At 36.9% G+C, this 144,179-nt stretch overlaps 1 protein-coding gene and 1 non-coding gene across 2 annotated transcripts; both read right to left on the bottom strand.

Annotated features, from left to right (window-relative positions):
- Positions 1–51,111: 51,111 nt before the first annotated feature.
- Positions 51,112–126,200, bottom strand: SLC27A6 (solute carrier family 27 member 6). Its single transcript, XM_055232824.2, has 10 exons — positions 125,066–126,200; positions 106,404–106,607; positions 103,002–103,160; positions 101,293–101,417; positions 69,003–69,197; positions 61,258–61,348; positions 57,403–57,601; positions 56,293–56,390; positions 55,033–55,163; positions 51,112–51,624 (listed from the first exon to the last, which is right to left on the bottom strand). The coding sequence occupies exons 1-10, from the start codon at positions 125,544–125,546 to the stop codon at positions 51,448–51,450; spliced, it is 1,860 nt and encodes a 619-aa protein (XP_055088799.1). The 5' UTR covers positions 125,547–126,200; the 3' UTR covers positions 51,112–51,447.
- A 13,045-nt stretch (positions 126,201–139,245) lies between these two features.
- On the bottom strand, positions 139,246–139,352 carry LOC129457979 (U6 spliceosomal RNA). The gene has a single exon (XR_008649494.1). It is a non-coding gene; the product is annotated as a U6 spliceosomal RNA (small nuclear RNA).
- Positions 139,353–144,179: the final 4,827 nt, after the last annotated feature.

Raw genomic sequence — 144,179 nt, 5'->3', positions numbered from 1 at the left:
CTACCTACCTGTAAGAGAAACTGGGAATGTAGTCTAGGTATACGTCCTAAAACAAGAGAAACTGAGCTTTTGCTGATTAACTAACAACCTCTCCCATGTAGAAACTTCAAAAGAAATATGCCTGAATATTATACCACAAACATGGTAGAGAGATAATGTAGATCCAGCACTGAGACCACACAAGCTTCAGGGACACACAGGTAGACTCAGATTTGAATGCTGTCTCTGGCCCTTACAAACTGAGGCTCCTAGCCAAGTTACAAATTGTCTCTTCTTACAGTTCAGATAATTAACTCTCAAGGGCACTTGGTGAAGATTAAATAAAATGGTGTGTTTAAAGTACTTATTGAAGTACTCATTCGCAGTAATCATTTAATAAATAATTACTATTATTATTACTATTTTAAAGTTTTATATACAACTATATCTATTACAGTTCTTCCTGTTGAACCAGAGTAACCTAAATATATGAGTAAGTTAATCATGTTATATGCATTCAGTAGAATAGACTACAGGCATTTAAAAGTTATTATTGCAAAGGCTACATAATACTACTGAAAAATGTTTATAAAATGTTTTAAATTTTAAAAGTAGAAGACATTTGGAAAAATGATACATTTAACTAGGTTAAAAAAATTTTAGTCACTATAATGTATGATTTTTTTACTTTTGACTTTTTTATATTTTTGAGTTTTTAGTGACTATTTTACTGTTGGGCTTTTTTGTTCTTTTACCTAAAACTTTAATAAAATATTACAGATATTGTTGAAATTCCTTTTACAGTCCTAAATGATACTACTCATTAATTTCAGATAAAACTATTTCTTGAGTTTGCATATATCTTTCCTGACTAGGTATTTTAATGTTTATGCAAATATGTTTACATAAAATATAATATGTTTACATAAAATATAATATTTAGGCCGGGCGCGGTGGCTCACGCTTGTAATCCCAGCACTTTGGGAGGCCGAGGCGGGCGGATCACGAGGTCAGGAGATCGAGACCACAGTGAAACCCCGTCTCTACTAAAAATACAAAAAATTAGCCGGGCGTGGTGGCGGGCGCCTGTAGTCCCAGCTACTCGGAGAGGCTGAGGCAGGAGAATGGCGTGAACCCGGGAGGCGGAGCTTGCAGTGAGCCGAGATCGCGCCACTGCACTCCAGCCTGGGTGACAGAGCGAGACTCCGTCTCAAAAAAAAAAAAAAAAAAAAAAAAAAAAAAAATATATATATATATATATATATATATATAATATTTAGATTTTTTTAAATACATGAATGTATCCACTCTTGATTTGTTTTGTCCATGAAATATTATGTGTCTAATATATATCTGCATTGATTCTCTAAATCTAGCTTCTTTATTTTAACAGTTCTGTAGTAATTCGTTGAATGAATATAATACAGCCCATTCATTCATCACCATAGCTGGATGTTAAGAGGTTTCAAAGTTTTTGCTATCCCAAAGAAACATTGCAAGTAACATTCTTTAAAATATCTTCTTATGAACGTATGTGATAGATTCCCTAGCATATATTATCAGAAGCAAAATTTCTAGGTCATAGGACATGGTAATACTGAGGTTTATTAAATATAGGCAAATCACTCCCTTACTGAATTTATATTCCTCTAGGAATATATAACGTCCAATTTTCCATATCTTTTTGCCAGTTCTTATAAGTGCCTCCCACCTTTTCCTTCTGCAATCCTATGTTTAATGATCTCTTTCTATGGTTTTAATTGTCCTTTCACTGATAAATTATGAGGTTAAACATTTTTCATATGTTTATTGGACGCTTAGATTTCATATTCTCTTAACTGTTTAATTCTTTCTTATTTGTATTTAACTTTTACTCTGATTTGCAGGGTTCTGTGTGTTCTCAAAACTAAACTCATTTTCAGATATAAGTATCTCAAATGTCATTGTCTATATTGTGGCCTTCATAAATTGTTTAACAAATAAAGTTAAAAATTAAACCAATATTTGTTTACCCTGGTGGGAAATTACAATTATTTCCAAGCTGTTTTTATTGTGATTAATACATGTGGCTCACTAAAGGCATTGCTGAGGGAAAATGTATATTCCACGCGAATCAAAGAAAGACAAGCGACAGAACCGCTTGCAGTTCACTTTTCTTGCAGCTAAAGACAACAGACTCTAAACATGCTGCCAACTGTCGAGGATTTCCATGCTGCTCATCCAGGCTTAAATATCTGCTAATTTAGATGATGGCTGCAGTCCATCAGTTAATAGTATTTACAACAAAAACATATGTCCAGGACTTGGAAGGACAGTCGTTAGCTAATGTGAGTCATTTCCAGATGACATAGAGATAATTCATATTGTCAGTATGAATTTGTATTGAGTAATATGACATCTACCAGGGTTGACCTTAAGAATAGACATTGATGGCTATTTATGTATTGACTATTAAGGTGCTCTTCAAAAGTCAACTCACCCATCACCTAGTTATGAGGTACAGACTGAAACAAACACTACAGCTTGAAGGAAATAGTAGAGACATGAGAAAAAGAAGATGGAAAGAGTCAGAAAGGACTAGGAGCACAGAGACTGGGCAAATTAAAGTCTAGAGGTACTAGGTCATATTGCAGTAACGAATAATCCTTAATAATAATGGCTTAACCCAACAAAAATGTTTTGTTGCTTATGTCATATGGTCTCTGCCCAATGTAGTTACTCAGGAGCTAGACAATACATGAATACCAGAACTTCCTCCTCAAATTGATATACAGTTGACTCTTGAACAATATAGTGGTTAGGAGCACCAACTCTTATGCAGTCAAAAAATTCAAGTATAACTTTTGACTCTCCCAAAAGTAAACTAATAGCCTACTGTTGACCAGAATCCTTACTATAATATAGTCAATTAATGCATATTTTGTATGCTACATAAGTACGATCTACTATATTCTTACAATCAAGCCAGACAAAAGAAAATATTAAGAAAATCACAGAAGAGAAAATATATTTACTATTCATTAAGCAGAAGTGGATTATTATAAAACTCTTCCTCCTCGATGTCTTCACATTGACTAGGCTGTGGAGGAAGAGAGAGGGTTGATCTTGCTGTCTCATGGGTGTTAGAAGTCAAAGAAAATACATGTATAAATTGACTGGCACAGTTCAAATTTATGTTGTTCAGGGTCAACTGTATATCATTTCTGATCACATTTGGTTGTCTAAGGCAAATCTCATGGCCACCAGAAACTTCAGGGAGAACTGATGTGCCTTCCATGATATTTCTGGAAAGAGGTAAACAGGAAATATTTGATAAACAGCATAGGGACTACCAGCGGCCACTATTCTGATTACCAGATATTGATTCAATTGGTTCACAGTCTGTTCCATACACAGAATATATCTATTCCCACCCCAAGAAAGACAACCCCAAAATCACACTCAGTCATAGCTCAGTATTGTGGACCACTGTGTTCAATTCATCAGTCTCTGCCTCAAGTTTGGATGTGGCTACTTTTGATATGCAGACTTATCAACAACAAAAAAAAGACAAATTAACTTCCAATACAAACACACACACACACACACACACACACACACACGTTAGTATAGCGGAAACAGACAACCACGATAAGGTGGGAAGCAGCAGGGGACCAGTTCCGGAAGTTAAAAACTGCTTCACACTGCCAATTCAGAGTTTTTTCTGTGAGCCTTCCCAATGAGCAGGATCAGGAGGCTACCTGGTACTTCATTCATCCTAAACTAGGCATAGGATGATACCTGGAAAAGACAGACACAAGGAGCTCCCCCATTCAGTACTTTGTCAAATCAACGCAACAAATCAAAAATCCTATGTAGCATGAAAAGGCAGATAGGCCCTAGAGTACGACACAATTTACTTTTTAGCCTAGATTTGTCTTTCAGTTTCTCGATCTGCAAATTAAATTCCCTTGTGGGCTGACTAATTTATACTCCAAGACTCCTTTAGCAAATGTAGTTCCCATCTATTTTCTCCTCATTTTCTTCCTGCCTGTGCAATTTGCAGCCCCTGAGCTCATTTGGACTGAAGTCTGATATCTGTGCTTCTGGCATCTAGTTTGTTTTGTGCCAACAGAGCCTTCCCTTTACAGAAAATAGATCTATAAAAACAAAGCGACATTTTTTTTTAAGATGGAAAATTTTGGTTAAAGAAAAATACCTAATATCACAACTGTTTTCAATAACTGTGACACAACAGCTGAAAAATAAATTCTAAATGAGAGAGCACGGGGTAAATGAGAGAGCACGGGGTATCTTTCAATATGTAGCTTATACTGTTCTTCAACAGGAACAACATCAAGAAATGATGGGGCCATCTAAAGAGAAATACGGAATGCCAAACACCAAAGGGAGTAGCCCTTGTAAAGAAAAGCGTGGGGAACTTTTAAATTGAACCAAGTAAAGGAAGCTCCCCCTTGCTATCAAAGTGTAGTCTGGGCACCAGGAGTGTGGGTGTCATCTGAGGGTTTGGGAGAAAGCTGACTTTTGGGTCCTGAAACTTACAGAACCAGAGTCTGTGTGTTAACAATATCATCTGCTGATTTGTCTGTGTTAATGTTTGTATTTCTCTAAATTGCAAGTATTGAAAGTTAAAAAATAGAAAAATATAATTTGTTCAGATATTCTTGCACTCTGAAAGCATCACAGTCCTGACAAGTAATTAGTTTCAGTAACTAGTAATTATTAAGATCAAATAGCCGCTTTTGTACTGAAAATAATGTGGAATATTATTGCCAAGAAAAAGTTTATGTGAATGGCAAAGCATTTAATATAAAATTTGAAAAAACTAATTTAGCCAGAAAAATGCCTTATCATTTATATTTACGTATATCTGTACATGTACACAGATATAGAAAATGCAATATAAATAAAACTTCTGACCTTTGTCATATAAGCATCTTTATACAATAAAGGATATTTAGACACAGAGACACAGAGAAGTTATCCAAGGTTACAAAATTTGTTAAGTGTCAGAATATAGAATTGAATTTAGTTCCCCCAGCCATAATCTTACATTATATTTGAGACAAATATTTTTATTAAGATTGATTCCAACATATTCCATGATGAATTTTAAATAAGAATTGTGTTACAGCTTGAATGGTATGAGTTTTATTCTTATGTTCTACAATTTTAAAATTAATAACAAATTTTCATCTTGCAATTAAATATTTTTCATAATTTATAATAATATATTCTAAATATTTTATGTTGTTTTATCATTATGGACTTACTCTTCCACTTTCCAAACAAAATAGGAGCGTAATTAATTTAAATATTAAGGCTTTAACTCAGAAAAATTTTTATTCCACTGAAAGTTGTCACAAAGTTTAAAATGTGAAAACTTTTCTCATATTTGATTGGTTTTAATCTATTCAGTTTTTATAACGGAAACCATAAAACATATAAAGTGTTTAAAACTATTTTATTAAATAAATATTTCTCGTGTGTCATTCACTTGTCCCATACTTTTTTGTATTCATAAATGTGAAGCTATCTTTAGATATCATTTTTTCTTTTTCTTTAAAAGATTAATATATATTGGCTTAATCTATTTCTATAGGTAAATAATATCTAATTGTTTAGATCTATGAAGACATTAAAAATAGAGAAAGTAGGAAACAAAAATATATCTGTTAAAAAATTCAAAATTACATGAATGATTATAATATTAAAACATTCATGCACAAAGGGCAAAATGCAATAAAAAGGCTATTTTACTAATATAAGGTTATAACTTTTTGTCATTCTAGATATTCACTTAGGATTATATATGTTTTTCAATAACAAGTGAGCTCTCTGTCTCTTTTTAAACATACAATTATATGTATATATTTATACACACAGGACAAGTGCTTCCTAATAACATTCTGTGGCATGAATTTTCATCTTAATGATAACTTTAAAGAAATATAAGATCTTAATTTTAACTGAATTAGAGATATTAATCTTTTCCTTCATATTAATAGCCAGTGTTTTGTTTCTGTTTAAAATTTTTCATATCCTTAGTTCATAAAGATATTATATCATTTAAGAACCTTATTGACCTTTACATTTAGATTTGCAATCGATTTGTAACTAACTTTTGCTAATGGCTTATGGTATTAAAACATGTTTTTATTATTTTTCCATATGAATATTCAATTTTCCCAGCATAACATTTTGCAATCAATATCTTTTCCTCACCATTCTTCAGTGCTTCTTTTTTCACAAATCAAATATCCATATGTGCCCAGGTATATTTCTGCATTTCCAACCCTCATCATTGTTCTATTTTGCTCTCTTTACATCACTATGACAATATCCTAATCATTTTAGCTGTATATTGTCTTTAATTATAGATTGAATTTACTCAATAGAAGAATATTTATGTTTACAATTTCTTTTTGTATCCATTTATGTAAGATGTATTTTTCTAGAAATTCTAACATACATTTAACTGAAGTCCCAGAAGGAAAAAAAGAAAATGAGACAGAAAAATATTTGAAAAGATAACAGCAAAAACTTTACCGAAACTAATGAAAGACTTCTTCATTCAGTCCATAGATTTAAGCAACTGAAGCTTATTTCAAGGTAAAATTCATGTTAGAGGAAGATAAATGGGTAGAAGGTAAAAGAAGTCACAAAATTAAGAAAAAGAACAACAAAGAGGCAGGATATATAGAAAGCGAATACCAAGATTACAGGCTTTAACACAAACACTACTGATTAGTTATAAACTCAAATACTAGTTACATTAAATGTAAGTGTACTAAGTGCTAGAACTGGGATTCCTTTTAGAAGTTCTTCAGCTGACTTAAAGTTATTCTATAGTCTCTGCAAGAGCTGATTCATTTCCAGTTTACCCTTCTTCCTAGAATGTAATCTTTTGAGCCCTAATCTAAAGCATTGTGGATTTATAAGGGTCGCCACCATTGATGGGCTGTGGAGTCCAACTTTTGTCTCATACGTCAAAAATTCTTTCAACAGTGCTGCTGAGCTTTGCTGGCACCGCTTCTGGGGTGATCAAAGGGGCCTTGACCAAAGCAGCCCCAGATGTCATTCCTGAATCTCTGCTTTCTTGTTCAGTAATTCGTTACTACCTTGTTAAAATGCTGATCATGTCGAGTAAATTTTTAAAGCATTTTATGCAGGTTTTCTAGGTTTTCTTTCAGTGGGAAGATTGTCCTAATTATCTAGTTTGCTGCTATCAGTTAAGGGAATTCCTCTCTCTCTCTCCCTTTTTAACCTGGCATAAAGGCTATCATTTTACCTCTTTCAAACCAAATTAAAATGGTTTCTCGAATTCTTAAACTTCTTAAAAATAATAGTGTAAAAATCTCATTAAAGTCAGAGAATCTCTGAATTCAATCATTAGTATTATATTTAATATTTGCAGACTTTGACATTATTGAGCACTTATTTTATTGATATATTTTGAGCACTGATTTTTAATATTTACAAGTCAAGAGTTTAGTGGATTTATTCTGTACATTCCCCAGGACCCAATTTCATCAATATTAAAATGGGCACATGTCTTATACAAGGATGTTTAATATCAGCTTCTTTTAACTTAGCTAACCTAAGCAAAAATATAATAATAATAGATAAAATATTAGCAATTTGCAGCAAGTGGACTCAAACTACTCATAAACTGAAAGGAGCACCAAGAAGCTGAAAGGAAGTGCGGAAGTGAAGGTGAATATGTACAGAAGATAAATTCCACTTTTTTCCAGTTTTCCTAAGATCTATTGTTGCTCTTTGGATCTGTTCTCAAATAGCTGGCAGTTTAGCTAGTATGCAAATAATGTTGAATTGTAGGCTCATTTGACTATTCCTCCCCATCTCAGTTTCATAAGTTGTTATGCTTGGTTATTCTTGATAATGAAAACAGAGCCAGATGGTAACAGGCTCTGTGAGACATATACCAGAACTTAAATGTTCTTAAGGGAGTTAGTTTTACATAATTCAAAGGATTTTGGTTGCTTCTCTTAGTGTGAATAAAAGATGTGCAGTCACAGATGAGAGGGACTCACTTACTGTAATACCACAAGCTTTGCTTAATGTAGTTCTCTTTGGAAACTACAGAGTAGGAAAGATTTTCGGGCAAAAATCAAAGTCCCTGATGACTATTGAATAATGATTGTGAATTAGCAAGGTAGTGAATGATGTTGAGAAACAATAATCAATGAAGGAAGATAATTAAGAGATATATTTTAAGGACTTATGTGAAAAGCAAAGGAACAGTTTCTGACTTGAATGATTAGGTGGATGGATAATGATGCCATTTGCTATTATCAGAAATACAGTAGGCTGAAATCCTGAGATCTTTCAATCTTTAAAAAATGAATTTAAAAAGAGGGGTAAAGGCCTTTGAGATAAAACAGAGGAGAATTGGAAGAAAGTTATTGTCGAGAAGTCAAGACATTAGAGTTTCAAGAAAAATAAGTGCTCAAAATATCAAATAAAGCCTGCAAATCTAAACAGAAAATACTGAAAAGCCATTGGATTTAACAATGTGTTTATCATTAAGAACTTCGAGAGAGTAATTTTAACATCACTATGGCTCAAAATATAAGATTTCAGTGAGTTAAGATGCAAAGGAAGTAAGGAAATGGAAGTAACAAGGGCATAGAAGACTTTGGTAGCTATAAAAGGATGCAAAGTCAAGGGAGGGCAATTTTTTTTCCCCAGAAGGAGCTAAATTTGGAGATGAAGGTAGACCTAGGGGACTGGTAGGATAAACATAATGGAAAAAGTTTATAATTGATAGAAAAAATACCAAGTGAGAAAGAGGATTCCTGATAGAAAGCAATGAGAAGTGGTTGGCCATAAAAGTGTAGGACATTTTAACAACAGAAGGTAGGCAAAAGTTGTTTAATGCAGGTACACATAAATATGTACAAAAGGTTAGCTGTGTACATGAGGCACTATCACACCCTAAACTATGCAAGATACATTGATTAAGCTACACTTAGAAATACCAGTTGAGGGTGATTTTTAATATAAATGTTATAAGAGAAACAAAATAATTTTAATAGTTACCCACATAATGAATACTCAAGATAAATTAATTTGTGAACAAATTCAACAAGATTTTAAGGAAAAAATCTATGCATGATTGAGCTTGAATTATGTTATGGGAAGAAAGGCAGTTGCTGAAGTTCCAGAAAGGCTATATTCTCATGAGTAAGACTGCCCTTAGACTTCAAGGACATCCAGTCTATCAACCAAAGCAAATGTTAGTGGTAATTATAGGGTGAATATGTGAGATGGCAGAAGTAAAAAAGGAGGGCATTCCCAAAGTGTTATACAAAATAACAGCTGAGAAAAGGGGTTTTGAGGTATTAACTACAATTCATTGCATCAAGTAATCTCTAGTATTTACACTGGTCTTTGGAATTTAGATTAAAATCACACATCATTGTTTGCTTGGTTTACACATTATCACAGCATCCTGTCCCATTTAGCACTTGTCATATGGGGATCCTAGATTTTGGCATACCTGTATGAACCTTAAAACTAAGAAAGACAGTGCTAGAGTTGAATAAATATGTAGAGTTAGAATAGCTAAGAAATTTTTGAATTAAAGTAACTATGTCCTTTGGTGTTTCATTTAAATCACTCCCAGCCGGTGCATTTTGCCTTAATCTAATTTGACTTTGATGAACACACTTGGTATTATAAACTTAGCTGTTCAGACTATAGTAAATTAGCTAAGGCTGAACTATTGACCCATGATGAAAATGTAATCACAGGGAAGAGGCTTAGGAGGCTCATAAACCCCTAGAAGCTTTCTCACAGCCTCCTGATACTCTCTAGGTTAGAAGACTATGCGTTAGAAATAAATACAATTTTTTCAGCCACAAATGATCAGGAAAGGATTATAGTTATAGTTTTTAAAGGAGAAAAAAAAAGAAAAAGAAAAATCAAGTTAATTTCTCCTTTTTCTGTTAACTTGCTTTACCTTCGTTCTTTCCCCTTTCCATCTCCCTCCCACTTTGGGAAAATTAACCACTAATTTAACTATCGTTTTCTGAACATAGAAATCAATGCAATATGCTCTATTGGCAGATAGAGAGGTCACTGGTCCTCAAACTTTGGAATTAGAAACACCAGAAGGGCTTGTTAAAACACAGATTACTGAGCCCTGTCCCCAGATTTCTAGTTCCATAGGTAGGTCTGGAGTGGAGCCTGCGAACTGCATTTTTAACAAGTTCCCAGGGGATGCTGATGCTGCTGGTGCAGAATCCCACCTGAGAAGTGCTTCCTAGCTCTAGGGAGCTGCTCAAAATACTCTTTCCCTTGCATGGTACTTAAGAAACTGATTCCTTCTCCCCACCACCTCACTGCTTCCTAGATTCAGTGAAAATTCAGGCCTGAATTAAGTGCCTCAGGAAATTCTCTGACCTTCAGGGAATCTTGTGGAAATTAAATAAGAACCTGATAAGTTAAATGGCTACCAAGGTGCCTCACTGCAAATCCAGAAGTCCACAGGTTACTAACACAGTGCCAATAGGAGTCAGACAAATAGTCTAAACAAGAGCATCTCCCATTGCTATGGGAGTTAAGTGTGTATCACTTAGACGCCTGAGCAAGCCCGAAAAATCCTCATCTGTAGTCTGGAATTTGAAGGCCTTCAGTTTTTTACCTCTGGATGTGTTATCTCCCCTCTATTTACTTATATTTGTCATTGAAATATCATTTCCTCATATGGTTGCAATTTTCCTGATAATCTGCAATTTTACAGATTACTTATATTTACATTATTTATTTTGTTGTTGAAATATTTCCTCCTATTATGGCAATTTTAATGATAAACTCCAATTTTACAAATTACTTAATAAAATTAAATAAATCTGAATCAGAAATTAAATAAATCAGAATTAGAATCCTTGTTATAATTGTGCAGTTCTTAACGGTTTTTTAAGCCCTGTACTTATTTTGGGAAATTGTAGGAAGCTACAGATACTTTCCCCAGGTAAATGCATACAATTTGTTGCGGAAGCAGAGATCTCCTGAAGGATCTATTTTCCAAATTAAGAACCTCATGCTGCAGGTTCTTCATATTGCTCGCTTCCTAATGAGTGAGCCGTCTCACAATCCTATGATATGAAGCGCCACTTCCAAGAGGATTTAAGAAACATGGGGTAGGCCCCTACTAATCTGTCATAGAACTTAGCATTTATATTAGTTTTAACTGTTGTGGTGAATTCCCACAAAATAAGTGGCTTAAAAGCAGCACAAACTTATTATCTTAGAGCTCTGAATGTCAGAAGTCCTAAGACCAGGGTGTCTGCAGAACTGCATTCCTTCTGCAGGCTCTAGCGGGAGAAGCTGTTCCTTGCCTTTTCCAGCTTCTAAGGGCCACTTGCATTGTTTGACACAAGGCACCTGCCTCTATCTTCGTGGCCAACAGCCTAGCATCTTCTAATCTCTCTGCTTTTATCTTGATATCTCAAACCACCTGCCTCCTTCTTTCCCTTACTAGATCCCCGATGATTACACTGGGCCCACTTGCATAATCCAGGCTAATCTTCCCATCTCAATATCTTTAATTTAATCATACATGCAAAATTCCTTTTGCATTTAAGGTAACATATTCACAAGTTCTGGGAATTAAGACGTAGACATCTTTTGGATGCTGGGGACACGTTATTCTATCTACCACAGTATCCATATTATAATCTCTCTAACACATACTGGTTTTTGGTTAATTATCAATACTTTCTACTTAAGTCAAATAAAATTAATAGTAACTGTAAATGTCAGTTAAGCATGTTTAACTTACCTCTAATGCTTGGTAGGACATAGTGGTTTGAATAGCCACTCCATGGACTATGGAAAACTTTTTAAATTAGATACTTATACCCATAAGATATTGATGATCTTTATTGTCTCTTTTAATCCTCTAATGTAAAATCTGTACACTATGACAAACTGATCAAATTAACCTATATTTTGAGACTAACTGACAAAAGATCAAAAAAAAGAAGAAGAAAAATTAGCAGGCATCTTGATTTAAAAGTACATGTAGCCAGGCATGATGATGCTACCTGTAGTCCCATCTAGTTGGGAGGCTGAGGCTAGAGGATCACGTGAGCACAGGTACTTGAGTCCAGCCTGGGCAACAAAGGGAGCCTCTTTCACCTAAAAAAAAAAAAAAAAAAAAAGAAGAAGAAAAAAAAGAAGAAAAATGCACAACATGATATAATTAATCAAAAGTTTTTGTACTTAAGTGTAAAAAAATTATGAAAATGCAATGAGAAAAACATGATTTCACAGAAATACTGTCAAAAATAAAGTGTTGTGGGTTTTTTTACCTGATTCTCCCTATGAGTTTTTAAGATAATGCAATTTTAAATTGCATTAACATTAGTAACATAATATTTAGAAAAGGAAATAACATTGATTATTTCAAAAACCATTATTTTTAAAATATCTATGTGCCAGGCACTATTCTAGACAATAGAAATACACTCCATTTTGTACTGTTGCTATGTCATTTTAAAAAGAATTTTAGGTTTATATAACCTGAGGGATTAATCACATTACAATGATAAGAAAAGAACTAACTTTTAAAGTCAACAAAATTAGTGTACAATAATTTCTCTGAATTATTATACCTGCTTATACAAATGCATTAGCAAAAAATACAGTAGTTTGTTTATTATCATCTAGGTCATGCATATTAAGGCTATGACCCAACTGCTTTTCAAATATTCAAACATCACCATCTGCACATTTGAAAATAGTTTATTTTTTCTTTCAATTTTCTTATGTTCTTTCCAAACATCTCTCACTCTGAACTATAATCACTTACAGAATTTATACCCAAAGGACTATAAATCATGCTGCTATAAAGACACATGCATACATATGTTTATTGCGGCACTATTCACAATGGCAAAGACTTGGAACCAACCCAAATGTCCAACAACAATAGACTGGATTAAGAAAATGTGGCACATATACGCCATGGAATACTATGCAGCCATAAAAAATGATGAGTTCATGTCCTTTGTAGGGACATGGATGAAACTGGAAAACATCATTCTCAGTAAACTATCGCAAGGCCAAATAACTAAACACCGCATGTTCTCACTCATAGGTGGGAATCGAACAATGAGAACTCATGGACACAGGAAGGGGGACATCACACTCCAGGGACTGTTGTGGGGTGGAGGGAGGGGGAGGGACAGCATTAGGGGATATACCTAATGCTAAATGAGGAGTTAATGGGTGCAGCAGACCAATATGGCACATGGATACATATGTAACAAACCTGCACATTGTGCACATGTACCCTAAAACCTAAAGTATAATAATAAAATAAAATAAAATAAAAACAAAAAAGAATTTATATTCTGTTATTTTTAAACAAACTTTTAGTATACTGCAATTTTAAACTGTAATAAGAGGGTTGTATTATTTAGTAAGCGAGGTGTTTTAAAAATTAATTTTTAAACCAATCCATATGCACATGATACTCCAAATTGACTCAATCTTTCCCACAAATCAGGTTCAAATCCCCTTTTCATTATTATATTTCAGATATACACATATTCTTAAAATTCTGAATTGATAAGTAGGCAGACACTATTTGAGTTAAAAGTTTTATAAGAAAGAAGTAATTAGTTCCTATCCTGCAGCAAAGTAAACATGGGAGAAAATGAGAAAACCTAAGTAGTCACTAGTGAGTGTATCAGGTCACAAAGGTGCATAGGAGATGAAATCAGTCCTTGTTTACTATGATCACTTCATGCTGGCATCTGCTGAAATATACATCATCATATTATCCCATATCATTAGCAGATATTAGCCTACATCACTTGCAGCTGAGTCTTTCTCCTCTCCAACCTTAAAGCTTTTTGTTCCAATTGTCTCATTACTGCAATGCCTCTCTAGAGAGCTTGGAAAAATACTCCAAGGCTGTACTCCCAAGCCATACTGGCACAAAAATAATTCTCCCAGGCTTTCTCAGACGCTTTTTGCTCAGACATGCCACAGGCACCTCCTGCCCACACCGTATATACCATGTTGGATGCAGGGGCCCTTGGGATCTTGCTATTGCCCAAGAATTTATTTGAACTTCTGTTCAAAACCTCCGTCCTCTAATTAGGGTTTCTATTCTTCTTTTCAGAAAGATTTGGCCTGAGATTTCAGCCAGGGCACAGAACCCTCTCTCTGGGAATCACGCCAACATCTAACCCTATTGTATCCACCCCCATACAGTCTGGCAAACTTGAATATTATCTGCTGAGACAGAAAACATTGGCTCTGACTGACTTTGCGGCTTAAGCTCCTGAAGCTCATAAACTAAGTACTAACTTTTTTCTGTGTTCTGCCATAATTAATAAGCCTCCCTGGAAGAAATGGATACTTCTTGCTCTAGCTGGTTAAGGGGTGGTGAGGAGGGAAGGGAAGGGGGTCTTTCCTGGGATAACTGGGAGAGAAATACAAGCGTGAAATCTTATTCTCAAATTCATATAGACAAAGAAAGGGCAAGTATAAGAGTGAATATATGTAGGGGAAACTCTTTAAATGATGTAGAATTCTTGACATTAGGTGAATTGTGAAGCGAAAATATCTCTACTTAAGAAAGAAATGAAATAAACAATTCACAAGTTTTAATTTGTGAGTGATTCTAAGTAGCATGATGAAATCTCATGCTGTCCCGCTCTGTCCTGCTCTGGAAGTGAATCCTCCCTTTGTTCAGCATCTCTATGCTGTTGAAACCACCCACCTGTTAGTCACTTAGTAGCCCTGTGGGTTATCAGATCAACTGTGGTGGTATCTCAGTGGTTGGCTTCAGGTATTAGAGAGCAAAAACATTCAGGTTAGAATAAAAACTTATCTGCACAGGTGAGAGACAGATATGTGAAAATTAACCAGTTATTTTATGTGTAATTTTATTGAATTTTTTTCTTGATGTAAGTTAAATTTTAGATTTTTAAAATATTATGAGGAATGAAATGTGCTGAGGCAGAAAATAATTCACACCTTTGCAGCTTGCTCTTTTCTAGTCACAGTGGTTGAAAGTTTATACCTCAGAAAAAAATGCACAAAAATAATTAAAAATGGATAACTCATCCTCATCAGCCTCTCCTTATTGAAGGCCTTCAATCCTAAACCTCAGATGTTGCCAGATATTATGAGTGGAACTTCTCATTCTCTCTTTCATTAAATTTATATTTTTGAATTGTTGTTGAAGTAATAACAATGTTTTTGCTAGACAACTGTATTTTTCAAAGCACAATGTAAATATTATTCTATACGGTAATAGGAAAAGAATTCAGGCACCTGCCCATGAAGGTGTTGTATTCTCCTGGTATAAGTAATTAATACTGTGGAGAATTAAACTCTATGAGGGGAGCTGTGTATTAACAAGGCAGGAGGCATACAGTAGTCCCCTTTAGCCCCAGTTTTGCTTTCTGAGATTTCAGTAACCTGCGGTCAACCGTAGTCTGAATATCTTAAATGAAAAATTCCAGAAACAAGAAATTCACAAGTTTTAACTTGTGCATGATTCTAAGTAGCATGATGAAATCTCATGCCATCCCACTCTGTCCTGCTCTGGATGTGAATCCCCCCTCTGTTCAGCATCTCCACGCTGTCGAAACCACCCACCTGTTAGTCACTTAGCAGTCCTGTGGGTTACCAGATCAATTGTGGTGGTAGCTCAGTGGTTGGCTTCAGGTGATCCTTAATTTACTTAAAAAGGCTCAAAGCCCAAGAGTAGTGACACTGGCAATTCAGATATGTCAAAGAGAAGTAATAAAATATCTTTCAAAAGATGAAAATTCTCAACTTAATAAGGAAAGAAAAATATCATATGCTGAGGTTGCTAAAATCTATGGTAAGAGGGAGTCTTTCATTCATAACATTGCAAAGAAAGGGAGAAAAATCATGCTAGTTTTGCTGTCGCACCTCAAGCTCCAAATGTTATGGCCACAGTGCATGATAAGTGTTTAAGATGAAAAAGGCATTAAATTTGTAGGTAGAAGACATGAACAGAACATGATGTTTGACTACATGTGTTGCACTAGGAAGCACTGAGCCTATAAGACTTAAGCAACGGATTCCCTTGAAATTAGTGAAGCAAGGCATTTACTGCAAGCAAAGGATACTTGAACTTAGGAATAGGTTTGGACTGAAAAATATAAAATTTACTGGAAAGGTGACATCTGCCAATGAAGAAACTGGTACTACATTTCCCGCAGAGTTGAAGAAACTGTGTAAGGGGAAAGGAAGGCATCCAAAGCAAGTTTCCAACTGCAGTGAAACCACACTCTTCGGGAAGAAGATGCCCAATAGAACCTAAATTCATAAAAGTGCAAAGGAGGCACCAGAGGATCATATGAAAGGACAGATCAACTCTGATACTATGTGGAAACACTGTAGGACATATGATAAAATCACGCACAGTGTAGAAAGTGTTCTCAAAAACAAAATTTAATGGCCCCTGTTATGGCTAAATAATAAGAAAACGTGGGTGACAGCCATCTAGTTTATGAGATGGTTCTACCTCAGCTTCATCCCAGGAGTGAACAAATACTTGGAAGAGGAAAGGTTGACATTTAAAATCTTATTAGTAATAGACAATTCGCCTGGTCATCCTGAATCTCTTTGCCTTGAAAATGAAAATGTTGAGATTGCCTTTATACCTCTAAATACAACCTAATTGCTTCAGCCCCTTAACCAAGGCATCATTTGGTTTGTCAAGGTCATATTCACCCACCGGTATTTGTTCTTAATAGATCAGCAATTGATGCAGACCATAATCTGGACATAATTTAAGGCTGGATATCATTCACTATTTCTGATGAAAAAACATTCATCAAAGTTACAATGGATGAATTAAAACCAGAAGCTGTAAATGCCTGCTGGAATGTTATGGAATATTATAGAGTAACATCATAGTCATGAATGATTTCAAAGGTTTTCTGGGAATTTATGGAGAAATTAAGAAAATCATTCATGCAGCAGTTGTTTGAGCTTCATGTATATTCTGATTATTAATCCCTTGTCAGATGGATAGTTTTGAAATATTTTATCCCATTCTGTGGGTTGTCTATTCACTTTGTTGTTCCCTTTGCTGTTCAGAAGCTTTTTAACTTGATGTGATGCTATTTGTTCATTTTTGCTTTGGTAGCCTGTGCTTATAAGGTATTACTCAAGAAATATTTGCCCCATTGAATATCCTGGAGAGTTTCCCCAAAGTCTTCTTTTAGTAGTTTCATGGTTTCAGATGTTACATTTAATAAGTCTTTAAGCCATTTTGATTTGATTTTTGCATATGGTGAGAGACAGGGGTCTAGTTCCATTTTCATGTATATGGATATCCAGTTTTCCCAGCACCCTTTACTGAAGAGACTGTCCTTTCCCAAATGTATGTTCTTGGCACCTTTGTTAAAAATGAGTTCACTGTCAGTATATGGATTTGTTTCTGTGTTCTCTATTTTTTTCCATTGGTCTTTTTTTATGTCAGTAGCATGCTGTTTTGGTTACTATAGCTCTGTAATACAATTTGAAGTCAGGTAATGTGATTCCTGTAGTTTCGTTCTTTTTGCTAAGGACAGCTTTGTCTATTCTGAATATTTTATGGTTCCATGTAAGTTTTAGGATTTTTTTTTCTATTTCTGTGAAGCATCGTGTTCATATTCTGTTAGGGATTGCACTGAGTCTGTAGATTGCTTTGGGTGGTATGGACATTATAACAAAATTAATTCTTCCTGTATAAGAACTTGGAATGTTGTTCCATGTTTGCGTGTGTCCACTTCAGTTTCTTGCATCAATGTTTTATTGTTTTCATTGTAGAAATCTTTCACCTCTTTGTTAAGCTTATTCCTTGGTATTTTATTTTATTTTTAGCTATCATAAATGGGTTACTTTCTTGATTTCTTTTTCAGGTTGTTCATTGCTGACATAAAAATGGTGCTCATTTTTGTATGTTGATATTGTATCCTGCAATTTTACTTAATTTGTTCATCAGTTATAATAGTTTTTGATGGAGTATTTAGGTTTTTCCGATAAGATTACATAATCTACAAACAAGGATAATTTAACTTCTTCCTTTCCAATTTAGATGCCCTTTATTTACTTTTTTTGGTCTGATTGCTGTAGCTAAGACATCCAGTACTATGTTGAATAACAGTGATAAAAATGAGTATCCTTGTCATGTTCCAGATCTAAGAGGAAAGGCTTTCAGTTTTTCCTCATCCAGTATGACACTAGATATGGATCTACATATATGGCTTTTACTGTGTTCTTTCTATATCCATGTTTTGAGGGTTTTTGTCATGAAGGGATGTTGAATTTTATGAAATGCTTTTCAGCATCACTTGAAATGATCATACGGTTTCTGTCCTTCATTCTGTCAATATGATATGTCAAAATGATTGATTTGTGTATCTGGAACCATTCTTGCATCCCTGGGATAAATCTGACTTGGTCCTGATGAATGATCTTTTTAATGTAATGTTGAATTTGGTTTGCTAATGTTTTGTTGAGAATTTTTACATCAATATTCATCAGGGATACTGGCCTGTAGTTTTCTTGTTTTGATATATCTTTGCCTGATTTTGGTATCAGGGTAATATTGACCTTGTAGAATGAGTTTGGAAGTATTCCCCCTTCCTTTATTTTTTAGAATAGTTTTGAGTAGACTTGGTATTAGTTCTTATTTAAGTCTTCGGTAAAATTCTACAGTGAAATTCGGTAAAATTCTTCAGTTCCCAGAACTTTCTTTGCTGGGAGACATTTTGTTAGGGCTTCAATCTTATTACTTGTTATTGATATGTTCAGGTTTTGTATTTCTTCATGGTTCAATCTTAGTAGGTTATGTGTGTCTAGGAATTTATTCATTTATTCTAGGTTTTCCAATCTATTGAGATATAGTTGCCCATAGTACCCTCTAACGATCTTTAAAATTTCTGTGGTATGAATTGTAATGTCTCCTTTTTCTTCTCTGATTTTTTTTTTTTGAAACAGAGTCTTGCTTTGTTGCCCAGGCTGGAGTGCAGTGGTGTGATCTCAGTGCAAGCTCTGCCTCCCAGGTTCACACCATTCTCCTGCCTCAGCCTCCTGAGTGGCTGGGACTATGGGCACCCATCACCACCCCCAGCTAATTTTTTGTATGTTTAGTAGAGATGGAGTTTCACCATGTTAGCCAGGATGGTCTTGATCACCTGACCTCATGATCTGTCCACTGCAGCCTCCCAAAGTGCTGGGATTACAGGCATGAGCCACCGCACCTGCCCTTTCTTCTCTGATTTTATTTATTTCAGGCTTCTCTCTTTTTTACTTAGTCTGGCTATAGGCTTGTCAATTTGGTTTATTGTTTTTAAAAAACAACTTTTTATTTTGTTGATTATTTTGTCTTATTTTCTTTTCAATTTTAATTCTGCTGTGATCTTTGTGATTTCTTTTCTTCCATTAATTTCAGGTTTGATTTTCTCTTGCTTTTCCTTTTCTTTAAGATGCACTTTTATTTATGTAACATTTTTTATATAGGTGCTTATAGGTATAAACTTTCCTTTTAGTAGTACTTTCACTATATCCCAAAGGTTTTGATATGTTATGTTCCCATTATCATTTGTTTCAAGAAAATTTTTAATTTTCTTCTTAACTTTTTCATTGACCCACTGGGCATTTAGGAGCATATTGCTTAATTTCCATGTGTTTGTATAGTTTCCAAAATTCCTCTGTTATTGATTCTAGTTTTATTCCATTATGGTCAGAGAAGATACTTCATATATTCTCAATTTTTTTGAATTTCTTAAGACTTGTTTTGTGTGCTACCATATGATCAATCCTTGAGAATGATCCATGTGCTGAGGGGAAGAATATATATTTTGAAGCTGTTGGATTAAATGTTCTGTAATTATCTATTAGGTACATTTGATCTACAATGCATGTTAAGTCCAGTGTTTGTTGCTTTTGCGTCTGGAAGATCTGTCCAATACTGAAAGTAGGATGTTAAAGTAGCCAGCTATTATCTTCTTCTGATCATCTCTCTTTAGCTGTAATAATATTTGCTTTATATATATGGGTTCATCAGTGTTGGGTGAAGATATATTTACAGTCTTTATATCCTCTTGCTGAATTGATGCCTTTATTATTATATAATGGCATTCTGTGTCTCTTTATCCAGTTTTTGTCTTGAAATATATTTTATCTTATATAAGTATAGCTACTTTTTCTCTTTTTAAATTTCCATTTTCATGGAATCTTTTTCCATCTCTTCATTTTCAGTCTGTGTGTGTCTTTATAGGTGAAATATGTTTCTTATAGGAACAGATCATTGGGTCTTTCTTTTTAATCCATTCAGCCATTTTGTGTCTTTTGATTGGAGAGTTTAGTCCATTTACATGTAATGTTATTATTGATGAGTAAAAACTTACTCCTGGCTGGGCATGGTGGCTCACACCTGTAATCTCAGCACTTTAGGAGGCTGAGGTAGGTGGATCACAAGGTCAGGAGATCAAGACCATCCTGGCTAACACGGTGAAACCCCACCTCTACTAAAAATATAAAAAACTTGACAGGCATGGTGGCATGTGCCTGCAGTTCCAGCTACTCAGGAGGCTGAGGCAGGAGAATCACTTGAACCCAGGAGGTGGAGGTTGCAGTGAGTCGAGGTCATGCCACTGCACTCCAGCCTGGGAGACAGAGCAAGACTCTGCTGCAAAAACAAAAACAAAAACAAAAAAAACAAAAACCTACTCCTGCCATTTTGTTATTTGTTTTCTGCTTGTTTTATGGTCGTCTCTTCTTTTTTTTTACTTCCTTTCTTTTAGTGAAGGGGATTTTCTTATGTTTTAATTTCTTGTTTTTTATTTTTTTCTGTATCTGTTGTTATGTTTTTTATTTGAGGTAACCATGAGGCTTGCAAATAATATCTTATAACCCATTATATTAAACTAATGACAACTTAACACTGATTCCATAAGCAAACAAACACAAAGAAAACTAATAAAAATTCTACACTTTAACTTTGTATCCACACTTGCAATGTTTTATTCTTTCAATTTACATCTTATTTTACTGTCTATGGCTTGAAAATTTGTAGTTATTTTTGATTGGTTCATTGTTTATTCTTCCTACTCAAGGAAAGAGTAGTTTACACACCATTACTATAGTGCTATAATATTGTATGTTTTTCTGTGTCCTTACCATTACCAGTGGGTTTTGCACCTTCAGATGATTTCTTACTACTCACTATTGTATTTTTCTTTCAGATTGAAGAACTCCCGTTAGCATTTCTGGTAGTACAGGTCTGGTGTTAATGGATTCCCTCAGTTTTTGTTTGTCTAGAAAATCTTTATTTCTCCTTCATGTTTGACATGAAAGCCACAAGATGGAATCCTTTCCACTCTTCACTCCCCTTTCTGCAAGCAAGGAAGTCTCTCCCCATGGCCAACACAACCTCAGGCCCACAATTAATACTGTCTGGCTACTGCTGATGTTCACTCAAGGCCCAAGTGCTCTTCAGTCAGCTCATAGTGAATGCTGCCAGGCTTGGGACTCTCTACTCAGGGCAGTGGGGCTCCCCTCTGTGCTAGGACATGTCCAGAAATGCCATCCAAGAGACAAGGCCTGGAATTGAGGACCCCAAGAGTCTACTTTGTGCTCTACCCCAACGTGGTCAAGCTGGTATCTAAGCTATAAGACAAAGTAGCCTTTACTTTTTCCACTCCTTTTCTCAAGCAGGAGTTTCTCATAGCCACAACAGCTGGGAATTTTCTGGGTCATACCTGAAGCCAGCCCATCTCTGAGTCTCACCAAGACCCACAGCAAGTACTGCCTGGCTACCACTACTCATTATTCACGGCCCAAGGACTCTTTAATCAGCAGGTGATGAATCCTGCCAGGACTAGGCCCTTCCTTTCAAGGCAGCAGGTTTCCTTCTGGTCCAGGGTGTGTCTAGAAATGTTATCTGAGAGGTAGGGCTTTGAATGGGGTTCTCAGGACTCTGCCCATTGTCCAATCCTGCTGTGGCTGAGCTGGTATCCAAGTTACAAGAAAAAGTCCTCTTTACTCTTCCCCCTCTTCTCCTCAAGCATAGGGAAGGAGTCTCTCCTGGAGTTGCAAGCTGTGCTGCCTGGGGTTGAGGGAATGGTGGTGCAAGCACTCTCTCGACTGCCCCAGCTGATATCTCATTAGGTCACATGCCCCCCACGTTCACTAGCTCCAAGCCCAGCACCCCACCTGGACCTGGCCAGGAATTGCAGTCCCTGTGGCCTAGATTGCCTTTCAAGTTTATTCAGGGTCCCAGAGCACTTTAGCCCATGGTAGTGAGGCTTGCCAGAACTCAGGTTCTGACTGCTGGGATGGGCGATTCTACTCTGCCTAGGGCTAGTGTAAATACTTCCTCCATGGGTGCTGGCTGAATTCTGCCTGGTGTTGCTTTCTGCTGTGATGGCGTAACTGAGTTCCAATGAAAAGTCTCACAATCACTGTGCTCTCCCTTCCGCAAATGCATAGATTCTCTCTCTGCCCTATGTGGCCACTGCCACATGGCGGAGGGGTGACATCAACAATTCAAGACTGTCTTTCCTAACCCACTCAGTGCCTCTTTCAGTGGGTATAAGTTAAAATCAGGTACTGTGACCACTCACCTGATTTTGCTTCTTATGAAGGTGCTTTATTATGTAGATAGTTTTGCAATTTGGTGTTCCTGCAGGGAGGATGATCAGTGAATGGTTCTATTTGACCATCTTGTTCCACCTCCTCTTCTCATTTTCATTCTTAATAAGTCACTAGTGAAGAGAATACCAAGACCAAGAAGTTTTACCCTTCAAGCGAAAGTCAATTACACAAACTTTACTGTTCCTTATGAATGGAAGAGGGTAAAATCATCATGATCATTATCACTGCTACCACTTAAGATAGACTTAGGAAATTAAACAAATTAGGTCTTCATTACGTTTTTTGTTTTGCTTTGTTTTCTTGGAGTTAGAGATTCTTACCCTGTATCTTGCCACTTACACTCCAGTGAACTATTCCATCAACTATTCCATGGAGCTTCAAGGAGTATTTTTCTAAATTTCTTTCTTTCTTTCTTTCTTTTTTTTTTTTCTTTTTGAGTTTGCTCTTGTTGCTCAGGCTGGAGTGCAATGGCATGATCTCGGCTCACCGCAACCTCCACCTCCTGGGTTCAAGCAATTCTCCTGCCTCAGCCTCCCCCGAGTAGCTGGGATTACAGGCATGCACCACCACACCCAGCTAATTTTGTATTTTTAGTAGAGACAGGGTTTCTCCATGTTGGTCAGGCTGGTCTCAAACCCCTGACCTCAGATAATCTGCCCACCTCAGCCTCCCAAAGTGCTGGGATTACAGGCATCAGCCACTGCGCCCGGCCTCTAAATTTCTTATGTCCAACTCCTATTTCTTCTCATGTTCCTCCTTCAACCCTTTCCCAACTGAGCACATTCCCTCTCCCTGGAGTCTGCTAAGTAAAAGTAAATAAATGTTATATACACTATTCATTTCTGTATTAACTTGCTGACTATTTGACATGTAATTTAGGTGGGTTTGTGATGAATAATACTAAGGAATATAATTTGTATTGTTAATTATGATCATTGCTATAATATATTGATTAATAAAATTTGGGAACTCATCCCTTCAGGAACGTTATTTTCCACTAAAATCACATTTTTATGGGAAAGTAAATGTATCTTTCATTATTTCTACAGCTATAAAGTCAATCATTGTCCAAATAAGTCAATGGCTGTAAATTTAAGTATCATTTTTCTAAATTAATGTGTCCATTGATTCATTCAATTGAAATGACATTGCATAATATAACCCTGAAATTAGAAAAATGGGCATCTCTGTTTTTGTAAAATGGAGGCTAAAAACAATTTTTATGTTCTGTAGATAAATGAAACAAACTTTTTTTGTTGAGCATATTCACGGCCTTTATATTTTTTGTTAATTACATCTTTACAACATTTTTTAAGGTAGACTTATAATCTGTATTTTACAGATGAAAAAAACAAGGCTCGGTGAGGTGGCTTGCTAAGGTCACCCAATTAGTAAAAAGGCAAAGCTGTGATGACACAGAACAGAGAAATCTTGACTACAGTTTCACTTCATTTATGAAGTTTATGATTGAAACAACTTATGAGTTTAAATAGGAACTCATAATTGCTAGACATCAGATAAAGTCAAGGTGCCAGTGAATCTAATTTTCAGAAATTATTAATTAAAGCAAATATTTGCTACAGTGTTAAACTTATACACCTGCAATGTGGGCCAGTAGACAGATGGCACTGTTTGACCTGAAAAATTTTTAAAAAGTAAAAAAAAAAATCACTATCAATAATAATCAAGAAAAATTGCTATTATTTATTTTATTTAGTTTATAGAATATCTTCAAATGATATCTACCCTACATGAAGACAATACATTTTCCAAAATTGCCCAATATATAAGTGGATAAAATTAAAATTCCAATTATAGAGATAAGCTTACTCGGTAACATATATTTTTTAAAAAAAGATCTCTCTAACTTTAGCCAATTTAATTTCTGTTTAATTTAGCCTCCTAGCCTTCATTTGGTGCTGATAACTTTAAATCAAAATCATATATATTGAACAAATGCTTGAATATTAATATGCAGAACATTTATGCAGAATCACTAAATGCTTACTATACCCTTGAACAATGGGGTAAGGATGACCAAGTAAAAGAACATCCATGGATTGAGAGGCTGGAGATATACAAAGACAGAAGGCTGGAATGACCCACAGGGTAATGATTTAGAGTTGGGGTCCTAAATATGAACTGATGTTTAGCTTTATATAAATATATATGATTACACAAAGAAATATTCATAGATACGTGTATATACATAGGTTAATATGCCAGATATATTTCCTTGTTCTGTCAGCCAGCTGTCAGGGCCTAGAAGCAACAAAACACCAGTAACAACCCAGTCTTTAGATTCTTCTATTCTCCAATAAAAGGAAACAGGAATGGCTGATGGCCAGACTGGGGCAAGTAGTAAGCAAGGTGAGCCTAGAGTATCTCATAGTGCCAGAAAGTAAACCTGAAAACCTTAGAGAAGAGGATTGATTTATTGAACTGTCATATAAACATTTATTAACTGTTCACTCTCTGAAATCACGTTCATACTGCAGTACATTAAACAGATTCATAGGATTTTTTTGGAGGTAGGGAATTTTTTAAAAATGAACTTTTTATTTTAGGATACTTTTATATTTACAGAAAAATTGGGCCATATAGAGAGCAGCCATATATATGTCCAACACCCAGTTTCCCCTATTATTATGTCTTAAATTAGTGTGATATATTTGTTAAAATTAATGAGAAATATTAATATATTATTATTAACCAAGGTTCTTACTTTTATTCAATTTTCCTTAGTTTTTACCTAATGTCTTTTTCTGTTCCAGAACCATGTTCAGGACATCATATTACATTTAGTTATCATTTTTCGTTTTTACTGACCTTGGTAGTTTTCAGGAGTGCCAGTCAGGTATTTTGTAGAATGTTCTCAATTTGGATTTGTCTGATGTTTTATCACAATAAGACTTGGCTTATCTATGGGTTCTGCACAGTCTTTTTTTAGTCCAGTGTCGATAAGTAACATTTTCTATAAGGCATGTGAGAAACCTGATTTATTACTTTGTTCTTTTATATAATATATATAGAACTTCCCCCCATTTTCTGGAAAACAGTTCATTTCTTTTAATGCAAACTCCATTTGATCCAAATGTCTTTTTATGCTTTCACATAGCACACAATTAGATCATAATAGCTTCAAATAATGTTCTCATTTTTTATTTAAATAGGCTACGAAGGTAAGGAAATAGAAAAATCAGATACTTTGATGTTGATAAAAGGCATTTGATCATTTATAGACTTCCTTTATAAGTATAATAGTTTGGCTTGCTTATTAATCATCAAAATACTTGACTAACGCAAATTTATGAAAATAGGTTTCATCATTATCTTTTATTTAAGCTGGTTAGATCACGTTTCTCCCTTCCTAGGTTTCTGTAGTAACATCAAAAAAGAAGTGCCTTTTTGTTTACTAAACTCAGTCTAACAGGAATTTGTTCATTACACTTTTGCATTTTCGGCATAAGCTTTCATGTATCATCTTTAATATTTTTAGCTTGTTTGAACAAGAATATAATATATGGTGTGAATACTGCAACTCTTAATATATTGATAATTTAATTTTCCACAATTTTTAAAACCTGTGTCTGTAGAAAATGACGTATTTTTGGCTCAGACATCCACTCATAAGTAGTAGTACATTCAATAAATAGCACAAAGTAGAGTCACAGTGAAAAAGATAGCACATGAACTCCCTGATTATTCACATTCCCAATCTCTGTTAGCATAACATTATTATACGACCTGCCCTTCACTGGTATGTGTCCTGTGTTCTCATCCATCATGCACACTGTGGCTGATGAAATCTCTTGGCTGCTCCTCCCATTCCAGCCCTAATTTACAAACAGAGAGAAAGAGGCAAAATATCTGTCAATTCTAAGAGATCCACCTTGTGCATCACACTAGAAGTCCCAAGAAGTACAACTGATTGATAGATGATCCTCTGAGTGTCTTTCTGTAAAGATTCCTCTGGCAATTTTTCCCGTATGTTAAGAATTAAGTTACCCTCTAGGGAATTTAAATTTTACTTCTAACCACAATTAATCTAATTTCCCTTTTAAAAACCAAGAGAACAACACTTAATTTCAGGCAATTTTGGCCTCCTTTCTCCTACCATTTCCATGGGCATTAGGTCTAAGCTCTTGAGAGTGTGCTAAAGACATTTGATGAAAGATAGCCTTGGGTTACCAGCCATGCAACAGTCTCTGAAACAGTCATTGTTTTATTTGGTTCCCAAAGATCCATGCAGTTAGCCACTAAAATGCTCCTCATTCCCAGCGTCCAGGCCTCTGGAAGTCCAATGGCTTTCTCACTAGTTTCCTGCCAACATTAGAGTCATAGTATTCATTTTGTTTCTGAAATATTTTTATCACTTCTCACATGTCTCTCCTTTGCTAAGGCCAGAAAAATTCTGCTCTAGATGGAAGTCCCATTCTTCTTGAACTCCTCTCTTCTACATTCTCCTAAGGACATTACTTATTTTAAAAATTAAAATTGGAAAGTCACCTTTCCCCTCTGTTTTTTGGTCCTGGCAACTTGGATTTTGGCAGGAATTCCATTTCTCATATTGTCCTCCTCTCCCTCATCTACACACTGCTTAAAGGAGCATATGGGGAACCCAATCAGTATTTCTTACTCTTGCTGCCCCCTCCCTTAAGAACTGTACAATAACCCCTTTTTGACTGAAAAGCCTGGGTCTCCATGAAGAAGGATCCTGTAATACTTGGGTAATTATATAGAGTAGTAAACTCCTATTCTCCTCAGAAACCCATGACCATTTACTTAGGGGAAAAGCATACCCAAAGCTTTTTAGGACTGTTGAATCAAAGGCTGATTTTAATGTACTGAGAATTGCAGTAAATGGTGGCCCATGTGTTGGAATAGGAGTAAGTAAGAATCAAAGTTAAAGTGATTATTGACTTCCCAGTGGCTCAGACGGGTTCACAGACATACCCTGTGGTCACTTCCCCAGTTCTAAAACATACGATAGGAATGAATACACCAAGCAAGTGGCACAAACTATATAGTGCTTTCTTCACCTAAAGAGAAAGATCAATAGTAGCAGGAAAATACAAGTAGAAGCCCTTGAATTCTGTGTCCTCAGCCTAAGATAGACATCAAAATTAAAAATGATTTTTACATCCCTGGAGGAATGACGGAGGTTTGTACCACCCTCACAGACTTAAAGGTTGCAGGGGTAGTAGTCTCCATCACATCCCCAGACAATTTATCAGTTCGGTGCCTGCATAAAGTAGAGGGATCATAGTGGATGACAGTAGCCTACTTGTAGTTTTGATGCATGTATCATCCTACAGAATCATCCAAAAAATGTCAACTATGTTGGAAGCCTTGCTCCCATTTGCTACCTTAACTTTAGAAGGTAGAAGTTTCAAACTTTGTAGAAATTCTACAAAGATTCAAGGGCATGACATACCAGTGAAGTTTTTAGAGGTACAGAAGCCCAGTTGTAAGGAATGTCCTATTGAGATATTCTCTCCAAAGTAAAGGACAAGTATTGCTTCTTGTACCTCTTACCACTAAGAAAATAGTAAAACATGTGGGAAGTCTCCTAGAGTTTTGGGAGCAATTGCACAATTTCACACTGGTGAATATTGCTTTGACCCATTTATCAGGTAGTACAAAAGACTTTTGGGTTTTGTATGGGTCCTAGAAAAAAAGCGTTTTGCAGCAGATGTAGGCCAAAGTCTGAGCAGCTGTGAAGCTGGCATCCTATCCACAATATCTTACGATTCAAGATATATCTTTAATGCCTGAAGTTTTCCTTGTCACAATATATTTGGGAGACCCTTCCAAATTAATATACATAGAGTTGCTTAATTTTTATTATAGTTTTGATGCATATATCATAATTTATTTAAGCAGCCACTATTAATGCATTCTTGCATTGTTTCCAAGACTGTGCTATTACACATCATGCTTGAATTAATGACCTTGTAAATATTTCTTTTATAAATACAGATGCATCGGTTGAATACATTCCCAGAAATGAGAATGCTGGGTCAAGGACGCATGGTATTATAGTGTTGATAGATATTGCTGAACTGACTTCCATACAGTTATATAATTTTACGTTCCCATGAGCAATATATGAGACCATCTGATTCCCCATTTCCTTGATAAGTGTAATTTCAATAAGTATTTCTCTTACAATAAATAAAGTTGGACTGTTTTACACCCCTAGGGATTCTTTTGTATATGTTCATGCCTTTTGCCCATTTTTCTACAGTGTTACTTATCTTTGACTAAACAAGACCAAAGAGATTTCCATTTAAGAAATTACCCCTTATCTGTGATGTTAATTGCAGATATTTCCCCTAGTTTTTCATTTGTCATTTGACTTTATTTCTGTCATAGTTCCCATTTGGTTGTGTTGCTCTAGCGAGATTAATGAGTGATCCAAAAAGCTGCTAGTCTTAAGTGGGTCCCAAAGCAAGAGAAGGCTCTGCAGCAAGTCTAGGCTTCCGTGCAAGCTGCTCTGCCAGCAGATCATTGTGCCTTATGATCCAATATGTCCAGTGATACTTGATGTATCGGGCATGTAGGGATGCTATTTGGAGCCTTTGGCAGGTCCCTATGGTTGAATTATAGGCCTGCTGCTAAGTGTTAGTAGAAAATGCACACTTGATCATTGGCCACCAAGTTACAATGTGACCTGAGCTGCCTATCATGAACAAGGTGTTATCTGACACATCAAGCCATATGGGCAACCACAGCAGCACTCCATCATTAAATAGAAGTAATATATAGGTTATCAGGCCCTGAGCAAACTCTGAAAACACACGTAATTTGTATGAAGAAATAGCCTGAATCACATGGTCCCAACTCCCACTACACTGCCTTCTCTCTCCCACTCTGCACTCTCAGCTTCATGGGTAGTTACCTACGATTAGTTGACAGAGGAAGAGAAAACATCAGCCTGGCTTACAGATGGTTCTGGAAGTAACACCCAAAAGTGGATATCTGCAATTTAGGGGCTGTACTCAATGGTTTTGCTTGATGGTCAAGGACTAAGAAACATTATTGGAAAATTGATGACAAAGAAATTTAAAAAGAGTTATACGGATGGATCATTCTGAATGGTCAAGAAGCCATTCTGAATGGTCAAGATGTTTGTGTTCTATGTAAATGCTTATCAGGGGTAACTTCAGCAGAGGAGTATTTTAATAATCACATGGATATAATGACCTGATCTCTGGCTACCAGTCATTCTCCTTCCCAGCCACTCATTCTCATAAACAAAGTGGCCGTGGTGGCAGGGATAACAATTATGTATGGGATAAGCAATATAAACTTCTGTTTACTGAGGCCAACCTGGCTACAGCCACCACTGAGTGCCCAATCTGCCAGAAGCAGAGACCAACACTGAGGCCCAACATGGCACTATTCCCCAGGCTGATTAGCCAGCTACCTAGTCACAAGTTGATTACATTAGTTCACTTCTTTCAAGGAAGGGGTAGCATTTTGTCCTTACTGGAATAGATACTCTCAATACAGATTTGTCTTCCCTACATACAATGCTTCTGCCAAAATTACCATCTGTTTACTTATAGAATGCCTTATCTATCATCATGGTATTCCACAAAGTATTGCTTTGACCAAGAAACTCATTTCACAGACAAAGTAGCATGGCAAAAGGCCTAGGCTCATGGAATTCACTGTTCTTATCATGTTCCTCACCATCCTGAAGCAGCTGGATTGATAAGACAGTAGAATATCCATTTGAAGAAACAGTGATAGTGCCAGCTAGGGGACAATACGTTGCGGGACTGGGGCAGAGTTCTCCAGAAGGGTGTATATTATCTAAGTCAGTGTACAATATCTTTCTCTCATAGCTTGGATTCATGAATCAGGAACCAACGAATGGAAATGAGAGTGGTACCACTCACCATTACCACAGTAACCTACTAAAAAATTTTTTGCTTCCTGTTCCCACAATTTTACGTTCTGCTGGCCAAGAGATCTTAGCTCCAGAAGAAGGAGTGCTTCCATCAGGAGGCATCACAATAATTGCATTAAACTGGAAGTTAAGACTGCTACCTGGCCACTTGGGCTCCTCATGCCTTTGAGTCAACAGACCAAAAGGGAGTTATGGTGTTGGCTGAATACATTTTTTTTGTTTGTTTATTTTTGTGTGTGTGTGTATGTGTGTGTGTAATATCTTTTGTTTGCTTTCCTTTCGTTTTCTCATGTTTAAGATGTATTGACTTTATATATATATAGTTATATATATATTAACATATATATGTTAATTATACAGTAATTAAGTTATGGGAGATAATAAAAAGAGTAAATATCACTCAAATACTTTATCTTCCCTTCTGGGAAAGGGGTCTGTACTTTTCCTGTTGTATGCAGGATAGCTACATCATGTCAAGTGGTATTATGACCTTGTTATTGTATTTTCTTGAAAATTAGGTATGGGTTAAGGAGTGGGTTTAGGTGCCAAGTTAATAAAAGGTAAACTTGTGTTGGTTAAGTTTATGTGTCAACTTGACTGGGCTAAGGAATATCTAGATAACTGGTAAAACATTATAACTGGGTGTGCTATGATAATGTTTCTAGAAGAAATTAGCATTTGAATTAGTATACAGAGTAAAGAGTATCAGCCCTCACTAATGAGGGTGGGCATCCATCAGTCCATTGTGAGTACAAGTAGAATAAAAAGATGAAGGAAGGGCAAATTTCTCTCTTTCTTCTTGAGGCAGGACATCTATTTTCTCCTTTTGTATATTATAGCTTCTGGTTCTCAGACCTTAGGATTCCTGGACTTAGAATAGCACCCCCAAACTCCCACTCCTGGAGTACTTGGGCCTTCAGCTTTGGACTGGGACATACAACATTGGCTCCTCTAGGTCTCTGGCTTTCTGAGTCAGGCCGAATTACATCATTGGCCTTCCTTGTTCTCCACCTGGCAGATGGCATACTGTGGGACTTTTCAGCCTCCATAATCACATGACCCCATTTCCATAATAAGTTTCCTATTTATCTGTTTCTCTCTCTCTCTCTCTCCCTCTTTCCCTCCCTCCTATTGGTTCTATTTCTCTGGAGAACCCTGATCAACACAATGTGATTTCAAACTTCTTAAATTGGCTAACACTTGTTTTGGGACATAACATGTGATCTATCCTGGAGAATGTTTTATATACACTTAAGAAGAATGTATATTTTCCTGTTGAGTGAAAGATCTATGTATGCCTGTCAGGCCCATTTGGTTTGTAGTGTTGTTCTGCTGCTTCTTTGTTAATTGTTTCTCCTGGATGTTCTGTCCTTTGTTGAAAATGGGGTAATTGAAATATTCTATTATTGTATTGCTATCAATTTCTCCTTTTAGATCTGTTAGTATTTCTTTATACAGTTGGGTGTTCTGATGTTGGATGCATAGATATTTACAATCGCTATATTTTCCTGTTGAATTTACACTTTTATCATTATATAATGACATTGTTTGTCTCTAGGGACAGTTTCAACTCAAATCTACTTGTCTGATAAACATATAGTCACTCCTGCATTCTTTTGATTATCATTTGCATGGAATCTTTTATTTCTTTGCTTTTATTTTGTCTTTCAATTTAAAGTGAATTTCTTGTAGAGAACATATAATTTGAACTTGCTTTTCATCCATTCAGCCACTCTATATCTTTTGATTGGGAAGTTTAATCCAATTACATTTAAAGTAATAAATGACAGAGAAGGATTTACTATTGCCATTTTGGGAACTCTTTTTGGTTTGTCTTGCAATTATTCAATTTGTTTTTTCTCTTATTGTCTTTGTGTTTTATTGCTTTTTTTGTATTTATAAGTTTTAATTCATCCTTTTCCTTTGTGTAACGTCTGTAGGTTTTTTTTTGTTAACACGGAGGTTACAGGTGATATCTTTTAGTTATAACGGTCTAAGCAGATAACAGCTTCACCTGCATGCAGGAAGTGTACACTTTTACCTCTTCTGACCCCCCAAAATGCTATGGATATCACAATTTGCATCCATTTATATTGTGCACCCATTAACATAATTTAGTTATACTTATTTTTAATACTTGTTTTTAAACTTTTATACTAGAATTAAAAGCAATTTACCTACCATCATTATAGTAATATTATCTATATATTTATCTTTGCCAATGAGTTTCACACTTTCCTATTATCTTGTGTTGCTGTTTAGTGTCCTTTCGTTTCAACTTGAAGAACTTTGTTTAATATTTCTTGTAAGGTAAGTCTAGTGGTGGTAAACTTCCTCAGCTTTTGTTTGTCTGCAAAAATCTTTTTCTCCTCATTTTTGAAGGACAGGTTTTCCACATACAGTACTCTTGGTTGGCAGTTTTCTTCCTTCAGTAATTTGAATATATTCTTCCACTCTCTTTTGGTCTGCAAAGTTTCAACTGGGAATAAAAAACCACTCATTGTCTTATTGGGGTTTCCTTGTACATAAGTCACTTTTCTTCTTGCTGCTTTCAGAATTCTTTATTTTTAACTCGTGAAAATTTGATTATAATGTGTCTTGGTGTGGGGCTCTTGGTGTCATCTTATTTGGTGTTTTGTCTGGGGCCTTCCTGGATATGGATGTTTATTTCTGTACCCAGTTTTGGGAGGTTTTCAGCCACTATTCATTTGAATAAACATTTCTCCTTTTCTTTTTCTTCTAAGAGTCTCATAATAAATATATTGTTTGGCTTGATCGTGTCCCATAAGTTCCTGAAGCTATTCTCACTTTTTTATTCTTTTTCTTTTTGCACCTATAACAGGATGATTTCAATGACCTGTATGTATTTGAGTTCACTGATCCTTTCTTCTGCTTGATATAGTAAGCTATTGAACCCTTCTACTAAAACTTTCAGTGCAGTTATCATATTTTTTAGCTCTATGATTTCTGTTTGGTATTTCTAAATATTTTCTATTTCTTTATATCACCTGGAAAAGTTGTGGTGCTAGATGTGTGGCCCAGCTTTTTCTCTCCTGAGGGAGAAGCTGAAAGCAGGAGCTTATTGCTGGCTGGCTCTGCACTGAGCTGAGAAAGGGAGCTGTGACAAATGCCTGCATGCTCATTCAGATTGCATGCACTTTCAAAACATTGCTTTGCTCTCTGTCTCCCCACCAGCATAGCAAATGCTGGGCCCTATCAGCTCACAAAGACAGGCAGATTAGAGGCCAGTCCCTCAGATAGCAGCCAGAAAAGTTCAGTGGATTGTACAGATGTATGGTCCAACTATTTCCAGGGAGAAGCTGGAGGCTTGTTTTTATTGCTGAAGGAAGCTAGAAAAGAGAAGCCAAGGAAGTGAGCACATGCCCATTCAAGTGCCCAGAGGACTAGTGATTGCCTGCCTTCTCAGCTCTCAGATGAAAGCTAGTTAGTTGCTCAGACAGCATCTGGAAAAGTTGGAAGTTTAGAGGTACAGTCTACCTTTCCAGAGAGGAGCTGAAACCTGGACTTTATTGCCTGCTAAGTCTGGACTGAGCTGGAGAAAGAGGTGTGGGAAGTGCTTGCACACCTGTTTGAAACTGCCATTTTGTTCTCTGTGGTCCTGGGGAGGTAGTGAATACTTGAGTGTAATTCACTCATTCCCCATCAGCTTCCTGGGTTAGTCAACTAAGGGGCTAGTACCTCAGGACAATTCACTCCTTGGGGCAAAGCTGGAAAATGGGGGTTCCTTCCAGATTGTATGGTACTGTGTTAGGGGTAGGGTTAATGGTGAGACTATTTCAGTTTTTCTTACCCAATTTGATGTGATTTCTATGTTGTCTAGTGTGCAGAAGTCCCTCAAGTAGTTGCTGGATCTTTTTCGGAGGGTATTGATCCAAGTGTAACTGTTTATTTGGTATGTCTGTGGGTAGAGAGTCCTGAGCCTCATATTCTGCCATCCTGCTGACATTTAGAAATGATTCATAAGAGGGGGAGAGAAGATGAGTTCTGAAACATAAATTATGAGTATGCCTTTTGATAATAAAGACGTTCATTTCATGGCAAAAAGAATAAAGATAATTGGCATATATATGTAAGTTGTTTAGGACATGAAAATGATGGTGTCCCCATATGATGACTTGTATATTCTCAATTAAGAACAAGGAGAGCCATCAGCTGAACATAATGGGGTAGGTGGGAAATGAAAGACTGGAAAAGCATGGGAAAGTATGTTATAGTCAAAGTGGAAAAAACCTGAGATGATTAGATGGCGACTGGTATTGGCAGATGATATGAATTAGGGTGAGAAGAAAGTTGCGGACCATTTGATGAGCTTGTCAGAAAATGAGGTGTAAGGACCAAGAGGCGAGTACGCTGCAGCAAAATGGCATGGCACTCATAGGTGCAGAAAGTATAATAGTCTAGAATGGACCATGAGGTACAAGGAACACACCACCTCTTGACAGAAATATACGTGTATGAGTGTTAGAGCCTCCACTTTAGTGGACCAAAAGTTAAATGGTCCTTGGAAAAAACTACTTTAAAGTTCATATGGAACCAAAAAAGAGTCCACATTGCAAAGTCAATCCTAAGCCAAAAGAACAAAGCTGGAGGCATCACGCTACCTGACTTCAAACTTTACTACAAGGCTACAGTAACCAAAACAACATGGTACTGGTACCAAAACAGAGATATAGACCACTGGAACACAACAGAGCCCTCAGAAATAATGCCACATATCTACAACTATCTGATCTTTGACAAACCTGACGAAAACAAGAAATGGGGAAACGATGCCCTATTTAATAAATGGTGCTGGGAAAACTGGCTAGCCATATGTAGAAAGCTGAAACTGGATCGCTTCCTTACACCCTATACAAAAATTAATTCGAGATGGATTAAAGACTTACATGTTAGACCTAAAACCATAAAAACCCCAGACGAAAACCTAGGCAATAACATTCAGGACAGAGGCATGGGCAAGGACTTCATGTCTAAAACACCAAAAGCAATGGCAACAAAAGCCAAAATTGACAAATGGGATCTAATTAAACTACAGAGTTTCTGCACGGCAAAAGAAACTACCATCAGAGTGAACAGGCAATCTACAGAATGGGAGAAAATTTTTGCAATCTACTCGTCTGACAAAGGGCTAATATCCAGAATCTACAATGAACTCAAACAAATTTACAAGAAAAAAAACAAACAACCCCATGAAAAAGTGGGTGAAGGATATGAACAGACACTTCTGAAAAGAAGACATTTACGCAGCCAAAAGACACATAAAAAAATGCTCATCATCACTGGCCATCAGAGAAATGCAAATCAAAACACAATGAGATACCATCTCACACTAGTTAGAATGGCAATCATTAAAAAGTCAGGAAACAGGAGGGGAGCCAAGATGGCTGAATAGGAACAGCTCCAGTCTACAGCTCCCAGCATGAGCAATGCAGAAGACGGGTGATTTCTGCATTTCCAACAGAGGTACTGGGTTCATCTCACTGGGGAGTGTCAGACAGTGGGTGCAGGACAGTGGGTGCAGCACACTGAGCAAGAGCCAAAGCAGAGCGAGTCATCACCTCACCCGGGAAGTGCAAGGGGTCAGGGAATTCCCTTTCCTTGTCAAAGAAAGGGGTGACAGATAGCACCTGGAAAATCGGGTGACTCCCACCCTAATAGTGTGCTTTTCCAACGGTCTTAGCAAACGGCACACCAGGAGATTATATCCCACGCCTGGCTTGGAGGGTCCCATGCCCATGGAGCCTCACTCATTGCTAGCACAGCAGTCTGAGATCAAACTGCAAGGCGGCAGCGAGGCTGGGGGAGGGGCGCCCACCATTGCTCAGGCTTGAGTATGTAAACAAAGCAGCCATGGAAGCTCGAACTGGGTGGAGCCCACCGCAGCTCAAGGAGGCCTGCCTGCCTCGGTAGACTCCACCTCTGAGGGCAGGGCATAGCCAAACAAAAGGCAGCAGAAACCTCTGCAGACTTAAATGTCCTGGTCTGACAGCTTTGAAGAGAGCAGTGGTTCTCCCAGCATGCAGCTGGGGATCTGAGAACGGACACACTGCCTCCTCAAGGGGGTCCCTGACCCACGAGTAGCCTAACTGGGAGGCACCCCCAAGTAGGGGCAGACTGACACATCACAAGGCCAGGTACTCCTCTGACACAAAACTTCCAGAGGAACGATCAGGCAGCAACATTTGCTGTTCACCAATATCTACTGTTCTGCAGCCTCTGCTGCTGATACCCAGGCAAACAGGGTCTGGAGTGGACCTCCAGCAAACTCCAACAGACCTGGTAGCTGAGGGTCCTGACTGTTAGAAAGAAAACTAACAAACTGAAAGGACATCCACACCAAAACCCCATCTATACGTCACCATCATCAAAGACCAGTGGTAAATAAAACCACAAAGACGGGGAAAAAACAGAGCAGAAAAACTGGTAACTCTAAAATTCAGAGCACCTCTCCTCCTCCAAAAGAACGCAGCTCCTCACCAGAAAAGGAACAAAGCTGGATGGAGAATGACTTTGAAGAGCTGAGAGAAGAAGGCTTCAGACAATCAAACTACTCCAAGCTAAAGGAGGGAGTTTGAACCCATGGCAAAGAAGTTAAAAACCTTGAAAAAAACATTAAATGAATGGCTAACTAGAATAACCAATGCAGAGAAGTCCTTAAACGACCTGATGGAGCTGAAAACCATGGCATTAGAACTACGTGATGAATGTACAAGCCTCAGTAACTGATTCAATCAACTGGAAGAAAGGGTATCAGTGATGGAAGATGAAATGAAGCGAGAAGAGAAGTTTAGAGAAAAAGAATAAAAAGAAACAAACAAAGCCTCCAAGAAATATGGGACTATGTGAAAAGACCAAATCTACGTCTGATTGGTGTACCTGAAAGTGACGGGGAGAATGGAACCAACTTGGAAAAAACTCTGCAGGATATTATCCAGGAGAACTTCCCCAATCTAGCAATGCAGGCCAACATTCAAATTCGGGAAATATAGAGAATGTCACAAAGATAATCCTCGAGAAGAGCAACTCCAAGACACATAATTGTCAGATTCACCAAAGTTGAAATGAAGGAAAAAATGTTAAGGGCAGCCAGAGGGAAAGTTCGAGTTACCCCCAAAGGGAAGCCCATCAGACTAACAGCTGATCTCTTGGCAGAAACTCTACAAGCCAGAAGAGAGTGGGGGCCGATATTCAACATTCTTAAAGAAAAGAATTTTCAACCCAGAATTTCATATCCAGCCAAACTAAGCTTCATAAGTGAGGGAGAAATAAAATACTTTACAGACAAGAAATGCTGAGACATTTTGTTACCACCAGGCCTGCCCTAAAAGAGCTCCTGAAGGAAGCAATAAACATGGAAAGGAACAACAGGTACCAGCCACTACAAAAACATGCCAAATTGTCAAGACCATCGATGCTAGGAAGAAACCGAATCAACTGATGAGCAAAATAACCAACTAACATCATAATGACAAGATCAAATTCACACAGAACAATATTTATCGTAAACGTAAAAGGGCTAAATGCTCCAATTAAAAGACACAGACTGACAAATTGGATAAAGATTCAAGACCCATCAGTGTGCTGTATTCAGGAAACTCATCTCATGTGCAGAGACACACATAGGCTCAAAATAAAGGGTTGGAGGAAGATCTACCAAGCAAATGGAAAACAAAAAAAGGCAGGGGTTGCAATCCTAGTCTCTGATAAAACAGACTTTAAACCAACAAACATCAAGAGACAAAGAAGGCCATTACGTAATGATAAAGGGATCAATTCAACAAGAAGAGCTAACTATCCTAAATATATATGCACCCAATACAGGAGCACCCAGATTCATAAAGCAAGTCCTTAGTGATCTACAAAGAGACTTAGACTCCCACACAATCATAATGGGAGAATTTAACATCCCACTGTCAACATTAGACAGATCAACGAGACAGAAAGTTAACAAGGATACCCAGGAATTGAACTCAGCTCTGCACCAAGCAGACCTAATAGACATCTACAGAACTCTCCACCCCAAATCAACAGAATATACATTCTTTGCAGCACCAAACCACACCTATTCCAAAATTGACCACATAGTTGGAAGTAAAGCACTCCTCAGCAAATGTAAAAGAACAGAAATTATAACAAACTGTCTCTCAGACCACAGTGCAATCAAACTAGAACTCAGGATTAAGAAACTCACTCAAAACCGCTCAATTACATGGAAACTGAACAACCTTCTCCTGAATGACTACTGGGTACATCATGAAATGAAGGCAGAAAGAAGGATGTTCTTTAAAACCAATTAGAACAAAGACACAACATGCCAGAATCTCTGGGAAACATTTAAAGCAGTGTGTAGAGGAAAATTTATATCAGTAAATGCCCACAAGAGAAAGCAGGAAAGATCTAAAATTGACACCCTAACATCACAATTAAAAGAATGAGAGAAGCAAGAGCAAACACATTCAAAAGCTAGCAGAAGGCAAGAAATAATTAAGACCAGAGCCGAACTGAAGGAGACAGAGACACAAAAACCCTTCAAAAAATCAAGGAATCCAGGAGCTGGTTTTTTAAAAATGATCAACAAAAATTGACAGACCACTAGCAAGACTAATAAAGAAGAAAAGAGAGAAGGATCAGATAGATGCAATAAAAATGATAAAGGGGATATCACCACTGATCCCACAAAAATACAAACTACCATCAGAGAATACTATAAACACCTCTATACAACTAAACTAGAAAATATAGAAGAAATGGATAAACTCCTGGACACATACACCCTCCCAAAACTAAACCAGGAAGAAATTGAATCCCTGAATAGACCAATAACAGGCTCTGAAATTGAGGCAATAATTAGTAGCTTACCAAACAAAAAAAGTCCAGGATCAGATGGATTCACAGCCGAATTCTACCAGAGGTACAAGAAGGAGCTGGTACTATTCCTTCTGAAACTCTTCCAATCGATAGAAAAAGAGGGAATCCTCCCTAATTCATTTTCTGAGGCCAGCATCATCCTGATACCAAAGCCTGTCAGAGACACAACAAAAAAAGAGAATTTTAGACGAATATCCTTGATGAACATTGATGCAAAAATCCTCAATAAAACACTAGCAAACCAAATCCAGCAGCACATCAAAAAGCTTATCCACCATGATCAAGTGGGCTTCATCCCTGGGATGCAAGGCTGGTTCAACATATGCAAATCAATAAATGTAATGCAGCATATAAACAGAACCAAAGACAAAAACCACATGACTATCTCAATAGATGCAGAAAAGGCCTTTGACAAAATTCAACAACTCTTCATGCTAAAAACTCTCAATAAATTAGGTATTGATGGGACGTATCTCAAAATAATAAGAGCTATCTATGACAAACCCACAGCCAATATCATACTGAATGGGCAAAAACTGGAAGCATTCCTACTGATAACTGGCATAAGACAGGGATGCCCCCCTCACCACTCCGATTCAACATACTGTTGGAGGTTCTGGCCAGGGCAATCAGGCAGGAGAAAGGAATAAAGGGTATTCGATTAGCAAAAGAGGAAGTCAAATTGTCCCTGTTTGCAGATGACATGATTGTATACCTAGAAAACCCCATCATCTCAGCCCAAAATCTCCTTAAGCTGATAGGCAACTTAAGCAAAATCTCAAGATACAAAATCAATGTGCAAAAATCACAAGCATTCTTATACACCAATAACAGACAAACAGAGAGCCAAATCATGAGTGAACTCCCATTCACAATTGCTTCAAATAGAATAAAATACCTAGGAATCCAACTTACAAGGGATATGAAGGACTTCTTCAAGGAGAACTACAAACCACTGCTCAATGAAATAAAAGAGGATACAAACAAATGGAAGAACATTCCATGCTCATGGGTAGGAAGAATCAATATCGTGAAAATGGCCATACTGCTCAAGGTAATTTATAGATTCAATGCCATTCCCATCAAGCTACCAATGACTTTCTTCACAGAATTGGAAAAAATTACTTTAAAGTTCATATGGAACCAAAAAAGAGCCAACGTTGCAAAGTCAATCCTAAGCCAAAAGAACAAAGCTGGAGGCATCACGCTACCTGACTTCAAACTATACTACAAGGCTACAGTAACCAAAACAGCATGGTACTGGTACCAAAACAGAGACATAGACCAATGGAACAGAACAGAGCCCTCAGAAATAACGCCACATATCTACAACTATCTGATCTTTGACAAACCTCACAAAAACAAGAAATGGGGAAATGATTCCCTATGTAATAAATGGTGCTGGGAAAACTGGCTAGACATGTGTAGAAAGCTGAACCTGGATCCCTTCCTTACACCTTATACAAAAATTAATTCAAGATCGATTAAAGATTTACATGTTAGATCTAAAACCATAAAAACCCCACAAGAAAACCTAGGCAATACCATTCAGGACAGAGGCATGGGCAAGGACTTCATGTCTAAAACACCAAAAGCAATGGCAACAAAAGCCAAAATTGACAAATGGGATCTAATTAAACTTAAGAGCTTCTGCACAGCAAAAGAAACTACCATCAGAGTGAACAGGCAACCTACAGAGTGGGAGAAAGTTTTTGCAATCTACTCATCTGACAAAGGCTAATATCCAGAATCTACAATGAACTCAAACAAATTTACAAGAAAAAAACAAATGACCCCATCAAAAAGTGGGCAAAGGATATGAACAGACACTTCTGAAAAGAAGACATTTATGCAGCCAACAGACACATGAAAAAATGCTCATCATCATTGGCCATCAGTGAAATGCAAATCAAAACCACAATGAGATACCATCTCACACCAGTTAGAATGGCCATCATTAAAAAGTCAGGAAACAACAGGTGCTCGAGAGGATGTGGAGAAATAGGAACACTTTCACACTGTTGGTGGGACTGTAAACTAGTTCTACCATTGTGGAAGTCAGTGTGGCGGTTCCTCAGGGATCTAGAACTAGAAATACCATTTGACCCAGCCATCCCATTACTGGGTATATACCTAAAGGATTATAAAACATGCTGCTATAAAGACACATGCACACGTATGTTTATTGCGGCACTACCCACAATAGCAAAGACTTGGAACCAACCCAAATGTCCAACAATGATAGACTGGATTAAGAAAATGAGGCACATATACACCATGGAATAGTATGCAGCCATAAAAAATGAGTTCATGTCCTTTGTAGGGACATGGATGAAGCTGAAAACCATCATTCTCAGCAAACTATCGCAAGGACAAAAATCCAAACACCACATGTTCTCACTCACAGGTGGGAATTGAACAATGAGAACACATGGACACAGGAAGGGGAACATCACACACTGTGGCCTGTTGTGGGGTGGGGGAAGGGACGAAGGATAGCATTAGGAGACACACTTAATATTAAATGACAAGTTAATGGGTGCAGCACACCAACATGGCACATGTATACATACGTAACTAACCTGCACGTTGTGCACATGTACCCTAAAACTTAAAGTATAATAATAATAAAAAAAAAAGGACCAGGGATAGGAGAGATTACCAAAAAAAAAAAAAAAAATGTTAAATGGTATCCTCCAGGGACAGGGACAGCAAGGCTTCTTTTTTTCTTTTTTTGTTTTTTTGTTTTTTTGTTTTTGAGACCGAGTTTCCACTCTTGTTGCCCTGGCTGGATTGCAATGGCATGATCTTGACTCACTGCAGCTTCTTCCTCCTGGGTTTGAGAGATTCTCCTACCTCAGCCTCCCCAGTAGCTGGGATTACAGGCACCTGCTACCACGCCCGGCTAATTTTTTTTTTTTTTTTTAGTTTTAGTAGACAGGGTTTCCCCATGTTGGCCAGGCTGATCTCAAACTCCTGTCCTCAAGTGATCTGCCTGCCTCGGCTCCCAAAGTGCTGGGATTACAGGTATGAGCCACCGTGCCCGGCCAGAAAGATTTCTAATAAGGCAAATAGTTGGAAGGATGGCTTTGGGAATACATGGAAGATTTATAAGGAATTTGATGTACTTAGTTAGGTCTGGGGTTAAGAGGGCCCAGAGGAAAATCTGGGAGGCAGAGGCAGTTAGAGAATGAGAATAAAGAAGTAGAATGTTATACATGACAAGAATTCAAAATCCTTGTTAAAAATACAAGTTCCCAAGGCTTACACTCAGAGTTTCTGATTTAGTACATCTGGGTGACAACCAGGAATACACATTTTAAAAAATACCACGAAAGTTTGGTTTTGCACTCTAGCCTTGAGAAACATTTATGTTTTGTCGGATACTGGGGAGAAAGGTAATAAAGACTTCATGTTCTTTATAGGGGAGGAAGAGCTATCACTGTTTACAAAGTTAGGTGTGTTGAACTGAGAAACAGTTATTCATTCACATTTTCAACCCTTTCACCTCATTGTTGAAAAGTGACATAGTACACAGATAGTAATCACGTAGATATGATTCTATCTCTAAAAGGATTACAGTCAAATAGTTTACATAGATTAAATGTCAAGCTACATTAAATCAAGAAACCAATATTCTGAATAAGGAAAAGCACTGCAAGAAGTTCATAAAATAAACTCCACTGAGTTTTAGTGCTGAATTTTAACTTTGATTTTAACTTACTGAAGACATTGCTCCAAGTTTCTTTGTATAAAAGCCACAGTTCCAGTAATAAATCCCTTCACTAGTAAAGTGATGCATAAGTACAAGTTTTTTTTATTAAAAGAGATAAAGATTCATTAAGACTCCTTGTGCAAGTCTATAACATACTAAAGGTATTCCATGTAGTAAAACAGCAACAGATGTAACAGGACTTCAAAGAAAGATCATCTTGGATGTGGTTCAAACTTGGCTTTTGTTACACATGTTAAAATTTACATACAAATTTACTGCAATTTGGGGAGAATTAATAGCTAGAGTATTTTTCCTCATAAATTAACTCTTATGTATAAGATTTGTTAAAAATATCAGATGTTTTGTACTCTCCTTTTTAATGGTCTTAAAATAATTCATCTAAGTATGTCAAAAAGTAGTGAAATCTGTAGTAAAATGAAATATAGCAAGAGATAATATCAACCTAATATTTATTTCTACTGAGAAATGGTTATCTTAAATTCCCTCCTATTAATATAATACCACTTAATCAATTTCTTGTTTTCTGCCTTATATTTTTCTTAAAGAAAGCAATTTATTTAACTCTTCTAATTGTCTTAAAAGAACACATAAGCAGAATACAGCAATTTTTAAATTCAAATAATACAAGGAGTATAGACTAAAAAGTAACAAGTCACCTACACTCCAACTCCACACTTCTTAATTAAAATTGTTTAAATTGTCTTTACAAATACTTCTAATTCTCAATGTATTTTTAACAAATAAATTATAAGTACTCTGTACTCTTTTTTTCTCCCCTTAAGGATACAGCATAGGTATTATTCCATGTCAGTATATGCTGAGATGTCAGTCACTCTTTGTAATAATTGCGGAGAATAACAAAGTATTGATTTTATCAATTTTTATTTAACTTTTTTTGTCTCCAAATACTATTATTAATAAATGCTATCCTTAATTTAACATATTTTGACATAAATCCTGGCTCACTATCGAAAGTGATTTTTTTTTCTTTACTCCTACAAATAGAAGTGCTGGCTGGGTGCTGTGGCTCATGCCTATAACCCCAGCACTTTGAGAGTTCAAGGCAGGCAGGTCACTTAAGGGCAGGAGTTCGCGACCAGCCTGGCCAACATGGCGAAACTCCATCTCTACTAAAAACACAAACATTAGCCGGTGTGATGGTGCATGCCTATAATCCCAGATGCTAGGGTGGCTGAGATACAAGAATCACCTGAATCCGGGAGGTGGAGGTTGCAGTGAGCTGAGATGGGCCACTGCAATGCAGCCTAATTTCTGTCTCAAATAAAACACACAAAAAATCAAACAAACAAAAACCCTTTCAAATAGAATTGGTAAGTCAAATTATCTGTGTTTTACATTCTCATAGACACTGTTTTCCAGAACATTTACACTCATTTACACTGCACCTGTTTACATTCCATCAACAATCCTATAAAAGTCCTATTTTTTATATATTGCCAGATATAGATAAATATATCATCTTTATTTTAAATGAAGTTTCCTAATTAGTCATGAGTTTTAATATTTGTTTCCTGATGCTGAATAAGTATCTGTTATTTTCCATTGGGTTTACCATTCTTTATGCTTATGGTTGCCATTTGTATTTCATCTATAGTAAGTTTAAACCAAGAAGATAATGTTATAAATTTTGCTTTAAATAGTTATGTACTTTTGCTAAATTGAGAGAAATAAAATAATATTTTATATTTACCCACATATTTACCATTTCTAATAACTATTTATTTCTTCCTGAAGACATAGGTTTCCATCTGGTATTTTTTTAGTCTAAACAACCTCCTTTAGCATTTTTTTAGACAGGACTCCTAGCTATGAATTCTTCTAGATACCTTTTATCTGAAGCTGCCTTTATTTTACCTTTATTGTTGAAGGATATTTTCGTTGCCTGTAGAATTCTGCGTTGACAGTTTTTTGTTTATCTAGGATCTTAAATATATTGTTCCGTTTTCTTCTGTCCATCCTACCTTTGATGAGAAGTCAGACATACTTCAAACTGTTATTCCATTATGTAATTTTTTTCTGACTCCTTTCAAGAATTTGTTTTAATCTTTATTTGCCAGCAGTTTGATTTTAACACCCTAGGTATGGTTTCCTTTGCACTTTTTCAATTTTAGGTCTGCTGAGTATCTTTGTAAGTTTGGGCTTCTGTAACAAAATACCATAGACTGGGTGGCTTAAACAACAAATATTTAGTTTTCACTATTTCACCAAGTTTAAATGAAAGAGAATTTAAACTCTTACATCATATACTTTAGAAGTATTTTTATAATAAAAGTATTTATATCACCTGAATAATTTACAATTTATTTCCTTCATCTTCCTTCCATTTCTTTACAACTCTCCACATTTCTCAATGCCTAAATACAACTTTCTTCACTAGAGATAAACACTGTTATTAGTATAGTATTTTTCAGATACTTTTCTATGTATTTATACATGCATATATATAAAATAGTTTTGTAGAATATTTACATAAATTTATTTTATTGTATGAATTGTTCAGCAATATGAATTTTTTAATTTATAGTATGGCTTTATGAATCGGTATATGTTAGCCCACCTTGTTATTTTATGATCACATAATATTCTACCATATGACTGTATTGACATTTATTTTTCTTTCTTCTGATGCATAAGTACAAGTTTTTTTTATTAAAAGGGATGAAGATTCATTAAGACTCCTTGTGCACGTCTATAACGTACTAAAGGTATTCCATGTTCTCTAGAAGTAGAATGCCATGTTGAATGCTATATACCTTTAACATTTTAATAAGTACTGCCATATTGCTTTCCAGAATGGCTGTACTTATTTATACCCTCAATAGAAGTACTGGTAAGCTAAAATTTCCCCACATTGCCTGTTCTCACATTTCTCTCATTAAAATTATTTTGCCTTTATATTTGTAAGTGTTCTTTATTACTATAAATGTGACAACTATTCTCCCTAGTTTCTAGCTCTTTAAAAACTTTAATCTTTATTGTCTTGTCTTAAAGAAGTTTTTAAATTAATGACATATTATTTTTATGTCATGAATTATTTTGTCTTATGCTGGAAGTTTTTTATAAGTAAGAAAAAGGCAAGAAAATTCATGGCCTCAATTTTCTACAATTAAGTATCCTGATAATTAATAATCAGGATAGTCTGTAATTACACAGATGCCCTATCTTTGCTTTTATATGTGTTTACCATGTGGTTGGAGTTCTTTTTCCTTTGAAGTAGTTTTTCACTGTGCATAAGTCTGATATTTTGTTTCCCCACTCTTCTCTCATGGTTTCTTTGCTAATCTAATCTCACCAGTTTTATATTTTTTAGTAATTTTTTTAAGAGAGTCTCACTCTGTTACCCAGGCTGGGGTTCAGTGGTACAAACATAGATCACCGCAGCCTTGACCTCCTGGGGCCAGCCTCCTGAGTAGCTGGTCCTACAGGCACTTGCCACCATGCTCAGATTTATTTATTTATTTATTTATTTATTTATTTATTTATTTAGTAAAAACAGGGGTCTCACTATGTTGCCCAAGCTGGTCTTAAACTCCTGGGCTCATGCGATTCCATTTGACCTCCCTAAGCCCTGGGTTTACAGATGAGCCACTGTACCTAGCCCCAATCCTCCATTTTCAAATGGATTGTTCTCTCTATAACATTTCGTCTTTCATTGCAATGGATTTGGCAGGAGGAGGAGTTTACCCATATATCCAAGGGGGTGATATACGTATGCCTACTTCACTGGTATGATCAAATCTCCAAAGTTTTTAAAGAGTAGGAAATAAGAAACATGTTCACTCAGATTCATAGTACTTAAAGAACACTTACAAATTAAAACTATGTAAAGGCAAAATCATTTTTAGTGGGAAAGGCTAAAAACCAGCCAAATCACAGATACAAAAAAAGTCTATTCCTTTATGTTTTAATAAAGGAAATTAATCCATTCTCATTTATATATTGGGATATGAGTATGCTTACATGTATTTTTTCTATCTACTATTTTTTGTTGTTTCTCTTTCAAAATTCCTTTTTACAAAATTATATTTATCATAAAATTTGACATTTTATTTCTAGGCTATTTGTGGTTAACCTTTACATTTTAAAAAATGTTTTAACTTTATAACATGATTTCTGAGCATTTACAAAATTAAACTCTCTACAACTTCTGTTCCAACCAAAGCAATCTCTTTAGCATGTGAGAGACTGCATGAAGCAAGGAAAACTTGCCATTTGGTTGTACATGGAACTGGGTTTATGGGCACAGGGGCTTCTTGCTGGGCAGTCTTCCCCCTCTCAGTCCAGCTCTGCAATGTCCTCCTATAGAAGAGACCTCATCTTATTAAGAGAGTCATCTCTGTGGTTCTAGCTTGAAGAAAATACTGGAGCCTGGTGCTTCCAACTTGAGATAAGTACAATTGTGCTCATTAGATTATCCTTATAATAAATTTCCCCAATAACTACTCACAAAACTGTCCAAACCTGTAGCCCTTTTTTGTTTTTGATCTTGATGAAAATTCTATGGTTCTATTCTAGTCTACTTTTTCCCAGAATGATGAGTGGTTTAGACAGATCTGTTGGATTTTATCATCAGGTTATCCCTTTTATATATCTTCCAAAAATTCCTAAGTGCTCTGAGCTTACCAGTTTTCCTGATCTGCTGTTTCATATTTTTATATATCTATCATCTTAATGTGAGTTTAAGATAAAGGAGATATCACTGCTTGCATTTAGTCAGTCAGCTTTCTTTGATTGGAAGTATACAATTAAAAACACCAGGACAAAAACTGAAAACACATTTTTTATTATTATACTTTAAGTTACGGGGTACATGCACACGACATGTGCAGTTTTGTTACATGGGTATACACGTGCCAGGGTGGTTTGCAACACTCATTAGCCCGTCACCTACATTAGGTATTTCTCCTAATGCTATCCCCTCCCCTAGGCCCCCACCACCTGACAGGCCCCAATGTGTGATGTTCCCCTCCCTGTGTCCATGTATTCTCATCGTTCACCTCCCACTTATGAGTGAGAACATGAGGTGTTTGGTTTTCTGTTCTTGTGTTAGTTTGCCGAGAATGATGGTTTCCAGTTTCATCTATGTCCCTGCAAAGGACATGAACTCATCATTTTTTATGGCTGCATAGTATTCCATGGTGTATATGTGCCACATTTTCTTTATCCAGTCTATCACTGATGGACATTTGGGTTGGTTCCAAGTCTTGCTGTTGTGAATAGTGCCACAATAAACATACGCGTGCTTGTGTCTTTATAGCAGAATTATTTATAATTCTTTGGGTATATACCCAGTAATGGGATTGCTGGCCCAATGGTATTTCTAGTTCTAGATCCTTGAGGAATCACCACACTGTCTTCAACAATGGTTGAGCTAATTTACACTACCACCAACAGTGTAAAAGCATTCCTATTTCTCTACATCATCTCCAGCATCTGTTGTTTCCTGACTTTTTAATATTCTAACTGGCATGAGATGGTATCTCATTGTGGTTTTGATATGCATTTCTCTAATGACCAGGATGATGAGCTTTTTTTCATGTTTGTTGGCTACATAAATCTCTTCTTTTGAGAAGTGTCTCTTCATATCCTTCACCCACTTTTTGATGGTGTTGTTTTTGTCTTGTAAATTTAAGTTCTTTGTAGATTATTATTATTTGTTAGCCCTTTGTCAGACGGATAGATTGCAAAACTTTTCTCCCATTCTGTAGGTTGCCTGTTCACTCTGATGATAGTTTCTTTCACTGCGCAGAAACGCTTTAGTTTAATTAGATCCCATGTGTCAATTTTGGCTTTTGTTGCCATTTCTTTTGGTGTTTTAGACATGAATTCTTTGTCCATGCCTATGTCCTGAATGGTATTGCCTAGGTATTCCTCTAGGATTTTTATCATTTTAGGTCTTATGTTTAAATCTTTAATCCATCTTGACTTAATTTTTGTATAAGGTGTAAGGAAGGGGTCCAGCTTCAGTTTTATTCATATAGCTAGCCAGTTTTCCCAACACCATTTATTAAATAGAGAATCATTTCCCCATTGCTTGTTTGTGTCAGGTTTGTCAAAGGTCAGGTGGTTGTAGATGTGTGGTGTTATTTCTGAGGCCTCTGCTCTGTTCCATTGGTCTATATATCTGTTTTGGTACCAGTACTATGCTGTTTTGGTTACTGTAGCCTTGTAGTATAGTTTGAAGAGCAAATAAATTCAAAAGCTAGCAGAAGCAAGAAATAACTAAGGTCAAAGCAGAACTGAAGGAGATAGAGACATGAAAAACCCTTCAAAAAATCAATGAATACAGGAGCTCGTTTTTTGAAAAAATCAACAAAATAGACTGCAAGCCAGATTAATGAAGAATTAAAGAGAGAAGAATCAAATAGACACAATAAAAAATGATAAAGGGGATATCATCACTGATCCCACAGAAATACAAACTACCATCAGAGAATACTATAAACACCTCTATGCAAATAAACTAGAAAATCTAGAAGAAATGGATAAATTCCTGGACACATACACCCTCCCAAGCCTAAACCAGGAAGAAGTTGAATCCCTGAATAGACCAATAACAGGTTCTGAAATTGAAGCAGTAATTAATAGCCTACCTACCAAAAAAGTCCAGGACCAGATGGATTCACAGCCAAATTTTATCAGAGGTAAGAGAGGAGCTGGTACCAGTCCTTCTGAAACTATTCCAAACAATAGAAAAAGAGGGAATTCTTCCTAACTCATTTTATGAGGCCAGCATCATCCTGATACCAAAACCTGGCAGAGACACAACAAAAAAAGAAAATTTCAGGCCAATATCCCTGATGAACATCAATGCAAAAATCCTCAATAAAATACTGGCAAACTGAATCCAGCAGCACATCAAAAAGCTTTTTCACCACGATCAAGTCGGCTTCATACCTGGGATGCAAGGCTGGTTCAACATACACAAATCAATAAACATAATCCATCACATAAACAGAACCAGTGACAAAAACCACATGATTATCTCAATAGATGCAGAAAAGGCCTTTGAAAAAAATTTAACACCCCTTCATGCTAAAAACTCTCAATAAACTAGGTATTGATGGAACGTATCTCACAATAATAAGAGCTATTTACAACAAACCCACAGCCAATATCATACTGAATGGGCAAAAACTGGAAGCATTCCCTTTGAAAACTGGCACAAGGCAAGGATGCCTCTCTCACCACTCCTATTCAACATAGTATTGGAAGTTTTGGCCAGGGCAATCAGGCAAGAGAAAGGAATAAAGGATATTCAAATAGGAAAAGAGGAAGTCAAATTGTCTCTGTTTGCAGACGACATGATTGCATATTTAGAAAACCCCACCATCTCAGCCCAAAATCTCCTTAAGCTGATAAGCAACTTCAGCAGTGTCAGGACAAAAAATCCATGTGCAAAAATCACAAGCATTCCTATACACCAATAACAGACAGAGAGCCAAATCATTAGTGAACTTCCATTCACAATTGGTACAAATAGAATAAAATATATACAAATACAACTTACAAGGGATGTGAAGGACCTCTTCAAGGAGAACTACAAACCACTGCTCAAGGAAAAAAAGAGGACACAAATAAATGGAAGAACATTCCATGCTCATGGATAGGAAGAATCAATATCGTGAAAATGTCCATATTGCCCAAAGTAATTTATAGATTCAATGCCATCCCCATCAAGCTACCATTGACTTTCTTCACAGAATTGGAAACATCTACTTTAAACTTCATATGGAACCAAAAAAGAGCCCGCATAGCCAAAACAATCCTAAGCAAAAAGAATAAAGCTGGAGGTATCACGCTACCTGACTTCAAACTATACTGAAAACACATTTTTCATGAAAATTATGTTATTGGGTTATAGGACAGGACACATAAAAATAAAATATTTCAGTAAAATTTAATCTTTTATTCAAAATTAGAAACTTTACATATTAGAAAGTACATTTTTAGTGATTGTCCAAACCGCTAGCCACTATTTATTATTTAAAATCTTTAATATTAAGGCAAATAGTTATGCACTGAATCTCCAAATAGGTAAAAAGAATAATCAACTAATGTTTATATCAATTAAAAGGAATTAAAATCTTATGCAAATAAAAAATTATCTCTCATATTAAGGAAATATAGCACATGCATAATTAATGTTAGCTCCCTATTTCATAAACAATCATCTACTCTCCTCTCACTCTTCCTAAGAAAGCATATGAAAGTTCTAGATATAAAAATCTTAAAGGTTTATCTCCCCTAACATTATTTGATCATAAAGTTCCCTGGTCAGTGGAATATAAGACTTTTTCAAGTTATCCATGAAGTAAAGTGGTTCAGAAATTTTCAGTGGATTAAATCCTTCTTCCACCAACTGATACTTCAACAGTTTGAATGTTCCTGTTGCTTCCATTTTTTCCTGTAAAGCAATTACCAGGATGAGTAGAATCATTTAATAACTTTAATATATAAATATATAGTTAATACTATAGACTGTAATATTAAATTATGACACTTTATATCTAGTGATCTCTGTATTTTCTAATAACTTAACACTAGAAATAAAAAATGTATTTTAGAATATTAAAATCTTTAGTTTGATTTACCTGTAAACTTTACTTAAATATAAACACATTCAATATATAAGAATTATGAACATAATAAACTGATTATAATTATGTCTAAAATACATAGGTTATCTCTTCAATTCAATGCCAATATAATATTATGTATAGAGAATGCTATAAGATGCTAAGGAGATAAAAGCCACAAAAGACAACAATTTCTACTACAAGTACACACAAATCTATCATAAAAAGCAGAATACAATAAGAGCCAGACAGGGTGCAGAATGTTCTAAAACATGGCTTAAATGTACCCAGAGGGGTTACTTGAATGGTCTAAAACTTGAGGTACCTCAGTGAATTTCCAAGGTCCTCACAAGATATCTTGTTTTCAAGAGAAACTCAGTGACATCTGTTAGTCACCAGTCACAAACTACTAGCTGAAGGTTCACAGTTTCAATAGTAATTTGTAATACATTCAATGATGTCATTATCTTTGCAAAATTGAGTTTTTGGTAGTTGCTGGGATAAAAAGCAAGTACAGCCAAAAATCATCGTGCAACATGAAATGAGGCTGTCCCTGTCCAGTCCAATCTAATTCCGAGGTCTGAAGAACTGTGGCCCAACTTACATCTCCTTAGTAAGTGACTGTGGTTATTTGAAAATGAAATGAAAGCATTTATTTATTTATATGGATTATTTTTCAGGTGGCTACTCATTTGTTAGACCTAAATACTTATTAATTTGTTTTTCCTTAACTAGTGAATAAACAAATGTTTAGGTATTTGTTTTGACCCAAGAGTGCTGTGAGACATTAAAGATGCCATGAGTCTAGAAAGTTTAAGAATCTCTGTTTCAAGGTGTTTAAAGGAGATAAGAGTGTATCTCTTTGTGGGAATCTCAGGCATGGATAAACAGTCTGTTTAAGTGAGATGATGTAGAGATGCATACAACATTCTATGAGTAGCTTGGCCATTTTTATTTATCCTTTTGGACTATTTGAGTCAACTTCACTTTGAACCCCCTTCCCTGGTCTCCCTTCCCTCCTCCATCTCCCCTGATCCAATACTGTCATCACAGCCAGATATGGCTGTGCAAGCACATATATCCTTTTACTCTTTTCTTAAAAATTAGCAGCTCACTGTATTTATACAATTTAGTGTTCTGCCATTTTTAAGCTTAATATTATACAAAGTATATTTTCCTGGGTCCTGTAATTTTCTTCAAAATAGAACTTAAAAATTGTTTTATAAGGTCTCATTTATCATCTTTTAATTAACTTTGCCCTTATTCATGAACTTTTAGAGAATATCAAAAATTTTAACCCTAGAAATAAAAAATGTGTTTTAGAATATTAAAATCTTTATACATCTTTGATTACTTCCCAAGATGCATTTTGACTAAGTCAAAATATATGCAAACTGTTAAGAGTCTGATCACATATTACCAAATTGTTATCTAGAGAGATTATAAGAATTTATATTTCCATGAGCAGAATGAAAGGACCAAGTTCATTTTATCCCAGCCACACTGAATATTATTTCATATTTTTGTGAATTATTGGCAAAAAGGCTTCTTCTATTTTTTAATTTGTGCTAAATATATTTGTAACACAATACTTGTTTGACTCATTTTGTCAGAAGTAACTTTTACTTTTGCATTCCTTTTATGAGATTATTTATTACTAACATTCATTTATTAAACAAATATTTGACTGCTGTCAGGCTTTATTTCTAACTATAGCAAATACTCTAATAGACATAACAGTCATGGTCCATGTTCTTTTTAGGTGCTTAAAGATCCTAAAATACTTTCTAAATTTGTCCAAGTCTGACCTAATCTTCTAAAGTAGTCTTGTGCTAAAATATTTTTTCTATTTAATGAAAGCAAATTTTATGTTGCCCTGGAAAAAAACTCTTAAAATATTATTTGTCCTATCAACTTTCTACTCCATCAAAATATATTACTTATGGGGTGGGGTGAGGATGAGGAGGGACAAGAGGGAGCTCGGTATGGTTGTAAAAGGACAACAAGAGGGAAACTTGTGATTTTGAAATTGTTCATATCTTTACTATGGTCATGAATGCATGAAGTTGCACAGGTGATAAAACTATATAGAAAATATACGCACACATATGAGTGTAAGTAAAGCAGAATTTTTAATAAGGTGGGTAGATTATGTTAACATCCTAGTTGTAACAGATCTGCAAAATGTTATCCTTGGAGGAAACAAAGTGAAGGACATACAAGTTCTCTCTTATTATGTCATAACTGCATGTCAATCTACAACTATCTCAATAAAATTTCAATAAAAATATATTACTTCTTTTTCATATTTACTTACCTTTAGTGTTTCAGAGGGTTGTTGTTAAAATAATCTGAGACAATGTAAAAACTCAAAATAAAAAAGGGACATGAAATATGTATTATGATAGTTCAGAGGATGTGTCCCATTGAATAAGCAGTGACTTGGCTGCAATGATTGCTTGGCAAATACTGAAACCCGAATATGACATAGGCTATTGCTCCGGTAGGGGTCTATTAGTGAAATAACAAATGCATTCAGAAAAAAAAATCTGTGTGGTTGGATGTTAAGAGATGATGAGTACTAATTTTGGGAAATTATATTTGAAGCAAAATATTAAATAAATGAATGGTTGAATAAACGAGTTAAGTTACCCAGTAGTTAAGGAAATCTGTGTGTGTTTTTTTTTTTTTTTTTTTTTACTGTACATATACCAGTAACCTAACAAGAGAAAGTTCTCATCCCAAAATAAACTCAGAATTTCTCACATGGGGAAGGTCCAGGTGAGGGGGAATTTGGACAGAACAGCAAGAAAAATTAAAAGCAGGATTGCCTAAAGCCTGATGCCTTTAGGTTCTGCACACATCTTGCCATCTCTTTGATGTCTCCTTAATGGAACCTAATTCTAGGCACATAGCACCAAATGTCTTCACAAGATATAAGTAAGATGTGGTTTTGGATTGCCACCATCACTGGGACCATCATTTTGCTCTGAGGTCCTGACTGAAGAGGAAGAGAGCAATTCTATAATTAGGACAAAGACAGGTATGCCCTAGCATTTCACCATGCCCCCTTTATAATTAGGCTTCAAACATGGCATCAATCTGCATCAACTCTACACGCCATGCATCTCACATAACTCACATGTTATCTAAAAACTACAGTATTATTTTGCAATTAAACTACCTCCTTGTTTCCTGGTCTTATATTTGATAGTAAACTCTGCCACTAAAATTACCTGAATTCTTAAAAATCGTGGACAAGCATAAGCTGGTAAAAATGTTACAACTTGTTTGTAAACTTTTTCCAAATCTAAAGATTTATTTGGTTTTAAAATAATAGAAGCCATTCCTGCTCTTCCTTCATAACCTGAAAAAAAGTTTGAAATAGAGTCATTTTTAAGTACCAAATAAACTTTAAAAGATAATTCTGTACAAGCTAATTGGCACACATAGAGACATTAAATCTATTTCAGTAATAATAAGACAACAGGAGCATAAACTAGTCTGTATCCTTCCCTGAACATATGACTTACCCCCTAGAAATCATTTAAGGACAGGGAAGGCCAGTCTATCTCTAATTGCCTATACTACAGAAATGAAATACATGGAATAGGAAACACTATAAATTACAATGAATTTGCATCCTACCATCACTAAAACAAATATTAAGAAAGAAAACGTTTATTTAAAGGCAACTATATTCCAGCAGAAATACATATCCTAAGCTTTAACGTAAAATATGAAGGACATACTTTTTAAGTTAAGAAACTAGAAACTCGTATTTCCATCATTGATTCCACAAATCATTTAATGCTTATCATGCCACCTGTGGATCTTTACAGGGGTCAGAATGTCCTAGAATCTTTCTCCAACACTCAGTGGCTATTTATTAAGTAATCATTCCCTTCTTCCGCTCTCCTATCCAAACACTCACATCCCTGATCTCCCCTGCACCTAAAAGCATTTGCAGAAAAACGGAGAATGGCTGTCTTATGACTTCAAATTGGTCACTTTTCTGTGACATTTTCAACATCATGAGACAATCCTCATATGCATAACTGTAAGGATAACGAGTCTAAATTTAAAAATAATTTTTATAAAGAGCCATCTTAACTAAAAGTCAGTATTTTTAAACATTTAAAGTAGAACATGTTCTTGTAGTGGTATGTACAAACACTAATCATAAAAAGAAAAATAATAGACAAATAAAAAGCTGTAACTAATTCCAAGCAGTGAGTGATTGATCAGAGTTTTCAAGCTTTGCTAAAAAAAAAAAAAAGATACACACAGGCATTAAAATTCAGTTGGTACCTTTCCCCTGATGTGATCACGAACTTTGTTAGCTTGGTCAAGGGCACTACTTGCCAAGACAATAATAAAATCTTTATCTTAATACACAAAAATTAAAATGTTGAATTAGCAAGACTGTTGCAAAACTAGAGAATAGTGGCAATTCTATTCTAAGAATCTTTCCAAAATCTGAAATATATTTATACCTGATATAGCCACACCATAGACATTTGCTTCCTGTATGAAATCCAACATTCCAATAACATCAGCAACCTCAGTGGTTGCGACATTTTCTCCTTTCCATCTGAATGAAAAAAATCAAATTCCAGTTAGTACACCTGTATTTGAAAAACTAGGTACCCAGTTTTAGTTTTAGTGTCTTGCATTTGGCACTATGCAAGCACCTACTGACCAACATAATTGTAGTTTTCAAGATGAAAGGCATTTCTAAGAAAGCACTTTGTTGGTATTTCAACAAAATCAGCATTGGTCTTTTAGTTAAAATTACTTTATATCTCATTGTATAAATTACCTTCTATATTTTATAATATACATAAAAATAAAATAACTATAAGGATTATCATTACAAAAATATTATGTTGTAAAATAACAATGAAGTGTGAAACATTCCTTTTCTCTGGTGATAAGAATTGAAAGCAAAGCTTTAGTTGTCTTTTAGTACACTGACCCACTTCAGTTTCTAGGTGTTAACCCCTTTGACTCTGACCCACTTCAGTTTCTATGTGTTAATCCCTTTGACTCCTTTAATTCTTTTGAATGAATATTTTCTTTTAATTGAAATAATTTTATATAAAGTGAGCTTATAACACGGTACAAGAAGGCAAGGATGTAGGAAGTTACTTATTCACTCAAGTCATTGGACTAGTAAAGCAAAATAATTTCATAGGCCTAAAATAATCTTAGGGAATTAAAAAAGGAAATGTGAGAAAGGGGATTTTTGCTGCTTCAAAATTTTTATCATTAGGCCAAGAATTAGACTACAGTTGACCAAACTGGCTTTCTGTTTTAACGCTACCATTTATATTTTACATCTGTCTGCCAGCTTTATTTCCTTAAAAAGGAGCTCACTGATTTGTTCTAAACTGATTCATTAAAATAATTATAAAATTTTACATCAAAATTTAACTTGTGGTTCAGTCTAGAAACAGATGGCCAATAAATGTTTTAATGAGGAGACATGGAGATAAAAGGGCTCTGTCTGCCCTGAAAGCTAAAGCATATGTGGTCTCTGATGTTTCTGTAGAAGCATGGTTCACAATTACAGAACAAGCTATGGATCCCATGACATTTCATACCTGAAAGTGTCTCCAGTACGGTCCCAAAAATAAAGGAAATTGTCCTGATCCTGGACCATTAAGTCTCCAGTGTTAAGGTAAACATCTCCCTTCTTAAAAACATCACAAAGCAATTTGTCTTTTGTGTGCTTGTAAGGCCCAGCATAGCCAAAGAAGGGATTTTTTGCATTCACTTGAGAAATGAGAAGTCCAGGTTCCCCTGCAAGAAAGAACGACATTTTTGCAGCCATCTGATTAAAAGTATTGTTACACACACCATGCATGTATCTATATTATATCTGGCCAGCACAACCAATGCTGCTTATCTCAGCTTCCTCTGAACCTATTTCTGTATTTGACATCATTTACCCTTGGTGCCCATATGCAGCACATCCTTTCATAGATTACCACAAATACAAATTACTTTGGAAAAACTAACAAAAAGAGAATTGAATGGAAAGAAAAGCCTCATTAGATTTCTTGTACTACCCAGGTGGATAGACCAATAGCTATTTTTGTTTTGGATTATGTAGATGTTACCACAGATAATATTGACATTTGTTATATAAATAACAAATGTAGTGATAGTGTTAATAAAATAATGATAGCATTTTTTATTGGGCATTTACCATGAGCCCTTTGCAAATGTCACTTTGCTTATTCTGCATAGAAATCCTTTGATATAATCCCTATTTCACCAGCAAGGAACTAGGACTGAGAGGGGCAAAATAGTTGCCACGCTCAGAGTAATAAATGGACCTATAACTCAAATTCAAGTTTTTATGACTTTGTGTGGCAAGGGTTCTGTATAATACTATCTCTGATCCAATACACATGTTATTATAATAAAATAATTTATTCCTCTGGGATGCTATTCTGGAAATTTTTGATGGGAAAGAGATGAGACATTGAAAAGGTTTCCTATTCTATGATACTTATTAGTTTCAGTTATGTTTAGACACATTATCTGAAATAATTTTCCAATCAAACTTATTCAAATTAATTAAGATTTTTCGCAGCAATCTGCAAGGTAAAAGCTACTTCTAAGAGAAGACGAGAGGACAAAGGACAGCAGCAATCACTGCTCTGGAAGTCTTCAAGGCTATCGTCCACTTACTATGCCTGCTGTAAAGTGATGCAGTGTTCATGTGGCTAGATGAAGTTGGAGTCCAGCAAACTATAATACAGAGTGATTTCTGTCTTTTTAATGCTCTTAAAAAAATAACTCTCACTCTGTGACCCAGGCTGGAGGGTAATGGCATGATCATGGCCCACCACAGCCTTGACTTCCCAGACTCAACCGATCCTCCCACCTCAACTTCCCAAGTAGCTGGGCTACAGATGCATGCCACCAGGCCCAGCTAATTTTGTAATTATTTTTTAGACACGAGGTCTCACCAGGTTGCCCAGCTGATCTAGAACTCTTGGGCTTAAGCCATCCTCCCACCTCAGCCTCCAAAAGTGTTGGGATTACTGGTGTGAGCCACCGCACCCAGCCAACAGTCTTTACTCGATTCCCATTTCTTCCACTCCTGGGCATTCTGGCTTTCAGGGGCACATAGGTCACTGGCCAAAGCAAATCTCCTCTGCCCCAGCAGAGTCTAATAGCATTATCATCATCATCATCATCATATCATCACCATCATACATCATATCACCAACATCATCGTATCATCATCATCACCATCATTATCATCATCACCACAATTATACCTATTGAGCACTTTTTGGGTAATAGTCATGATTCTGAGTGTTTTACATATGTAATCCATTTAATTCTCATCACAAACCTGTAAGAAAGGCAGGGGTCGGAGTATATATATATGCCCAGGTACATCTGACTCCAAAGCTTATCTCTGTGATATATTGTCAGTCTACATTCCCTATATTTCAGAATTTTTCAAGACTCTTATATCTCCCTTAAAACTTACGTTCTTTGTTTTTTTTCTTTTTCAGGATACAGGTGACAGTTTCTTTTCTGACAAACTAATTGTTACAAATGTTTAAATAGGTCACAGTGTATTCATATCTTTTCTGTCTGGGCATAATTTACATTGTGAAGACACAATGCCTTAACGGAAAAAAAATACTGAGTAGCTCATAATGAGAATTCCAAACTAGAAAAACAGGTATTTGTGGCCAACCAGCTTTTTAAGAAACCCTGAGGTTACATAAGCACAGTTCTGGGATTCAAGTTTTAATATCAGATATTACTATAATTGTAAGAAATAGAACAGTAGAGGCCGGGCACGGTGGCTCACGCCTGTAATCCCAGCACTTTTGGGAGGCCGAGGTGGGTGGATCACGAGGTCAGGAGATCGAGACCATCCTGGCTAACATGGTGAAACCCTGTCTCTACTAAAAATACAAAAAATTAGCCGGGCGTAGTGGCAGGTGCCTGTAGTCCCAGCTACTTGGGAGGCTGAGGCAGGAGAATGGCATGAACCTGGGAGGCGGAGCTTGCAGTGAGCCAAGATTATGCCACTGCACTCCAGCCTGGGCGACAGAGCAAGACTCTGTCTCAAAAAAAAAAGAAATTGAACAGTAGAAAAGTGCACTTAAATTCTTTGCACTCTGCTCAGAAATTGCTTTCCCACGGGCAGTGTCTACAGAATAGAATTGGAGAAACATATTTGATAAATGCCAGTAGGCTTGAAATTCAGAGATTTGGGAGATTTGTTTTTTAATAGACAAAGTTCGCTTTTATTTTATTTTTTTTTTAGTCTTTCAGCTACCAGAAAATAAAAACAGGTTTGTCACCTTATCTTCACATTTGAAGTAAAGATTTAGGAAGCCACTTCTGAAATGTAGTTTCAACATATTTTAAGGCAATAAAAATTAATTTTGGCTTGATTTATTCATACTGGATCTCTAAACAATTCTAAGTGCACATCTCTATATTTTATTTTCTAATTTGATTATATGCAACAGCAAGTTAATTGAAGTACTTGCTTTCATGAAAATTTCTAACCTAAAATTGTAAGAAAGTCTACCTCGGTAGAGAACGGAGGGGAGTGAGAGGCAGACGCTGAGGAGAGGAAAGTAACAAGCCACATACCAGGTCCCCCAGGAATATATATACAACGCATTTAATTGTCCACAATAACCTAACTTAATAAATATTGTCACTTCTACTTTACATATGAAGAAAATAAGACTTAGGTTGAATAATCTGTCTAAAGTTGCACCATTTCTAAGTGTCAGAGACCAGGTTTAAATCCAAGTTGGTCTGACTTTACATTATATCTAGAATGATAAATTCACTAATTTGTATATTATAGTTTGGCAATATAGGACATTAGACATTTGTCACTGTTCATACTACAAGTGGTGGATTAAGAATAGTACGAGCCAAATAGTTACTTTTTTATTTTAATAATTTACCATCTGAGTGATCCCTCTAGGGCTCTTAACATTTAATAGTAAAATTGTCCCACCTGTATTAAAATTCCAAAATTAAATTATACAGTGGACCTAGTCATCCTCTCCTTTTGAAATTCACTAATAATCACAGTGGGCCCTTCATATCCGTGGTTCCACATCTGTGGATTCAACCAACCTTGGCTAGGAAATATTTGGGGAAAAAAAGATAAAATAATAATACAACAATAAAAAATACAAATAAAAAATACCATATGACCCTATTTATGTAGCATTTACATTGTATTAGGCATTATAAGCAACCTGTTTAAAGTATTCAGGAGGAGGTGCATACCTCAGGCAAATACTGTATCATTTTATATAAGGAACAAGCATCCATGAATTTTGGTGTCTACCCAGGGTCCTGGAACCAATTCCCCAAGGATACCAAGGGATGTCTGTATACAGGAGATGAGAAACCTTGCATGAGGAGATGTCTTCAAATAGAAGTCTTACCTTTTTTCACATGAATACACCAATGCTGTTCATTTCTCATGGGTTCATCTTTCTGAAAGTCATACTTTATTAAGTCAAAAGTGGAAAGAAGCTGCCAAAAAAAATCAAACAAATAGAAACAAGCATTTAGTTACTTGTGCAATGACATCTACTGTAGTAGACTATGCTAATTGAAATAAATAATTGGAATATGGATTTATTAAAACAACTAACCTTTACTGAAGACAAATTAAATAAATATTTAAAAATCAAAACTAAAGGTATTCGTAAACAGCAGTCATTTACTGGTGTTTACTTTCATTTCTTTTGTGGTACACTTTACTTAGCAAAACACTACTAATTTTAATCAAGATACTGAAACAATCCAGGCATTCAATTATATACTCTGTTAACTGCAGGTAAAAGGACCATTTTCTGCAGCCATTTATTTAAAATAGCCCTTGAAAAGAAAAGTTTTAACAGAACTAAAATATAAGCATATTAATGCAAAAATTGTGTTATTTTTTTCTCACAGTATCAAAAAAAAAAAAAAAAAAGCCAAAACACATCAAATGCCTAAAAAGTATGTTTACTTGACAGCCACTTTGTCCTCTTCCCCTAAGCCTTTCCCCTGAGCCTTTCACTTTAATGCTCCTAAACTAACATTCAGTGCTTCTCCATACTCTTTTGGTGTGAGATGATAAATTAGAAAACACCCATCACATCAAGAACCAAAAACTGGATGTCTCCTCTGATCCCCAAATATTTTCAGCTACTCTGCTCCTATCATGTCCATATTATCATGCCATGCAGGCTCATTTGTCCATTAAATTCTCACCCTGGGAGAGAATTGCAGACTGGTTTAGTCCAATCTCCTCCTATTTTGTTTTGTTTGTTTTTGAGACAGTGTCTCACTCTGTCACCCAGACTGCAGTGCAGTGATTAGAACTTGTCTCACTGCAACCTCTGCCTCCCAGGCTCAAGCAATCCTACCACCTTAGTCCTCCATGCAGCTGGGCTTACAGGAGTGAGCCACTTCGCCCAGCCCTCCTCATTTTTATTCTATAAGAAAACTGAGGTTCTACTTCAGCAATTAAACAAGGTCAGCTAGAAAATGGTAAACTAACATGAATGTAATAAAATGAAGTTAGATAAAATAATAATAAGGAAAGATGAATGGGGGAAAGCAGGAGACGAGAAATGAACAAATATAGAACAAATAAGTGGGCAAACATAAGATGATTGCTATAGATGCAATGGTATTATTTATCATCAAAGATTAAATGCAAATACCTCTGCTTCTTAGCATTAGTAAAATAAGCATGCAACTTGAATCACAACTCATTATTTGAATTAAAATATAAATGAGAGCAATTAATATTGATTGGGCACCAACTATATGCTGGGCACTGTGCTAAGTGTTTAAGAGCTCTATATAATGTAATCTTCAAAACATCCTATGATGCAGAAATTAATATTATCCTATTTTAGGAAGAGAACCAATGAAAGAGGCAGCAAAGCATATATATTGTTATTATAAAGACTGTTTATTAAAATACGAACTTGCATCCTGTTGGTCTTTGTCTGTAATTGGGATAACAGGATATTGGCCACTTGCCTAATGGCTAGTAGAAAGAAAGAGTCTAGAAGTTCCGGGACTGCCTTTATCATCTTGGCCAAACAAGAACACAGCCCTGTTCATTACTTATTCTTTTCTCTCCTGTTTTAACATGCTTTGTTTTTTGGAAAATTTGCCCAGTGACTTGTGATGTCAGCTTTAGTGTTACTTCTTTTAGATTAATTGGGCAACCGTGTGTGGGTGAGATTCATTCCACAGCAAATTACTGTTTAGTGTGTCTGTTATCAGAAAAAGGGGACTTGATAGTCAGAAATTGAATAATTTTATAATTCAAATGCAATTAAATATATCACAGCATTTTCTAGAAGTACTCTGGAGCAGAGGATTAATGCTCAACTAGAAATATTTCCATTCTCCTTCCTGCCTTCAAGAGGTCCTCATGATATTACAAAAATGGCTGCATTATAATACAAATTTAAAAAATAGATGCCACACCTTACAATCTCCCAAATGTACATGTTTATGTATGTGTATATGTGTACATGTCTGGAGCACAGCCGCAGGAGGTCCCATTCAACACACGGAGTCCCATTCATAGCAGAACTGTGCAATGCACACACACCTATGTGGCTCTATGCATTGGCCCTGGGAGATTTTATCCATACCTACGTATCTTTGCAGATTCAGATTTGTAAATTTATGAGTTGGAAAAGGAACACAAAGTTAATTTCCTTGATTAATACATGAGGAAACCCTGAACCGAGAGAAAAGTAACTTGTCAAAGTCACGAAGTGAAATAGTAGTAGAGTCGGGAATAGAGTTATCAGTCCCCGTGTAGTAAAGAATTTAACCTTGCCCCCAAAAGAGGTCCCGGCTTCTGGGAGGTGTTCTCTAAGTCCTTGGAATGTCATTCTTAATAGAGTAATACATTTTTTTGTCTAAGACTTTTGGGCAACTAGATGGTAACAATATGATTTAGAATGGGGTCTCTGAGGCACATGAACAATGTGAGGTAGGCCGGGGGCTTTGGATCACCCAGCTTGACGTGCTAAGGGGCAGGAGATGGAGGTAAGCTACGTGAGCACGCAACCCGAATTACACAACCAAGCCCCCAGAAAGACTGGACATCAAGGCTCCTACGAGCGTCCCCATTTGGTACCAGTTCGTGCGTATTATTACACAATTCCAGGAAAGTAATGCTGTTCTGACTCCACAACACAGCATAACTGGAAACCATAATTGGTTTCTACCCTAATAGAGGAAAATTTCCTTAAGGTAAAAACTTGAATCTTTAGCAAAAGAGTACACTATATGGAGCAGAATAATTATCAGAAAAATACATCCTGGTGAAATTATGAAACAAAAAGAATCATAAGGAGATTCTGAGGTAGGAAAAGCAAAGGATAACCACCCTTGGTACCCTCCTGGATTCTGCCTTGTGTATGACATCCCTGGGCTGATTATAATCTAGATACTTTAGATGTAATAAGCTGAGTTTTGTGAGTCGTTTTAGCAAATTATCAAACCTGAGAGTGGTCTTTGGGACTCCTGAAACTGCAATTGATGTCAGAAATGAGAGTGGTCTTGTGGGGATTGTTCTCTTATTTTGAAGTTGTCTAACTTTCCTCAACCCTAAAAGATATCTACTTTTAAGGCAATAAAACAGCTTATGAAAATGGTTAAAGAAATGAGCCATTTTATTAATCTCATATATTAATTTTAAATTTAAGTTCAGATGCTAAATTTTAAATTCCATTGTATCCATGGATTTGCCAATATGACAGATAGGAGAATAACCATTTCTTCCTTTCCTCCCTCCCAACTCCCATTTTTGTTAGTGTTATAATTATTTTTACATTGTCAGGTTTTATTCCATGTATAAACTATTCAGAGTTGTTCAATCTTCTACATGTGAATTGATTCAATGTTCACCATCAGGCATTTTAACTGAAGGTGATTCTTTCATTTCTAAGTTATGGTTTATCTTCAAGTTGGCCATGATTTTTCATTCAGTGAATTTTACAAAGAAATATTGCATTCCTATAAATATGCAGGTATTATAGTTTCTGATTTCTTAAAACTTTGAGAAAACCTCTTTGTTGACTTGATACTTGAGAAGCAACTTAGCCAGAACAAAAATTCTTAGGTGAAGCCAATTCTTTCCCTTTTTTCTAGCCTTGAGTGTTTTATTTTGAGAATGCCCCAGATGTTTCCCACCCTCACCTGTGTTACATTTTGCTCATCCTTTGCTTTTCCTACCTCAGAATCTCCTTATGATTCTTTTTGTTTCATAATTTCACCAGGATGTATTTTTCTGATAATTATTCTGCTCCATATAGTGTACTCTTTTGCTAAAGATTCAAGTTTTTACCTTAAGGAAATTTTCCTCTATTAGGGTATAAATAATTATTTTTTTCTTTGATCTGTTCTTTTCTGCAGGAACATCAATTAAGGATGCATCAGATCATTGTCTATGTTTTCAAAATCCTTTTTCTTAATTTTTAAATTATCATTTGCTTGCTCTTTTTATTGTGTTTGTGGGACTCCTTAACTCCACTCATCTTTCTCCCTAACAACGTTTACATTCCTTTTGATTTTAAGTTATTTTATGTGATGCTCATTTGTGTAATATTTACATTTTTTCCTCTATTTTTTCTTTGAGCTGAGCATGCTTACTTTTTAGTTCATTTTGTTTATTTATGTTTCTCCTTGATCCTTTTTCTTTTCTGAGCTCTTATTTTTAAAGAGAATATTATTCCAAGTTTTCAAGCCTGTAATTGTTTTTCTAAACATTTCCTGGTCGTTTTGGGGAACTTACTATTTTGATGTGCATTCATTTTTTTTTCAGCTGCCTTTTATTTAGATTCATTTTCTCTTTTTTTCCGAGCCTTATTTCATCTATGTATAAAATGTACATTCATTTTTTTCAGCGCCTTTTATTTAGATTCATTTTCTCCCTTTTTTCAAACTTTATCTGTATTTTATGTTTGTCTCTTCCTAGTTATTTTCCCCAGGTGAAAATACTACAGAAAAAGAGAAAGCAGTTCATAATTCTACTTGAGTTTGTCTCTCAAATATGTTGTCACTAAATTTTTTATATTGTTTGCCCTGGGAGAATATGTGGGACAATATCTCTTCAGTTTTATGCGTTAAAATAGTAAGTATAGCACATAAAGACAATGGGTTATAGGAACTCTACGTTACTGCCTTATCTTTCTCCTTCACTTGTAACATTTTATCCCTGGAGGCTGCTTCCCTCCCAGACAATAAGCATGAGCGTCCATTAGGTTAGCATTTTTGAGAGACATTTATCAAATCTCCTCTCTTAATTATGAGATAATCATTGAACCAAATTTTTCTAATTATCTGCTATCTAACAAAACAACATGTGAATAAAATGATAAAAGACAGACTAGAAGTCATACAGTATTAGGCACAACTTTGTTTTTTCATTTCCAAACTGAAAAAGAAAACCAAAATGAGTTGAAAATCACAGGTTTTCCAAATAAATTGAAGACAATCATGACTTTTTACATGATTGACATTATTACAGTTGACAGAAAATTTAAAGCATTAGAAAATTATAATAAAGTCAGTAATATAAAATACAAATCATTATACCCTTGTTGGTTGCTTTAGAATGACTCAGCTTCACAAAGGGGCTCAATATCAATACCAAATTTGTAATGGAACCAGTGCAATAAATTGAGAAAATTAACTGCAAGGAATGTAAAACTCAGTAAAATCAGCACTTACTTTCTCTAAAATGCTTTTGTTCAGAATAAAGTGCATTTCTGAGATGTCAACTATACCCTCAAAATCCCAAAAGAATGCATTATAAAAATAGTTTGCCCCTTCTTTTGGTTTAGAGCATTACTGTGATTTACACCAGCTTTTAATGGGCAACTAGACTGAAAAAGTGAGCTGCTGTGGCATGAAAAACACATGTCTGCCAATTACTTCCAGATACTGAAAAAATCACCACGGATTAGAAAAGCAAATACTTTGTTGCTTCCAGGGGTTCTTTGAGGTATGGCAGTTTATTATATAGAAAACTTCACCTATAAAACTAAAGCAATTAGGGATGAAAGTGATAAAAAAGCACCAAAGTTTGCATTATGGGATTCTTAAAGATCTCTTCAAAAGCATTTCTAAATATGGCTTGAGTAGGGCGCTCTGGAAATCTCAAAAGCAATTCTGTAGCATAGTGCTACTTTCAGGGAACAGGTGAGGCCACTAAGGAAACACAGCTGAGGAGACAGATTATCAACCAAAAACTTTCCTCATACATGTATGTCTGTAGGAAGTACTTTCGTTCTTGCACTGTTACGTCATGTTTGGAGTCAAAAAGTGAGTTTTTCTCCTTCTGCATTATCTGGAAGAGTTTGTAATAGAGGAATTACTTGCTCTTTGAATATTCATTATCCTGAGTGGGAAAGCTATCTGAAATTAAGGGAAGATGTTGGAGTATGAATTTATTTCATTTAGTGTGATAAAATAATTCTTGAGTCAATACTAGTAAGTTGTACATTTCTAGAAATTTATGCAATTCATCTAATAATTTCAAATTTGTTGATATGAACTTATTCAACATACCCTCTTTTACTGTCTTAATGTCTAAAGTATCAGCAGCAATGTTCCCTTTTCCATTCCTGACATTATTTGTGCCTTCTATCAATCAGAATCGATTTCTTTACTTTTTAAAAATTATATTTCTATTTATTTTTATATTCATCACCAAATATTTTTTCTATGTCATTAATTTCTGCTCTTTATTATTTCCTTCCTTTTATTTCCTTTGAGTTTATTTTAGTTGTCCTTTTAAAAATTAACTTATAGAGATGGTTACTGAGCTCCATCCAATTTTCAGCTATTCTTGGCTAAGTGCACAAGTTTTTTAATGTAACATTTTCTTTATGATTTAGCTCATAGTATCTTCTAATTTCTATTATGATTTTTTCTTTGACGAATGGAAATTTAGAAATGTTTTATTTCCAAATATATAGGAGGTTATCTAGTTGTCTTTTAAAAAAATTAGTTCTACCAACAATTAAACTGTTTTCAGAGAGCATAATTTATATATATTCCATCCTCTGAAATTTGTTAGAATTACCTAACTGGCCCAGTAACTTTTGTAAATGTTTCAAAAGTGCTTGAATAAAATAGATATACAGCAGTTGTTAGATGCAGGGTCTTTCATATGTCAATTAGCGGTTTCTTATTATAGAAGGTTAATGAAGATTTATTTTCTCTTGCAGCTATCAGTTTTGCTTTATAAAGGTTGAGACTATGTTTATTTTTGCATTTATTCTTAAAAAATTATTGTTGAGTATAAGTTCCAGTTTGACAGTTATTTTTTCCAATCCAGGGGAAGGTAAATGTCCACTGTCTTTTGTGTTTTGTGGTTGCTACTGAGAAATCAGCTGTCAATCTTCTCCTCCTAAAAAGTTGGTTTATTTGGCTACTTTTAAGATTTTAATGGTATCTTAATATAGTTTAAAAATTATTAAAAGCCTATATAGAATTGAGTGGTATAAACGATGAAAGGTCAGTAGAAATAGTGGAATAAAAACACTCAAGGAAAATGGAGTCAAATTAATATATATCAGGGCCTATGCTTGCTATTTATAAATTATATCATTAAATTTGGAAACTGAACAAGAAAAGTCATCATTATGGCGATATGAGAGAGAAAATACGGAAGATAACTGAGGTTCACATAACCTATAGCACTGTCTCTCACACTGAGGCCACTACTCTGTTTCTAGAAATTCTCAACTTAAAAAAAGGTGATAATATTTACCACAATTTACAAGCACAGTATATAGAAGAGAGCTGGCAGACCACAATGTGCTTTTTTTTTTTTTTTTTGAGACAGAGTCTCGCTCTGTCTCCCAGGCTGGAGTGCAGTGGCACGATCTCTGCTCACTGCAAGCTCTGCCTCCTGGGTTCATGCCATTCTCCTGCCTCAGCCTCCCAAGTAGCTGGGACTACAGGTGCCTGCCACCACGCCCGTCTAATTTTGTTTTTGTATTTTTAGTACAGACGGGGTTTCACTGTGTTAGCCAGGATGGTCTCGATCTCCTGACCTCGTGATCCGCCCACCTCGGCCTCCCAAAGTGCTGGGATTACAGGCATAAGCCACTGCGCCAATGTATTTCTTTAAAAAGGAAAATGCCGTACTTACTTTGTAAAACAAATTTGTTCTTCCAATTGCTCCAATTTTGCCAGTGTAGTTCATGAAAGATATGCTTGATTCGGTAGCTGCATAAAGTTCACACACCTTTATATTTCCAAATCTGTCTAAAAATTCTCTCCATACATCACTCCGTATACCATTTCCAATTGCCAAACGCACCTTATGATCCTTTTCTCCTTCTCTCTGTTAGAAGAAAATGTTTTACTTGTAATTAATTCCAGTTTCTAATTCTTTCTTTCATTATTATTATTTAAATGAAAAATATCATAGACGTAAACTGCATATGTGCAATAATAGAAGGGAAGTTAAAATATGTGTATAAGTCTATTGCAGAACTGTGTCCAAATTCTAATGAAAGTAACACTGGCCAAGAATAATACAGTTTGTGTTTTTCCATATCTAGGAACAGCTCATTCTAAATTGCAGACCACTATACACTATACTGTAGTGTATAGTTAATACACAGTGCTTAACATAGAGTAAACAATAATTTGAGGCCATAGAATCAAAGTAATATTTGACTTGTAAATATTATGACAACTGTATGTAACTATTGTTTTAGAATGTGCAATATTCTCACATTTTTACTTTTTGTTCATAGTTTAGAATTAAAGGAAGATACAAGATTCTATTTTATTCTATATTTAATAAGTAATGTTTTAACTAACATGAACTTTTACACTCACCTAAAATTAGAGTAAAAATGTATTATCAGTGTAGTCACAATAAATCCATTATTTGCTCTGATTACCTCCATCATCACCAAAAAGTGCAAAATAATAAGATGTAATAATAAATCAGCAACAACAATAAAAGAGAAATTGGCTTCTTTGGTACCCATAATTTAAAATGATCAATGGATCACATTATTTATTTCAGTTTCTTCTCTAAACACCATTTAAATGGTCTTAAAGGGAAAACTTTATGAATTCTCAAGAATAAAGAGAAGTGAGTTGAGAGGTAATTTTGGAAACTGAAAAGTGAAGAGATAAAAGGACATGTGATTGAGCAGAATGGATAAAGCTGAAATCTAAGCCTGCAGGTTAGCACGCGACAAAGGCTCCTGAAAGTGTCAAGCAAGCATCAGAAAGAATGAGGAAAGCAGAAAGCTTGGTAGGAAATTTGTTTCAGAAGCAGTTGTATAACTAAATATCTACATACAGACAAAGCATCTGGGAGTTTGCCCTTGCTACACATCGACCAAAGACTGGAAAGTAATCTCTGGAGATGTCTAACCAGACAGACACCAGTTTGGGTTGAGGAACTTACTGTGAAAATTAATTTTACAAAATAGAGTCCTTCACGTCATACCCAACTAAAATGGATTCGGGGGCCATGGAGAAAGGCACCCAGGTCATGCATACCTGTTCCAGAAAATGTTTTTGTAATTCAAAAGCAAAAGCTCAAAGACCTAACTGTAACTTTAAGTCTTACCTGGTAACTGTTGACACTCATCAATCAGAACTCGCCAGCTCCCATAAGACACTGCCATCACCAATGAAACTTCCTTCAAAAGAGCTTACATAACTTTGCTCATTTTCCCAATAAAACCTCAGCCTTTCCTTTTGTTCTTCAGACACACCTAGAGGCTACGCTGGTCTGTGTGTCCCGAAATGCAATTTTTTGTTTCCAAATAAGCTCTTTGCTTAGAGATGCATCTCTATGTAATTTTTATTTCAAGTTAACATTACTGAAAACAGGAGGGTTAAATGAAAGTATACATGCTAAAAGATGAGATCACTAAACTCTTCTCCTGCTCTGGTATCAGAATTCTGATACCCCAAATCATATACCAGAGCAGGAAATTGTTCAGTTACTATCAAGGAAACTGGTCAGTCCTAGAGAAAAGATACTGACTTCTGGAAGTATCTCAGTAAAATGTCTGGATCCTCACTTAATCACCCTAGAATCTGAGCCTTTTGTTGACAAATCCCAGCTATGTGCCATCAGGCATTTAGTGCCTCATTCTGAAATATGATGATTAAAGAATTTTTTAAAGAATAAAAATATGTAAAAGGAAGTAAAAGACATATGAGACACAAAGAACATGTCAAAAATACCTACAAGTGGAGCCCTATAGAATAATAAAATGAATGGAGAAGAGGCAATTCTGAAGAGATTTTAACTGAGAATTTTCCAAAAGTGATAGAAAGACATGAAGCCATGAAAAAATAAATAAATAAAACCTAAAACCTCATACAGGTTAAATACCAGAGAATTACAGTTGGACATTTTCTGGCAAAATTGCTAAGAAGAAAAAATATGTAAAAATTAGAGAAAGAGAGAGGGAGAATTTTAAAAGCAGCCAGAAAGAAACAGAAACATCGTTTCCAAAGGGGCAACGTGAATATTTATGGCTGACATTTCAACAATGACCGTAAGCCTGGAAGACAATATAATATTTTAAAGCTAGTACAATAAAATAATTGTCAACCTAGCATTCTATACTCAGCTAAAGAATTATTCAAAACTAAAGGAAAAACATGTTTTCACACAAATAAAAATGGAAAATTTTGTTTTTAGTAGAATGGTACAGATGGAACACTAAAGGCAGTTCTTAGCACCAAAGAAAACAATATTATACAGGAGCAAAGAAACAAAAAGCAGGAAGGAATGAAGAGGACCAGAAAAGAGAAGTGTTACAAAGTTCTTGCATTGTAAAGAAGTGGAAAATATGCTATTTGAAGATAGAATGTAGTAAGATAAGAATTAATCTTGTATCCTTCAAGGTAATTACTCAAAGAAAAATACTTAAATAAATAAAACAAATATAAAAGGATGTATAACTAAAGGGCTAATCAATGAAAACTAATAATAAAAATATTATTTCAAAAGAAGATTAAGGGGGAAAGGGAATGAATAACGATGAGACAAGAAAAATCACAAGATAGAAGCTATAAAAGCAAATATATCATAAGTACATAAAATGTAAATGGACTAAATATGTAATCATGGAAAAAAACTTTTAGAATGCATAAAAATATAAAATTCAACTATATACTACTTATGAAAAATACATCTTAAATATTACATGAGCCCAAAATTGAAAGTAGTTGGATGAAGAAAGGTAAGCCATACAATCATCACCCAAAAGGAAGCTAGTATAACTATACTAATATCAGACAAAGTAGACCTTAAGAAACATTTCTGGAGATAAAGAGGGATAGTTAATAATAATAAAAAGGTCAATTCACTGTATGGATAGCAACCTTAAATTTCTATTTACCTAATAACATAGTCAAATATATAAAGCAAAAATTGACAGAACTAAAATAGAATGAGATATTTTTAACTTATCTCTCTGGTACTGATAGAATAAGCAGGAAAAAAATCATAAGAATATGGAAGTTTAAAGAAAACTAACCAACTTGACCTAACTCATGTATACAGAACAGTATAACAAGTCACTGAAGAGTACACATTTTTTTCAAGTGCCCATGAAACATTTATCAAAATAGATCAATCATTTGTTGAGGCTTACAGCAAGTCTTAGCCAAATTCAAAGCATTAAGCTTCATTCAAACTATGTTCTCTGACCACAATAAAATTAAACCAAAGATCAATTACAAAAAGAAAACTAGAAAATCTCCAAATGTTTGCATAATAATAATACAAGTTTAAACAACCCATGGGTAAAAGAAAAAAATTACAATGGAAATTTAAAAGTATTTTGAACTGTGTAAGAAAAATAAGACAGAATAAAAATTATGCTATGCAGCAAAAGCAATACAGTAAAAACACATATTTTTATATTATAAAGTATATATGTATAATAGTTTGATATATATTTATATAATACATGTATGTATGTGCATATATTTACACTGAACTATAATATATGTATGTATATGTATATTTATGTAACCATATATAGATATATCTATATACATCTTTTCAAGGGTATTTGTGTAGCAAACAGGCTTGGAAGCTAGAGATGATTTTTGGGTCACAGAGAAAATTTATTTACCTTCTGTGATAGTAAAGTCTCCCTCCTCTTCTGGGAGACAATTTGTTTACATACAAGAAGATTTGCTTGTGTATCTTTATTAACTGTTTCTCAGATATAAAGAAAGGGCAGGTTTATCAGCAGCCCCTTAAATGACTGGGAAGCTCCCAAGGGCCGTGTTCTCAGCTGAGGCACAGACCTATGCCACAGATGTAGCATCCACTTAGGCCCACCTCTGCATTCCCCATAGGATGTGTGGAGGGAGGGCACTGTTGTGGACATGAGACGTGAACAGAAGGTTATGATTCTTTTTGTGCTGTATAAATCTATTTGAGTTCATTCTTTCCTTACTAACCAGTTTTATGGAAATATGGTGAGCCAGTCAAGCAGCTATGGTGTTGCTTATGGACTGCTTGAATGATTAAGTGTTGAGCAAGTACTTCTCAAAGAATACCTCCAAGCATCCAGTAAGTATATGAGAATATGCTCAACATCATTCATCATAAGAGAACTACAAATCAAAACACCATGAAGTAGCAACAAACATTTACAAACATTATGATTTCTTCTCTAGCACTATAAATTTCCCAAAAAGTGTTGGCAAGGACATGGAACAATTGCGACCGTCATAGAACATGGCCAGGAGTGCCTATTACTGCTGCCACTTTGATTAGCAATATCTACTATTGCTGAAATATGCATAATTCAACCTACCCATTCCATTCCTAATTATCTACCAAGATAAATATGTACATAAATCTGCCAAAAGACACATATAAGAATGTTCCTAGCATCATTAATCATATTAAGTCTCAATTGAAAGCAATCCAAATCCATCAATAGTAAAATAGATATATTTTAAATGTTGTGTTATAGTAACATAATGGAATAATCTTCTATTAGTTTTCTACTGCTTCCATACAAATTTCCACAAACCTAGGCCCTTCAAACAATGTCAAGTTACTATCTAACAATGTCTGTAGGTCAGAAGTCCACATCAACTTAACTGGTTTGTGTGATTCAGGACTCACAAAACTGAAATGAAAGTGTTGACTGGCTAGGGTCTTATTGGGAGACTCTTGGAAGTATCTGCTTCCAAGCTAATGCAGGTTCTTGACAGAATCAAGTTTCTGGAGGGTGTAGGACTAAGACTCTCTTTTCTTTGCTGGCTATCAGCTGGGGGCTGCCCTTAGATCATAGAGGCCTCTCTCCAGTTCTTCCACATAGGCCTCTATATATGAGAACAACAAACGACACACTGAGTTCCTGTCATCTTCCAAATCTCCAACTTCCCCTATGCTAAGTCTTCCTTGCTTGCAGCCAGAGAAAATCATCTCCTTTAAAGTCTGATACGATTATATTGTATCCACCAGGATAATCTTCCTATTTTAAGTTCTGTAACTGTAATCACATCTGCAAAAACCCTTTTGCCAATGTTTCTACTGCACACATATTCACGCATTCCAGGAATTAGGGCATGGACATATTTGAAGGGGCCATTTTTTTATTTTTTATTTTTATTTTTTTGCCTACCATAACTCTAAAGTGATGAGAGAGAATGAACTACTGCTATACTTCAAAACAAAGATGAATCTCCTTGACATGGTGCTGACTGAGTCAAAGAAGCAAGGTCAAAAGAATGCATATATATAATTTCATTTAGATTCTGTTTTTGGGAAACAAGCAAAACTAATTTATACTGGGAGAAATCAGAATGTTGTTCACATTTGGGAGGACAGTGACTCACTGATTCAGCATGTTAGCAGGGACACCTTTAAAAAATACAATTTATTAAAAACACGTAACATATTATTAAATCTTATTAAGAAATGTTAGCACCAGGCGCAGTGGCTCATGCCTGTAATCCCAGTACTTTGGGAGGTTGAGGCGGGTGGATTGCCTGAGCTCAGGAATTAGAGACCAGCCTGGGCAACAAGGTGAAACCCCATCTCTACTAAAAAATACGAAAAATTAGCCAGGCATGGCGGCGTGTGCCTGTAGTCCCAGCTACTCAGGAGGCTGAGGCAGGAGAGTCGCTTGAACCCAGGGGGCGGAGGTTGCAGTGAGCCGAGATCGTGCCACTGCACTCCAGCCTGGGCAACAGAGTCTCACACACACACACACACACACACACACAAAGAAATGTTAGCTATGATGGGGAGTTTGAGGTGGATTTGTGATAGACATTAGAAAGCTAAATTTAAAATATAAAACGGGACAATTATTATTTATAAGGAATGAAAAGAGAAAAGTTGTAATGAAATAAATACAGTATGTCTCGGCTATGAATAAAATTTATATATTGTCACTTCTTTACAATACTTTAAAAACTATTTATAAACATATTTTTAACTATCATAATTTTATTGATGTCACAGAGAGAGAAGATATATACGTGTGTGGATAGTGAGTATGTGAGTAGGAAGCCAGGTAGATGATAGCTAAAACTGAAAAATCAAGAAATAGTAGAATACATATTTTACCGTGAAATATGGAGATAAGTAATAACTAAAAATGTCCTAGAAGAATTAAAGATGCTTACTTCTAGAGATCAAGTACTGATAATACAGAGATATTTCTTATCCTAAGACTACTATTTCATTTTTATAACTGTGTAAAAGTACTGTTTTGATTTTTAAAAATTCAGTTGAGGCTGGGCAAGGTGGATCACAACTCAGCACTTTGGGAGGCCAAGGAGGGTGGATCACCTGAGGTCAGGAGTACGAGACCAGCCTGGCCAATATGGAGAAGCCCTGCCTCCACTAAAAATACAAAAATTAGTTGGGTGTGGTAGTGTGTACCTGTAGTCCCAGCTACTCATGAGGCTGAGTCAGGAGAATTGCTTGAACCCAGGAGGAGGAGGTTGCAGTGAGCCAAGATTGCACCACCGCACTCCAGCCTGGGTAACAGAGGGACTCTATCTCAAAAAAAAAAAAAAAAAAAAAAAAATCAATTGAAAATAAGATAGCCAAGATGTGGAATTATGTGAAACAACGCTCTCACTTGTTGATTTCCTTAGACCTACATAAATGAGGTTTAAGGTAATTATTCTGCAAATGGAGAAAAGACTCCATCTGCAGCTCCTTTCAAGACAGAGGGTTCTTTTCTCACAGTAAATATAACCCATAACAGTTCTGTTCTAGTTCCCACCTCCTATGGGCATGGCAGATTTTGCCTGCCTGGCATGGAACTAGCTCTTGGGTTTTCCACTGCTATTTTCCTGTGTCAAACAGCAGCATTGCAAATCTTAGGACTTATTTTGCTTGAACAGAGAACAATCTTTTATATGGTATAATGCTTGGAAGCTTTTCAGGTATGAGATGAGTTTTAGCAAGTATCATCGTTTATAAAATGCCTTGGCATTCTCTGAAACCCAATATGAAGGTGGTTTATAAACCAAATTCCACAGGCTTTAACTTGTGTGGGCTATAGCTTTACAAGCTTACTAAATAAAAACAATCGCCGGGCGCGGTGGCTCACGCTTGTAATCCCAGCACTTTGGGAGGCCGAGGCGGGAGGATCACGAGGTCAGGAGATCGAGACCACGGTGAAACCCCGTCTCTACTAAAAAATACAAAAAATTAGCCGGGCGCGGTGGCGGGCGCCTGTAGTCCCAGCTACTCGGAGGCTGAGGCAGGAGAATGGCGTGAACCCGGGAGGCGGAGCTTGCAGTGAGCCGAGATTGCGCCACTGCACTCCAGCCCGGGCGACAGAGCGAGACTCTGTCTCAAAAAAAAAACAAAAAACAAAAAAAAACAAAAAAAAAAAACAAACAAAAAAAAACAATCATCCTAAGAAATTCAGTTGATACACAGAATCAAATTTTCAAAACTAGGATCAAGACTTTTGTCCCAAAATATCAAATTCATTTCTCTAATGTCCAAAATCTCTTTTTTAAAAATTTTTCTTTCCTTTAAAGAAAACCCAGAAGATCATGCTTTGAAAGGTATGAGGAAACATCAATTGATCTATTGTTTAGTGTTATGTGGGAAAAGAAAATGTGTATTTCTTTTGATGTTGAAATATACATATATCATACAACATTTAGAGAATACAGAAAAATAAAAAATGAAATAATATATAATCTCACTATATGAATATTATGTAACATATCCATATATACATTAAAAGTTATAATCATCATAATATGGCCATATATTCTAATTTATTAATAAATTCTGGACATTATTTTAAATTATCATTCAAATATATGATGTTCCATGCTTATATGATTATCATATAATATACCACAATTTACCTCTTCATCACTTGTTTTTGAATTGCTACATTGTTCTTAAATGTTCATCATTATAGATAGTAGAGCGAATATCTTATCTACAAATTTTTGCATCTCATTAGGACAGATCCCTGGAAGAAGCCAATAGTTGTAAATACTTTTATGGATTTATTAACAAATTGTTGACTAAAAAGGACATTTCCTATTTGTATCTTCTTGAGGACAGGGAGATGGATACCTCTTCAATGAAGAATTCTTAGAAATATGACATTTCATTTAATTTAAAATGACAATTTGATAAGAAAATATATTGTATTTAATTTCTTTTTCTTTATTTTTAACCAAGTTGAATGCTTGTCATTTAATAGTATACTAAGAAGATTAACACTTTTTAAAATAGTTACAAGCATTTGTTTCTTTTAATTTGATTTTTATTTTTAACATTATATTCATTTTTTTTTTTTATAAGACTGAGTCTCGCTCTGTCGCCCAGGCTGGAGTGCAGTGGCATGATCTCAGCTCACTGCAACCTCCGCCTCCCTGGTTTAAGCAATTCTCTGCTCCACCCTCCCAAGTAGCTGAGATTACAGGCAAGTGCCATCACACCTGGCTAATTTTTGTATTTTTAGTAGAGACGGAGTTTCACCATCTTGGCCAGGCTGGTCCTGAACTCCTGACCTTGTGATCCACCCGCCTTGGCCTCCCAAAGTGCTGGGATTACAGGTGGATTGTGCCCAGCCATATTCAATGTTTTTAATAATTAAATGGATCATTCTCTGCTCTTATTAATATTTCAACTTAATATGTGATTTAAAATTTTCTTTCCTATCCTATAAGCAAAAAAAGCTATATATTATTTTCTTCTTATCTTCTTTACATTTACCTATTACATTCATCTAGAATTAACTTTATGACAAGGATGTGACATTTTTTGCTGTATATAACGATGGTCTATTCAGATTTCATGAAAGTTTAATTTTAAATCTATTCAACTGTACTTTACATAAGATTTACAAATAAAAGGTCTTCAATTAATAAAAGTCTAAAATTTTACAAACATCTTTAAGCTGACTCAGTAAGCACACATACACAAAATACTTTAAAACAATTCTCTAAAATCTTGTTTTAAATGGTAACTAAGAATCTAAACATAACACTTACAAAACAGTTAATGACATAATTTACATAAAATATGTGATATAAATTACTGTTGTTATTTTACAGATTATTAAGATATTTCTTGAAAGTTACCAGTAATATGTTTCAGGTTTTGGTTTTCTTGATTCAAATTATGAGCATGGAATTACATGTAAATGAAAATAATATGATTCCCTTATTTATAATAATAATGACAAATTATATGAAACCCTGTAGAAAGCCCAAAAGTTATATTTTTGGCACTCACACACAGACACACACACACACACACACGCTCATGCATATATATATATGTGAAAGGTGGGAGAGGAAAAAAGCTTTAAAAAACGAGTGGCCGCTTTTATTTCACTGAGCGGTTTGTAGTTCTCCTTGAAGAGGTCCTTCACATTCCTTTTAAGTTGGATTCCTAGGTATTTTATTCTCTTTGAAGCAATTGTGAATGGGAGTTCACTCATGATATGGCTCTCTGTTTGTCTGTTATTGGTGTACAAGAACGCTTGTGATTTTTGTACATTGATTTTGTATCCTGAGACTTTGCTGAAGTTGCTTATCAGCTTGAGGAGATTTGGGGCTGAGACGATGAGGTTTTCTAAATATACAATCATGTCATCTGCAAACAGGACAATTTGACTACTTCTTTTCCTAAATGAATACCCTTTATTTCCTTCTCCTCCCTGATTGCCCTGGCCAGAACTTCCAACACTATGTTGAATAGGAGTGGTGAGAGAGGGCATCCCTGTCTTGTGCCCATTTTCAAAGAGAATGCTTCCAGTTTTTGCCCATTCAGTATGATAGTGGTTGTGGGTTTGTCATAGATAGCTCTTATTATTTTGAGATACATACCATCAATACCTAATTTATTGAGAATTTTTAGCATGAAGCGTTGTTGAATTTTGTCAAAGGCCTTTTCTGCTCTATTGAGATAATCATGTGGTTTTTGTCTTTGGTTCTGTTTATATGCTGGATTACATTTACTGATTTTCATATGTTGAACCAGCCTTGCATCCCAGGGATGAAGCCCACTTGATCATGGTGTATAAGCTTTTTGATGTGCTGCTGGATTCCGTTTGCCAGTATTTTATTGAGGATTTTTACATCAATGTTCATCAAGGATATGGGTCTAAAATTATCTTTTTTGGTTGTGTCTCTGCCAGGCTTTGGCATCAGGACGATGCTGGTGTCATAAAATGAGTTAGGGAGGATTCCCTCTTTTTCTATTGATTGGAATAGTTTCAGAAGGAATGGTACCAACTCCGTCTTGTACCTCTGGTAGAATTCGGCTGTGAATCCATCTGGTCCTGGACTTTTTATGGTTGGTAAGCTATTGATTATTGCCTCAATTTCAGAGCCTGTTGGTTTATTCAGAGATTCAACTACTTCCTGGTTTAGTCTTGGGAGGATGTATGTGTCGAGGAATTTATCCATTTCTTGTAGATTTTCTAGTTTATTTGTGTAGAGGTGTTTATAGTAATCTCTGATGGTAGTTTGTGTTTCTGTGGCATTGGTGGTGATATCCCCTTTATCATTTTTTATTGCGTCTATTTGATTCTTCTCTCTTTTCTTCTTTATTAGTCATGCTAGTGGTCTATCAATTTTCTTGATCTTTTCAAAAAACCAGCTCCTGGATTCACTGAGTTTTTGAAGGGTTTTTTGTGTCTCTATTTCCTTCAGTTCTGCTCTGATCTTAGTTGTTTCTTGCCTTCTGCTAGCTTTTGAATGTGTTTGCTCTTGCTTGTCTAGTTCTTTTAATTGTGATGTTACGGTGTCAATTTTAGATCTTTCCTGCTTTCTCTTGTGGGCATTTAGTGCTATAAATTTCCCTCTACACACTGCTTTGAATGTGTCCCAGAGATTCTGGTATGATGTGTCTTTGTTCTCGTTGGTTTCAAAGAACATCTTTATTTCTGCCTTCATTTCATTATTTACCCAGTAGTCATTCAGGAGCAGGTTGTTCAGTTTCCATGTAGTTGAGCGGTTTTGAGTGAGTTTCTTAATCCTGAGTTCTAGTTTGATTGTACTGTGGTCTGAGAGGCAGTTTGTTATAATTTCTGTTCTTTCACATTTGCTGAGGAGTGCTTTACTTCCAACTATCTGGTCAATTTTGGAATAGGTGTGGTGTGGTGCTGAAAAGAATGTATATTCTGTTGATTTGGGGTGGAGAGTTCTGTAGATGTCTATTAGGTCTGCTTGGTGCAGAGCTGAGTTCAATTCCTTTATATCTTTGTTAACTTTCTGTCTCCTTGATCTGTCTAATGTTGACAGTGGGGTGTTAAAGTCTCCCATTATTATCGTGTGGGAGTCTACGTCTCTTTGTAGGTCACTAAGGACTTGCTTTATGAATCTGGGAGCTCCTGTATTGGGTGCATATATATTTAGGATAGTTAGCTCTTCTTGTTGAATTGATCCCTTTACCATTATGTAATGGCCTTCTTTGTCTCTTTTGATCTTTGTTGGTTTAAAGTCTGTTTTATCAGAGACTAGGATTGCAACACCCGCCTTTCTTTTGTTTTCCATTTCCTTGGTAGATCTTCCTCCATCTCTTTATTTTGAGCCTATGTGTGTCTCTGCACATGAGATGGGTTTCCTGAATACAGCACACTGATGGTTCTTGACTCTTTATCTGATTTGCCAGTCTGTATCTTTTAATTGGAGCATTTAGCCCATTTACATTTAAGATTAATATTGTTATGTGTGAATTTGATCCTGTCATTATGATATTAGCTGGTTATTTTGCTTGTTAGTTGATGCAGTTTCTTCCTAGCCTTGATGGTCTTTACAATTTGGCATGTTTTTGCAGTGGCTGGTACCGGTTGTTCCTTTCCATGTTTGGTGCTTCCTTCAGGAGATCTTTTAGGGCGGGCCTGGTGGTGACAAAATCTCTCAGAATTTGCTTGTCTGTAAAGGATTTTATTTCTCCTTCATTTATGAAGCTTAGTTTGGCTGGATATGAAATTCTGGTTTGAAAATTCTTTTCTTTAAGAATGTTGAATATTGGCCCCCACTCTCTTCTGGTTTGTAGAGTTTCTGCTGAGAGATCAGCTGTTAGTCTCATGGGCTTTTTTTGTCGGTAACCTGAACTTTCTCTCAGGCTGCCCTTAATATTTTTTCCCTCATTTCAACCTTGGTGAATCTGACAATTATGTGTCTTGGAGTTGCTCTTCTCGAGGAGTATCCTTGTGTTGTTCTCTGTATTTCCTGAATCTGAATGTTGGCCTGCCTTGCTAGATTGGGGATGTTCTCCTGCATGATATCCTGCAGAGTGTTTTCCATGTTGGTTCCATTCTCCCCGTCACTTTCAGGTACACCAATCAGACGTAGATTTGGTCTTTTCACATAGTCCCGTATTTCTTGGAGGCTTTGTTAGTTTCTTTTTATTCTTTTTTCTCTAAACTTCTCTTCTCACTTCATTTCATTCATTTCATCTTCCATCACTGATACCCTTTCTTTCAGTTGATCACATCGGCTACTGAGGCTTCTGCATTCTTCATGTAGCTCTCGTGCCTTGGTTTTCCGCTCCATCAGGTCCTTTAAGGAATTCTCTGCATTGGTTATTCTAGCTATCCATTCATGTAATTTTTTTTCAAAGCTTTTAACTTCTTTGCCATAGGTTCAAATTTCCGCCTGTAGCTCGGAGTAGTTTGATCATCTGAAGCTTTCTTCTCTCAACTCGTCAAAGTCATTCTCCATCCAGCTTTGTTCTGTTGCTGGTGAGGAGCTGCAAGGATACAAACAAATGGAAGAACATTCCATGCTCATGGGTAGGAAGAATCAATATCATGAAAATGGCCATACTGCCCAAGGTAATTTATAGATTCAATGCCATCACCATCAAGCTACCAATGACTTTCTTCACAGAATTAGAAAAAATTACTTTAAAGTTCATATGGAACCAAAAAAGAGCACGCATCGCCAAGTCAATCCTAAGCCAAAAGAACAAACCTGACTTCAAACTATACTACAAGGCTACAGTAACCAATACAGCATGGTACTGGTACCAAAACAGAGATATAGACCAATGGAACAGAACAGAGCCCTCAGAAATAATGCTGCATATCTACAACTATCTGATCTTTGACAAACCTCACAAAAACCAGCAATGGGGAAAGGATTCCCTATTTAATAAATGGTGCTGGGAAAACTGGCTAGCCATAAGTAGAAAGCTGAAACTGGATCCCTTCCTTACACCTTATACAAAAATTAATTCAAGATGGATTAAAGACTTAAATGTTAGACCTAAAACTATAAAAACCCTAGAAGAAAACCTAGGGAACACCATTCAGGACATAGGCATGGGCAAGGGCTTCATGTCTAAAACACCAAAGGCAATGGCAACAAAAGCCAAAATTGACAAATGGGATCTAATTAAACCAAAGAGCTTCTGCACGGCCAAAGTAACTACCATCAGAGTGAACAGGCAACTTACAGAATGGGAGAAAATTTTTGCAACCTACTCATCTGACAAAGGGCTAATATCCAGAATCTACAATGAACTCAAACAAATTTACAAGAAAAATACAAACAACCCCATCAAAAAGTGGTCGAAGTATATGAACAGACACTTCTCAAAGGAAGACATTTATGCAGCCAAAAAACACATGAAAAAATGGTCATCATCACTAGCCATCAGAGAAATGCAAATCAAAACCACAATGAGATACCATCTCACACCAGTTAGAATGGCCATCATTAAAAAGTCAGGAAGCAACAGGTGCTGGAGAGGATGTGGAGAAATAGGAACACTTTTACACTGTTGGTGGGACTGTAAACTAGTTCAACCATTGTGGAAGTCAGTGTGGCGATTCCTCAGGGATCTAGAACTAGAAATACCCTTTGACCCAGCCATCTCATTTCTGGGTATATACCCAAAGGATTATAAATCATGCTGCTATAAAGACACATGCACACATATGTTTATTGTGGCACTATTCACAGTAGCAAAGACTTGGAACCAATCTAAATGTCCAACAATGATAGACTGGATTAAGAAAATGTGGCACATATACACCATGGAACACTATGCAGCCATAAAAATGATGAGTTCATGTCCTTTGTAGGGACATGGATGAAACCGGAAACCATCATTCTCAGCAAACTATCGCAAGGACAAAAAACCAAACACCGCATGTTCTCACTCATAGGTGGGAATTGAACAATGAGAACACATGGACACAGGAAGGGGAACATCAGACACCAGGGACCGTTGTGGAGTGGGGGAAGGGGGGAGGGATAGCATTAGGAGATATACCTAATGCTAAATGATGAGTTAATGGGTGCAGCACACCAACATGGCACATGTATACATATGTAACAAACCTGCACGTTGTGCACACGTACCCTAAAACTTAAAGTATAATAATAAAAATTAAAAAAAAAAGTTAGCAGAGAAATAAATCTGGTTTGCCAAGTTCCGACTTCAGTTTTCTCTCCTAATGAGAATAATTATCATAAAAAGCATAAATGGAAGCAAAATACTGATAAAGTATATTTAAAGCTTAAGACAATAATTTTCTCACTGAAAATTAATTCATTGCTAACGGTCCAAATAAATGACAGATTACTGCAGACAAATGTGTATCTCAAAACCCATATCAGTGTAGTTTGGTGAATTATGAGGACATAGAAGAGAAAACAGAATTCCAGAAATTGAAATAGTTAATTTTTAAAATGAGAGGTTGATTTAATTAATTTTATAATTGTAGATTTGGTTTTTAACTAGTATTTATACTGGTATGCTGGTGTATAATTTTATACTGGTAACTTCTATAACTAAGCTATTATCAGTTACCTTGAGAATATAAAAAATATATTAATGATTCATATAGAACAAGACATATTAAACTAACTGTATCTCTCCTTTTTTGCAATTCTGAGAAATTTATTTTTCTAATACAAACCACTTTTAAGGAGAATGTATTTGGATTTTTTTATACTTGTAGTAAAATATACATAAATTTTGCTAGTTTAACCATTTTTAAGTGTACAGCCAGTGGCATTAAATGCATTCACATTGAGCATCAATCTCCAGAATTTTTTCATCTCCTGAAACTAAAACTCTGTACCCATTAAACAATAACTACCCATATTCCATATTCTGTCCCCACCAGCCCCTGGTAACCACTATTCTATTCTCTGTCTATGATTTTGAATACTCTAGATACCTCATATGAATGAAATCATAGAGTGTTTTTGCTTTACGGCCAACATTTCACTTAGCATAATGTCTTTAAGGTTCACCCATGTTGTAGCATGTGTCAGAATTTCTTCCCTTTTTGAGACTGAATAATATCCTATTGTATGTATATACCACATTTGGTATATCTATTCATCAGTTGATAGGTACTTGAGTTGCTTTCACCTTTTGGCTATGTTGAATAATGCTGCCATGAATATGGGTGTATAAATATCTGTCTGAGTTCCTGCTTTCAATTCTTTTGGGTATATACCCAGAAGTGGAATTGCTAGATCATATGGTAATTCTAATTTTAATTTTTTGACAAACTGCTATACTGTTTTCTGTAATGGTGGCACCATTTTTCATTCTCACCAACTGTCCACAAGGGCTGTAATTTCTCCACATAGCTTATTTTAATAAAGTTAATTTTTAAAAAGTTAAAAAAAAAAAAAGTGGCCTGGCGTGGTGGCTTACGCCTGTTATCCCAGCACTTTGGGAGACCAAGGCGGGCGGATCACGAGGTCAGGAGATAGAGACCATCCTGGCTAACATGGTGAAACCCCGTCTCTACTAAAAATACAAAAAATTAGGTGGGCGCGGTGGCTGGCACCTGTAGTCCCAGCTACTCGGGAGGCTGAGGTGGGAGAATGGCGTGAACCCAGGAGGCAGAGCTTGCAGTGAGCCAAGATCACACAACTGCACTCCAGTCTGGGCAAGAGAGTGAGACTCTGTCTCAAAAATAGAAAACCAGTGTGCAGAGGGAATGAAAATTTTACCTATATGGAATACATAATAAGATATTATCATAAAGTCTAAATTAGGTATTGGCAAACTACAGCCTGCAGGGGTCCAATCTGAGCCATGTCCCATTTTTGCAAATAATGTTTTATTAAAACACAACCAGACCTAGGGCAGCCGTGGTGGCTCACGCCTGTAATTGTAGCACTTTGGGAGGCCGAGGCAGGTGGATAACGAGGTCAGGAAATTGAGACCATCCTGGCTAACATCGTGAAACCCCATCTCTACTAAAAATACAAAAAATTAGCCAGGTGTGGTGGCGGGCGCCTGTAGTCCCAGCTACTAGGGAGGCTGAGGCAGGAGAATGACGTGAACCTGGGAGGTGGAGCTTGCAGTGAGCAGAGATCACGCCACTGCACTCCAGCCTGAGCGACAGAGCCAGGCTCTGTCTCAAAAAAAAAAAAAAAAAAACACAACCAGACCTATTTATGGATCATCTATGGCTGCTTTTGAGAAACATGGGTGGAATTAAATAGTTGTGAGAAAGACAGTATAACCCACAAAGCCTAAAATATTTACTAACTTGGTTGGTGCCTTACACAAAAATCTTGCTGAACTCTTTCCTAAATGATAAAAAGTCAAAATAGCAAAAACTTCTCAGTATTAAAACAAGTTAAGCATCATATGGTTAACTGGACAATATATTGGTGCTACAAATATTGATTTATAAAGTTCCCTTATCCAGATTCCCATGTGTTTTCCTTTTATGTTTCCTTCTCAGGAAAGGGCTTTATCCCATTAGAAATAACTGGGAGTTAATATTTGCAGTGGAGAAAATAGCCTAGTCAAAGCATTCAAAAGCATGGCTTCCTATACACATTGGGCCTATTGGTAGGTGGGCAAAATATTGGTCAGGTGAGCCTTTAAAAAAGAAAAAACAGCTGTTTATGTTGTGAAACTCTATTGGTGAACCCTGGAAGAAGACTGGAAGCCAGGGGAGGGCATCAAGGAGAGACTGATGATGGAACAATAACCTGCCCCCACCTGGCATGATGGACGGAAAATTAGCGGGGTCAGGGACAGCACCTGAAGTAGGTCAGGCAAAAGATGATGAGGGTGATGATGATGAGAACCTAGGTTGTAGTCAAGGAAACAGAACAGCAGGCTCAGCAGAATGACAACCATTGAAGAAGAAAAATCATCAAGATCAGCAAAGAGAGCTTTAAAAAGTGACTCTGGACTATCTAGACACAGAGATGAGGGCCTGATGATTGTTAATTATATTTGGTTTTATACTGGACAGTTTTGAGATACTGTGAAATTAGTGGTACGTCACCTAAAATACAACCAAATCTTGGTAATATCCATCTGTAATTTTTAAAACTCCTCTTCTCAGTCCATAAATCCCCTTATGGCTTCTTTAGAATAAATCTCTATTCCTTTTTATTCTTCCTGAGATACGAGATTGTTACCTAAATATCACTGAGTATCTAAGCTATATTGGGATAGGAATGAGAGGGCATGCATAAATATAATGAGCACAATTAAATAAATGAATACACAAAAACCTACCTACACACGCACACAAGTGAAAGATACGAAGCGACAAAGAGACAGAGAGAGCGTGAAAGACAGACGAAAAGCAGGAAAGACAGAGAGCGAAAGAGAGAGAGAGAGACTTAGAGAGAAAGAAAGCAAGAGAGACTCACACAGCAAGAGAAAAAGATGAGAGACAGAGCCAGACAGAGTCAGAGCTAGCAAGCAAGGGGAGAAAGGGGAGGCAAGAGCGAGAATATGAATGAACAAAGCAGAAAAAAAGACAGAGAGTCAAATCGACATTATAGAAACTTAAACACTGTATGACACACACAGAGACAGAGGGACTCACACTGTGAGAGGAACAAAGAGAGACACTCACACACATTCATGTAGCGATCCAAATATGCACCTGAATGAGACAATTCCTCAAGATAAATCCTGAGTGGCTAACTGGGCCTAAACATACAATAGAGCCAATGAGCTGTTTTTTGACTAGAGGTCAGACACGTTCTCTGAGTTCTCAGAAAGCTCACACACATCTGCTTAACTCTGAGTTCGAGGTTCTTTTTTTTTTTTTTTTTTTTTGAGACAGGGTCTCACTGTGTCACCCAGGCTGGAGTACAGTGGGGCAATCTCAGCTCACTGCAGCCTCAACCTCTCATGCTCAAGCAATCCTCCCACCTCACCTTCCCAAGTAGCTGAGACTACAGGCATGCACCACCACACCTAGCTAATTTTTTACTTGTGTAGAGATGAGGTCTCACTATGTTGCATAGGCTGGTGTTGAACCCCTGGGCTCAAGCAATCCTCCTGCCTCAGCCTCCCAAGTAACAGGGACTACAGACATGTTCCACCACACCTACCTAATTTTTTACCTTTGTAGAGACAGGGCCTCACTATATTGCCCAGGCTGGTCTTGAACTCCTGGGCTCAAGTGATCCTCCCACCTTAAACTCCCAAAGTGCTGGGATTATCGGCATGAGCTACTGCACTGGCCTACTGTTAAGGCTTTCATAACTGACTCTTCTTGTTCATTTTTCCTGAACCAACCAATAAGCTGTGGCTTGAATTGATCAATCAGAACTCAGCTACATCAACCAATGAAAACTCAGCAAGTTTGAGTCTTTCATTTGCATAAACGGACCTGATTGGAAACCTGAGCAGGAGCTGTTGCTATAAAAACTCAACCTTCCTTTTGTTCTCTGGAATGTACCTAAGTTTCACAACAAAGGCTGTATCTTCCAGTTTGCAAACAGTTCACTGGAAGAAAGTCGCTTTCTTTCAAATTCCTTTTCACAGAACTTTGATTTTAAAACTTAGACAAATTCACAGAGACAGACAGAAACCCACACTGTAACAGAAAAATGCAGAGAGATGTATGCACACAGACTCTCTCTTGCTGTCTCTCTCTCTCACGCACGCACACACACACACACACACACACACAGAGATCAAAAAAGAAAAACACAAACTAGACATACAGAGGCATATACAAAGAAAGACATTGTGAGAGACACACAAGCCAAAGCACACAAATAAGAAGACTCAGGTGCACATAGAAATAAAGGCACTGAGACCCACAGATGTACTCAAAAACCAAAGTAGAGAAAGAGCAAGAAAGAGGACAAATACAGAGAATGCAGGACAGCAGCAAAACCCATGTGGGCTGCCAGGTCAGGCGAAACAAAGAGAGAACACGCTTGAGTCCCCATATCACAGTATTATATTGTCTCATGTTAATCACCACAATAACCCTGTTACATAAGAAGAATTATTCTCATTTTGCATAAGGAGAAATGAAGTTCAGAGCCAAGGTCACATAAGATACAGACATAATTTGAACTCATTAAAATGTAAGCTCTATAAAGGCAGGGATTGTTGTCTGCTCTGTCCTCTGCTGTGCCCCATTACCTAGAGCATGGCCTATAATAGGACCTGGTACATAAGAAGTGTTCACAACACATTTATGGAAGGAAGGAACGAAAGAATGAATGAAGGAAGGAAGGAAGGAAGGGAGGGAGTGAGGGAGGGTGGGAGGGTGGGAGGGAGGGAGGGAACGAGGGAACCAGAGAGGGAAGGAACAAGAGAGGGAAGGATGGAGGGAGTGGGGAGGAAACCAGCTTTAAAAAGCCTCAAAAGCCCATGCTCCATTGACCCATCCTGTTCCCATGGTTTCAGTAATAGGAAGTCATCAAAACATGAGTTTCTAATTCAGTGGTTTTGTTCTTTACTCAATGAAACTGAAAAAGTATTGGAATATTTCAGTTTTATTTGTCAGATGCTTATATGTTTGCATACACACATTGAGTAAGCCACATTCAAAGATGTAGAAAATGCTCATTTCATCTTCAGCTACTTAAAATTCCTTTTAAAATGTAAAAGAGAACTTGCTTAGTGGCCCAGAGCTTTTAATACAGACAACCCAAGGTCTTGGATTTCAATAGATATTTCCCTCTAGCTTTTAGGACCATTCATCAAATTGATGTGATGATACCAATTAAGGAGTCACATCGACTTGAACCCAAACTCTGGTTTCTTCAAAAGGTTCTTTGAGAGATGTTTTCCCAGCAGTGTCTGCTGAGCTGCTGCACAGTAAGTTGAACCGTAGGTACCTCCTACAAGGTCAAGAATTTATTTATTCATTTCCCAAAATACTCAGGCCTAACAAAGCCCTTCTAAAAACAAAGCCTCTTTCTTCTAAAACATGTGGTTATTCCTACCCAGAGAATCTCTAACATACTCAGGCCGAATAACCCCTTTATATGCCTAAGAAAAGTGAACCTCTCAAGCTCTGTTTAAATACAGGTAATTTTATATCAACCTTAATTTTTATGAAACAAAAGAATGTTTGTTGATAGGTGGAGAGACACAAAAGAAACAAATTCATAGTGAAAACAAAGAAGCAAATCATTTCTACCTTCAGCCTTAGATAACTAACCATTTAATGCATAAAAGCATGATCTAACTCCTAAAAGATTACCTAAAATATAAACATATGTTAGGGATTATAAGACTTCTTTTTCCTAAAACTTACTCACAATTATACATATACATGTGTCACACCAACACACCTTATGTAATAATAAGAAAGACAACACATTCCAACAGTTTGCTTTCTTCACAGACACTCCAATATTATACACTGAAACAATGTAGACACCAAGTCAAACGGCTAGTGCAGAGCCAGTAAGAAGTAACACTAAATGCAAACAGGATGTCAGAGAACTGGGGCAGAAAAACAGGCATAAACTGGGGCAGAAAAACAGACTTTCTTTTACTGAAGCAGGAAAGGAGTGGTGCAGGGAGAGAGTATGGACTTCTTTTAAGAAAGGATTTGGTAGTATTTAAGATGAGTGGCCTATAAGGTCAAGACAGCACAGGTTCCAGCTGCCCCTGAAAATCTTTTCAACGTTGCCTTTAATTCAAGCCTGAGTTTGGGTGGGCCATGGTTTCAGAGATGACAGCCATGAGTTTAACAAAGATTTTAAGGCACAAAAGATAGTTTGAAAAGACTTCTGTGATTTCAAGTGTTACAGCACAAAGTGGGCTTGCTTCAGACTCCTCATTTTCCAGACATAATAGTACAGGGACAGGAACTGCCACTTACAGACTACTTACTCTGAATTGCTGCTTTCTATCCTGCAGCACATGGGAGAACAGTGGAAGGAAAGCAAATGCCTCAGACCCAGAACATTCAAAGGTACCTTGTAGAGAAAGACGAGCTCCAACAGTCTGCAAAACTTGGCTCTAACTTGAATAACTGTGTTAACTCACCTAAGAAAAGGACATGTAGATGTGAAGGAAGGTTGATTTTTCCTAGAAACTCAGAAAAACTGTCACCTGAGCTACAACTACCAGTGCTCATTAATGAAAAGTTCCGAAAAGTGCAGGGGCCAATTAGCAAGGTCATTTCTGCAGTGACCCGAACGCATCAGAGTCCCAACTCCCTGCCTGCAATGATAGAAACTTTGATTTATCCAAATTCCCTTGTTGGACTTTGTCCCCTCCAGAAACACCAACGTTCTGTAGAATTTAGCTTTCCTTCCAGGTCTGAGACTAGGGAAAGATTATGTTGGTCATGAGCACACAAGTATCCCAGCAACTGGACTTGTTCTATTTGCTACTCTCTTTTGTTTAAATATTAACAAATTTTATTGAGGATCTACTATGTGTCAGGCACCATTCTAGGCACTAAGGATATAAAAATACATAATGGAACTTATGTAATAGTGGAGGGAAGAAGATTAAGAGAGAATAAAGAAAGAGATTATATATAAAATATGTAATTATAGGCTCTAGGAAGAAAAATAAAGCAGTGAAAGAAGACACTTTGAAGAAGAAGACAGACCTCATAATCCAGTGTCCATCTCCATTCTTCATGCGTGACTGCTCACAGCTTTCACACCGCATCACTATCCTTTCCTCTTTAGCAAGCTGATGAGAATGCCCAGTGCTCTTTCTTTGGGCACCAGCTGTATGTTCAGATCAACATATACAGGCCTAAATGCCCACAAACTTTCACCCTAGTGATGCTCCTTTATCAAATAAAAGTCAAACCAGTCTTTTCCCCTGCTCTCCAGCCATTTTTGGACATGCTTGGAACTATTTGCTTCTCTCCTCAGAAGGGTCTGTCAGTAGTTAAACTTTTTGTATTCTCTTGATGCATGTATAACATCAGTCTACCCAAACTTTGGGTAGGGAGCCCATCAAGTTGGTGGCATGACCACAACAGACATTAGTGGAGCTTGAGGTCAGAGAAGCCCACTCTGAGGAGGTATTTGATGGGTTAGGGAGTGAGCTATACAATATCCATGGGAGGAACAGTCCAAGGGAGGAAAGTCCTGTTGTACTGAAGGAAAGGCAAGGAGGCAGATAGGCTGGAGTAAACAAGGAATAAACTGGCGGGGCTGTAAAAAGTTCGACTTTGGCTATTTTTGAGGTAAGATGTCAGATTTCTAAGTGGATATGTGAGGTAGGAATCTAGACATAAAAAACTAGAAATCAAGGGAGAAGACAGGATTGGAGATACCAATTTGAGAGTTAAGTTGTAGACGGTATTTGCAACCAGGAGCCTATCCATGGAGTGACCATAGAGCATAAAAAGTAAAGGTTTGAGAGTGAGTCTGGGGCATGCCAACATTTAGTCAAGAAGATCAGGGAAGGTCTAGCAATGAAGAGACTTTGAAGCCATAAACTGGCATTCTTGAGCCTGGTTTATATGAGTACAACCTAAAGACATGTACTGATAAATTGAGTTCTAGTCCTGGAAGGCTGAAGGCTACATCTTCAGTTTTGGCATATTCACTATGATAATAAAAAAATCTTGTGAGGCTTCTTCTAGAGAGCACCCCCCTGTTGTAGTCAACCTGTTTCTACTTGAGTTAACTCATTAATCATCCTATCACCTCTGGGTGTAATTGTTATTACATTCATTATATAGATGAAAGAACAAGAACTAGCCCAAGATCAGAAAGCTCATAAGACATGGTTGTTGGTTAGGCTTAAATTTCAGGCTCCCCAGCTCCAAGGGGCAAATAAATTAATTCAATGAATTGCCCTATGTCACATGGTAAATTAATAGAAAAGTTGTAATTAAACCCTTGATCTTAATTCATTGTGTTTTCCCCCCATTGGGAATAAAAATGATGTGATCATGGAGAATTCTAAGTTTATCATTTGCTGAATATTCTTGTATTTCCTTATAAGTCCTCACTGCAGAGCAAAGATTAACCATTTCTGACCTTCACTTTATGTGTCCATAGCAAGGAAGTTCACGAATAGAAAATTTAAGGAATAGGCAATGTGAAAAATAGCGAATGAATACTCAAAGAAACAATCCTGGACATAAGTTTTTAAATGTTAAATTAATATCAAATACGGGAAAATCTTACTAACACACCACATCTACAATAAGAATACATAATCTAAGAGGAGATTGCATAATATTTTTAGGGTTTCCGGTTTTTTATTTTTAGTCTTTTTGTGACAAGTCACTATAAAATCGTTAATATTTTATTATTAAAGTTTTATTTTAAAATGATCATGATCTATTTATATGGAATTTTATAATCAGTATTATATAATTTTTATTAGTCAAAGACCAATTAGTTTTCAATACCTACAAAATTACTCTAATTTTATAAATACATTCTACAAAATTACTCTAATTTTATAAATACATTCATGTAAAACATTACTTTTTTTTTTTTGAGACAAGGTCTTGCTCCGTCACCCAAGCTGCTGGAGGGCAGCGATGAAATCATAGCTCACTGCAGCTTCAAACTCCTGGGCGCAAATGATCCTGCCACCTCAGCCTCCCCCATAGCATGGACTACTACTGGCATACATCACCACTCCTGGCTAATTTTTTTTTTTTTGTAGAGATGGGACTCTCACTATGTTGCCTAAATTGGTCTCAAATTTCTGGCCTCAAGCAACCCTCGTACCTTGGTTTCCCAAAGTGCTGGGATTACAGGCATGAGCCACTGCACTCAACCTACATTTTGTAAAAAATCCTTCCATTTGTATTCAGCTTCCTTGTTTACAGTTTTTCACATATATCTCATAACTTGTTTATGAGAATCAAGGCCCAATTAGAAGAAGTAGGTATTGTTATTTATTTTATATAAAGAGAAGAATTATGGCTTAAAGAAGAGAAGTGAGCAACTGAAAGTCAAACGACAGTAGCTTGAAATGAAGCCTGTGTCATGAGATTCCGTAGCCAATGCACTATCAGATGGTTTCCTACATAAAGCTAAATTTCTTGGGAAATTTTACAAAGACGGGATATATGTATCCTCAATGGAATTAGCATAAATGGCATAAAGGACAGATAGAAAAAGACGTGTATAGTTTACATGCACTGCTACCTATGAAATGTGAATCATTAACTACTAAAATTAGCACTTATAAAAAGCCTTTAATATATACACATAGTTCTAAAACACTCCAAAATATTCACAAATTCCTGTGTAAATCCACTAGCATTCAGGCTGCTAACAGCTATTTAAGTTAGCCCCTTGTATTTCTACACTTACAGTTTCTAAGCTGAAAAGAGTTTCTGGCAGCTTACCAACTTTTCTAAATTCTTTTATATCTATTATGACAATGTAAACATATCTTTGACTTAGTTAAGGAAAACTGGGTTTTGAAAGAGAGATTACTTTCTCAACCATATAATATGCTTCAAATATTTGAGGAATAGAAATAATAAAAAATATATAAATATCTTTAACTAGATCTTACAGGCAAAGTCAATTGTTCTGAAAGCTACAGAGAATTGTAATGAAACTATGTCAGAACATCTTGATAACAATTAAAGTTTACATTAATTTTAAAATGCTATTTTTAAAAAGTTACTAAAATGTGGTGGGAAAAGTTCTCCAAAACTTAGTACTTTGATAGATTACATCTTTTACAGGACATGAAAAGGAGAAAACATGATAAAACACTTAAAGTTATGTAGAAACTAAGAAAATGAAAATGTGATGAAAGAGAGAATATTTTTAATATGCCCACTTTCAATAGAGAAAAAAGAATAAATAGAATGCACTTAACCAGGTACAAGGTAAAGCCAAGGTTTTAGCTTATGACTGTCTTTGGTCCCATTCAAAAAGTAACTGGCAAAATAAATGAACAAACAAACAAGTTCAGATACCAAGATCAAGTTAGCATCATTCGATCTCTCCTATTGGAATTTTATTCTCTCGCACTACTGAATCTTCTTCATTCCCATATCATATCTAGATATGACAAAGAAAACTCTTGAAAAGAATGATAGATTCTTTTTTTTTTTTTTTTAAGAGAAAGATGTCAAGAAATTTATTTATATTGTGAGAATGTCAGTGATTCAAGGGAGAGGGGGCTTTGCAGGCAAAAAGACCTAGTAGGGAAATACATGGAGATCTCCACTCTCATTAACTTAATGGGCATGTAAATATCACCTAACTTCAAATTAAGGAATCTTCATATTGTGACTTTTCTATAATCATCATGAGATGGAAATCCAGAAATCCACTTTTCTTTTTTTTTTTTCATCTGTAAATTTATTTATTTTTAGTATGCATTAGAATTTTTTTTTTTTTTATTATACTTTAGGGTTTTAGGGTACATGTGCACAATGTGCAGGTTTGTTACATATGTATCCATGTGCCATGTTGATTTCCTGCACCCATTAACTCGTCATTTAGCATTAGGTGTATCTCCTAATGCTGTCCCTCCCCCCTCCCCCCACCCCACAACAGTCCCCGGAGCGTGATGTTCCCCTTCCTGTGTCCATGAGTTCTCATTGTTCAATTCCCACCTATGAGTGAGAACATGCGGTGTTTGGTTTTTTGTCCTTGCAATAGATTCTTTTGGAGAAAAGAAAGCAGGTTTCCTTTCAAATTGAACTATTAAACACTCTCACACTGCCATAAATCGCTTCTTGTGTTCCAAAATTTTCATCTTGTCAGCCTCGGAAAAACAAAACAAAATAATAAAAAAAAAACCCTGTAAACTCTTAGGGGCTCACTGCAGGATTTTCTAAGCATTACTAATGAAAAATTTAACACAACTTGTATAGTTTAAAAATGCATAAAAATATATTTATTGAATATACTGATACTTTAAAATACCTCTCTTTTTATAATGGGAGTCAAGTGTAACACATTTTGTCAAATTTTAATATTCTTTACCAAAAGTATTCAGAATCATAAGGATGTTTTCTTGCTCCCAGGGAATTTGCTAGCTTTTAAGAAAACAAAATAAGGAAAAGGGATATAATTTTTAGAAAATGCGTTACTAATACATATAGACTATCCCTGGAGAATGTCAAAATGTGGGTGTTCTACATTGACATATATAGACAAATGATATAGCCTAAATGTCAAACTACAAATTGTAGATTGAAAAATAAGCATCATATATGCATCACACTACAGGTCCTTGCTTTGTTAATTAGGTCTTGTCTTTTGTATTATTCGAGCTTCAGATTCCTACATCCAATTGCCTATTTAGCTTCCTAATCTGGATGCCTAATACATCAAACTTAACAGATATAAAAAAATTAATTTTAATTCCTTGAATCTCAGTTTTCTTCATCTCAGCAAATAGTTCATCATTTGCCTACATGTTTGAACCAAAAACCTGGGACTTATCCTTGATTCTACCCATTCCTTCACTTCCTATCCTTGATCTAACAAGTCTTGTTAGCTTTCCTTCAAAATAGATCCCAAAGTGGTATAATTTTTTCCAGTTTTTCCTTCATCTTTTTTCAACTACTCTGATGGGAATAAAATCCAAGTTTCTCCTCCAAGATTACAAAGATTCAAGCCCTACAAGATCTGGTCAATGGATGTCCCAGCGTACCCTCCTTCTCCTCAAACATTCAGGTGGTGTTTTCTGTGGGCCTCTTCCTTTTCAGTTTCTTCTGTCATGACTGCAACCTCCCAGCTTTTCTGTGCCTGGATCCCACTTGTCATATCAGGTCCTCAGCTTATAGATGACTATTTCTGTGAAACCGTCCCTGACCATCAAATCTAATTAGCAATGTCCTACTCCCACAGCCCATCATTCTCCATCACTGCACCCTGTTTTGTTTCTTCATAACCCTTGTCATTGTCTGTAATTACTTTTCCTCTGTGTTTGCTGGGTTTATTTTCTCTCCCCCTCATCAAAGAGAATATAAATTCTAAGAGAGAAGCACTCTGATTTGTCCTGTGTGTCCCTGTATATCTAATCCTACAATATTACTTGAATGAATGAATGAGCAAATGAATATGTTACATATATGGTCTATCCCTAGATATATCCCTAGATATGGCTAACTGTTGACTGTGTTAGGTAGAATTGTTTATATAAGACAAACTCTGCAGCAAGACTCCCCTAGAAGACCACTGATGTCTAGAGTTCCAACACATTCCTCACCAATCAATATTAAAGACAACATTAGTATTAAGAAACTATAGAACTAGACCCAATAGGATTGTATGATGGTGCTTTAGTGACATAGAAAACTTGGAAGATTAAAAGTGAGGGAGACCTGCTTTCCTAGTCTCAGGGGAAGAGAAGAACAACTTCATCTCACCATGACTAATAGGAGTCAGTCTCTTTTTCTGAAGATAATGCTGCTGCCAGCAGTTTTAAAGAAGTACATCTAATGTTTATGCCAAAAGAACTTTTGTAACTGGAGTTTTGAAAAAGAGAAGAAGTGGGGGATGGGGTGCAAGTTTGAAAGATGGGAATGGAAAAATGCTTCTGGCCAGAGAAAGCCAACCCTAGGGAGTCTTTGTGCAGCTACACATAAACATTCAACTCACACTCTGACTTCTGCCTGCAGGTAAATTTCCTTTGGAATATGCTACTTACCCTGAGATTGTCAACAAATCTGAATCTATTTTAAAAACGCATGGTCTTGCTTTCTTTTAAATAACTGTCTGTGGGGCTTCAAACCATGGCTTATGAGACATTCAATTTTAATTCTTTGAAGGTGAGGACCAGGACCATGTCACGTGTTCATTCTCTGGCTCTACCTGAATCCACTGATGTGCTGGCTGGGCAGCAGAAACTGCCCCTTCATTTCAAGGGAATGTCATTGAAAGGAATATTGGACAGCAAAAATGTAAGATCTCCTTGGAGGGAAAAGATGTCATAATAGAATGAATTTCTCCTTTTCCTAATGTTTAATGCCAAGAACAGCTTGTACTCATTTTGTGTGAGTTCATCAAAGGGAATTAGGTAGTACAATGCTTCTCTGCTTAAAAAAAAATTATTAAGTTTTCCTTTGGGTAAAGCTGTATTTATTTCCTTCTTTCCTCCTCAGTTTGCATTCAGGTAAGCATTTGCAGATTATTTCATAAACATAATTTTTTTTGAAGAGATTTAGTTAAAAATTAAAATTAAAAATTAATTTTTTTTTCTTTTGAGACAGATTCTTGCTCTGTCACCCAGGCTGGAGTACAGTGGCACAATCTCGGCTCACGCAACCTCCACCTCACGGGGTTAAGCAATTCTCCTGCCTCAGCCTCCCTGGGATTACAGGTGCTCACCACCATGCCCAGCTAATTTTTGTATTTTTAGTAGAGATAATTTACCCGTGTTGTATTTTTGTATTTTACAAAAAAAAATCTTGTATTTTTAGTAGAGATGGTTTCCCCATATTGACCAGGCTGACCTCAAAACTCCTGACCTCAGGTGATCTGCCCACCTTGGCCTCCCAAAATGCTGGGATTACAGGCATGAACCACCATGCCCACCCCTAAAAATTAAATTAATTAAAAAGCAATCAGGTATTCTGTTTTCAATTCTCAGTTCTCTCAAATTCTCTGAAGCTATAATATTTTCTCCAAATTAGTGCAATACAGATTCAGAGAGTAAAAAGAATATTTCATTTCATTAAAAAAGTTAAAGGAAAACACTGAGAAGAGATTTGTAACCAATATGAAAAACTATTAATACCTTTACTATATGAAGTGGGAGTTCAAATGGATAAGGTAAAACATTATGTACCAAACAAATAAATGAGTACAAGACACAAAAGAGACATTTTTAAAGGGAAATACAGCTGGAAAACTGTCCTGCCTTGCCAGTAATCTTAACAGAGTACATTATGTTTGTTCCTAGTCTATCAAATTATAAACAAAAGTAAATAATCAAATTTACTTTTTCTAATTAAAAACCACTGAGGCATCCTTTGTTCAAAGTATTATTGAGGAGATCAGGAAATTGGGTTTAATTCATGATATTTGAAAGGGTGGGTCTTGGAAATTGGCCTGCTTTTACTCTTACTCACCATGTTTCAAGGACTTTTCAGGGAGCTTAAAAGAGCTTCTAATTTTCCAAGAAACACAACTGGAAAACCACTACTTTGAATAACACCCAGTACTGACAGACACTGTGCAACAGGCATACTCCTACAATGTGCATGAGATTCTAAATGACTTCAACCATGTTGAAGAGCAATTTAGAAATATTTTCTATAAATCGCAAAGTATCCATATACTTTGACTATTTGCATTCACTTCTGAAAACCTACATCAGCTCAATTGCATGAAGATACTAAATGCAGCATTATTTAAGTTGGTAAATTTTAGAAATAAGTAAATGCATATATTCAACCATTCAATAAATATTTACCGAGCAATGACTTACACAAACTGATGTCACTATTAAAGGATGAGAGGAAACAGGAATGGTGGAGCACATGGTTTAGAAAGCAGATGAGCTTCACTAGGTAGCACCTACTGTGTTCTGTACTAAAGTCATGGAATCTCATCTGAAGGTGACCTTAATCTTACCGGAGGGCATTAATTCCCTAAATTAACCTAGTCCAGATATCACATTACCAAAAAGTACAATGAAAACTAGAAGAGAAAATATGTGAGGTTGTGGCATCCTAAGTGTATTATTGGGGTTCTTTAGGTTAAGACTACATCCCTTACCTGAAGCAAGGTCTCCTTGAAGAGACAAAAAATTCAAAAAATGTAAAACATTTATCTGTAACTCTTTGTCTTGGCTATGAATCTGTGGAATCCGTAGTTATCTGAAGCACTCCAGACAAAAAATGAGTAAGGATGGCTTCTGCCACACGGAGGTGGGTCAGAAGCTCAACTGGAGGTTTCTCCTTGGTAAACTCCAAGTTCAAAATGAAAAGTCTTATTTAAATGCCTCCAGCCTAGTGTCAGCTGTGCTCTGGGTAATTAATTGAAAAATTACATGTCCAGATTTTAGCCAAAGAGAACATATCCCAGCACACCATTCACACCTTAAGCAAATGTGATGATGGCAGAGGTGATAAGTGAGAGATCCTCTAGTCTAGGAAAGGTGGGTCTCAAAGGCCAAGGTTCTGTTGCCCCACCCCATGTAGGGCAACATCCTACTCTATTGTCATTCTTGAAGGGGCTGATGTGGATCTGATGTTTAAAATAATCAGATAATTAAAGATAAATAATTTATAATAATAAAATAATATAAAGAATTAAATAAATTTGATTAGAGAAAGTCACTTCTTTATAGTCTCAAGAATGTTTAGAAAATCATAAAGTTAAAGAAGAAGCATTTGGAGAGATAAATGAAACCAGGAAAAAGAAAATAACTTCTGAGGGCAAAAAAAAACAAATGAACCAATAAAGATAAACTTCAGGCTATTGCAACTGTCTCTGCTTATCTGTTTTTCAGATGGTGGCAGTTGATCAAAAGAATGTAGAAATGACTTCTTCAGGTAAGGAGACAAGTGCAAATCAAAGCAATGTGGGATTTTTTTTAAATTTAAAGTAAAACAAAAAGATATCCTAATATAATCACTTATTCAAAAGAAAAAATAGAAAATAAATTGTAATCAGTGTCAGTGGTCAGTAGTTTTTTTTTTAAAGAAAAGCATTTTAAGATTATTTTAACCTTAGAATAACTGCTTTCTGTAAACACAGCATGAATCTAATTTCATAATCTGATGTGTGTTATGTTTATACAAATTTTAATTTTAGTCTAAACACAAAGTCTTTGGGTCTGTCCTATCCTGCTACAGTACAAAGCACATTAGTACATTCTTGGATAGCTCTCTGTTTATTTTCTTTCACTTGTCTTATTTTATCTTGGGGTATTGCATGCATCTTTGTAAGTCAGCTAAATTATGTTCTGAAAGAAGGTGAGAGACAGGACTAGCTGGATTTCCTAGGCTGACTAAGAATTCCTAAGCCTAGCTGGGGAAGGTGACCGCACCTACCTTTAAACAGGGTGCTTGTAACTCAGCTCACACCCGGCCAATCAGGTAGTAGAGAGCTCACTAAAATATCAATTAGGCTAAAAGCAGGAGGTAAAGAAGTAGTCAATCATCTATCACCTGAGAGCACAGGGGAGGGACAAAGATCGGGATATAAACCCAGGCATTCGAGCCGGCAGTGGCAACCTGGTTTGGGTCGCCTCCTGTTGTATGGGAGCTCTGTTTTCACTCTATTATCTTGCAACTGCATACCCTTCTGGTCTGTGTTTATTCCGGCTCAAGCTGAGCTTTCGCTCGCCGTCCACCACTGCTGATCTCTGCCATCGCAGCCCCGCTGCTGACTTCCACCCCTCCGGATCCAGCAGGGTGTCTGCTCTGCTTCTGATCCAGCAAGGTGCCCACTGCCACTCCCGATCGGGCTAGAGGCTCGCCATTGTTCCCGAGCGACTAACTGCCCGGGTTTGTCCTAATCCAGCTGAATACTAGTTGCTGGGTTCCACGGTTCTCTTCCATGAGCCATGGCTTCTAATAGAGCTATAACACTCACCGCACGGCCCAAGGTTCCATTCCTTGGAATCTGTGAGGCCAAGAACCCTAGATCAGAGAACACAAGGCTTGCCACTATCTTAGGAGCTGCCCGCCACCATCTAGGTAGCACCTGCCACTATCTTGGGAGCTCTAAGAACAAAGACCCGCCAGTAACAAAGGTAGAGTATAAAGAAATAAAAATAACCTTTTCTATCTCAATACTTATTCTGACGTATTTTTTTTTCTGATAATGATTACGCCTACCTTAGATTGTTTGCAAAGGTAGCGGCAAAGTTCTCCAATATACTGAAACACAGTCACATCATACTTCTTGCAATCACTCCAAAACTGGCTTGCTGAAAATTTCTTCTTTAACACACAAGTGGCACCTGTAAGAAAAGACAAAAACAGGCACTAGGGAAAAAAATTCAAGGGCAGAATGAACATAAAACATAAATGATGTTTCTCTGTCTAGAACATGTATGCTCATTTTAAAACTTTAGTAACTCATCGTCATTAATTTATATCAAACTCATTTGGAAACACTGATTTTTACCATCCAAAAAGTCTGTTAAAAATATTGTAATTCTATATTTTGACCGAAAATATGCTTTTTGCAATACCCAGGAGAAAAGCAACAGTCAAAATAAATAAAAGAGTTAAAGTATTAGAGCACGGCTATTGATAACAGTCATACTTCTTCATAGAAGCCAAGAACATGCACTTACTTTTGAACTTGAATATATACATATTATTCATTTTTAAAACCTTAAAGCAGCCTCAACATATCTTTTTTTTTTTTTTTTTTTTGAGATAGTGTCTCACTCTGTCATCCGGGCTGGAGTGCAGTGGCGTGAACTCAGCTCACTGCAAGCTCTGCCTCCCGGGTTCATACCATTTTCCTGCCTCAGCCTCCCGAATAGCTGGGACTACAGGTGCCTGCCACCATGCCTGGCGAGTTTTTTGTATTTTTAGTAGAGATAGGGTTTCACCGTATTAGCCAGGATGGTCTCAATCTCCTGACCTCGTGATCCACCCGCCTCAGCCTCCCAAAGTGCTGGGATTACAGGCGTGAGCACTGCACCCGGCCACCTCAACATATCTTGAGGTCAACTGTTAGTAAGGTTGAATTAGCAAGATAGTACTAACAAAAAAGTTCTTAAATGACTGCAGAACCTAATTTTGACAACAATGTATGTCCACTGAAGATTTTAATGTCTTTTAATATCTCATCTTTATTTATGGTGGATATGATCATATTCTAAATATTCAATTCTAAAAATTACCGTATTATAGACAAATACAAGTAGCAAATGATCTCCACTGTTTGTATATTATGTGAGGTCTAGAAACTGACACACAATCTTGCATATTTATGAATGGAATCTACTGAGTCACAAGCTCTACCAACTAATTTATTGAGTGTCTATGGCGGATTGTTTGCAAAGATGGCCTCAGTAATTTCTTCAGGGCTCTTGCTTTTGCAATGTAAATTTGCTCCTTCTCCCTTCAAGAGGTGGCTTCTATTTCTCCAACCCTGGAATCTTGAATCTAGGCTGGCCCATGACTTGCTTTGATCAATGGAATGAAGGTGAAATAACCTATGTGACTTTCAAGACTAGGCCTTAAGATTTATGCAGCTTCCATACTCACTCCCTTGGAACATTTCTACTACATTTGAAGAATCTGGGGGTAGTTTGTTTGAGGGTGAGTGACCACAAGGAGAGAGAAGCCCAGCCAATAGCCAGCTCCAACCACATGGCCAAATCCTTAGAAAACTGTTCTTTTCACCTCAGGAAAACACTGAATATGCCATAAAATTGTGCAGATTTAAAAAATAAATATTGTGTTATAATAAAATAATATGCATGTAATCACTCTAAATTCTACCAATAGAACTTCAAATGTTAATAAACACTTGTTCTAATTATTAGGCATTTTGAAAACTTATCGAAAAGAAAATAAAGCCTTACCCAACTCAACACATCCAGAAATTCCCAGGATAGCTGCTGAACTATGGTACAGAGGAAGGGTTATATAAACAATGTCATGAGCAGTACAACCAAAAGCCCACAGGACAGCAGAACCCCTTAAAACCTGCAGCTGACTAATCACAGCTGCTTTTGGTAGACCTGGAAGAAAAGAAAAGAACAGGAAATACATATACACACATACATACATATACATATGCATACATATTCATATAACTAGAAAGGAAGTAATAGAAAGAAGACGATGGTGATAACAACTACACTAGCAATTGACACAAAATATATCAAAGTAGTCTATTTACTTTGTAAAAGAGGCCATTCTGACTTTAGCAATGCTCCTTTAACAGGTTGCTAAGTAGCACTGTATCTCAAACGCTATGTAATTTTATAGTTGGCCTTTCTGGATAGATCTAAGAATCTAGAAATTAATTACAGTGGTAGCACACATTTGGTTTCAGTAGCTATCTGATAAAGAGCATTTGGGAGGTAAGTTTTTGTCAGTCCGCATGTGTCTGAAAATGTCTTTTTTTTCTACCTATACACTTGAATGGCTGCTTGTAAAGAATGCAGGACTTTGAAGGCATTGCTCTATAATCTTCTGACTTCCAGTATATATATTGAGCAATTATCAGTCTTTCTGATTTCTTATCCTTTCGATATAACATGGTATCTCTATTTTTTTCATTTTTGGAATCTTCTATTAGTTTTCAGTAGTCTGTAATATCATGATGACTTGTACTGGGACCAGTCTCATCTATCCATTTCGCTGGGAAATTTGTAGGCCTTTTCAGTCTAACAACTCAGGTCTTATAGTTCTAGATATTTTTGAATTTGAAAAAAAAATAATTTTCACACCCCCTTCTTCTCATTCCTTCTTTATTTCTGTTCTTTTTGCCCATTGCTTTTTTCTGTTACATTTATTTGTGTGTTCATCCTCTCATCTTTAGAACTCTTGATATTTTGAAGATCAGCCCTCCTGGACAGAATCACTAATTTCCCAATCTTGTCTATCCTATTTTCCTTCCCTTCCCTTTTGCTTTACTTTTTGAGAGATTTTCCAACACTTGTGTTCTCTGAATATTCCCCTTTTTGTAGTATGTTATTTTTATATTATTGACACTTCTTTGTCCCCATCTTTCAGAATATTAACAATAATATTTTTTTGAAAATTTCTCCTCTATCTTGTCAGTTTTCTCCAACATCCTTTTTATCTTTGGTTTGTATTGGTCTCAATCCAATCTAGAATATATTCAGGAGGATTTTTTTCAAATATCTGGAGACTATTGACTATTAGTTTATATTTAAAAGTGCAGACACAAAAACACAAAATAAACAAACAAATTATTAACTAGAATCTCTGTGCCTGAAGAACACTTATTTACTAGTTGGTTTCACTGTCCAGGACATTCTGTTGGGGGAATCCATCGTGATCAGTGTCTTTCAATTTTTACATGTGGGCTATTCAGATTCCTCAGACAAGAATCTTAAAGATTAATTCAGTCAAGTATTAAAAGAAGTTATATATACTAAAGAGAACATATATATATATATGTATGTATATCTATCTATATACATATATACATATTTATAGAGAGGGAGACTTTCTCTTATATGCCCTACTTTTTAAACCTCTGTTCTTCCTGGTATTTTCAGAAGTTCATCTTTTCCACAGAATATGCCTCAGGACTTCTATCAGGGTGGAAGAAGCAATCCAGGACTACAGTTCCTTAAACAGACTTCCCATAAAGTTTCCTGTTTATAGTTTCACATTTATCTTCTACTCTTTGAGGTACCTGGTACCCAGTTTCTGAGCCTTTCTGGGGTTTGGTGGGGGCAAATGAGTTTTCTTCAAGGCTTCACCATAAGCTTCAGCTCCTTGGGTCTGCGGTGTCTGCCACCACACTCAGTCATCACCTCCTTTTCTAAAATTTTGTAGCTGTCATCTCTAGTTCCATTCCTTTTGTCCTAAGGGACTGTGTCTCTGTTCAATCTGCCAACTTCTAGACCTGTTATTATTCAGTAGACCTGATTAGGTAGCCTGAAGAATCTCAGAAGCTCCCTCAGTCTGGACAGAGTAGCCACACACATATTAGCACTTTTCAGTTCATTTATCAAAACTGTTCTAATCATAGTAAAAAATAATTATATTCTCCAGTCTAAAAGGGATTACAATTAGGAACTGAATAGATTTTTAAAATGTAAGAAAAATTTTACTATGCAATAGTTGCTCACAACCTATGCACAAGAAATAAGTAACAGAATACTCTTACTATGTCTAAGTCAAATCACCAATCATCTTCAAACTAATAATGAAAGCCTATTTAGGCTACCATTAATACCATTCAGTTTTTCCTGGAAATCAATTAAGTTTAACATTTCTTTTGAATTCTCTTTCTTTTCTTTCTTAAGACTGAGTCTCGCTCTGTTGCCCAGGCTGGAGTGCAGTGGTGCAATCAGCTCACTGTAACCCCGAACTTCTGGGATAGAATGATTCTCCTGCCTCAGCCTCCTGAGTAGCTGGTACTACAGGTGCATGCCACCACACCTGGCTATTTTTTTTTATTTTTTTGTAGATATGGGGTCTCACTATGTTGCCCAGGCTGGTCTCAAACACTTGGCCCCAAGTAATCCTCCTGCCTTGGCCTCCAAAGTGTGTGATTATAGGTGTGAGTAGTCACTGTGCCAGACCCTTCTTTTGAATTCTCAGGCAGTTTTATTACTCTTTGTTATTGCTGTTGTTTACTTAAAATAAAGTTTATTTACTTGATTTTATTTTGTATCTTAGTCCAAACCTGCAGTGCCTTCAAGAGTTCCTATTTGTCACATGATTCAATTACCCTAACCAAAATCTGGAGAGCCAGCAACAGGTGCTTAAATTGCAGGTATACCTGGATTATGCTTAGGATTTAATAATTTACACAGGAATATAGAGAACTGTTTTCAAGTACATTAAAACACTTTTTAAATCCTAAAGAATCAGTAGAAACTATTTAAACTAATTTCTTCATTTTAGAGATCAGAAATTTGAGGATCAGAGAAGCCAACAAAGATCTTGCCCAAAAAATCAAGTATCAAGTATCATACACTGAGCAACGAGACTGGATCGAGGTGTTTGGACACTCCCGTGCCCTTTGTACTACCAAACTTTAAAAAATATTGTCAAATGGGACAAATGCCAAATGAACACGATGACTTTTCAAGTAAAAGTTAAGATAATTAATTTTCCATCCAAGTTGGAAAGTTCTAGCCTCTGAGATCCTTACATCTTCTTGCAAGCATGCGTTCTCAGATGGTTGGTCACTACCCGTGGTAGAAATTTGCCCAACACTGTTGCTTTGCAAATTTGTCGCATTCATTTTAGCCTTCAAAAGAATTGGATCATACCTGTTGTTCCAGAGGTAAAAATGTAAAGACAAGTGGACTTGAGGAGTGAGACAACATGGTGGCTGCGTGGCACGGGCTCATCAGATGACGTGCTCAGTTTTTCTTTGAGTGAAATTACACCTTGTGGAACAGAATCTTTCATCCCCCAAACACTGATATTTTCTGAGAGGCTCGGAAGGATTTCTTCTACAGTTCCAAGCAAATCTAAAAGCCAAAGGGTTGGGAAAAGGTAAGCAAACCTTAAATCTCAAACTATTCACTTTGGAGTTGTTTTGTGTATTGAAACAGGGGTAAAATGTAAATAAAATGCTGATTTCCTTCTCATGTTGGATAAGTAATATCACAGCCATTTTATGGTTCTGTTTCAACAGGACCAACTGAAAGGGAAATTTAATTATCACCTGACAGACCAATGCAAGCAGTCCAATTCAGACTGAATTTAAGAGACTCCATTATTCAAATTATGGGTTTCCCCCCACCAATTTTTAAATAAAACTATTTAAAACTCTTTCTGAATCTAAATTCAGGATAGTGCACTAAACATTTTCCTTGAAGTAAAACTTGGTAGCTAGTTATTCCAAAAGCTGTCTGTAGGTTACTCTTCAGTTCCACTGTAATGCAAAACATTCGGGAGAATCCCCTGACTGCTCTGAAATCAGAAGATCATTGTGGTTTAGAAATCATTCCAAAGCCAAAAGTTAAGTGAGTGGGGACTCCAAAATGGGGGAGGGTGGGAGAGAGAGGTGAAGATTGAGAAATTACATATTGGGTACAATGTTTACAATTCACAGTTTGGGTGATTGGCAATTTAAGGTTCAAAAAGAAAAAGGGACAAGTTTCTTAGGAAAGATCTGCTACAAGGATAACAAAGGAGCAACTGTTGAGGTGAGACTATGTTGAGTTAATCTGTGAAACTGAACCAGACCTTCTTGATTTGCCCAGTAACCCAGGAAAAAAATATCATCTGTTCAAGAGGGGAGTAGCGGTGAAAACAAGAGAGACAGAAGGTGGGACTGGGTCCTTGATGAGGAAATAATTAAGCACTGAGGTACCCAACAGTCTATGGGATACAAAAGAAACAATGTCATCATTCCTATATAGTCTTTTGTGTAAGCAAGTGAAGCATCATTTTTTTCTCCAGAGTAGACATGCATACAATTATTTATATTATTTAAATTCTTTTTAAATTCACCACTCCCTTACTTTAGCATGGATCTCTGACAAGAAGTTCAACTTTTATATTCTACATGGCAACTCTGATTTTATTTCCTTATTTCTATAATATGCTATACATTTAGAAGGTTCAAGGGATTTCTGAGTGCTATATAGGTTATCTTAAAATCTATATTAATGTCCTTGGGGATATTAAACAATAGTACCCCACTGGCCTTTTGGAGTTAATGCAAGGAAAGTCAAACATTACTGGCAACTACGAGAAGCTAAGAGATAAGAAAAAATTATTGGATCCTTCTGAGGGAGCATGGCTCTGCTGACACCTTTATTTTGGATGTCTAGCCCCCAGAACTGTAAGAAAATAAATTTCGCTTGTTTTAAGCCACCAAGTTTGTGGTACTTCATTATAGCAGCCTTAGGAAACCCATACATCAAGCTCACAAGTTGGTGGACAGTAGAATTAGTAATCTAACCATAGACTAATTAACTCTAAAATTATAAAATTACCTCATAAAAGAAATACATGGCAAAAAAAGAAAAAATAATGGTGCTAAATGTAAAACAGATACAGATCGGCCAGGCCCGGTGGCTCATGCCTGCAATTCCAGCATTTTGGGAGGCCAAAGCAGGTGGATCACCTGAGGTCAGGAGTTCGAGACCAGCCTGGCCAACATGGTGAAACCCTGTCTCTACTAAGAATACAAAAAAATTAGCCAGGCATGGTGGTGGGTGCCTGTAATCCCATCTACTCAGGAGGCTGAGGCAGGAGAATCGATTGAACCCAGGAGGTGGAGGTTGCGGTGAGCCGAGATCACGCCATTGTACTCCAGCCTGGGCAACAAGAGCAAAACTCTGTCTCAAAAAAAAAAAAAAAAAAAAAAACAGATCAGAATGCTCAAGTTCTCTACATGAAAATATGGACCTTTACACCTAAAGCAATTACATTTTTTCTAATTTTTTCAGGAAAAATTTTAAAATAATCACAAGATATATTCTGCTTTGAGTTTGAATTCAGAGTTCTGCATTAAACATTTCCCTGGAAACATAAATCAGTATCTGGTTCCCTCAAAAGGCCAACTGTCAGTCATTGGGTTAGTTCTACTATAATGCAATACATTGGGGGAAAACTCTTGATTTACTTTCGTGAAATCTATAACCCAGATTGATCACAAAGAAGCAGCAAGAGAAATATGTCAAGCGGAACTAAGCAGTTTATAAATAAGACCTGTGTGAAAGTAGAAGGCAACACAGAAATTATAATGAAGTTGATATGTGCTGGAAAGTGGGGTCATAGCCTTAAGATGTCTTATTAATTTTTATTTCTATAACAAATCTAAGGAAAATGTAAGAATCCAGGGAAAATGCCTAGTTCTACCTAACATACACACATCACGCTGCTGTATATAGATTGCTTTGGCAAAATGTGAAAAACCACCAAGGATGATAGGAGGAGTGACAAGTTAGAAACATGAAAAACTGGATAAGCAAAGGATCTAAACTTTCTTTTTTAATGTTAGTTCCAGATTTTGTTGTAATGACTCTCAGGTTTTGAACTTGTAAGTGCAAATCTCTGAACTGACTCATTAATTTCAAAATCTCTCATCTGGAATGAGAAATTCCCAGCACAAACTTTTATATGTTCTTAATGATATGTATGTCTAAATTGGGAAAATAAGTGCCAAGAAAGTTAAAATATGACTAAGTGTGGCTCCAAATCTTTGTTGGAATTCTAGAGCCCAAAGAAACTGAGTATTTACCAAGAGCAGTAATTTTTACGGCAAGAAAAAAGAAAGTGAGAAGGTTCCTAGGAATCAGAGGAGATGCAATGTCATTTCTTTCATAAGTTGCAATTAATTTTATTTAGGTGAGATGCTTAGAATTCTCAAACAGAATTTAGTGTAACCAAATTATTTCTTCAACAGTGGTAGGAAATGTAGGTGAGGATAGAGAAAGTTAAAATAAAACTTTGAAGAGTCATGTAGGGGATAAAGAATCATTATCACTGCCAGTCTTTCTTAATAAAATGAAATCTTGGCCAGGCGCCATGGCTTATGCCTGTAATCCCAGCACCTTGGAAGGCTGAGGCAAGTGGATCACCTGAGGTCTGGAGTTGAAGAACAGCCTGGCCAACATGGTGAAACCCTGTCTCTACTAAAAATACAAAAATTAGCTGGGTGTGGTGGCAGGCGCCTGTAATCCCAGCTACTCGGGAGACTGAGGCAGGTGAATTGCTTCGGCCTGGGAGGCGGAGGTTGCAGTGAGCCAAGATCATGCCACTGCACTCCAGCTTAGGGGACAGAGTGAGACTCCATCTTAAAAAAAAAAAAAAAAAGAAAGAAAGAAAAAAAATCTTTTCATGTCCTTTAACAGTGAATTCTGAATATTGTCTTGACACAAAATACCATTTGTTTAAATGCTTTAAGGGAATGACTTTGTCTCATGAGGATTTATGCTTCACTGCATTACCTGATACCTGTAGAATTATAAGCATCTCAAAAGAATGATGTGTGTTCTCCATCCTTCTGCTCACTCTACTTGGCTGCATACCATTAGGTGCTAGATACATAACTGGTTACAGAAACTGAACTTTGTACCATTTTGATCGTAAACTACTGCAAGAAAATGAGACAGCTGGATTTTCTTTTTTTTTTTTTTAGATGGAGTCTCACTCTGTCCTCCAAGCTAGAGTGCAGTGGCCCAATCTCAGCTCACTACAACCTCCGCCACCCAGGTTCAAGCGATTCTCCTGCCTCAGCCTCCCAAGTAGCTTGGATTACAGGTGCTCACCACCACACCTAGCTAATTTTTGCATTTTTAGTAGAGACGGGGTTTTTACCATGTTGGCCAGGCTGGTCTCAAGCTCCTGACCTCAGGTGATCAGCCACCTTGGCCTCCCAAAGTGCTGGGATTATAGATGAGCCACCACGCCCAGCCCGACAGCTGGATTTTCTACGACCTTTAACAAAGTCTACATTGTAGGCTTAATTTCTGTTTTCAAAGAAGCATGTTCATTCAAAAATTACATATTTTTTTCCTCCCACATGCAATGTACTTCATTAGGTGGAGTTGCAAGTACAGAAATGTTAATTATAATCCCTGCCTAAAATCCTTTAGCATTTATTTTACAAATTGATTTCTTGTTTCTTCATCAACATTAGATCTTATTCACATTTTTGAGACTGCAAAATATATGGGTAAAAATTTTATATATCCTTCTAATATGCCATTAGTATGAGTTATATTATTTATGCTGCACTAAAAACTATATTATTCTACATAAAACAAGCTAATACTTTCAAAGATATGGGATGGGAATTGATTGATTATAGTTGTTAATACATTGGTAAGCATTTCAACTTTAAACTTTTATGCACTAATTAACCTAATATGAAATTCAGCTACAAATGGTTAACTTTAGCTTTCCATAGTGCAAAGCAACATTAGAATTCAAAGCGAAATTAGAGATCTTGCCACATGCTTATAGTTACCATCCTACTATTTAAAGCAGTTCAACAGGCTTGTCACATAATACACAGGTAGCTCTGATTTCTAAGAAAATTGATGCTTAAATAGGCAAAATTATTGCCCAAGAATGGGTTCCAACTTACCCTGTGGACCCCACCGACTTAAAAACAAAAACATATGGTTTCAGCAAAACACTGGAATTCTGGATTGATTCCCTAGAGTATGGGATTTTCAGCCAGAGAATCTGGATTCAAACACCGCCTCTGACACTTGCTAGTTGTGTGACCTTGGACAAGTCACTTCATTTCTCTGAGTCTCCCTCTCCTCTTTTGAAAAGTGACTCCATACAACTTATACAGTTGTTGAGATAATTAAATGGTCTGTATAAACCATTCATTATGGTGCCTGACCCAGAATCAGTCCTCCTTAAATGGTGTCTGCAGTGGTGGTTGTTATTACTACTACTGTTGGTTGTGATGATGATGATGACGATGATGACATACAAAGAGCTCAAGCTCATTAAAGAGAAAGTTGAGGGCTAAAAAGAGGAGATCATAGACCCTGGAAAGGAGAGAAACAGATTGGGAATCCAGGTCCTTACATGGGAGAAGTGCTTCTAGTGATTCCGGCCTGTTTTGTTTCCAAGTCAGACCATGCCCTTCCTCTTCCCACCCAAAAGGGCATAACCAGGCAGGGTGAGTTGGAGCTTCATTTCTTACTTAACATAGCGAAGTTCTCGAGGAGTGAAATACAAAACTCATGAACAACAGAAGCACAAGTCTTTCTATTGCAATAACGTACTTTTTCCTGACATGATTTAACTGCCCTGAATATATGCACACAAGTTTCTAAGTGGGTTTATGTGTTTTCACTCTCAGTTGTTCCCACATTTTTGAAGTGAGCAGATTGAATATTATTATAACATAATAATATAATTTATACATTATATTATTATAACAAAAATTATACAAAAAAGAAAAAAGTCAAACACTTCATGTGATGCTATTTCTAACATGTCTTCTGTTGTCAATGAATAATTATTACTGAAATGGCACAAGAAGGCATGTTGCATATGGCTTGCTATTTTTCAGTAAGAAAGTGGTGAAATTAGAAAAGTAAATGCAGACCAAAGCAATCTACAGACAGACTCATTAGTAAGTAAATGATATATATATTTTTAAAAGGCAGTGAATACTAAGGTAGTATTTCTGCAAGACTCAGACCCCATCAGGGTTATTTCCCTCATGACCTCTTCGTTATTAACAGTAGAAGAAACCTCTTCTTTTTGGCCAGAGAAGAGCTAGCAACCTCACTCCAAACTTGTGTCTGAGAGCATTCCAACCTTGGCCACTGAGGGTTGAGAAGTAGTTATGGATGTACTGCTACTAGAGAGGACAAGAAAGCTGTTTAAAGCCAACTCACTAAGGTTGTGTAACACACTACGTGGGTTTCCCTCCATACAACAAATCTCAAATGAAGAGACCTGAGCAAAAGCGACTTCTTACTATGGGTGGCTGTCTCTGCCATTATGCAGTTAAACATAATGATTGCATCCATTTGTCGAATATAATTTATGATCCTGGTATTCTGTTGGGTTCTTTACATTTAATTCACACAAGACCCAATGATAATCATTGATCAAACCTCAGTGATACAGCCTACTACACACCTAGGCTGTATGATATATAGCCTATCGCTCCTAGGCTACAAACCTGCACACCATGTTACAGTACTGAAAACATTGCAGGCAATTCTAACACAGTAATACGTGTTTGTGTATTTAAATATATTTAAACTTAGAAAAGGTACAATAAACATAGAGTATTACAATCTTATGGGACCATCATCATGTACACATTCTATTATTGGCTTTATAATGATTTTGCCTTCTATTTTTAAGTTATACCTCCTAGAACTATGTATTCAGGCATTTCCATGTAGCTTCAAATAATAGTGTAGTTTCTTTGAAATAGAACCTTAAACGCATTGTTTTGGTACATTTTAGAAAAACTCTATTTTTCATAGGTTATACAGAACCAATTCCAAACAGGTTTCATAGGCCACGCCAGATAATGTGCACTGTGATAGGTGAAGTTTTCCATCATGGCTGGTATCTGATAACTGTCTTTAGGAATAAGCCAAAGGAAAAGATTTCAGCTAAACCACCAGGCAAATGTTACTCTTGTTACTGTCACTAACAAAAATAATAGTTGCCATGCATTCAAGGCTAACTAAAAGGCACTCTCAGTGGTTTTGGGAGACAGGTAAAGTGCTATATTTTAGAAAATGAAATGGTAAACAATTAAGTAACTTTTTTAAGGTAACACAGCTTAGTAGGTTGCACAGCAGACTCAAAACGTGGTCTCTGTGCTATATAGTCCAATGTTTCTGAGACTGTCAACTCCACTCTGATATAACTGAAAAAATACACATTCAGGCTATACAAAATATGAAAATAAAAGTTACCAATATTAAGACACCAAGTTTTTTATACACAGATAAGAAAAATATCAAAATTTTTATGATACTATTATTTCCTTCCCACATAGTCTGAAGACTCAAAATTACTTGCAGAAGTCTTATATCTGTGTATTTTGGATTAGAGCACATATCAAATGGCATCCCAAATTTCCCTGGGAAACTTATTGAAAATTAAAGTGTTTGAGATTAAACCTCGACCTTTCCCCCAATTTTTCATCTCTGATATTGCTAATATTATCTGCTGCCAAGATTATCGTCTACTGATGTATGCTTTTCTGTTTACTTAGAACAAACAGAACAATGTTGGGGTGCTTTTATATCATTTAAAATTTGTATGCTATTATCTCTACATCCTTTGGCATGTTTAGTCATAATCATAATGCTGCTGATGATAAATAAGAATCCTCGCCATTTTAAAGTATCTTATAGATTACAAAATGTTTTTATACATTATTTTTGGTGATCCACACTTACAGCCATGATAGGTAAACATTAACCTTATTTTAAGGATGAGGGAAGCCTGGTTATAGTGGGCAAATACTCTACCCAAGCTCATACATCTAGGCAAGGTGGCATGGGAACTAGAGTTCAGATTTTCTGATGCTAAATCATAAAATCCTGTAGGGCTTACCTTTGTCTTTTTCCTCCTTTCTCCTCCTGCTCATTCCCTCATCTCCATCTTCTCCCTTCCCCTCTCCTTTTCTCTTTTGTTCCCCCCACCCCTTTCCTTTTCTCTCTCACCTTTTCTCTATCCATCTACTTTGAGTACCTTTTCCACTGACCTCACCCGCCTCAGGTGCTCTATGTGTATTTATAATCATAAAGCTCTCTGCAGTCATAAAGCTCTCTTAGCCAATTCACAAACAGACGTTGATGGAGCCTCGAGGAATAGTTCAAGAACTAGGTTGTAAACTCTTGAACTGAGGAAATTTGTTTTATTCACTGCTAAATTTTCAGGACTTAGCACAAAGGAGATATTCAACAAATATTTATTATCTAGATGAATGAGTGAATGAATGGCATAATAAAAACTATGATACACATGAACACTTGCTAACTTTTAATTTACTTTGCATATTTTTGCAAAAAGTTGTCCACTCTCTACTGTTCATTTGGTAACTGGTTTTGAGGGTGGTGATATGGTTGGGATTTCCTGGTTGTGTTGATGTCAATGTTACTAATCATCACTCCCAAAAGGTACAAAGCACTTTAGACACAGTAGGTACCCACAAGGTTTCAGATTTACTTGCATATGGTATATATTTTATTCTCCATCCTTTCTTAATACACCACATATTAAATCATTATACTTATAAATAGAGACCTTTAAAAAACTATTCAATTACCCTGAACTCTTTCAATTTAGATTTGATAGTATTTTGTGGTTCAACATATTTTGAAGCATTTCAGATTTCTCTTCGTAAGAAGTAAAAATCCTGTGTCTTCTCTATAAACACAAAATAATGCGTGCAGCCTTGCACTGTTAGTTTTCATAAACTGTTACACTGAAATGGTGCAGGGCAAATGTTCTCGTTAACAATCAAGCCATTGTAATTCTCCAAATGACTTTCAACCATAAAGGCAATTGTTTTTTAAAGACTAAGAAAAAGAGTCAGAGGAAAAATAAATGCCCTTTTAAGTGTTTTTTTGTTTCTTTGTTTTCGTTTTTGTTTTTTTTGAGACGGAGTTTCGTTTCATTCTTGTTGCCTAGACTGGAGTGCAATGGCAGGATCTCAGCTCACTGCAAACTCCGCCTCCCAGGTTCAAGCGATTCTCCTGCCTCAGCCTCCTGAGTAGCTGGGATTATAGGCATGCACCACCAAACCTGGCTGATTTTGATTTTGTATTTTTAGTAGAGATGGGTTTTCACCATGTTGGTCAGACAGGTCTCGAACTACTGACCTCAGGTGATCCACCCGCCTTGGCCTCTGAAAGTTCTGGGATTACAGGAATGAGCCACCGCACCGGCCCCCTTTAAGTTTTATAGAAAGTGTTATGTATGCCGATAGATAAAATACATAGCTCATGTGAACTTTTATTATCTTACCTACATGCAATGATATCCACACATGATGTCTGTTTTACTTTTCAGGACATTTCTAAATTTCTACTTGTATTTAGTAGAAGAGACTGTTTGGCTTTTTTTTTTTTCTTTTCATTCCTAGACTCAGCGAGATCAACAATTACTTGTTACAAAAGAAAATAATTGATTTTAATAGGAAGTTTAAATGGCTTCATGGTTCAGTAGCTAGAAAAGGCAGTGTCTAAGCACTGATAATGTGTGGTTTCTTCTTTACTGGCCATGGAGACACTGACTCTGGGGTTTTTATTTATAATATCTGTTGAACATGTATTTACTGAAAGGGAATGATGCTTGAATACTGTCAGGAGCAAAAATAATGTAAAGAAACGATATGCCTCCTTACAGAGGTGGCAAGGCTGAATGTGAGAATTACACATAATGCTATCAGGTAAACATGGGCTCAAATCCTAACTCTGTCATTAACTTACTGCTAACACATAGTGATGATAATGATATTTTGGTCAATGAGGGACTGCATATATAACAGTAGTCCCATAAGATTATACCACTATGTTTTTACTGTACTATTTCTGTTTTCACTTAAAAATACTTACCACCATTGTGTTCCAATTGCCTACAATATTCAGTACAGTAATATCCTGCACAAGTTTGTAGCCTAGGAGCAATAAGCCATACCACAGAGCCTGGGTGTGTAGTTAACTATGTCATCTAGGTTTGTGCAGGTACACTCTATGATGTTCACACAACAACAAAATCACCTAACACATTTGTTTGTTTGTTTCTTTGTTTTTTGGAGTCTCGCTCTATTCCCCAGACTGGAGTGTAGTTGCACGATCTCAACTCACTGTAATCTGTGCCTCCTGTGTTCAAATGATTCTTCTGCCTCAGCTTCCCAAGTAGCTGGGATTACCAGTGCCTGCCACCACACTCGGCTAATTTTTGTATTTTTAGTAGAGATGGGGTTTTGCCATGTTGGCCAGGCTGGTCTCAAACTCCTGACCTCAGGTGATCTGCCAGCCTCGGCCTCCCAAAGTGCTGGGATTACAGGCGTGAGCCACCACGCCTGGCCCGTCTAACACATTTCTAAGAAAAGTATCCTTGTCATTAAGTGATTCATGACCGTATATACTAGATAACATCAAATAAGGTTGTAGCTACAAAATCCAAATGAGATCCCTTATTAAAAGCCCCAGGATTACTCTATAATCGTAATAGCAATCATTTAAATACACTAAAGATCTACTTAGTACATACCAGGCACTCAGCTAGCCACTTTACAAAAGATGTGTCATTTAACTCTCAGAATTATACTGTGAATCAGATGGTATCATCACCATTTTACAACTAAGTTCAGTGAGATCCAGGGTAACTGATGATATTATCCTTAACCACACAGCTAGGAAGTAGCAGACCATACATGGAATTTAGGTCTGTCTGGCTTACCTCTGTCTGAACCACGTGATTCATCTTTCTACCTCAATATACTCTCCTTGGGGGTATAATGACTTAATAGTACACCACCAGAAACATCCAATGAGAATCCAAGAAATCTGAAATTTAATGTGCTAAAAACAGTATGTTTATATTGTTCACCAATGAGACTCCAGATGCCAACAACACAGTATTTTAAGTGTAAAAGTGACTATGATCTAAGCTACATCTTATGACAAAATCTGTTAATCAAAATAGAATTTTTCATTCTCTGGAAAACATATATCTCATTTATGTTTGAAGGTATGCCAGAAAGAATGGTTGACTTCTCCAGCGACCTACTTACCAAGCCAATCAACTAAATAGTCTTGGCTTAAAACTTCAGTATCCCAAGTGGCTTTTTTAAAAACAAAAAACTGACTGTTGGTGTTAAAAACAAAAATAAGAAAACAATGCAATTAGTTATTGGCAAGCAAAGTAAAAGCTGGCACAAGTAAAATTGCAAAATTAATTGGTCCTAATTAAACAACAATTCAGTCAACAGAAAAGTCTGAATGCTCTATTTTGAGAAGTAGCTAGTCCTATGTACTTTAAGATGAATCTCTCAGGAAACTGGCTTTGGAATGTTTCCATTTTTTCAGGGACACTGTGGCCCTCTTGGTTGGCCCTTGTAAACAGAACTTACTGCTTTATCAATTATTAGCAAAACTTGGAGTTTACATTTGCTCCTAGACCCTTTCCTCCTCTAGTGAAAACAAGATAAAAATGAGTGCTCAAAAGTAAACCTTTGTGTTTTTATTGTTCCAAGATAGCTGAATAGGAACAGCACCAGCCAATAGCTCCTATCATGAGCGAAGCAGAAGACAGGTGATTTCTGCATTTCCAACTGAGGTACCAGGTTCATCTCACTTGGACTTGTTGGACAGTGGGTGCAACCCACACAGCGTGAGCAAAGCAAGGTGGGGCATCGCATCACCTGGGAAGCGCAAGGGGTCCGGGAATTCCCTTTCCCAGCCAAGGGAAGCTGTGACAGACGGTACCTGGAAACTTGGGATACTCTCGCCCTAATACTGCACTTTTCCAATGGTCTTAGCAAACAGCACACCAGGAAATTATATCCTGTGCCTGGCTCGGTGGGTCCCACACCCACAGAGCCTTGCTCACTGCTAGCACAGCAGTCCGAGATTGAACTGCGAGGTGGAAGCAAGGCTAGGGGAGGGGAGTCCACCACTGCTGAGGCTTCAATAGGTAAACAAAGTGGCCCAGAAGCTCGAACTGGGTGGAGCCCACCGCAGCTCAAACAGGCCTGCCTGCCTCTGTAGACTCCACCTCTGGGGGCAGGGCATAGCTGAATAAAAGGCAGCAGATACTGCTGCAGACTTAAACGTCCCCATCTGACAGCTCTAAAGAGAGCAGTGGTTCTCCCAGCAGGGAGTTTGAAATCTGAGAACCAACAGACTGCCTCCTCAAGTGGGTCCCTGACCCACGAGTAGCCTAACTGGGAGACACCTCCCAGTAGGGGCCAACTGACACCTCATACAACCAGGTGCCCCTCTGAGATGAAGCTTCCAGAGGTAGGATCAGGCAGCAACATTTGCTGTTCTGCAGTCTCCGCTGGTGATACCCAGGCAAACAGGGTCTGGAGTGGACCTCCAGCAATCTCCAACAGACCTACAGCTGAGGGTCCTGTCTGTTAGAAGGAAAACTAATAAAGAGAAAGGAATAGCATCAACACCAACAAAAAGGACATCCACACCAAAACGCCATCTGCAGGTCACCATCATCAAAGACCAAGGGTAGATAAAACCACAAAGATGGGGGGAAACCAGAGCAGAAAAGCAGAAAATTCTAAAAATCAGAGCGCCTCTTCTCCTTCAAAGGATCGCAGCTACTCGGCAGCAATGGAACAAAACTGGACGGAGAACGAATTTGACGAGTTGACAGAAGCAGGCTTCAGAAGACCAGTAATAACAAACTTCTCCGAGCTAAAGGGGGATGTTCGAACCCATCACAAAGAAGCTTAAAGACCTTGAAAAAAGATTAGATGAATGGCTAACTAGAATAAACAGTGTAGAGAAGACCTTAAATGACATGATGGAGCTGAAAACCATGGCACGAGAACTATGTGATGCATGCATAAGCTTCAGTAGCTGATTCGATCAAGTGGAAGAAAGGGTATCAGTGATTGAAGATCAAATGAATGAAATGAAATTAGAAGAGAAGCTTAGAGAAAAAAAGAGTAAAAAGAAACAAACAAAGCCTCCAAGAAATATGGGACCATGTGGAAAGACCAAATCTATGTTTGATTGGTGTACATGAAAGTGATGGGGAGAATGGAACCAAGTTGGAAAACACTCTGCAGGATATTATGCAGGAGAACTTCCCCTACCTAGCCAGGCAGACCAACATCCAAATTCAGGAAATACAGAAAACACCACAAAGATACTCCTCGAGAAGAGCAACTCCAAGACACATAATTGTCAGATTCACCAAGGTTGAAATGTAGGAAAAAATGTTAAGGACAGCTAGAGAGAAAGATCGAGTTACCCACAAAGGGAAGCCCATCAGACTAACAGCTGATCTCTCGGCAGAAACTCTACAAGCCAGAACAGAGTGGGGGCCAACATTCAACATTCTTAAAGAAAAGAATTTTCAACCCAGAATTTCATATCCAGCCAAACTAAGCTTCATAAGTGAAGGAAAAATAAAATCCTTTACAGACAAGCAAAGGCTGAGAGATTTTCTCACCACCAGGCCTGCCTTACAAGAGCTCCTGAAGGAAGCACTAAACATGGAAAGGAACAGCCGGTACTAGCCACTGCAAAAACATGCCAAATTGTAAAGACCATTGACGCTAGGAAGAAACTGCATCAACTAAAGAGCAAAATAAGCAGCTAAAATCATAATGATAGGATCAGACTCACACATAACTATATTAGCCTTAAATGTAAATGGAATAATGCCCCAAGTAAAAGACAAAGACTGGTAAATCGGATTAAGAATCAAGACCAATCAGTGTGCTGTATTCAGAAGACCCATCTCACGTGCAGAGACACACATAGGCTCAAAATAAAGCGATGGAGGAAGATCTACCAACCAAATGGAAAAAAAAAAAAAACAACAAGGGTTGCAATCCTAGTCTCTGATAAAACAGACTTTAAACCAACAAAGATCAAAAGACACAAAGAAGGCCCTTACATAATGGTACAGGGATCAATTCAACAAGAAGAGCTAACTATACTAAATATACATGCACCCAATACTGGAGCACCCAGATTCATAAAGCAAGTCCTTAGACACCTACAAAAAGACTTAGACCCCCAAACAATAATAATAGGAGACTTTAACACCCCACTGTCAATATTAGACAGATCAACAAGACAGAAAGTTAACAAGGATATAAAGGAATTGAACTCAGCTCTGCACCAAGCAGACCTAATAGACATCTACAGAACTCTCCACCCCAAATCAACAGAATATACATTCTTCTCAGCACCACATCACACTTATTCCAAAACTGGCCACATAGTTGGAAGTAAAGCACTCCTCAGCAAATGTAAAAGAAAAGAAATAATAACAATGTCTCAGACCATTGTGCAATCAAATTAGAACTCAGGATTAAGAAAGTCACTCAAAACTGCACTACCACATAGAAACTGAACAACCTGCTCCTGAATGACTACAGGGTAAATAATGAAATGAAGGCAGAAATAAAGATGTTCTTTGAAACCAATGAGGACAAAGACAAACCATATCAGAATCTCTGGGAAACATTTAAAGCAATGTATAGAGGGAAATTTATAGCACTAAATGCCCATAGCAGAAAGCAGGAAAGATCTAAAATCGACACCCTAACATCACAATTAAAAGAACTGGAGAAGCAAGAGCAAACACATTCAAAAGGCAGCAGAAGGCAAGAAATAATTCAGATCAGAGCAGAACTGAAGGAGATAGAGACACAAAAAAAACACTTCAAAAAATCAATGAATCCAGGAGCCGGTTTTTTGAAAAGATCAACAAAATTGATAGACCACTAGCAAGACTAATAAAGAAGAAAAGAGAGAAGAATCAAATAGATGCAATAAAAAATGATAAAGGGGATACAACCACCGATCCCACGGAAATGCAAACTACCATCAGAGAATACTATAAACACCTCTATGCAAATAAACTAGAAAATCGAGAAAAAATGGAAAAATTCCTAGATACATACACCCTCACAAGACTAAACCAGGAAGAAGTTGAATCTCTGAATAGACCTATAACAGGCTCTGAAATTGAGGCAATAATTAATAGCATACCAACCAAAAAAAGTGCAGGACAAGATGGGTTCACAATCGAATTCTACCAGAGGTACAAACAGGAATTGGTACCATTCCTTCTGAAACTATTCCAATCAATAGAAAAAGAGGGAATCCTCCATAACTCGTGGGCCAGCATCATCCTGATACCAAAGCCTGGCAGAGACACAACAAAAAAAGAGAATTTTAGACCAATATCCCTGATGAACGTCGATGTAAAAATCCTCAATAAAATACTGACAAACCGAATCCAGCAGCACATCAAAAACCTTATCCACCATGATCAAGTGGGCTTCATCCCTGGGATGCAAAGCTGGTTCAATATATGCAAACCAATAAAAGTAATCCATCATATACAGAGAACCAAAGACAAAAACCACGATTATCTCAATAGATGCAGAAAAGGCCTTTGACAAAATTCAACAGCACTTCATGCTAAAAACTCTCAATAAATTAGGTATTGATGGGATGTATCTCAAAATAATAAGAGCTATTTATGACAAATCCACAGCCAATATCATACTGAATGGGCAAAAACTGGAAGCATTCCCTTTGAAAACCGGCACAACACAGGGATGCCCTCTCTCACCACTCCTATTCAACTTAGTGTTGGAAATTCTGGCCAAGGCAATCAGGCAGGAGAAAGAAATAAAGGGTATTCAGTTAGGAAAAGAGGAAGTCAAACTGTCCCTGTTTGCAGATGACATGATTGTATATTTAGAGAACCCCAGCGTCTCAGCCCCAAATCTCCTTAAGCTGATAAGCAACTTCAGCAAAGTCTCAGGATACAAAATCAATGTGCAAAAATCACAAGCATTCCTATACACCAATAACAGAAAAACAGCCAAATCATGAGTGTTCTCCCATTCACAATTGCTACAAAGAGAATAAAATACCTAGGAATCCAACTTACAAGGGATGTGAAGGATCTCTTCAAGGAGAACTACAAACCACTGCTCAACAAAATAAAACAGGACACAAACAAATGGAAGAACATTCCATGCTCATGGATAAGAAGAATCAATATTGTGAAAATGGCCATACTGCCCAAGGTAATTTATAGATTCAATGCCATCCCCATCAAGCTACCAATGACTATCTTCACAGAATTGGAAAAAACTACTTTAAAGTTCATATGGAACCAAAAAAGAGCCCACATTGCCAAGTCAATCCTAAGCAAAAAGAACAAAGCTGGAGGCATCACGCTACCTGACTTCAAACTATACTACAGGGCTACAGCAACCAAAACAGCATGGTACTAGTACCAAAACAGACATATAGACCAATGGAAGAGAACAGAGCCCTCAGAAATAATATCACACATCTACAACCATCTGATCTTTGACAAACCTGACAAAAACAAGAAATGGGGAAAGGATTCCCTATTTAATAAATGGTGCTGGGAAAACTGGCTAGCCATAAGTAGAAAGCTGAAACTGGATCCCTTCCTTACACCTTATACAAAAATTAATTCAAGATGGATTAAAGACTTAAATGTTAGACCTAAAACCATAAAAACTGTAGAAGAAAACCTAGGCAATACCATTCAGGACATAGGCATGGGCAAGGACTTCAGGACTAAAACACGAAAAGCAATGGCAATAAAAGTCATAATTGACAAATGGGATCTAATTAAACTAAAGAGCTTTGCACAGCAAAAGAAACTTCCATCAGAGTGAACAGGCAACCTACAGAATGGGAAGAAATTTTACAATCTACCAATCTGACAAACGGCTAATATCTAGAATCTACAAAGAACTTAAATTTACAAGAAAAAAATCAAACAACCCCATCAAAAAGTGGGCAAAGGATATGAACAGATACTTCTCAAAAGAAGACATTTATGCAGCCAACAGACACATGAAAAAATGCTCATCATCACTGGCCATCAGAGAAATGCAAATCAAAACCACAATGAGATACCATCTCACACTAGTTAAAATGGCCATCATTAAAAAGTCAGGAAACAACAGGTGCTGGAGAGGATGTGGAGAAATAGGAACACTTTTGCACTGTTGGTGGGACTGTAAATTAGTTCAACCATTGTGGAAGACAGTGTGGCAATTCCTCAAGGATCTAGAACTAGAAATACCATTTGACCCAGCCATCCCATTACTGGGTATATACCCAAAGGATTCTAAATCATGCTACTATAAAGACACATGCACATGTATGTTTATTGCAGCACTATTCACAATAGCAAAGACTTGGAGCCAACCCAAATGTCCATCAATGATAGACTGGATTAAGAAAATGAGGCACATATACACCATGGAATACTATGCAGCCATAAAAAATGATGAGTTCATGTCCTTTGTAGGGACATGGATGAAGCTGGAAACCATCATTCTGAGCAAACTATCACAAGGACAGAAAACCAAACACCACATGTTCTCACTCATAGGTGGGAACTGAACAATGAGAACACTTGGACACAGGGTGGGGAACATCACACACCAGAGTCTGTCATGGGGTGGGGGGAGTGGGGAGGGACAGCATTAGGAGGAATACCTGATGTAAATGACAAGTTAATGAGTGCAGCACAGCAACATGGCACATGTATACATAGGTAACCTGCACGTTGTGCACATGTACTCTAGAACTTAAAGTATAATAATAAAAATAATAATAAATAAGAAAAAGTAAACATTTGCCACTTTATCAGACCACAAGTTGAACTGAAAAGAACTAGGAACAGTGATAGCCTTGAAGGGCTAGCCCATTTTCCGTATACTGCCTAACTCATTTTTGTTTGATATACAAATATTATATGATAAAGGTTATTTGAAAAGTTCTATACCTTAGAGATCACCAGTGTATAAATATATTTTTCCATATTGTTCTGTGAGTTTAAAAACTTTATATAAGGTACTGGTATGTATCCATTAATGTAAAATACTGAAATATTTTCATTATGGTCCTTGCAATAGATCTTCCTCTTTCTGCACCTTCCTTCCTCATTGAAGAAGACTCTGCATAAACCATTTAGATAACAGCAAATAAGTATCATTTTTCGTATTTCACTTCTATTTCATTAAGCAACCCATCTTCCTAGTTTCTTTACTAATTAGCCACTAAACCCCAGGCTTTTCTTTACAGTTCAGTAAAAATACGTGTAGCCTAAGATGTCCTAACTCCAAGGTAGGGAGAGGAGGAAGGGTAGAACTTAGTCAAAAAACACAAGGATGCACGGAAGGATCAGAAGAAGAAATAGAAGGCTCCTAGAGTCTGCCAAGAGCCCACGTTCTGGCTCACGGGTGGGAGTGCGACCTTGCTAGGCAAGTCTTAGCTTGCAGACAGTATAAAATAAGAGCAGACATGAAGAAAGGAAATCAGGTACTTTTCCATTAAACATATCTCTTCTGCAAATGTAGTCATCCCTGATAAAGTACAATTAGAGGTAGGTAGATGTGTCACAATGAAGTCAGATAACTTTCCTATTCATCATTTTGTCAGAGCTGATAAAATTTAGAACTGACCAAGTTCTCTCTCTGTGTGTTCTTGCACTCACTTTACAGGACAGTAAAACTGTCCCTGTCTCAAAATGGTAGGAAGCAGAGATTTGATAAAAGTTTTCTGAAACTACGTGCCTGAAGGGAGGAGACAGTTGTTAAACCAGCATAGAATCATAAAACTATTTTGTACTCTTAACATGCACACTTCACTCACCCAAAATATTAGTTACGAATTATCCTAAAGAAAAAAAAAAGGGTAGGAAAGTAGGTGGGTTGCCATTCTGTATAGGCAGACCACACCCCATACTCTACCTGCGCCCACCACCAGGGCTCTGGGCCCACAGGCGCGGATGCAATTCAGGAGGGAGTTGGAGCGAATGCTGGTGTTGAGAAAGGCCACCACGCAGCCCAGCTTGGCGAGGCCAAACCACACGTGAACGAAGTCCGGCTCATTGCTCATCAGCAGAGCCACCGTGTCCCCCTTTTTCAGAGAGGAATGGTTCAGGAAGACATGGGCCACTCTGCTACTCCTTTTGTCTACATCCTGATAGGTGTAGATGTCTCCCTCATAGATGATGAAAGGTTTCCGAGGTTGTCTTTTGGCATGACTCAAGAATTTATCCAGCACAGTCACCAGCTCCCCTCTCTTTTCGTACTTCTTCAGCCGAATTCTAATGAGCACCACCTTCAACACGAACCAGAAGTCATCCCAAAAGTAAGGGAACAGGAGTTTCTGCACGAAGTGCAGGACGACCATTCCAGCCCCTAGAACTGTTAGCCATGACAGAAGCATGGGGGCCGCCGGGCCAGAAGACAGCTCTGATCTCAGCCCCCACCAGGGTCCTTCTCTTCCAGGCACAGCTGTCCGCGGAGACCGCAGGTCCTCTCACTACTCAGGGCTTACACCTGAAGTTCTTGTCAGCTTTTCCGGGGCGAAGCGGGGTGGGGAGGAATCCTGAGAAACAGAATCCTAAGTTTGCACCGAAAAGGTCGCCCCAAGTGGTGCTGAAGATTAAGCTTGGGTCACTGGGCGGCTGGAGAGCAGGGAGCCTCCGACTCCTGCGAGAAACCAACACAGACCCTCAGGGGTCTTGGAATCTACAACCACAGCGCTGCGCCCTCGCCTCCCAACCGCGACAGCGGACCGTGCCCTGCAAGTTCCCCAGGACTTTCCAGCCCTCTTCTCTATGAGGGCTGAGTCAGTCAGTCCTCCCTGCTTCTGCGACCCTAAACAAACCTCACCACCGTCAGAAGAAGGTCCAGGGACAGAAGCTTTTCTCCTCTCAGGTAGTCTTTCCCGGGATCTTGAGTTGGAGGCTGAATTCGAGCTGGGAGAAGCTGGGATGATGATGACTGAGAAGCGCAGCGATTTACAGTCTCTACGCACCAGAAACCGCGCAGGGGCTCAGGACCACGCCTCGGCCCGTGGCCGCAGGGCCAGAGGGTTCCAGGGCTCCTGAGCGCCGCCCCTTTCCTGCCCCGCTCAGCCCCGCCCAGTCCCTCGGACGCAACGGGTCTCGGAGAGCTGCTTCTTAGTGACCCACGCGCCCGCTGGAAGGGGCTTGCCCCTACCCCAGCCGCAGCTCGCACTCCCAGTATCGTTAGGCTGGCCTAGTGTATCTCTCCTCCGAACCGCGGTGGGAGTGTTGCTGCCCACCTTGGGTCTCCAGGCTCAGGGCCAACCACATCCCCTGGCGTGCTGCAGCCGGAACAGCCTTGGCCCCGCCCCCAGCTTCTCCCTGGGCGCGCGTCCGGCCACCTAGGGAAGTGTGGCGCGCCGACCTGCTCACACCCCAGGGAGGAGGCCCGCCACTGGCGTCTCTGGCGGGGAAGAATGTGACAGCCCCGTGGCGGGAAACCCAGGGATCTGGAAGGCTTGGGGTCACAGGAGAACCAGGGTTGCTGGAATTGGGCGGCGCGGGGGCCCTGGCGAGGCTGATAAGGTAGAACGGTGTCGCACAAAGGTCATCCATTGAACCAATTAATAACTAGAAAATGGAAAGAAAAGAACAAACATCAAAGAAACTGCAGAGAGAGAGAGGCAGGGAGGGAGGGAGGGAAGGAATATTTAGGAACTGGACAGATCCAATAATATTTTGTAAGAAAGAAAGGAATATTTGGACACACCACAAAATTGTGCTGTTCTTTACAAATAGTATTTTTGAAAACATGTTGATAGGTTGGTTTTTACATTTATATTAGAACTCTATCGTTAGAGGGCCAAGACAGTGCATTTTACAAAATTTGGCAACAATATTGATTGATTTGAGAGCTTCAGTCGATATTCATATTTAAAAATAAAAACAAAGTTTATAATGCTATTTTCAGTCCTTAAAAGTAACAAGATTCCCCCCTACCTGAGACAGATCATTTAAAGAATTACGTCTTCAAACTAAGATGAAATTTTACTAAAGATCAAAAAACTAAACATTGCATTACACTTTTTTTCTAGCAGACAACATCATCCCAGCTGTCTGCTTTTAAGTGAGTATAAATGGTTAATTGCATGTGTTAAAATAGTTAAGGATGGCCTCACCTTGTCAGGTGTTTCTCCCTTCTGCCTCATGTTCTGCAGATGGATTCTGCAGAATAAAAGAAAAACTGATAATTCCAAAGACGAGCACCAGTTTATTAATCTGAAAATGATTACTTTGAAGTCACAGTGAAGAGCTCTTAAAGCTAAAGGAACATAGGCTCTTAAAGCCCTTTTCTGTAAATGACAAAAAAATGCTTTCTAAATTTACTCAGAAGCTCTGATCTTTTCGATTCAGAAGTATCTTTTTAATTAAGAAAATAGTATCAAGTAGTTTATAACTTAAAACTTTAGTTTACAACTTGAAAAGCATCTTTGACATTCTATTGTTTTCTCTTCTAGCTTTAGTCTAATTAAGTCACCTCCAAATAACAACATTTAAAGAGCACAAAAGAATATGGAGCAGTTGGTCTCAGACTTCTTAGTTTTAATGAGTAAAATCTGTCCTTCTCCAGTGGAAAAAATTAATACAGAAAGAAAGGTGTGGCATTTCTTTTATTTTGCTACACTTATTTTTCTTATCGTGGACATTCTAATACCATCCTAAGGCATGGAACTAAATTTTTAGCAACTACAGATACAATGAATCTACAATATTTTCAGCACCATAAATGTGAGCTTGTTTGACTTATTAGGAAGAACTACAAGTAAGTATATGTTGGGCCAGACTTTGTACTAACCCAAACCAGTTTTATGCCTGAAATCTCACCATGGAAGAGGTAATCAATGAAAAATCTTGGGACAGTTAACAGTATTGTGTATATTCCTATATTAGCCCATGTATCTGTTTCTATTTTGTCCAGAAATTTTGCATTCGCTTTCAAATGCTACCGAAGGCAGCTAAGTAAAATAGATACAATTTTTAGCTACAATAGTTTAAGAATTTTGAAATGGGAGAAATATAGCAAGAGTTAGTTGCAAGTGAGTAAATCTATCATTTAACTAAAATAAAGAGAAATAAACACATAGAAATAGTCTAGACATTCCTGCTAACATTACTTTTAACTAGGAACAGTGTGGTATTTCTCTGCTTCTCCTTTAGAAAATAGAAAGACTGTATGTTTTTCTTTAATGTTATTTGAAAATAAAAATATTGTGACTAAATGAAAATCAATGCCCAAAAAAAGTTTATTTTCAATCTACATATGGTCTCCTCAACCTCTTCTTCATTTCTGATTTGACTTTCCTCTTTAACCCACTACCAACCACCTTTGCACCCTCAGTTCTGTGGAGGACGAATTGTTTAGTGAGTAGATCAAGATAAGACTGAACAAATAGCAATATATGACAGACATGGAGCCCACAGGATTTTGCCACTATAACCTAAGAATTCTGACTCTTTGCTGTCAAATCACTTGTTTTCATAAGTCTTCTGATGCAATTCTATAGCAGTCATCATTTGGATTATGGGGGGTTTGAGTGAAAACCAAGGAATTTAGAAAGATGCCAAACAATGCTGGGTTGGTGGCTAAACATCATGATGAGTGCATACAATGGGCCAAGAAGCTCCGACGATCTAGACAGCAGCTAGGCTTGGGAAAGGAGATGGCAGTGAAGTGACTGAGGGAGTTGGATGGCTCTAAAAATGAATGGGAGAATGCTGGATGCAGGAGTCATCCACTTTACAAATCTGCCTGGGAACAGGGTTTTTAATTACTGCTTTTAGGATCTGATAATAACTTCGGTTTTCATGGGAAGCTTACTCTTCCTATAATCTAATGTTTATTTGTATTAATGAATAATCATTGCCCAGAATAGCATTCAACACAAGGACTCATGAAGCAAACTGAACATTAAAAATAAGAGGCGTGCACAGAGCCTCACTCACTGATATCACAGCAGTCTGAGATCCAACTGCAAGGCAGCAGCGAGGCTGGGGGAGGGGCATCCGCCATTGCTGAGGCTTGAATAGGTAAACAAAGGGGCTAGGAAGCTCAAACTGGGTGGAGCCCACCTCAGCTCAACCAGGCCTGCCTGCCTCTGTAGACTCCACCTTTGAGGGCAGGGCACAGCTGAACAAAAGGCAGCAGACACTTCTGCAGACTTAAACGGCCCCGTCTGACAGCTTTGAAGAGAGTAGTGGTTCTCCCAGCACAGAGTTTGAGATCTGAGAATGGACAGACAGCCTCCTCAAATGGGTCCCTGACCCCGAGTAGCTTAACTGGGATGCAACTCCCAGTAGGGGCCAACTGACACCTCATACAACCGGGTGCCCCTCTGAGATGAAGTTTCCAGAGGAAGGGTCAGGCAGCAACAATTGCCATTCTGCAATATTTGCTGTTCAGCAGCCTCTGCTGGTGATACCCAGGCAAACAGGGTCTGGAGTGGACCTCCAGCAATCTCCAACAGACCTGCAGCTGAGGGTCCTGACTGTTAGAAGGAAAACTAACAAATGGAAAGGACATCCACACCATAACCCCATCTGTACATCACCATCATCAAAGACCGAAGGTAGATAAAACCACAAAGATGGGGGGAACCAGAGCAGAAAAGCTGAAAATTCTAAAAATCAGAGCACCTCTTCTCCTCCAAAGGAACGTAGCGCCTCACCAGCAATGGAACAAAGTTGGACAGAGAATGACTTTGACGAGTTGAGAGAAGAAGGCTTCAGATGATCGGTAATAAAAAACTTCTCTGAGCTAAAGGAGGATGTTCAAACCCATCGCAAAGAAGCTAAAAACACTGAAAAAAAGATTAGATGAATGGCTAACTAGAATAAACAGTGTAGAGGAGACCTCAAAAGACCTGATGGAGCTGAAAACCACGGCACAAGAACTACGTGACATATGCTCAAGCTACAGTAGCTGATTCGATCAAGTGGAAGAAAGGGTATCAGTGATTGAAGATCAAATGAATGAAATGAAGTGACAAGAGAAGTTTAGAGGAAAAAGAGTAAAAAGAAATGAACAAAGCCTCCAAGAAATATGGGACTATGTGAAAAGACCAAATCTACGTTTGATTGGTGTACATGAAAGTGAAGGGGGAAAAAGGAACCAAGTTGGAAAACACTCTTCAGGCTATTATCCAGGAGAACTTCCCCTACCTAGCAAGGCAGGCCAACATTCAAATTCAGGAAATACAGAGAATGCCACAAAGATACTCCTGGAGAAGAGCAACTCCAAGACACACAATTGTCAGATTCACCAAGGTTGAAATGAAGGAAAAAATGTTAAGGGCAGCCAGAGAGAAAGGTCGGGTTACCCACAAAGGGAAGCCCATCAGACTAAAAGTGGATCTCTCGCCATAAACTCTACAAGCCAGAAGAGAGTGGGGGCCAATATTCAACATTCTTAAAGAAAAGAATTTTCAACCCAGAATTTCCTATCCAGCCAAACTAAGCTTCATAAGTGAAGGAGAAAGAAAATCCTTTAGAGAGAAGCAAATGCTGAGAGATTTTGTCACCACCAGGCCTGCCTTATAAGAGCTCCTGAAGGAAGTACTAAACATGGAGAGGAACAACCGGAACCAGCCACTGCAAAAACATACCAAATTGTAAAGACTATCAATGCTAGAAAGAAACTGCAACAACTAACGAGCAAAATAACCAGCTAAAGTCATAATGACAAGAACAAATTCACACATAACAATATTAACCTTAAATGTAAATGGGCTAAATGCTCTAATTAAAAGACACAGATTAGCAAATTGGATAAAGAATCAAGACCAATCAATGTGCTGTATTCAGGAGATCCATCCCACATGCAGAGACACACATAGGCTCAATAAAGGGATGGAGGAAGATCTACCAACCAAGTGGAAAACAAAAAAAAGGAGGGGTTGCAATCCTAGTTTCTGATAAAACAGACTTTAAACCCACAAAGATCAAAAGAGACAAAGAAGGCCATTACATAATGGTAAAGGCATCAATTCAACAAGAAGAGCTCAGTATCCTAAATATATATCACCCAATACAGGAGCACTCAGATTCATAAAGAAAGTCCTTAGAGACCTACAAAGAGACTTAGACTCCCACACAATCATAATGGGAGATTTTAACACCCCACTGTCAACATTAGGCAGATCAACAAGACAGAAAGTTAACAAGGATATCCAGGAATTAAACTCAGCTCTGCACCAAGCTAATAGACATCTACAGAACTCTCCACCCCAAATCAACAGAATATACATTTTTCTCAGCACCACATCACACTTTTTCCAAAATTGACCACATAGTTGGAAGTAAAGCACTCCTCAGCAAATGTAAAAGAACAGAAATTGTAGCAAACTGTCTCTCAGACCACAGTGCAATCAAACTAGAACTCAGGATTAAGAAACTCACTCAAAACCGCTCAACTACATGGAAACTGAACAACCTTCTCCTGAATGACTACTGGGTACATCATGAAATGAAGGCAGAAATAAAGATATTCTTTGAAACCAATTAGAACAAAGACACAACATGCCAGAATCTCTAGGAAACATTTAAAGCGGTGTGTAGAGGAAAATTTATATCAGTAAATGCCCACAAGAGAAAGCAGGAAAGATCTAAAATTGACACCCTAACATCACAATTAAAAGAACAAGAGAAGCAAGAGCAAACACATTCAAAAGCTAGCAGAAGGCAAGAAATAATTAAGATCAGAGCAGAACTGAAGGAGACAGAGACACAAAAAACCCTTCAAAAAATCAAGGAATCCAGGACCTGGTTTTTTAAAATGATCAACAAAATTGAGAGGCCGCTAGCAAGACTAATAAAGAAGAAAAGAGAGAAGAATCAGATAGACGCAATAAAAAATGATAAAGGGGATATCACCACTGATGCCACGAAAATAGAAACTACCGACAGAGAATACTATAAACCCCTCTACAAAAATAAACTAGAAAATATAGAAGAAATGGATAAATTCCTGGACACATACACCCTCCCAAAACTAAACCAGGAAGAAATTGAATCCCTGAATAGACCAATAACAGGCTCTGAAATTGAGGCAATAATTAATAGCCTACCAAGCAAAAAAAGTCCAGGACCAGTAGGGTTCACAGCCGAATTCTACCAGAGGTATAAAGAGGAGTTGGTACCATTCCTTCTGAAACTATTCCAACCAATAGAAAAAGAGGGAATCCTCCCTAATTCATTTTATGAGGCCAGCATCATCCTGATACCAAAGCATGGCAGAGGCACAACAAAAAAAGAGAATTTTAGACCAATATCCCTGATGAACATCGATGCAAAAATCCTCAATAAAATATTGGCAAACCAAAGCCAGCAGCACATCAAAAAGCTTATCCACCACGATCAAGTTGGCTTCATCCCTGGGATGCAAGGCTGGTTCAACATATGCAAATCAATAAACGTAATCCATCATATAAACAGAACCAAAGACAAAAACCACATGATTATCTCAATAGATGCAGAAAAGGCCTTTGACAAAATTCAACAGCCGTTCATGCTAAAAACTCTCAATAAATTAGGTATTGATGGGACGTATCTCAAAATAATAAGAGCTATTTATGACAAACCCATAGTCTATATCATACTGAATGGGCAAAAACTGGAAGCATACCCTTTGAAAACTGGCACAACACAGGGATGCCCCCTCTCACCACTCCTATTCAACATAGTGTTGGAAGTTCTGGCCAGGGCAATCAGGCAGGAGAAAGAAATAAAGGGTATTCACTTAGGAAAAGAGGAAGTCAAATTGTCCCTGTTTGCAGAAGACATGATTGTATATTTAGAAAACCCCATCCTCTCTGCCCAAAATCTCCTTAAACTGATAAGCAACTTCAGCAAAGTCTCAGGATACAAAATCAATGTGCAAAAATCACAAGCATTCCTATACACCAATAACAGACAAACAGCCAAATCATGAGTGATCTCCCATTCACAATTGCTGAATTAAGAGAATAAAATACCTAGGAATCCAATTTACAAGGGGTGTGAAGGACCACTTCAAGGAGAACTACAAACCACTGCTCAGCAAAATAAAAGAGGACACAAACAAATGGAAGAACATTCTATGCTCTTGGATAGGGAGAATCAATTTCATGAAAATGGCCATACTGCCCAAGGTAATGTATAGATTCAATGCTATCCCCATCAAGCTACCAATGACTTTCTTCACAGAATTGGAAAAAACTACTTTAAAATTCATGTGGAACCAAAAAAGAGCCCACATTGCCATGACAATCCTAAGCAAAAAGAACAAAGCTGGAAGCATCATGCTACCTGACTTCAAACTATACTACAAGGCCACAGTAACCAAAACAGCATGGTGCCGTACCAAAACAGACATATAGACCAGTGGAACAGAACAGAGCCCTCAGAAATAATACCACACATCTACAACCATCTGATCTTTCACAAACCTGACAAAAACAAGAAATGGGGAAAGGATTCCCTATTTAATTAATGGTGCTGGGAAAACTGGCTAGCCATAAGTAGAAAGCTGAAACTGGATCCCTTCCTTACACCTTATACAAAAATTAATTCAAGATGGATTAAAGACTTAAATCTTAGACCTAAAACCATAAAAACCCTAGAAGAAAACCTAGGCAATGCCATTCAGGACATAGGCATGGGCAAGGACTTCAGGACTAAAACACCAAAAGCAATGGGAACAAAAGCCAAAATGGACAAATGGGATCTAATTAAACTAAAGAGCTTTGCAGAGCAAAAGAAACTTCCATCAGAGTGAACAGGCAACCTACAGAATGGGAGAAAATTTTTACAATCTACCCATCTGACAAACGGCTAATATCTAGAATCTACAAAGAACTTAAACAAATTTACAAGAAAAAAATCAAACAACCCCATCAAAAAGTGGGCAAAGGATATGAACAGATACTTCTCAAAAGAAGACATTTATGCAGCCAAAAAACATATGAAAAAATGCTCATCATCACTGGCCACCGTAGAAATGCAAATCAAAACCACAATGAGATACCATCTCACACCAGTTAGAATGGAAATCATTAAAAAGTCAGGAAACAACAGGTGCTGGAGAGGATGTGGAGAAATAGGAACACTTTTGCACTGTTGGTGGGGCTGTAAATTAGTTCGGCCATTGTGGAAGACAGTGTGGCGATTCCTCAAGGATCTAGAACTAGAAATACCATTTGACCCAGCCATCCCATTACTGGGTATATACCCAAAGGATTATAAATCATGCTGCTGTAAAGACATATGCACACATATGTTTATTGTGGCACTATTCACAATAGCAAAGACTTGGAACCAACCCAAATGTCCAGCAATGATAGACTGAATTAAGAAAATGTGGCACATATACACCATGGAACACTATGCAGCCATAAAAAAAGATGAGTTCATTTCCTTTGTAGGGACATGGATGATTGGAAACCATCATTCTTAGCAAACTATCACAAGGACAGAAAACCAAACACCGCATGTTCTCACTCACAGGTGGGAGTTGAACAATGAGAACACTTGGACACAGGTGGGGAGCATCACACACCGGGGCCTGTAGTGGGGTGTGGGATGGGGGAGGGATAGCATTAGGAGATATACCTAATGTAAGTGACGAGTTAATGGGTGCAGCACACCAACATGATACAGATGTAAGAAACCTGCACATTGTGCACATGTACCCTAGAACTTAAAGTATAATTAAAAAAACATAAGAGGTGTGCTGTTTGAGAACTGGGGGCTGGTAACATTACTACATGTCAGACACATCAAACACTTCTTAAAATTAAAAAGTTTTATAGCACCAAATAAGTGGTCCTATAATGATAGACTTGAGAACAATTTCCAAATAAATGATATATTTAACTATCATTTCTACTCCTCATTACAAACTATGCCTAGAAATTTATGGCAGTCAGGACCCTACCAAGAAGATATTTTACACGTTTTTTATTCGTGTTTTTTTTTTAAAAAAAAAAAAACAGCTGTCTTACATCCACATACTTCTAGTTATTACAATTCTCCTTTCTCAGTGTTGACAAAATTTACTGTTTGGAAAATATATTTATGTAAATAAATAAATGAGGACACTGAGCCCTCAAGCCACCTTCCTTTCTATTTTATAAGCCACCTACATGGAGGAAGTTCATTTCATCATTAGTGAGGTAAATCAAAGGAACTCTCTGGCAACTGTTGTTAGGAATTAGCAATACTCCAGTGTTGCAGTGAGTCTTTCCATGTGCTCCCACTCTTGCATGTCTCAGAAGGTCTAAGATTTAGTCTCGAAGGTGCATGAGGGGAGAGTGGGACTTCTGAGATGTACAGTGGAAATCCCATCTCAATATATTCTGAAATGTTACGACACTTAATTTTTTAAAAATGTTTTTTCAATGACTTGATTATAATAATTATCTTTTCCTGGGTAGGCCGGTGATTTAGCGCTGGTGGCCCAGGGTTGGCACCACTCTGCCAACTGGAGGTTTCTGCTTATGAACTCCAGGCAGCTGCTTCAGCTCTCGCTCTCTCCTAGCCATCAGGAAGGGAAAATGGGCCCAGGAAAGTCATAGCCAATTGCTGTTTCTTTGTTTCAATTTTAATTTTTAGCTTTTCGTTAAATAAACAATTAGAAACATACATAATGGTAGAAACAATAAAATATTGACCCACCCCCTCAATATGCTCATCACACGGGTTTAATGATTGTTAGTATTATATTCAAATTGTCTTATCCATTTATTTTTAGATGTTTTAAATAAATTGCAGACGACATGGCATTTCTACCCTAAATATCTCAGGGTACATCTCTGACAAAAAGACATTTTCCTACCTAATCACAATACCATGATCAATCCTGATAAAATTAATAATTCTTTAATACTATCTAATATTTAGTCCACATTTAATTTTTTCGTAATGTATTTTAGAGTTTGTTTGTCTAAACTAGAATCGATTTCCTATCACAACCTCTTTATCTTTGCCAGAGACTTACTTGTTAGAACAGGCCACAGATCTTGTAGAGTGTCTCACCTTCTGCATTGGTCTGACTGCTTCTCCCTGCTCTCATTTAACATGGTCCTATGTCCCCTAATTGCCCCTAAAATATGCTGTCTAATTACCATGTTTAATTTCATGTAAACTGATAATTAGACTTAAAATCTTCATGAAACTCAGGTTAAATATTTTAGCAAGAATACTTCATAGGTGATGCTGTGTACTTTGTGTCATATTACATCAGGATAAACCTAATACATGCTTGTTGTGAATTGGACAACACATTGCTATTGATGATGAAACCTGAGTATAGGTTTCAAGTGGTCATGTTTGGTTGTTTTTCCTCTTTTGGTGTGCTACTGCACAAGTACCAGGAAGGGGTACTTGGATCCTCTGTGAATGTTCAGTTTTCTATCAATCTTTCACTCAATTATTTTAGTATCCATTAGTGATTGCCCATTGATTGCCTGTATCAGGTATTTCATAGAGTTGAAAAATGATCCTACTAACTGACATTTTTCTCCAAAAAGAGCTTTATTTTATTAACAAGAGCCATCTGATTATTCTTAAATACAGTTTATACAATAAAGTGAGTTGAAGGGTCAATTCTTTCCTCAACAATCAACTTGCAAAGTGAAGACTTCATGCAACATTTGTCTCTGTAATTGACAAGTGCTTTTTAACGTTGTTTTTAACTATAAATTATATTCTAAATATGTAAAACATTGTTTTATATATATACACTCAGAAAATTTGGCTTTCATCTTAACCCTTTCCCCCTTATTGCCAGTGCATTTATAGTAGTAATTTTTGCTTTCAGTTCACTCTTCCAATATTTCTTTCTGCAAATACAAGAAATACATACATATTTATATTTTTCTCTTTTTTATTTTACAAAACATAGCTTGCTGTATACAGTAATCTGCACCTTGCCTTTTTCACTTAATGGATCCTGATGATCACAACCTATCATTATGCAGACATCCTCTTCATTTTACATATGGTTGCATATACTTCACTGTGGGATAATATAACAACTTATTCAACTTCCTTCCTACTGACAGATATTTAGGCTTGCTTCCATTTTTTTGCCATTACAAATAGTGTTACAGTTAATGAGTCGGGACATGTTACATACTTTTCTAGCTGTAACTTTAAGATAGCTTCTTAGAAATGGGATTGGTGATTCAAACGATAAACATATCTTTGAATTTTCTGGATCTTGACAATTTCCCCTTTGTATTGGTTGTACCATTGGCATGTACTGCATCAGTGTATGAGAATATTGGTCAAATGAAAAAGAAGTCTCTAATAAGACTACTTTTCAATAAGGGAAAGTAGGAAATACTAGGAAATATATAAGATGTTCTCACAAATATGTACAAGTTAACTAAAGTTATCTATTGTAAAGGTTTTTGTTCTATATCCTAATGCCATTAAGTGTTTCATGCCTATAGAATGTAAATTTTGTTTTATTTGACATGAAATTATATAATTCAAATCCATATCAGTTTTATGCTCCTTGCAGTACTAAATTTCCTGTTTATATTATATAGCAAATTAGGAAAACACATTTAAAACAAAAGCTAAACTAAACAAATAGATCTTCTCAGAGATGAGAGATACGGTAGCGATGCGGCCTCAAAATCCAGGCCACACGTTTCAAAGATATGTTGTTCTCCAAACTATTATAAAAATGTATGTCCTGACTTGCTTTAGGAGGCACATACATTTTGGCTCATTAAATCAATAAGTTCCATGAGCTGCCTTATATAATATCAAATGAAAACCTAATGGTTACACACAAGGAATGTCTGATGTTTTTCAACAAGAAAAACTTGTCAACTCTTTACAATTAACTTCTGAACTCACAGAAAGATTCCAAAAGGCCTAATCTGGATTATTTTCTTTTTTTAATTTTATTATTTTTATACTTTAAGTTTTGGGGTACATGTGCACAACGTGCAGGTTTGTTACATATGTATACATGTGCCATGTTGGTGTGCTGCACCCATTAACTCGTCATTTAGCATTAGGTATATCTCCTAATGCTATCCCTCCCCACTTCACCCCACCCCACAACAGTCCCTGGTGTGTGATGTTCCCTTTCCTGTGTCCATGTGTTCTCATTGTTCAATTCCCACCTATGAGTGACAACATGTGGTGTTTGGTTTTTTTGTCCTTGTGATAGTTTGCTAAGAATGATGGTTTCCAGCTTCATCCATGTCCCTACAAAGGACATGAACTCATCATTTTTTATGGCTGCATAGTATTCCATGGTATATATGTGCCACATTTTCTTAATCCAGTCTATCATTGTTGGACATTTGGGTTGGTTCCAAGTCTTTGCTATTGTGAATAGTGCTGCAATAAACATACGTGTGCACGTGTCTTTATAGCAGCATGATTTATAATCCTTTGGGTATATACCCAGTAATGGGATGGCTGGGTCAAATGGTATTTCTAGTTCTAGATCCCTGAGGAATCGCCACACTGACTTCCACAATGGTTGAACTAGTTTACAGTCCCACCAACAGTGTGAAAGTGTTCCTATTTCTCCACATCCTCTCCAGCACCTGTTGTTTCCTGACTTTTTAATGATTACCATTCTAACTGGTGTGAGATGGTATCTCAGTGTGGTTTTGATTTGCATTTCTCTGATGACAGTGATGATGAGCATTTTTTCATCTGCCTGTTGGCTGCATACACGTCTTCTTTTGAGAAGTGTCTGTTCATAGCCTTCGCCCACTTTTTGATGGAATTGTTTTTTTCTTGTACATTTGTTTAAGTTCTTTGTAGATTCTGGATATTAGCCCTTTGTCAGATGAGTAGGTTGCAAAAATTTTCTCCCATTCTGTAGGTTGCCTGTTCACTCTGATGGTAATTTCTTTTGCTGTGCAGAAGCTCTTTAGTTTAATGAGATCCCATTTGTCAATTTTGGCTTTTGTTGCCATTGCTTTTGTTGTTTTAGACATGAAGTCCTTGCCCATGCCTATGTCCTGAATGGTATTGCCTAGGTTTTCTTGTAGGGTTTTTATGGTTTTAGGTTTAACATGTAAGTCTTTAATCCATCTTGAATTAATTTTTGTATAAGGTGTAAGGAAAAATATGGAAGGCTTCATGAATTTGCATGTCATCCTTGCGCAGGGGCCATGCTAATCTTCTCTGTATCGTTCTAATTTTAGTATATGTGCTGCCGAAGTGAGCACAATCTGGACTATTTTCAATCTGAAAATGTCATGAATAGAACTACAAGTTTGATATTTTTGTTGTTGTTTTTGACTTTTTTTATTTTATTTTATTTTATTTTTGGCTAATGAAAGACAGAAAAAGATGGAGAAAACCTGCTACTCCATCACAGCTATAGGTCTCCAAGAAACAGTCAATGCCAGATCTTGTGGCCCCGTTCGAACAACCTGAAAACTGAAATAGACTTGTGACTTGCACCTATCTCTAAAAATCAGAGTATAAGGGACACGTCTTCTATTAATAACATGCCAGGAGAACCTCAGGCTACAGGACTTGCCTGGGAAGGGTAGAAGCATAGTTAGAACTGGCTGCTGTCATCTGGGCACATCAGTGGTCAAAGGTTAGGTACCTGAGTGCCTCTTGAAACTCAGGACCATTTTTGAAAAGGTTCTAGAGGAAATGCTAATTAATTCAGTCACATCTTACCAGGAAAGCTTATTTCTGGCACTCTGCCAGTGCCTTGGCATGATACTGGTGAACTACTGGTAATATTAAGCATACAAAGTCTGAGCTTCATGGTCACGTGATGATGTCCACCTGACTTAATGACTCACACTCTACAGAACATACCTGTCTCACCAGGTGGACCAAAGAATTTCTGTATTTGTTCTTGGCACCCAAGCACTCTAAGATCTGATCTCAGTGTACCTACAAATTGATCTTCCCACTCAGATTAAACAAGACTGCCCAATTCAACTTCCTGCTATGAACCATCACCAGCTATGTACACTCATATCTTCCCATTCTCTGTCTTCCAAGATTACACAAGACTAAGGAATCCTAATTCATATTCTTCTCTTAGTGAACCTCTTTCAAAAATTCCAGATACTTATATAGTTCTATGCAGTAGCCACTTCCAAGCCAATAGTAAATGCAGAGAACAATGCAAGCTGAGGGGTACCTCTGGTGCTGTATTATCTAGCCTATCATTCACTTATTTGGAACACATTTGCCACATTGTAATTCTCTCCAGGCATTTATTCAGTAGACTTTCTTCATTACAACAGCTTTTATTCCTCTCACTATCATTGTGGCTATTTCAATAGCAGGCTAGGATTTAGAGAAGCTGCGTGACAAATAAAAAGGCCCAAAGCAGGTAAATCAAAGATACAAAACTACAGCCATAGGCACAACTTCTTCAGATCCCTACATATCAGACAGCCTTGGCAGGCATAAGCTACAGCTCTCATCTCTCCAGTGTTATTCTACTTGGACCTTCCAGTAAAGCAAAAAGAGGTTCTGTGGCTGATGCTCAGGGTCCAAACTAATACAGCAAGAAAACATTTATGTGAAACTTTTTTCCCCTTCTTCCCAAATTTGAACCCTGGCATTATCATCCCCTCCTATTTCTGTCCCACAGAATCTCCCCTACTTGCACCTCCCTCTTCATCAGCCTCAGTATGAAGAGTAAAGAACTAGGAGATATGGCATGATAACCCTGTTCTAACATAACTACAATTGCCAGTTACATTATCATGGGGGGGTCGAAGGAACATGGGTCTGCCTTAGGCATATTATAGTTCCTTGACTTCACTGAGTCAACAGAGTCTTTCTTTAGCAAAAAAGCACCTATTTATCAATGGAGCAATGTTACCTGATACTTTAAGTACTCTTAGCCCTCCTGTGAGAGAAAAATCACTGCTGGGACCCATTTTGGGGCTTTTTTACTAGAAGTGCTGCAGGTGCCAACATCTGTAAATTGGAATATGCCAATCTTTCAACTTTTGCAGCTGTCATCTCCCACTGACTTTCAGGCTTGATTGATCTTTAAATTACCACGGTGCCAAAGATCTATTTGATGAATGACAAATGCATCAGAATTTAATTCATGAAAAGATAATTTGCTCAACTATTGAGAACATTGTTAATGGTTTAGTTTTACTTTAGCATCTCTCTGTATTGCCACTCATAACTCAGGGCTACCCTTGTATCTTTCAGAGGTAGTCAAACACTAAAATGGGTGTAAGACAATTAACTGGGCAGTGCTGCTACCAGAGGCAGGGAAGGGGTAGACTCAAATGCAGGACAGAAAGTTTAAGAGGCAGTCTACCATTTGGATATAGAGCAGGAGGCACAGCACAGAGACAAGGGTATATGGTGGAGCAGAAGATGTAGAAGGTAGGGAAATCATTTAGCAAAATAGAAACTTTCCAAATATCCCATTTCTCATCACAGGCATGATGCTTCGCATATTTTCTCATGTTGAATTAGGAGAAGGGTTGGATAAGCTTACAGATTATGTAGACTCATTGTGGAGGTAGGATAAGAAAGGGATTGACAAGTCTTCACAAGGACATTTTTTCCTCAAAACTTCTTAGTTAATTATTTAATAATACATTTGAGGATTATTAGATGAGCTGAATAGGTTTTAGAAGATAGAATAAAGGGGTTGAAATAGACAAATTACTTCTTTACTATGATTTCTGATTTATTTAAAGCAACAGGCTTGAGGGTAATCCACTCACTTACTGTCTCACTTGCTTCAGTAGTTTATTTTCTGCTTTTAGCAAAGCTGGAAGATTATTTTCTGATGTGCTCTTATCATTCTGTCACCCAGGCTGGAGTGCAGTGCCAAGATCTCAGCTCACTACCACCTCTACTTCCCTGGGCTCAGGTGATCCTCCTACCTCAGCCTCCTGAATAGCTGGGACTATAGGCATGGGCCACCACACCTGGCTAGTTTTTGTATTTTTTGTATTTTTGGAGGGACAGGGTTTTACCATGCTGCCCAGGCTGGTCTTAAACTCCTGGACTCAAGAGATCCACCCACCTTGGCCTCTCAAAGTGCTAGGATTACAAGCATGAGCTTCTTTGCAGACCTGGATTGCAGAAGATTTTGCAGAAAATTTTATACTTTTTTACTAGATCAAAAATAGAGATTCATCAACATACACACACAGGAATATCTACCACAGAAGCATTCACAGTAGTATATAGATTACTTTTGTTTGTTTATTTTAAACGTATGACAAGGTAAATAAATCAGAATTAGCATATATAGGCATGTATGTATATTTTAATATTTAATATCTAATAAGAAATATTATTACTAATAACATTTAAGTGTTCTTTAGATTACTACATTTCTTATAAATGTTGTCTTTTTAACAACTTTATTGACATGTTTTATATATATTATCATAATATAAAAACTACACATATTGAAAGTGTATAGTTTAGTTTTGATATATGTACATGCATATGAACCAATCACCACAATCAGGATAATGGATGTATCCATCACCTCCTGAAGTTTCCTCACTTTATAATACCTCTCTGCCACATCTGTTCCACCCTGTTACTAAGCAAATCCTGACAGTGCTTTCTGTCACTATAGATTAGTTTGCATGTTCTAGATTTCCATATAAATGAATCATATAATATGCACTCCTCCTTTTGCTTGGTCTGGCTTCTTTGGCTCAGCATATTTATTTTCAGATTCATCTACGTTGTAACTGTAGAAAGAGTTTATTTCTTTATGTTGATAAGTTATATTCCATTGAATGGATACACCATAATATATCTGTCGATTCACGTTTCAATGGCATTTGAGTCATTTCCCAGTTTGCCTATTACACGTAAAGTTGCTATGGACAGACGCGGTGCCTCATGCCTGTAATTCCAGCACTTTGGGAGGCGAGGGCGGGCAGATCACTTGAGGTCAGGAGTTCAAGACCAGCCTGACCAACATGGTGAAACACTGTCTCAACTAAAAATACAAAAATTAGTCGGGCATGGTAGTGGGCACCTGTAATCCCAGCAACTTGGGAGGCTGAGGCATGAGGATTGCTTGAACCCGGGAGGCAGAAGTTGCAGTGAGCTGAGATTGAGCCACTGCACTCCAGCCTGGGTGACAGAGTGAGACTCCATCTCAAAAATCAACAACAACCACAAAAAACAAATAAAGTTGCTACGAATATTACAGTACACATCTTTGCCTAGGCATGTGCCTTTGATTCTCTTGGATAAAAACCCTAGGATAGAATGGGTGGGTTATAGGGTAAGGTTATATTTAAATTTTGAAGAAACTTCCAAAATGTTTTCCAAAGTGTTCAGTTTTTCAGTCCCACCAGCAGTTCTAGTTGCTCCACTTCACCAACACTTGGAATGTTAATTCTTTATCACTTGAGACATTCTAATATCTGTGTTGTAATATCAAATTGAGCTATCAATTTTTGTTTTCCTAATAAGTAATAATCTTGAGCTACTTTTAAAGTGCATATTTACTATCATATATCTTCCTTGGTGAATGCTTAAATCATTGATCTATTTTTGTATTGGGTTTTTATTGTTATCTTATTGAGTTTTGAGAGTTTTTGAAAACATATTGGATAATAGTTGTTGGGGCTCAGAAAACAATACTCCAAAATGAAGCCCTCAAAAGCAGCCTCAGAAGGAAAAGTTTTTCTTTGATCTTACCCTTCCCTCTTGTCTCTCAGCTCCATTTTCCCCTAAGACTAGCCATCGAAACTAGAATCCCTCTTCATGAAGGCAGTTTATAGAAACCAGAACTCCTTTTCCTTACAGCCAGCCATAAAATCTAAAATTATTACTCTAATTTTCCCTTTATGTTTCTGTGTAAGAACTGGCCACAAAGAAATTATCTGACCTATCTTGTTTGACTGTAGAGCCTAAGACCCCATTCCAGAGAAGGTCCTGCCCCATACCTGGAAGGAAGGAATGCTGCACAGAGAGGCCAAGAAAAATCTAGACAGACAGGATTGGCTGGGTTTCCTCACTCAGTCCATTAGCATTACATCACACCTGTTTTGTCTAATCATATTTCT

Source organism: Symphalangus syndactylus, chromosome 11 (assembly GCF_028878055.3).
Source record: "Symphalangus syndactylus isolate Jambi chromosome 11, NHGRI_mSymSyn1-v2.1_pri, whole genome shotgun sequence".
In the NCBI taxonomy this organism is placed as follows: Eukaryota; Metazoa; Chordata; class Mammalia; order Primates; family Hylobatidae; genus Symphalangus; species Symphalangus syndactylus.
The sequence above is the reverse complement of the archived record's forward strand: the minus strand, read 5'-3'. Positions and strand labels throughout refer to the sequence as shown.

Coding starts and splice junctions, on each gene's coding strand:
- SLC27A6 (XM_055232824.2), bottom strand. CDS start 125,546: ATGCTTCTGTCATGGCTAACAGTTCTAGGGGCTGGAATGGTCGTCCTG. Junction 106,608..125,065: donor AGCCCTGGTGGTGGGCGCAG/GTAGAGTATGGG, acceptor TTTGGCTTTTAG/ATTTGCTTGGAACTGTAGAA. Junction 69,198..101,292: donor ACCTTTGCAAACAATCTAAG/GTAGGCGTAATC, acceptor TTCTTCTAACAG/AGAGAAGGAGAAAAGGATCA.